We start from the raw sequence: 144,179 nt of genomic DNA on the forward strand, positions 1-144,179 counted from the left end.
GGCAAATTAGCCCTGTAATTAGACACCGGCAGAGGAGCAAGGCAGCAGTAGTTATGGCGGTAGAGGCAAATTAGCCCTGTAATTAGACACCGGCAGAGGAGCAAGGCAGCAGTAGTTATGGCGGTAGAGGCAAATTGGCCTTGTAATTAGACACCGGCAGTAAACAGGCAGATGACCAAAGCAGCAGTAGTTATGGCGATAGAGGCAAATTGGCCCTGTAATTAGACACTGGCAGAGGACAAAGGCAGCAGTAGTTATGGCAGTATAGGCAAATTGGCCCTGTAATTAGACACCGGCAGAGGACAAAGGCAGTAGTTATGGCGGTATAGGCAAATTGGCCCTGTAATTAGACCCCGGCAGAGGAGCAATGCAGCAGTAGTTATGGCGGTAGAGGCAAATTAGCCCTGTAATTAGACACCGGCAGAGGAGCAAGGCAGCAGTAGTTATGGCGGTAGAGGCAAATTAGCCCTGTAGTTAGACACCGGCAGAGGAGCAAGGCAGCAGTAGTTATGGCGATAGAGGCAATTTGGCCTTGTAATTAGACACCGGCAGTAAACAGGCAGATGACCAAAGCAGCAGTAGTTATGGCGATAGAGGCAAATTGGCCCTGTAATTAGACACTGGCAGAGGACAAAGGCAGCAGTAGTTATGGCAGTATATGCAAATTGGCCCTGTAATTAGACACCGGCAGAGGACAAAGGCAGTAGTTATGGCGGTATAGGCAAATTGGCCCTGTAATTAGACACCGGCAGAGGAGCAATGCAGCAGTAGTTATGGCAGTATAGGCAAATTGGCCCTGTAATTAGACACCAGCAGAGGACAAAGGCAGTAGTTATGGCGGTATAGGCAAATTGGCCCTGTAATTAGACCCCGGCAGAGGAGCAATGCAGCAGTAGTTATGGCGGTAGAGGCAAATTAGCCCTGTAATTAGACACCGGCAGAGGAGCAAGGCAGCAGTAGTTATGGCGGTAGAGGCAAATTAGCCCTATAGTTAGACACCGGCAGAGGAGCAAGGCAGCAGTAGTTATGGCGATAGAGACAATTTGGCCTTGTAATTAGACACTGGCAGTAAACAGGCAGATGACCAAAGCAGCAGTAGTTATGGCGATAGAGGCAAATTGGCCCTGTAATTAGACACTGGCAGAGGACAAAGGCAGCAGTAGTTATGTCAGTATATGCAAATTGGCCCTGTAATTAGACACCGGCAGAGGACAAAGGCAGTAGTTATGGCGGTATAGGCAAATTGGCCCTGTAATTAGACACCGGCAGAGGAGCAATGCAGCAGTAGTTATGGCGGTAGAGGCAAATTGGTCCTGTAATTAGACACCGGCAGAGGAGCAAGGCAGCAGTAGTTATGGCGGTAGAGGCAAATTAGCCCTGTAATTAGACACCGTCAGAGTAGCAAGGTAGCAATAGTTATGGCAGTACAGGCAAATTGGTCCAGTAATTAGACACCGGCAGTAAACAGGCATAGGACCAAGGCAGCAGTAGTTATGGTGGTACAGGCAATGCCAAGCGTCCGCACAGCAAGTCGGCGTGAGGTAAATGACGCAATTTCACGAATGCAAGATGGCGTCGGCGAAATCTCGCGAGATTTCGCCGACGTCGTTAACACCTCTTGCCATGTTAACCCTCAACACACCACACCGCCTCAACACACACTCCTCTCACCTTTCACCTCCACTCATGTCCACTCACTCTTTCACTCCACATACGTTCCTTTCTCTCACTTCGTTTCTCATACTCACACCGTCATCGTCGCTGCCCCGACATCTTCCTCCGCCGCCGCGATCCAGGATCCAGACGTTCTCCAGGCCGCCGACATGTTCTTGCGGGACGCCATCTTGGATTTCGTGAAATCCCGCGATATTCAAGATGGCGTCGCCGCAACAACATGTCGCTGGCGTGGACGACATCGGGATCCAAAAAGATGGCGTCGGCGAAATCTCGCGAAAGAGTGAGTGGACATGAGTGGAGGTGAAAGGTGAGAGGAGTGTGTGTTGAGGCGGTGTGGTGTGTTGAGGGTTAACATGTGCGTGTGTGTGTGTTGTGACGTCACCGGTTACAACTGGACGGAAGTTGTTACAACCGGAAGCTGGTTAGGGCATTTATTATTATAGATTATTTTATAGAGTATAATCCTGTAGTTTTATGGTTTGTGGATATATACATATTCATACAGTATATATAGAGTGTTTGTACAAGTAGAAATAGTAGAACTGTATTTTTTAATGAAAATTAAAATCTACATCAGTAATAATATTTAGAATTATGAATATGATATTAACCTTATCTTTTATGTTTCCTTAGAATTTTCATTTCAAAGCAGGACTTAATCCGGAAAAATTCTCTTCCAAGGATTTATGACTTTATTTACACAGGAAATTGCAATAATTGCATGAATTTATATATTTAACACTGAAATAATATGCATATAACTAACTGCATGGTTTGAATGACAACCACAGCATGTGGAATTTGAACCTTGTTCTAATAATAAGACCAGTATACTATTCTTCTTTGGGAAAAGAATTTTTAAGGGGGTCTCAACTTTTGCAAACCAATGGAATTTTTTTTCCAGGCCTAAATGTCAAGTATAGCTATACAACATATATTTATGTCATGTGTATTTGGGGAATATTCAAAGAAATATTAAGACTAATTTTAAATAGTTTACAATGCATTGATAATTAGGATAATTTGGGTTAAAATACGTGTATTCATCACACCTTCGTATGTGAGGTATTTGGTTTAAACTTAATATGTGACACAGTCTGAGTGACAGTGACTGAGTGTATGAGCAGCTGCTGAGCGAGTGATGTGATACGTTTGTATGAGGCCTCAGGAATCTGAATGCATGAGAGAAAAAAAACCCCAAAAGCTTTTATCTTTAGGAGAAATATGCAGATCAGTTAAATTATTAGAATATTAAGATACATAATGAAATATTATCTACACAACATATATTTCTATAGTTCTTTAGTAATTATTTCTTGATTTAGTTAATTGTGGATAAGTGCAATCGCACATCAAAATGGTTTATGAAGAAAATCTACATTTAAATTAATTTTTCCAAAGGATAATTTTATGATATTCAAATTAATTTTAATGGTTACACATCTTCAGACAAATAATGGTATAAGCAAGTATAAATTCACAATTTATAAATGAATTATTTTTAATTTTGGTTTTGATAAATGAATTATTTCATAGAACAATATTTTTTGGTATTAAGGGGGAAAAAGTGTTTTTGATCCTGACTACATCATCACATTTGATTAATACCTCTTCATCACACATTTTAATAGAAAAGAAATAATAAGGTACGATGGTATAAGTATTGGGTATAATAATAAGTATTATAAAGAGTCATTTCTTTACACTAAGAGTAATATTATATGCAAAGTTGCATAATTTGAATATTTTGGTAACACAAGTTTATGACAATTATGAAAATCCAGATCATGGAAATATTAAGGGTATATGTTACTGAAGACATAACTACTCTGCATCAACATAAAGGCCTTATTCTTATTTTTATTCTTATTCTTATTTTTAATTTTCAATTTTTTAATCTATTTTTATTATAATTCTTAAATTTTTATTTTTTCTTTCATCAATATTTAGTAAAGCAATATCTACTGAGAATATTGCTTCATTAAATATAGCAATGATATGGTTTTATTACAAAGGAAAATGTTTCACTTCTGAGTTATATGCAACAATTCTTTTATTCATTCATTCGCTCACTCATATATTCTTATTTTGGTTCATGGCTATACATTACTACATATTATTAGTATAATAAATATATTCCTTATTAATAAAGATGACAACACTGGTTACATAAAACACAGTGACACCTATGGGTTGAAAAAGGTAATACACCTAAGACATAAAAAATGTTCTATCACATGAAAAAAATATGGATAATAATGTATTATCACTTATTATTGGTTTATTATTTCAAACATTGAAATCCATATACAGTACAAATTCTGATAATAATTATATGGATATTACTCATTGCTATGGTACGCTGTGATATTATAGGATAGGAAAATTACCAGATTTGGTATAGAATAGGGAATGAAGACTTCAAGCAAGATATTGAAATTACGTTAATAAAGACTTTTCATATTTCTAAACTTTATTGATTCTTACCAGTTGCAAGAAGAAGAATGCCGCTATCCAGAAGTCCCAGAAGGTAACAAAGCTATGATTACTGAGTAATAGACTGAGTAAAATCACAAGTGCAGTATCCACCACTGACAGTCACAAGTGCAGTATCCACCACCGACAGTCACAATTAAAGTGTCTAACCTGACAACCAGAGGACGACGATCCTATGATGCTGAGATGAACGGTGTTATCACGTTCTTACCAAGTTCCAGAGGTTTCAATCACCTGAAAAGCTTCGATAAAGGCTGGTGAACAATGAAGGTAATTGTCAGGAAGCTACAACCCTGACATGTGTCCTGTGCATTAGGACAAGGACTGGTTATGGTGCTATGTTTAGCAAGGAAGAGTCATTTTAACCCTTGCTTTGCTGACCAAAGACGTCACACCTGTTCAAAGACCAGTACCGATGGAGGATTCCAGAATATCCAAGGCGAGCCAATGTAAGCCCAGGTTTTTAAAGATGACACTGCACAGATATTAAAGCTGCATAGACTTTGTTTTCGAATTAACATTTGAATTTATGGACTTTGATTTGATACACAACACGATTTCTACAACATCTATATGCTATAGAAAAACTGTGTTTTTAAAAGAACCAAGAAGAAGACAGAAGACATCAAAATGAAGACCAGATGACATCAGATGATGATGACTGGATCTGAAATACTTCAATTTAGACTTAGGGAAGTATAATTATACATATTTTATATGAATATTGTTCACGGCTTACCATAACATGAATTCACATCAATTATGTCATTGAGTACTTATAACGGTAATCTGATATTATTATTATTATTATTATTATTATTATTGATATTAAATTATTTTGTCAAAGAAGAAGAAAAGAAGAAAAAAGATCTCATTATATTTTGAGGGTTCCAATTAATGTCTGTCTCCCTCAAAAGGGGGAATTGTTAAATATTATTAGTTATGGATTTATATTAGTTATGGATATATATATTAGTTATGGAGTTGTATTCTTATTACACTCAGTACTGTACATTGCTGACAACGACATAGGCTATTTTTGTAAGCATGGCTCATGGTACAGGACAACTCCATATATACCAGGTCACGTGCTTCAAGAGACGTATATAATTCATGGCTAACTGTAGAGGTCGCTGGATCCTTCCCTCACCATCATGATACACAGATGCAAGATGACATAACTGAACAGCTGGTATGTTACTTTACTACGAAGAAGCCTAAGAGAGACAGAGGCCATTTGCCATGTGGGATCTCAGAGAATGAAGATGAAAAGCTTTTGCAATGAACTAATGGACAATCTCTCTTTCACCTATTTTTATATTTTTCTGTAATAATCTTTTCTTTGATGGAGAAATCCAAATAAATCACTATATTTTTATCTGGTAACTAGTCCTGAGTATTTTACAGGATAAGCATTATTTTACAGCGCACGACACCGTGCGAGTGCCGTTGCCCTGGACAGGTGGGTAGGCCGACTCTTGGGCGCGGGCACTGGCACAGGGTCCCTCATAGTGCAATCAAGTGTCTCTGACGGTGGTGGTGCACACCCGCCGTCAGACACACCGCCGTACTATGAGGGGCCCAGTGCCAGTACCGACGCCCACGAGTGGGCCCCCCTTGTTTGGGCAGGGCCCCAGCATTTGCAATCTTTACCTCTCCCTGCTCCTCCGCTGTGTAGTCTGGGCCGTCAAATCCACACTGTGCCTGACACCGTCTGAGCCTGCCTCCTGATGTATAGACATATATTTTGAATGTGTACGCTATCCATACATGTTATCCGGGGATACGGTACCCTTTCTCACCTTTGTGCAATCACGTGCAAGCCATACTGGACCTAACACCGTCTGAGCCTGCCTCCTGATGTATAGACATATGTTTTGAATGTGTACGCTATCCATACATGTTATCCGGGGATACGGTACCCTTTCTCACCTTTGTGCAATCACGTGCAAGCCATACTGGGCCTAACACCGTCTGAGCCTGCCTCTTGATGTATTGACATATATTTTGAATGTGTACACTATCCATACATGTTATCCGGGGATACGGTACCCTTTCTCACCTTTGTGCAATCACGTGTAATCCATACTGGGCGTGAGAATGGCTGGCGAGCTGTTAAGCAAGCTACAGCACCTGTGGTTTGCACACGTAAGTTTTTCATTTTTTCAGGAATGACGGTTAGGCCTAATTCTGGAACTGTGGTTGACCTGCACTTACTGGGAAATCATCGTTCGCGGGTAACAATTGTAATCAGTGATCCCTATCACTAACGTTGTTCAGCGGGTTATCTGCACCTGTAAGCGACAAACGCTGGCCTTTTCAGTGTAGCGCACATGCAGCCACGGACATGTAAGGGCATGACACACCAGTTATTGGCCAATCTCATGTGCCAGAGCCTCACGTGTCCCTCTAGTAAGACGGACTCGGACCGCGGGGCATGACGGAGTCTCGTTCGTTAACGGAATTAAGCTTGCAATGTGTGCATCTGTTCTGTAGCTGGCATGGTTGAAGTTTCCCAGGTAGAGTCGAATTTAACCGTAGGCTCCACTCCTGGTGGTGCCCTTCTGGACATTCCTTTAAGGTTCAGCTTTGCAACCATACTGCCCACGTAAAACAAACACTTTGCCTTCATGAACGCTGTTTGGAGGGTCATGACTCGTGGGAATAACGCCGCCCAATCAGTTAACCTGCTAGAGAGATCCTTTGTTGCTCCCAAGCATGACATCACACTCCCTAGGAGGAAGGTAATGCCACTGTGGCGACCGTACTCCTGGGGGCGACACAAGTGCACTGATGCCCAGCCACTGCTCGATGAATCTGCTGGTACATTGACCCAGACCACTACATTCCCCTCGCACGCTACATGACCTGAATCTGACCCTGATGAAACTCAGGTTACCCTTCCCATATACAGTTCCATCTTACACGGTGACAAAGAGGAAGCTGCAGATGAAAGTGCAGGTTCGGCCCACCCGCCATCAGACACACCACCGTACTATCAGGGGCCCTGTGCCAGTGCCGTCGCCAACAAGTGGGCCCCCCCTGCTTGCTCAGGATCACAGCACTTGCAAGGTTGAAATACTGTGCAGTGAGATGGAAGATGGGGACGACGAGGAGTCCAGACTAGTACAGGGATTCCCTAGCGAGGAGACTTATTTGATTGTTTTCAATGTTGGGACAGCAATTTTTGGGGAGCACTATACTCTGGAGAATGATAGATGGGGCCCACCATACACTGGAACATTCCAAAGGTCGACATCAGACACTGGAGCAGCATTTACAGGGACCATTATACACTAGAGCATTAGAAATGGGGCCCATTATGTTTGGAGCATTATTTGGGCCCATTAGACAGTGGAGCTTCATCCATGGGGACCAACATATACTGTAGCATTATGTGGAGCTCATCATATACTGTTTCAAACATTATATGGGACCAATGATTCTGTATGGAGAAATAGATGGGCCTCGTCATGAGATGTAAAAAGTGAAGTATTTTTCATTGTACTATACCGCTATTTCTCTGCCGTATCGGAGCATGATGAGTTGTGGTATGTGTTAAAGGGGCGCTCCTTCGCCCAGGGCACATGAAAACCTGGAGCCAGCCCTACCCCCCCACAACTTTAGCCAAATAACCCCCATTTTTCAGTGCGTAACTTGTATTATGAAGTTAATTAAGGTTGACAAGCTTAAGTAAGAAGAATTGATGCTTTTGGCATTCAAATGGGCACTGTAGGTGTGTTTCCTGTCCTCCTCTCACTGCCGACTTTTATTCCCCATTGACTTACATTGGGTTTCGTGTTTCGGGACGACCCCGACTTTTCCCTATAATCGGCCGATCTTGCTCGACCCGACTTTTGGAAAAGTCGGGTTTCACGAAACGAAACTCGACCCTAGAAAACCAAAAGTCGCTCAACTCTAACCGCTACTATGCCATGAAACTGTCTATTAACATTGAAAACCATTATTAATGTGAAAATAAAGTTACGCTTTGGGTGAACGAACCATTCTCGAACGGAACCTCGAACAGCCGAATTTTAAGCAAAGTGTTCGAGTTCGACGAACGGCTCGAACACCACCCAAAACAGCTCGAATTTGAACTTGGCGAACAGGTCGACTCGAACACCGCTCATCTCTAATCAGAAGGCAGACTCAGACGGTCTTAGGCCCAGAATGGATTCGACAAGATTGTAGAAAGTTGAGAAAGGGTACAGTATCACCGGATACCAGGTATATATAGCATAGTATAAACATTAAAAATCTATGTCTATATATCAGAAAGCAGACTCAGACGGTCTCAGGCCCAGTATGAATTTAACAAGATTGTAGAAAGTTGAGAAAGGGTACAGTATCACCGGATAACAGGTATATACAGTTGTGGCCAAAAGTATTGACACCCCTGCAATTCTGTCAGATAATACTCAGTTTCTTCCTGAAAATGATTGCAAACACAAATTCTTTGGTATTATTATCTTCATTTAATTTGTCTTAAATGAAAAAAACACAAAAGAGAATGAAGCAAAAAGCAAAACATTGATCATTTCACACAAAACTCCAAAAATGGGCCAGACAAAAGTATTGGCACCCTCAGCCTAATACTTGGTTGCACAACCTTTAGCTAATATAACTGCGACCAACCGCTTCCGGTAACCATCAATGAGTTTCTTACAATGCTCTGCTGGAATTTTAGACCATTCTTCTTTGGCAAACTGCTCCAGGTCCCTGATATTTGAAGGGTGCCTTCTCCAAACTGCCATTTTTAGATCTCTCCACAGGTGTTCTATGGGATTCAGGTCTGGACTCATTGCTGGCCACCTTAGAAGTCTCCAGTGCTTTCTCTCAAACCATTTTCTAGTGCTTTTTGAAGTGTGTTTTGGGTCATTGTCCTGCTGGAAGACCCATGACCTCTGAGGGAGACACAGCTTTCTCACACTGGGCACTACATTATGCTGCAAAATTTGCTGGTAGTCTTCTGACTTCATAACGCCATGCACACGGTCAAGCAGTCCAGTGCCAGAGGCAGCAAAGCAACCCCAAAACATCAGGGAACCTCCGCCATGTTTGACTGTAGGGACCGTGTTCTTTTCTTTGAATGTCTCTTTTTTTCTCCTGTAAACTCTATGTTGATGCCTTTGCCCAAAAATCTCTACTTTTGTCTCCTCTGACCAGAGAACATTCTTCCAAAACGTTTTAGGCTTTTTCAGGTAAGTTTTGGCAAACTCCAGCCTGGCTTTTTTATATCTTGGGGTAAGACGTGAGGTCTTCCTGGGTCTCCTACCATACAGTCCCTTTTCATTCTGACGCCGATGGATAGTACGGGTTGACACTGTTGTACCCTCGGACTGCAGGGCAGCTTGAACTTGTTTGGATGTTAGTCGAGGTTCTTTATCCAACATCCGCACAATCTTGCGTTGAAATCTCTTGTCAATTTTTCTTTTCTGTCCACATCTAGGGAGGTTAGTCACAGTACCCTGGGCTTTAAACGTCTTGATGACACTGCGCACGGTAGACACAGGAACATTCTGGTCTTTGGAGATGGACTTGTAGCCTTGAGATTGCTCATGCTTCCTCACAATTTGGTTTCTCAAGTCCTCAGACAGTTCTTTGGTCTTCTTTCTTTTCTCCATGCTCAATGTGGTACACACAAGGACACAGGACAGAGGTTAAGTCAACTTTACTCCATGTCAACTGGCTGCAAGTGTGATTTAGTTATTGCCAACACCTGTTAGGTGCCACAGGTAAGTTACAGGTGCTGTTAATTACACAAATTAGAGAAGCATCACATGATTTTTCGAACAGTGCCAATACTTTTGTCCACCCTCTTTTTTATGTTTGGTGTGGAATTATATCCAATTTGGCTTTAGGACAATTCTTTTTGTGTTTTTTCATTTAAGACAAATTAAATGAAGATAATAATACCAAAGAATTTGTGTTTGCAATCATTTTCAGGAAGAAACTGAGTATTATCTGACAGAATTGCAGAAGTGCCAATACTTTTGGCCACAACTGTATGTAGCATAGTTTACACATTAAAAATCTATGTCTATATATCGGGAGGCAGACTCAGACGGTCTTAGACCCAGTATGGATTCGACAAGATTGTAGAAAGTTGAGAAAGGGTACAGTATCACCGGATAACAGGTATATATGTAGCATAGTTTACACATTAAAAATCTATGTCTATATATCAGGAAGCAGACTCAGATGGTCTCAGGCCCAGTATGTATTCGACAAGATTGTAGAAAGTTGTGAAAGGGTACAGTATCACCGGATAACAGGTATATATGTAGCATAGTTTACACATTAAAAATCTATGTCTATATATTAGGAGGCAGACTCAGACGGTCTCAGGCCCAGTATGGATTCGTCAAGATTGTAGAAAGTTGAGAAAGGGTACAGCATCACTGGATACCAGGTATACAAGTATATAACATAGTTTAAACATTAAAAATCTCCGTGTATATTTCCGGAGTCCGACAAAGACACTCACAGCTTCAGTATGGATTAGACAAGAATCTAAAAAGTAGAAAAAGAGTAATGTATTCGAAGCGTACACCAGTATACACTGTTGGAGTATTTTTCAATCTTCATATATATTTCAGTCTCAGTAAGGCAGTCCAGACTCTCCGCAAGAGGAAACGAGATGGATACAAGTACAGACGGAAAGTCGATTGATAGCAAAAATTTTGGAATTACTAATCACTGGAAAAACTCCTGGGAGAATTCTCAGAGGCGATGCTGACCCTCAGTTACTTTGTCTGTGGAGACAGCGAAAACAGTTCTTTGTGAAGAAAGGTTTGCTGTATCGCAGTACCGTGGATCCCATCACAGTTACTCATCTCCATCAAATTGTGATCACAGGGAGAGAAGTAGACATTGTCCTCACTGCTCATCATGATCTGTCAGGTAACTTTGGAGTGCAAAAGACCAAAGCCACAGGCCGTAGGCGATTCTATTGGATTGGCATGAGAGGACACATTTAAAAATGTGGGCAGAAATGTCACACATCTGTGAGTAGGAAAACCGTGAAAGCTGATGATAAACCACCACTGCATCTCATTGTGAGTCGACGTCCATAACAAATGGAAGCCATTGATTATCTGAAGATAGAGCCTAGCAGGACAGGGCATAGCTACGTCTTAACCATCATCTATCAGTTCACCAAATTTGTATTGGCAGTCCCACTGAAGGATTTAACAGCCCAGTCTACACAGCGGTGGAGCAGGGAGAGGAAAGTATTGCAAATGCTGGGGCCCTGAGCAAGCAGGGGGGGCCCACTCGTGGGCGGCGGTACTGGCACAGGGCCCCTCATAGTACGCCGGTGTGTGAAGGCGGGTGTGCACCCCCACCATCAGAGACACTTGATTGTACTATGAGGGACCCTGTGCCAGTGCCGTCACCCAAGAGTGGGCCCACCCACCTGTCCAGGGCAACAGCACTCGCACGGGTGCGTGCGCCAGGTGGTGACCCCGGCCCTGGGGGGAGGCAGCCCAGTTAGGGAGGTTCAAAAAATTGCATATGTTGATGTTGGACATTCAGCAGCTGCAAATGGAGGAATTGGAGAAGTCCGAGGAAGAGGATGACAAAAGCGAACCACTTTTCTGGCAACCTACGTGTCAGCGGGGGAAGGTGGGACAAAATCCTTTGAAACCCATGCATGGTTCATTTTAAGGAAGGTTAGATCATCAACATTTTGGGTCAACAGACAGGTCCTTTTTTCTGTCAGGATTGATCCAGCAGCACTGAAAACTCTTTCGGATAGCACACTAGCAGCAGGACAAGTGAGCTCCTGTAAGGCATATTGTGCCAATTCAGGCCAGGTGTCCAGTTTACTGGCCCAATAGTCAAAGGGGAATGACCTGTGAGGAAGAACATCGATATGGGAGAAGTAGTTTGTAACCATAGTTGACAACTGCTGTCTCCTGTCACTTTCAATCGATGCAGTATTACCAGTCGTGTGAGCGATACTTGAAAATCATTCCACAACATGGTCATGAAACCCCTGTGTCCAACGCCATTTCGGCTGTGTGCACCACGAACACCTCTTCCATGCTGCCCCCTATGGCTCGTGGGAGAACCATCACCACCGCTGTGTGCTGTTAATGCCTCAAATGGTTTACCAGAGTTGCTTGTTTGTTAGCCAGTATTAGCTCTAGGTTCTCCTGTGGCATGATGTTTTGGAAATTGCCTTTATAGCGTGGATCCAGGATGCTGGCCAACCAGTAGTCGTCATCGTTCATCATTTTGGCAATGCGGGGGTCCCTTTTTAGGATCTGCAAGGCATAATCACACATGTGGGCCAATGTTCCCGGTGTCAATGATGCACTGCGAGTGCTGGGTGGAGGAGCACATTCTGGCAAATCAACATCCCTCCAGTCACGCACAAACCCTGTACCTGACCTTGCCAAGCCAACATTTTCTCTTGCCCCCTGAGAAGCATCTTCCTCCCCTAAATAATCATCCCCATCATCCTCCTCCTCCTGCTCTTCCTCTTCTTTTTCCTCCACCTCATCCAGGAGAGTTCCCTGAGCAGACAATGGCTGACTGTCTTCAAGGCTTCCCTCCTCCTCTTCCTCCTCGGCTGTAGATGCCTGCTCCTTAATGTGCGTCAAAGTTTGCATGAGCAGATGCTTAAGTGGGATGCTCATGCTTATGATGGCGTCGTCTGCGCTTAACAGCCATGTGCATTCCTCAAAACACTAAAGGACTTTACAGAGGTCTTTCAGCTTTGACCACTGCACACCAGACAACTCCATGTCTGCCCTCAAACTGCCTGCCCGTATATCCTCCCACAAATGCATTACAGCCTGCCTCTGTTCGCACAGCCTCTCAACCATGTGCAGGGTGGAGTTCCACCTTGTTGCAACGTCGATAATTAGGCGGTGCTTGGGAAGGTGGAGCAATCTCTGCAGCTTCTGCATACGACTGGAGTTTACGGGCGACTGGCGGATGTGCGGCACAGTCTTCGCACCTTATGGAGCAGGGCTGTTAACTCCGGATAATTATTGAGGAAGCACTGCACCACCAGGTTCAAGGCGTGAGCCAGGCAAGGTAAGTGTCTCAGTTTTGAAAGGGCTATGGCTGCCACAAAATTCCAGCCATTATCACTAACTACCTTGCCTGCCTCAAGATGTAGACTGTCCAGCCATGACTCAGTTTGTCGCTGCAAGTAGTCGGCCGGTACCTCCGCGGTGTGTATGTTGTCGCCCAAACACATCATCTTCAACACAGCCTGCTGACGCTTACCACTAGCTGTTCGATAGTGGGACATCTCGTATGCAACACTGGCAGCTGCGGATGGAATGCTCGTGCAACTGCGCTCAGTGGACGATCTTTCGCTTCCGGAGGAGGAGGAGGGTCGAACGCCTACAGCCAACTGTTTCCTATGCCATGAGCTAGGCAGCACTGTCCCACCGCCGCTGTCCCCTGTGGACCCTGCATCCACCACATTAACCCAGTGCGCAGTGATGGACACATAACGGCCCTGGCCATGCCTACTGGACCATGCATCTGTTGTGAGGTGCACCTTTCCACTCACTGATTGCTTGAGTGCATGGACAATACGGTCTTTCACATGCAGGTGGAGGGCTGGGATGGCTTTTCGAGAAAAGAAGTGCCGACTGGGTAGGTCATAGCGTGGTACTGCATAGGCCATGAGCTCGCTGAAAGCTTTGCTTTCAACCAACCAGTAGGGCATCATCTCTAACGAGATTAGTTTGGCAATGTGGGCATTCAAACCCAGTGTACACGGATGAGAGGATGAGTACTTTCTTGTCCTACTCATAGTCTCTGGTAGGGTGAGCTGGACTTGAGAGCTGCATATGGTGGAACTAGCGGTGGACATGGCGGACTGAGAGAGGGTTGGTGATGGTGATGGTGTTGGTGGTCTTGCTGATGGCCTAGATTCAGTCTTTCGTAGCAATAACATTGTGATTCCCTGTCTGCTTTGGCCTTGCGAAGACACCTCAACATTTGCTGCTGGTGGTTTGCTAACCGGTTGGCTTACAGTGGGGGAAGCGATGTAGCGTTGCTGACTACCTTCATTCGGAGCAGGTGCACATGTGGTACGTGAAGTTTGGTAGTCCAAGTGCATGGTGGTTAAATGTCTAAGCATGCAACTGGTATTCAAATTTCTCAGATTTTTCCCTCAGCTAAAGGTCTTTGTGCACTTCTTACAGATAACCTTTGCCTGATCATTAGGATTTTGTTCAAAAAAGTGCAACACTGCACTCTTCCTACTATGGAAGACATTTTGAGGCCTTGCACGCCGTGCTAATTTGACCGTCTGGCCAAGCTGTCCTGCAACTCTTTTGTTTTTTGCAAACCATTTTTGGACTGCTACGGGCCTGCCAGATAACAGCTGTCGCGATGTCGATGCCTGCTGCGGATCCTCCTCCTCTTCTGAGCTATTGGCAGCGGCACCCTCTTACCCCAATGGATGCCAATCTGGGTCAACAACTGGGTCATCCATTTACCTCCTTTTCAATTTCATGTGCACCTTCCTCTGTGTCACCGTGTAAGGTGGTATAGTATGCAGGAAGGGGCACCTGAGTTTCATCAGGGTCAGATTCTGGCTCAGTACACTGCGAGGACAATGTAGTGCTGAGTGAATGTACCAGCAGAAAAATCTAGCAGTGGCTGTGTATCAGTGCACTCCATGTCAGATTCATCTTGGACTGGGGAATTCATGATTTGACTTGATAACCCAGGCATGGTATGTGAAAAGAGCTCCATGGAGTAATCTGTAGTGTGGCCTTTTGGTAGCGGTGAAGGACACAAGGAAAGGTGTTGTTCCTGACCAGGAGCCTCCACTGACGACTCAGTGCTTTTATTTTTTGAAACTTCATAAGAGGAGGCAATAGAGCTGGAGGCTGTGTCAGCAATGTAAGCCAAAACTTGTTCCTGAAGCTCCGGCTTTAAAAGCTGTTTACCTACTCCCAGAAAAGGGAGCCTTCGAGGCCTTGTGGAGCCAGACGATGACGCAGGCTCAACACCTCCTGCCTTAGGTGCTATTGTGCTTTTGCAACTACCAGCAGATGCACCACCACCACCACAATCACTACCAGCTGGCAACCCCCGCCCACTTCCACCGCCTCTTCCACCATACTTCCTAAATTGTTGGAAAAATGTACCCAAAATACCACCCACTATATGGTACTGTAAAACAAGGTACAAGGTGTATATAGTATTGGGGAGAATTCGAAGCTCCCTAGAGATTTTAGGAGGCTGAACTATTATCTCAGGCCCACTATAGATTACACCTCAATTTAACAGGCTAAAATAGGCAGGTGGATGACCAGGCACAAGGTGTGTGTATATAGTATTGGGGAGAATTGGAAGCTCCCTAGAGATTTTAGGAGGAGGTGTGTCATGTGCTCTCTCTCACTGTTGGTGATATTGCTCATTTCCAACCATGACTGGTGAAGGAAGGAACTACAGAGGGGAGTTCCTTGCAGCTCAGGAGAGCTCTGGTGTAAAGTATGGTGAAGGAAAGAATTACAAAGAGGTGTTCCTTGCAGCTCTGACAAGCTTGGAGAAGTAGCAGCTATTCTGAAGGAAGGCTGCATTCTGGAGGTGGACTCTGTTGCTGGGAGCAATAGCAACAGAGCAAACTAAGTGGTGTTACACCTGTTTTGTAACTTTCCTTTTGTGTGTTTCAGTGCAGTGGTGGGATTAGTTTCTGCACCGTCCATTTAATTAGAAATGGCTAAGTGCAGGGCGAGTTAGGGTTCTCAGGTATTCTGATCGGCGCCCGGTGCGGAACAGGCCTAGGGATCGTTAGGAGTGTAGAGACACTGACTCAGGGAAGTGCAGGAGGTCTTCACGTCCCTGCTCCCTATCGCAGGGCCACCATTGTAATTGTTTTCCTGGTTTTCCCCTTTATACTGAAAATTCGCCCTGCTGGAGGCGGTGTATCCAGACATACGTGTACTACTGAAATTCGCCTGCTGGAGGTGGTGTATCCGGCTGCACGTTCTATTATTTAAATTCGCCCTGCTGGAGGCGGTGTATCCAGGGTCACGAGTGTCATATAAATTTGCCCTGCTGGAGGCGGTGTGTCTAGTCACACATGACCATCACAGTGTGTATATAGTATTAGGGAGAATTGGAAGCTCCCTAGAGATTTTAGGAGGCTGAACTATTATCTCAGGCCCACTATAGATTACACCTCAATTTAACAGGCTGAAATAGGCAGGTGTATGACCAGGCACAAGGTGTGTATATGGTATTGGGGAGAATTGGAAGCTCCCATAGTTTACACCTCAATTTAACAGGCTGAAATAGTCAGGTGTATTGTGGGAGGAACGGCCGCTGTCGAGTGTCCTGGCCGGAACCAAGGGAGCCATCATCTGGGCATCTGGGTTCCGGGGGAAACTGTCCCCGGGGGACAGAGTTCGAGGAGGGTCCATTGTGACAGACAGATGGGCTGGGTGAGGGACCAGTATAAAGACGGCGGGGAATCCCCGGGACGATGAGTCAGCAGACCAACACAGAGACAGCAGGAGACCGTGGGAGCAGCTGAAAGCAAGAGCGACTACCAGTGCCAGGGAGGACGCTCATCGAGGAAGCCAGAAGGAATGTACCGAGGCAATCAACCGGGACTTGCTACCTTGCTCCAGCCCGTAGCCACTGCGGCCCCAGTTCAACCCGCGGCCGCTGCCGCCTCCCCTCAGTGTTATGAGTTCATTTTCTCCTTCACCTCTGATGTCTGATGAACTCCCTCTGCTGCTGAAAGGAGGTCGTGAAATTGATGGGAAGAACCTGTCATCTGAACAGGTGGAGTGTGATTGGACATCCGGAATTTCTGAGTGGATATAAGGCAGCTGACGCCCTGGAGGGTTGCTGGTGATCCTTTCTGCTCTGAGCTCTGACATCCAGTTTAGTTCCTGTCTACTAAAAGCTAAGTTTTTGCTTTGCTATTTTTCCATGAGATTTTGTCTGTTTACTTAGTGTTTGTGTTCAGCCTGCCCTGGTTGGGATGGGCTGAACTCCATTTTTGTCTCTGATCAGTTGATCTCTTTGTTCTGTCTTCAGAATATACCTGAGTGCTGATACAGTGATTTTGAAGTCTAGTGACTTCAGGGCCTTTTCTATCAGCCGTTTTGGACATTATTTTTGGCAGTGTTTTTTGCGTGATTGCAGCCAGCATCTTTTCTGTCCTTTCCTATCTAGTTAGTTGGGCCCCATCATTTGCTCAGCCTGTCTTTCTGTCTGTGTTTGTGTTTTCATCTGTTTTTCACCGACAATACATGTTGGGAGCTGTCTATTGCTTTGGGGTCTGCTCTGGGGCAGTTTAGGTTTCCCCTTTCTTTCTTTAGGCTTATTTAGCTCTCCGGCTGTGACGAAGGGTCTAGGGCACTGTAGGAACCCCCCACGGCTACTGTTAGTTGTGGGGAATAGGATCAGGGGTCTGCAATCCGCTAGCTACCAACCTCTCCGGTTTTCTGGACTTAGCTTGTGCTTTTGTTTTTTCCTCCTCCGGTGACTCATTCATAACAGAATCACCAGCCATACTGCAGATTCTAGGGTACTCAATAGCAGGAAAGAATTGTAAAAAAAAAAAAAGTGTCAGAATTTTTTTTTTTGTGTATATTTTTTCCTCTATTTCTCTGAGGCCGTAGGGGGAGTTTTTTCTCAATGGAGATTAAGCAATTGTCTGATCGTGTGGAGCAGCTCACTGCTGAAGTGCGGGGAATTTCCGCCTATCTTGCTCATTCACATGTTGCTGAACCAAAGATCCCTACTCCTGATGTGTTTTTTGGGGATCGGTCTAAATTTTTGAATTTTAAGAATAACTGTAAATTATTTTTTGCCTTGAAGCCTAACTCATCGGGGAGCGCTGCGCAGCAGGTTAAAATTGTCATCTCTTTGCTGCGCAGCGATCCCCAGGATTGGGGGTTTTCTTTAAAACCTGATGATCCTATTCTAACTAATGTGAATGCATTCTTTCAAGCCTTGGGGTTGTTGTATGATGAACCTAATGCTATTGATCAGGCTGAAAAGGCCCTGTTGGCATTGAGCCAGGGTCAGGATTCTGCAGTGTTGTACTGTCAAAAATTCCAAAAGTGGGCGGTCCTTACTATCTGGAATGATGGTGCCTTGGCAACTCTCTTTCGGAAGGGTTTGTCAGAAACCGTAAAAGATACTATGGTGGGATTTCCTGTTCCCTCTGGTCTTGACGATTCTATGTCATTAGCCATTCAGGTTGATCGGCGTTTGCGTGAACGCAAAACTGCAAGAGAGGTGTTGCCACTAGAGTTGAGCGACTTTTGGTTTTTTAGGGTCGCGTTTTGTTTCGTGAAACCCGACTTTTCCAAAAGTCGGGTCGAGCAAGATCGTCCGATTATAGGGAAAAGTCGGGGTCGTCCCGAAACACGAAACCCAATGTAAGTCAATGGGGAATAAAAGTCGGCAGTGAGAGGAGGACAGGAAACAAACCTACAGTGCCCATTTGAATGCCAAAAGCATCAATTCTTCTTACTTAAGCTTGTCAACCTTAATTAACTTCATAATACAAGTTACGCACTGAAAAATGGGGGTTATTTGGCTAAAGTTGTGGGGGGGGGGGCTGGCTCCAGGTTTTCATGTGCCCTGGGCGAAAGAGCGCCCCTTTAACACATACCAAAACTCATCATGCTCCGATACGGCAGAGAAATAGCGGTATAGTACAATGAAAAATACTTCACTTTTTACATCTCATGATGAGGCCCATCTATTTCTCCATACAGAATCATTGGTCCCATATAATGTTTGAAACAGTATATGATGAGCTCCACATAATGCTACAGTATATGTTGGTCCCCATGGATGAAGCTCCACTGTCTTATGGGCCCAAATAATGCTCCAAACATAATGGGCCCCATTTCTAATGCTCTAGTGTATAATGGGCCCTGTAAATGCTGCTCCAGTGTCTGATGTCCACCTTTGGAATGTTCCAGTGTATGGTGGGCCCCATCTATCATTCTCCAGAGTAACGTGCTCCCCAAAAATTGCTGTCCCAACATTGAAAACAATCAAATAAGTCTCCTCGCTAGGGAATCCCTGTACTAGTCTGGACTCCTCGTCGTCCCCATCTTCCATCTCACTGCACAGTATTTCAACCTTGCAAGTGCTGTGATCCTGAGCAAGCAGGGGAGGCCCACTCGTTGGCGACGGCACTGGCACAGGGCCCCTGATAGTACGGTGGTGTGTCTGATGGCGGGTGGGCCGAACCTGCACTTTCATCTGCAGCTTCCTCTTTGTCACCGTGTAAGATGGAACTGTATATGGGAAGGGTAACCTGAGTTTCATCAGGGTCAGATTCAGGCCGTGTAGCGTGCGAGGGGAATGTAGTGGTCTGGGTCAATGTACCAGCAGATTCATCGAGCAGTGCCTGGGCATCAGTGCACTTGTGTCGCCCCCAGGAGTACGGTCGCCACAGTGGCATTACCTTCCTCCTAGGGAGTGTGATGTCATGCTTGGGAGCAACGAAGGATCTCTCTAGCAGGTTAACTGATTGGGCGGCGTTATTCCCACGAGTCATGACCCTCCAAACAGCGTTCATGAAGGCAAATTGTTTGTTTTACGTGGGCAGTATGGTTGCAAAGCTGAACCTTAAAAGAATGTCCAGAAGGGCACCACCAGGAGTGGAGCCTACGGTTAAATTCGACTCCACCTGGGAAACCTCAACCATGCCAGCTACAGAACAGATGCACACATTGCAAGCTTAATTCCGTTAACGAACGAGACTCCGTCATGCCCCGCGGTCCGAGTCCGGCTTACTAGAGGGACACGTGAGGCTCTGGAACATGAGATTGGCCAATAACTGGTGTGTCATGCCCTTACATGTCCGTGGCTGCATGTGCGCTACACTGAAAAGGCCAGCGTTTGTCGCTTACAGGTGCAGATAACCCGCTGAACAACGTTAGTGATGGGGATCACTGATTACAATTATTACCCGCGAACAATGATTTCCCAGTAAGTGCAGGTCAACTGCAGTTCCGGAATTAGGCCTAACCGTCATTCCTGAAAAAATGAAAAACTTACGTGTGCAAACCACAGGTGCTGTAGCTTGCTTAACAGCTCGCCAGCCGTTCTCACGCCCAGTATGGATTACACGTGATTGCACAAAGGTTAGAAAGGGTACCGTATCCCCAGATAACATGTATGGATAGCGTACACATTCAAAATATATGTCTCAGGAGGCAGGCTCAGACGGTGTTAGGCCCAGTATGGATTGCACGTGATTGCACAAAGGTTAGAAAGGGTACCGTATCACCGGATAACATGTATGGATAGCGTACACATTCAAAATATATGTCTCAGGAGGCAGGCTCAGACGGTGTTGGGCCCAGTATGGATTGCACGTGATTGCACAAAGGTTAGAAAGGGTACCGTATCCCCGGATAACATGTATGGATAGCGTACACATTCAAAATATATGTCTCAGGAGGCAGGCTCAGACGGTGTTAGGCCCAGTATGGATTGCACGTGATTGCACAAAGGTTAGAAAGGGTACCGTATTCCCGGATAACATGTATGGATAGCGTACACATTCAAAATATATGTCTCAGGAGGCAGGCTCAGACGGTGTTAGGCCCAGTATGGATTGCACGTGATTGCACAAAGGTTAGAAAGGGTACCGTATCACCGGATAACATGTATGGATAGCGTACACATTCAAAATATATGTCTCAGGATGCAGGCTCAGACGGTGTTAGGCCCAGTATGGATTGCACGTGATTGCACAAAGGTTAGAAAGGGTACCGTATCCCCGGATAACATGTATGGATAGCGTACACATTCAAAATATATGTCTCAGGAGGCAGGCTCAGACGGTGTTAGGCCCAGTATGGATTGCACGTGATTGCACAAAGGTTAGAAAGGGTACCGTATCCCCGGATAACATGTATGGATAGCATACACATTCAAAATATATGTCTCAGGAGGCAGGCTCAGACGGTGTTAGGCCCAGTATGGATTGCACGTGATTGCACAAAGGTTAGAAAGGGTACCGTATCCCCGGATAACATGTATGGATAGCGTACACATTCAAAATATATGTCTCAGGAGGCAGGCTCAGACGGTGTTAGGCCCAGTATGGATTGCACGTGATTGCACAAAGGTTAGAAAGGGTACCGTATCCCCGGATAACATGTATGGATAGCGTACACATTCAAAATATATGTCTCAGGAGGCAGGCTCAGACGGTGTTGGGCCCAGTATGGATTGCACGTGATTGCACAAAGGTTAGAAAGGGTACCGTATCCCCGGATAACATGTATGGATAGCGTACACATTCAAAATATATGTCTCAGGAGACAGGCTCAGACGGTGTTAGGCCCAGTATGGATTGCACGTGATTGCACAAAGGTTAGAAAGGGTACCGTATCCCCGGATAACATGTATGGATAGCGTACACATTCAAAATATATGTCTCAGGAGGCAGGCTCAGACGGTGTTAGGCCCAGTATGGATTGCACGTGATTGCACAAAGGTTAGAAAGGGTACCGTTTCCCCGGATAACATGTATGGATAGCGTACACATTCAAAATATATGTCTCAGGAGGCAGGCTCAGACGGTGTTAGGCCCAGTATGGATTGCACGTGATTGCACAAAGGTTAGAAAGGGTACCGTATCCCCGGATAACATGTATGGACAGCGTACACATTCAAAATATATGTCTCAGGAGGCAGGCTCAGACGGTGTTAGGCCCAGTATGGATTGCACGTGATTGCACAAAGGTTAGAAAGGGTACCGTATCCCCGGATAACATGTATGGATAGCGTACACATTCAAAATATATGTCTCAGGAGGCAGGCTCAGACGGTGTTAGGCCCAGTATGGATTGCACGTGATTGCACAAAGGTTAGAAAGGGTACCGTATCCCCGGATAACATGTATGGATAGCGTACACATTCAAAATATATGTCTCAGGAGGCAGGCTCAGACGGTGTCAGGCACAGTATGGATTTGACGGCCCAGATTACACAGCGGAGTAGCAGGGAGAGGTAAAGATTGCAAATGCTGGGGCCCTGCCCAAGCAAGGGGGGCCCACTCGTGGGCGTCGGTACTGGCACTGGGCCCCTCATAGTACAGCGGTGTGTCTGACGGCGGGTGTGCACCACCACCGTCAGAGACACTTGATTGCACTATGAGGGACCCTGTGCCAGTGCCCGCGCCCAAGAGTCGGCCTACCCACCTGTCCAGGGCAACGGCACTCGCACGGTGTCGTGCGCTAGGTGGTGACCCCGGCCATGGGGGGGGAGGCAGCACAGTTAGGGAGTTTTAGAAAGTGGCATATGTTGATGTTGGACATTCAGCTGATGCAAAAGGCGAAATAGGTCAAGTCCCAGGAAGACGTGGACCAAAGCAAGCCATTTTTCTGTCACCCTATGTGTCATAAGGGGAAGGTGGGACAAAATCCTTGGAAACCCATGCATGGTTCATTTTAATGAAGGTTAGATCATCCACATTTTGGGTTGACAGACGGGTCCTTTTTTCTGTCAGGATTGATCCAGCTGCACTGAAGACTCTTTCCGATAGCACACTTGCAGCTGGGCAAGCGAGCTCCTGTAAGGCATATTGGGCCAATTCAGGCCAGGTGTCCAGTTTAGCGGCCCAATAGTCAAAGGGGAATGACCTGTGTGGGAGAACATCGATATGGGAGGAAAAGTAGTTTGTAACCATGGTTGACAACTGCTGTCTCCTGTCACTTTCCATCGATGCAGTATTACCAGTTGTGTGAGCGGTATTTGAAAAATCAGTCCACAACATTGTCATGAAACCCCTGTCTCCAACGAAACTTCTGCTGTGTGCACCACAAACACCTCTGCCAAGCTGCCCCCGGCCCGTACGGCTCGTGTGAGAACCATCACCGCTGCTGTGTGCTGGGAATGCCTCAAGCAACCGATTTACCAGAGTTGCTTGTTTATTAGCCAATATTAGGTCAAGGTTCTCCTGTGGCATGATGTTTTGTAATTTGCCTTTATAGCGTGGATCCAGGATGCTGGCCAACCAGTAGTCGTCATCGTTCATCATTTTGGCAATGCCGGGGTCCCTTTTTAGGATCCGCAAGGCATAATCTGTCATGTGGGCCAATGTTCCCGGTGTCAATGATGCACTGCGAGTGCTGGTTGGAGGAGCACTTTCTGGCAAATCCACATCCCTCCAGTCACGCACAAACCCTGTACCAGACCTTGCCACGCCAACATTTTCACTTGCCCCACAAGATGCATCCTCCTCCCCTAAGTAATCATCCCCATCATCATCCTCCTCCTCCTCTTCTTCCTCCACCTCGTCCAGGAGAGGTCCCTGAGCAGACAATGGCTGAATGTCATCAAGGATTCCCTCCTCCTCTTCCTCCTCATCAACATTGGCTGCAGACGCCTGCTCCTTAAGGTGCGTCAAAGTTTGCATGAGCAGACGCATAAGTGGGATGCTCATGCTTAGGATGGCGTCGTCTGCGCTTACCAGCCGTGTGCATTCCTCAAAACACTGAAGGACTTTACAGAGGTCTTTCAGCTTCGACCACTGCACACCTGTCAACTCCATGTCTGCTCTCAAAGTGCCTGGCCATGTATCCTCCCACAAATGCATTATGGCCTGCCTCTGCTCGCACAGCCGCTCCACCATGTGCAGGGTGGAGTTCCACCTTGTTGCAATGTCGATAATGAGGCGGTGGTTGGGAAGGTGGAGCAATCGCTGCAGCTTCTGCATACGAACGGAGTGTACAGGCGACCGGCGGATGTGCGCGCACAGTCTTCGCACCTTCTGGAGCAGGGCTGTTAACTCCGGATAATTTTTGAGGAAGCACTGCACCACCAGGTTCAAGGTGTGAGCCAAGCAAGGTATGTGGCTGAGTTTTGAAAGGGCTATGGCTGCCACAAAATTACGGCCATTATCACTAACTACCTTGCCTGCCTCAAGATGTACACTGCCCAGCCATGACTCAGTTTGTCGCTTCAAGTACTCGGCCAGCACCTCGGCGGTATGTCTGTCGCCCAAACACATCATCTGCAACACAGCCTGCTGACGCTTTCCACTAGCTGCTCGATAGGGGGACACATCGTGTGCAACAGTGGCAGCTGCAGATGGAGTGCTCGTACGACTGCGCTCTGTGGACGAGCTTTCGCTTCTGGAGGAGGAGGAGGAGGAGGAGGGTGGAACGCCTACAGCCAACTGTTTCCTATACCGTGGGCTAGGCAGCACTGTCCCACCACCGCTGTCCCCTGTGGACCCTGCATCCACCACATTAACCCAGTGCGCAGTGATGGACACGTAACGGCCCTGGCCATGCCGACTGGACCATGCATCAGTAGTGAGGTGCACCTTTCCGCTCACTGACTGCTTGAGTGCATGGACAATGCGGTCTTTCACATGATGGTGGAGGGCTGGGATGGCTTTGCGAGAGAAGAAGTGGCGACTGGGTAGGTCATAGCGTGGTACTGCATAGGCCATGAGTTCGCGGAAATCTGTGCTTTCCACCAACCGAAAGGGCATCATCTCAAACGAGATTAGTTTGGCAATGTGGGCGTTCAAACCCAGTGTACACGGATGAGAGACTGAGTACTTTCTTGACCTACTCATAGTGTCTGGGAGGGTGAGCTGGACTTGAGAGCTGCATATGGTGGAAGTAGCGGTGGACAGGGCGGACTGAGAGAGGGTTGATGATGGTGATGGAGTTGGTGTTCTTTCTGATGGCCTAGAATCAGTCTTTCGTTGATATAACAGTGGGATTCCCTGACTGCTGTGGCCTTGCAACGACACCTCAACATTTGCTGCTGTGCTAAACGGTGGGCTTACAATGGGGGAAACAATGTAGCGTTGCTGACTACCTTCGTTGTGATCAGTTGCACATGTGGCACTTGAGGTTTGGTGTTGTGTCCACGCTTGCAAGTGCATGCTGGTTAAATGTCTAAGCATGCAACTGGTATTCAAATTTTTCAGATTTTTCCCTCGGCTAAAGGTCTTTGCGCACTTCTTACAGATAACCTTGGCCTGATCATGAGGATTTTGTTCAAAAAAGTGCCACACTGCACTCTTCCTACTTTGGCAGACATTTTGCGGCCTAGCACGCTGTGATCTTTTGACCCTCTGGACAAGCTGTCCAGCAACTCTTTTGATGTTTTGAACCTGTCTTTGGAGTGCTCCGGGCCTGCCAGATAACAGCTGTTGCGATGTCGATGTCTGCTGTGGATGCTCCTCATCTGAGCTATTGGAAGCAGCACCCTCTTCCCCCAATGGATGCCAATCTGGGTCAACAACTGGGTCATCCATCACCTCCTCTTCTATGTCATGTGCACCTTCCTCTGTGTCACCGTGTATGGTGGTATAGTGTGCGGGAAGGGGCACCTGAGTCTCATCAGGGTCAGAATCTGGCTCTGTACACTGCGAGGACAATGTAGTGCTCTGAGTGAATGTACCAGCAGAATCATCCATCAGCGGCTGTGCATCAGTGCACTCCATGTCAGATTCATCTTGGCCTGGGTAATTCACCATTTCACTTGATGATCCAGGCATGGTATGTGAAAACAGCTCCATGGAGTAATCAGTAGTATGGCCTGCGTCATCCTTCAATCTTGGTTGGGGTGAAGGACACAAGGAAAGGTGTGGTTCATGAACATGAGCCTCCAATGACGACTCAGTGCTTTTACTTTTTACAACTGAAGAAGAGGAGGCGATAGAGCTGGAGGCTGAGTCAGCAATGTAAGACAAAACTTTTTCCTGATGCTCTGGCTTTAAAAGCAGTTTGCCAACTCCTAGAAAACTAAGCGTTCGAGGCCTTATGTAGCCAGATGATGACGCAGGCTCAACACCTCCTGCATTCGGTCCTATTTTGCTCTTGCCACTACCATCAGATCCACCACCAACACCATCATTACCAGCTGCCAACCCCCGCCCAATTCCACGGCCTCTTCCACCAGCCTTCCTCATTTTTGGTAGAAATGTAGACAAAATCCAACACACTATATAGTATGTAAAACAAGGTACAAGGTGTCTATAGGACAGGGGAGATTTTGAATTTCTGCACACACTTTTGGACACTGGACACTTTTGGATTGTGTGAGGCCCACTGATATCTGAGCGCTATGTGACAGGCTCGATGGCACAGCTGTGACCTAAGTGACTAGAGGATAAGTGAGATTTTGAATCTCTGCACACACTTTTGGACACTGGACACTTTTGGATTGTGTGAGGCCCAATGAATATCTGAGCGCTATGTGACAGGCTCGATGGCACAGCTGTGACCTAAGTGACTAGAGGATAAGGGAGATTTTGAATCTCTGCACACACTTTTGGACACTGGACACTTTTGGATTGTGTGAGGGCCAATGAATATCTGAGCGCTATGTGACAGGCTCGATGGCACAGCTGTGACCAAAGTGACTAGAGGTTAAGTGAGATTTTGAATCTCTGCACACACTTTTGGACACTGGACACTTTTGGATTGTGTGAGGCCCACTGATATCTGAGTGCTATGTGACAGGCTCGATGGCACAGCTGTGACCTAAGTGACTAGAGGATAAGTGAGATTTTGAATCTCTGCACACACTTTTGGACACTGGACACTTTTGGATTGTGTGAGGCCCAATGAATATCTGAGCACTATGAGACAGGCTCGATGGCACAGCTGTGACCTAAGTGACTAGAGGATAAGTGAGATTTTGAATCTCTGCACACACTTTTGGACACTGGACACTTTTGGATTGTGTGAGGCCCAATGAATATCTGAGCGCTATGTGACAGGCTCGATGGCACAGCTGTGACCTAAGTGACTAGAGGATAAGGGAGATTTTGAATCTCTGCACACACTTTTGGACACTGGACACTTTTGGATTGTGTGAGGCCCAATGAATATCTGAGCGCTATGTGACAGGCTCGATGGCACAGCTGTGACCTAAGTGACTAGAGGATAAGTGAGATTTTGAATCTCTGCACACACTTTTGGACACTGGACACTTTTGGATTGTGTGAGGCCCACTGATATCTGAGCGCTATGTGACAGGCTCGATGGCACAGCTGTGACCTAAGTGACTAGAGGATAAGTGAGATTTTTAATCTCTGCACACACTTTTGGACACTGGACACTTTTGGATTGTGTGAGGCCCAATGAATATCTGAGCGCTATGTGACAGGCTCGATGGCACAGCTGTGACCAAAGTGACTAGAGGATAAGGGAGATTGGATTGCTTTTAAAAAAGCAGTTTGCGGAGCAGTGGGTAAACAGCAATGCCAGCCTGTCAGGAAGCCTTAAAAGGCAGCCCAACAACCAACACTACTGATACACCACAATATAGCCTCCCCTTGCACTGCACACACAGTGACTGGTGTGTTGTGCAGGCCAAATTGCTATCAGCAGCAGAAGCAGTTTTTTTTTCTTCTCAGCAGGACAAAAAAAATAAAATGGGATTGCTTTTAAAAAAGCAGTTTGAGGCCCAATGAATATCTGAGCGCTATGGGACAGGCTCGATGGCGCAGCTGTGACCAAAGTGACTAGAGGATAAGGGAGATTGGATTGCTTTTAAAAAAGCAGTTTGCGGAGCAGTGGGTAAACAGCAATGCCAGCCTGTCAGGAAGCCTTAGAAGGCAGCCCAACAACCAACACCACTGATACACCACTATATAGCCTCCCCTTGCACTGCACACACAGTGACTGGTGTGTTGTGCAGGCCAAATCGCTAGCAGCAGAAGCAGTTTTTTTGTCTTCTTCCCTGCCTAACGCTCTCCCTACAGAATCAGCAGCAACCTCTCCCTATGCTAAGATCGGCAGAAGTAAGATGGCAGTCGGCATGCACGCCCTTTTATACCCCCTGTGACGCCCACCAAAGCAAGCCAATCACTTGCATGCCCTTCTGAAAGATGGTGGTGACCCGTGCCTATGTCATCACGTTGCCCACAGTGTCCGTGTATCCTGATTGGCTGAAAAAGAGCGCAAAACAAACTTTTGAAACGCGACTTTGGCGCGTAAGTCGCCGACCTCGTGGCCGACCTCATCCTAGGGTCGGGTTTCGTTTCATGAAACCCGACTTTGCCAAAAGTCGGCGACTTTTGAATTTTTTCGACCCGTTTTGCTCAACTCTAGTTGCCACCTGTTGAACAAATGTCTGAACCTATGCAATGGATAGAGTTTTGTCTAGGGCGCAACGTCAGGAGTTCAGAAGGCGTAATAAGCTGTGTTTTTTTTTGTGGAGATGCCTCTCATATTATTTCTGTCTGCCCTAAACGAGAGAAACATTTTGCACACACACTTGCTGTGGGTGGTGTTCAACCTAAGTTTCTTCTGGCAATTACTCTGATCTGCTCCCTGTCCACATTTTCCGCTAAGGCTTTTGTGGATTCGGGAGCAGCTCTGAACCTGATGGACTTGGATTTTGCTAAATGTTGTGGGTTTCCTATGACACCTCTGCGGATGCCTATCCCTTTGAGGGGTATTGATGCTACTCCTTTGGCGAAGAATAAACCTCAGTTTTGGACCCAGGTGGTAATGCGGGTCGCCCCAGACCATCAAGAAAATTGCAGATTTTTGGTGTTGCATAATTTGCATGATACCATTGTTCTGGGGTTTCCTTGGTTGCAAATCCATAATCCAGTTTTGGATTGGAAATCTTTGTCTGTGGTGAGTTGGGGTTGTCGGTGTGCCCTTAGTGACGCTCCTGTTTTCTCCACCTCTCCCCAGTCGCATGATGTTCCTGACTATTTGGCTGATTTTTATGATGTATTTAGTGAGAATGAGTCTGCGTCTTTGCCTCCTCATAGGAGTTATGACTGCAATTGAGCTGAGCCCTGGGTGTAAATTTCCCAAGGGTCGACTTTTCAATTTATCTGTACCCGAGCACGAGGCTATGCGATCCTATATTAAGGAGTCGTTGGAGAAGGGTCATATTAGACCATCCTCTTCACCCTTAGGTGCTGGGGTTTTTTTCGAGGCCAAGAAAGATGGTTCATTAAGGCCATGTATTAATTATCGTTCCCTCAACAAAATTACTGTTAAATATCAGTATCCGTTACCCCAGATTTCTGATCTATTCTCCAGAGTTAAAAGTGCTTGCTGGTTTACCAAGCTTGACCTCAGGGGGGCGTATAATCTTATTCACATTAAGCATGGGGATGAATGGAAGACGGCGTTTAATACTCCGGAGGGACATTTTGAGTACCTGGTGATGCCTTTTGGGCTCACTAATGCCCCTTCTGTCTTCCAGTGCTTCGGGAATTATATTTTCCGAGACTTTGTGGATAAATTTTTGATCATCTATCTGGATGATATTTTGATCTTTTCCAGGGATTGGGACTCTCATGTGGAACATGTTCGGACTGTGTTCCGGATTTTGAGGGAGAATTATGTCAAGGGATCGAAATGCCTTTTTGGGGTACAGAGGATTTCATTTTTGGGATTTATTTTGTCTCCGTCAACTATTCAAATGGACCCGGCCAAGGTACAGGCCATTTATAATTGGGTTCAGCCCACTTCTTTGAAGGCCCTCCAGAAGTTTTTGGGTTTTGCTAATTTTTATCGTAAATTTATAGCTAATTTTTCTGGTATTGCCAAACCGTTGCCTGATTTGACAAAGAAGGGTGCTGATGTGCTGAATTGGTCTCCGGAGGCTGTTTCTTCCTTTCAGGAGCTGAAGCGAAGGTTCACTTCTGCTCCGGTCTTGCGGCAACCTGATGTCTCAGTCCCGTTTCAGGGAGAGGTGGACGCTTCTGAGATTGGTGCAGGAGCTGTTTTGTCCCAAAAAGATCCTGTAACATCTAAAATGAATCCCTGTGCTTTCTTTTCCCGAAGGTTCTCCCCATCCGAACGTAACTATGATGTAGGGAATCGGGAACTGTTAGCCATGAAATGGGCATTTGAGGAGTGGAGACATTGGTTGGAGGGAGCTAAACATCAAGTCGTGGTCCTTACTGACCACAAGAATTTGATTTACCTGGAGTCGGCCAAACGCTTGAATCCTAGACAGGCTAGGTGGGCCATGTTTTTCACACGTTTTGATTTTGTGGTCTCTTTTCTTCCGGGCACTAAGAATGTCAAGGCAGACGCCCTCTCTAGGAGTTTCTTTGCTGATTCTCCTGTTGTGACCAAGCCTGCTACCATCTTAGGTGAGGGGGTAGTTCTTTCTGCCATCTCGCCTGATTTGAGACGTGCTCTGGAAGAGTTTCAGGAGGACAAACCTGAGCGTTGCCCATTGGAAAATTGTATGTTCCTGACCAGTGGAGGAAGAGAGTAATGTCTGAAGTTCATTCCTCCGCATTGGCTGGTCATCCAGGTATTTTTGGTACTAGAGATTTGGTGAGTCGGTCTTTTTGGTGGCCCGCCTTGTCTCGTGATGTCAGGAATTTTGTGCAGTCCTGTGGGACTTGCTCCCGGTCTAAACCTTGTTCTCGCTCTAGTGGGTTGTTGATGCCTTTGCCGGTGCCCAGGAGGCCATGGACCCATATTTCAATGGATTTTATCTCTGATATGCCTGTCTCTCAGAGAATGACTGTTATTTGGGTGATTTGTGATAGATTCTCTAAGATGGTCCATCTTGTACAACTCCCTAAGTTGCCATCTTCCTCAGAGTTGGTACCCTTGTTTTTGCAACAGGTGGTTCGCTTGCACGGGATTCCTGAGAACATTATATCCGACAGAGGAGTTCAGTTTGTTTCCAGATTTTGGAGGACTTTCTGTTCCAAGCTGGGAATTCAGTTGTCCTTCTCCTCTGCGTTTCACCCTCAGACCAATGGGCAGACGGAGAGAACAAACCAGACTTTGGAGTCGTATTTGAGATGTTTTATTTCTGCTGATCAGGATGATTGGGTTTCATTTTTGCCCTTGGCCGAATTTGCTTTAAATAATAGAGCTAGTTCTGCCACTTTGATGTCACCTTTTTTTTGTAACTTTGGGTTTCATCCTCAATTCTCTTCAGGGCAGGTGGAGTCTTCTGCCTGCCCAGGTGTTGACACTGTGGTGGAGAGAATGCACCAGATCTTGGACCAAGTGGTGGATAAGTTGTCTCTCTCCCAGGAAATGGCCCAGCGGTTTTCCAACCGGCATAGGACCATTGGTCCCCGGTTTAAGGTGGGTGATATGGATTGTTTGTCATCAAAGAATATCTCTATGAAGGTGGCTTCTCCAAAGTTTAAACCTAGATTTATTGGACCTTACAAGATTTTGGAGATTCTTAATCCAGTCTCGTTTCGATTGGCTCTTCCTGTTACATTCAAGATCCATAACGTGTTTCATAAGTCTCTGTTAAAGAGGTTTGTTGAGCCAGTAGTTCCTGTGGTGGCACCTCCTGACCCTGTATTGGTTGAAGGTAATGTGGAATATGAGGTTGAGAAGATACTGGACTCTCGTCTGGCTAGACGGAGACTCCAGTATTTGGTTAAATGGAAGTGTTATGGCCAGGAGGATAATTCTTAGGTCTCTGCATCCGATATTCATGCCGAAAGATTGGTTCGTGCTTTTCATCGGGCCCATCCTGATCGCCCTGGTGGCGTGGATGAGGGTTCGGTGACCCCTCCTCAAGGGGGAGGTACTGTTATGAGTTAATTTTCTCCTTCAGCTCTGATGTCTGATGAACTCCCTCTGCTGTTGAAAGGAGGTAGTGAAATTGATCTGGATGGGAAGAACCTGTCATCTGAACAGGTGGAGTGTGATTGGACATCCGGAATTTCTGAGTGGATATAAGGCAGCCGACGCCCTGCAGGGTTGCTGGTGATCCTTTCTGCTCTGAGCTCTGGCATCCAGTTTAGTTCCTGTCTACTAAAAGCTAAGTTTTTGCTCTGCTATTTTTCCATGAGATTTTGTCTGTTTACTTAGTGTTTGTGTTCAGCCTGCCCTGGTTGGGATGGGCTGAACTCCATTTTTGTCTCTGATCAGTTGATCTCTTTGCTCTGTCTTCAGAATATACCTGAGTGCTGATATAGTGATTTTGAAGTCTAGTGACTTCAGGGCCTTTTCTATCAGCCGTGTTGGACATTATTTTTGGCAGGGTTTTTTGCGTGATTGCAGCCAGCATCTTTTCTGTCCTTTCCTAGCTAGTTAGTTGGGCCCCATCATTTGCTCAGCCTGTCTTTCTGTCTGTGTTTGTGTTTTCATCTGTTTTTCACCGACAATACATGTTGGGGGCTGTCTATTGCTTTGGGGTCTGCTCTGGGGCAGTTTAGTTTTCCCCTTTCTTTCTTTAGGCTTATTTAGCTCTCCGGCTGTGACGAGGGGTCTAGGGCACCGTAGGAACCCCCCACGGCTACTGTTAGTTGTGGTGAATAGGATCAGGGGTCTGTAATCCGCTAGCTACCAACCTCTCCGGTTTTCTGGACTTAGCTTGTGCTTTTGTTTTTTCCTCCTCCGGTGACTCATTCATAACACCTCAGCTCACGGCTGCGGCCTACCACCCGCGGCCGCTGCCATCACGCTCCAGCCCGCGGCTGCAGCCTGTTCCCCGCCACCCGCAGCCGCCCTGCTCTCACCAGTGGCCGTGGCAAGTACAGTGCCGCCGCCGGCCACCACTGTCCCGCTCCAGTCCGCAGCAGGGGCCGAGCCTCTGCTGGCCGCGGACTCCCCGTCGCAGCCGTTAGCTGTGCAGGTAGTCTGTGATTTGCCACCCTACATCGCTGCCGCTTGCCCCAGTCCGGGAACTGCGGCCCACCCGTCCAAGGACTCCGCCGGGGCCTGTGGGGCTTCAGTGTCATCAGCGCCGGAGCACGCGAAGACTTCGCCAGCGCCTCAGCAACTGGGCCCAGCGACTACTACGCCGAAAGACCACATCCCGAATGGCGAGGGACGTCTGGACGGCTAAGTTGACTATATATCTACGGACCCGTAGCCGGCCATACCGTGGCCCTATAGTGACCGGCCATTGCCGGAAGTAGTCGTGTTCTACCCGTTTGTGTTTTGCTTGTTTTAGAGCCCCTGCGAGGACAACCCGTGTTACCCCTTTTGGTGATCCAGCCGTGACTGAGGAAAGTTCCCTCTAGTCTTATAAACATTATTATAGAAAGCAACAAATAGTCTCGCGACTCGTCACTGCATCCGGCGTACCTGCAATTACCACAGTATGACCAGGCACAAGGTGTGTATATAGTATTGGGGAGAATTGGAAGCTCCCTAGAGATTTTAGGAGGCTGAACTATTATCTCAGGCCCACTATAGATTACACCTCAATTTAACAGGCTGAAATGGGCAGGTGTATGACCAGGCAAAAGGTGTGTATATAGTATTGGGGAGAACAGGAAGCTCCCTAGAGATTTTAGGAGGCTGATAATGATGCTCTCAGTCCAAGTATGGCAGCAGGCAGCCTAATAAGCAGGACTGCTGCACACAAAAGTGTGGAAAAATGAACGCTTGGTAACTGTGCAGAAAAGAGGAAGAAGAGTTTTTTTTGCTTTTAAAGAAGCAGTTTGCACAGTAGTGTGCAAACAGCAATGCAGCTATCAGGCAGTCTTATAAAGCAGCCTAATAACCAACAGAGCTGATGCACAAAAATATAGCCTCCCCTGTCACTGCACCCAAACTGTTGTGTTGCACAGTGGAAATCGCTACCAGCAGAAGCAGTTTATTTGTTCTTCTTCCCTGTCTAACGCTCTCCCTTATTCAGAATCATCAGCTGCAACCTCTCCCTAATGCTAAGATCGGCAGAAGTAACATGGCGGACGGCGTCCCTGCCCTTTTATAGCCCCTGTGATGCCACACAAAGCAAGCCAATCACTTGCATGCCCTTCTCAAAGATGGTGGTGACCGATGCCCATGTCATCGCGTTGCCCACAGTGTGGGTGTTAGGGCTGACGGAACGCACCAAATTTTAAAATAATAGTAGGTGCGTTCGCAGCCAAGGGTCCACCATGCAGAGGTGGTACACTGCTGCTAAGTAATGGCATTAGAATAGAGCAGCGTAAAAACAGTCACACGTGGGTTACGTCACCCAATGTGAACAGGTGCGAACTCTGTTAATGCACAGAGTCGCACAACCGCTGAACGTAAATGCCGGAGCCTGTTTAGCTCCCACAGCCCGGCCAATAGAGCGCACATTGTATGGCCACAGAACTCTACCCAAAGGACACGGGGCTAGAGTCCTTCTAGGCCCACTGAGCGCACGGCGTCGCTGCAGCGAGCGCCGCTATAGACGCTGGCTATGAAGTGGAGCACATGCACTGAGGCGTGCCAAGTCCCTGGTGAGGACTGATGCCTGACTCAACCTCTGTCCTACCTACACCTAAGCCTGGGCGCTAGCAGGCTAGGCTGCACAACACATGCATACCAAGTGTAGGGGTTTCTTAATGAGTCATTCACCAGAGACATTCATACATGCATACATCACTCACTCCACTTAGTCTGTAAATACAGTTTTATCCTAGCGCATGGCTGAGCAGCCATGCAAACCTTTTATAGCCGTGAACGTCCGGGACCTTCCTGGCTTCTCGGATGGGCCAATCTGAAGAGGAGCAGGACCTGAACACGTGATCTTCGATCTCCAATGGGAGATCACTCCACGGGCATGCTCAGTGGCCCGACATGGGGCCTTAGTCCCTGGAGAATCTCGCTGCTGAGCAGCATGTATTGTCATAGCTGCGCCAGAGGTGGCAGCAGCAAACAAACCCATGGAACTGGTCTGGGCAGAGCGCCTGGACCGACGAGTTTGCTGAGCAACCTCCTCTGCGGCTGGAGAAGAGTGGGAGACCGCTGGAAGTAAGGTTCAGGATTCTTGCTGTGCAGCGACAGAAATCCGACGCCTAACAGTGCGTCCTCCATCATTGGCTGAAAAAGGGCGCTGGAAGCATCATTTGAAACGCGACTTTGGCACTCTGGCTGTTGACCTCATGGTATGATTGGGTTTTGTTTCATGAAACCCGACTTCAGCGAAAGTCGGCGACTTATGAATTTGACCGACCTGTTTCGCTCAACTCTAATGCTCACATTTGAAAAAAACGGCGCCAACAGATCAGATGACGTTCAGGGTCATCAGAAAGTTCATTTGTCAAAATCGGTATTATCAAAAGAAGTACAGGCAAATAACTAACATAAAGATTCACTTATTATTTTTTCACAGAATATCAAATAGAAAAGAAGAAAATCAAAAAATTAAGAAAAAAGAAAAAAGGACCGACTTCTCCAAAGAGAGACATGCTGGGACCGAACTCACTGAAAAAAGAGTTTGAAGTTCAAGGGCGATATCGTATAATTAGAGCTATCATATCAACTGATAAATTCTCTTCAGAAACAAGAACATCTGACGTTGAAATTAAAATAAAGAACTTTTTTTATTAACAATAAATATACATAATAAGTAACTATTTTCATTATTTATTTTTTTATTATTACAGGAATCAGAGAAGTACAGGGTTTAAATACATGCTCACATTTGAAAAAACGGCGCCAGCAGATCAGATGACACTCAGTGTCAGAGTTCAGGGTCATCAGAAAGTTCATTTGTCAAAATCGGTATTATCAAAAGAATTACATGCAAATAGCTAAAATAAAGATTCACTTTTTTTTCCACCTGCGCAGGAGCATGGCACGAAGCAAGGAAGATGATGACATCGCATTAGATAAGCCCCCAATCTAACCTGAAAGATAAGAAAAACAAGTTTTATTATACTCAGCCAGGGGCGGTCCAGTCTGATGGGCGTCACAGGTCCCGGGCCGGCGCCTCCCATCTTCATGCAATGTCATCATCTTCCTTGCTTCATGCTATGCTCCTGCACAGGTGTACTGATCTGCCCTGTTGAGGGCAGAGCCAAGTACTACAGTGGGCAGGCACTGGGAAAGGTTAGAGAGGCCCAGTGCCTGCACACTGCATTACTTGGCTCTGCCCTCAACAGTACAGATCAGTACGCCTGCTCAGGAGCCACGGCACAAAGCAAGCAGGATGATGACATCGCGAGAAGATGGGAGGCACTGGACCCAGACCTGCGACGCCGATCGGACCGGACCGCCCCCGGGTGAGTATAATAAAACTTGTTCTTCTTCTCTTTCAGGTTAGAATGCTGTAGATAAGCCCTGAAAGGCAGTGGTCGCAGCTTATAGCTGAAAAATGAGGTGACAGGTTCTCTTTAAATTCTTACAAAGTTCACATTATTATCATAACCAATAGGTTTGATATTTGTGCCAATGATAACAATATATGAATTCCATTTGCACTCCTTGAAATTTCTGCTTTTGCTGCAAAAGAGTCCTGTGTAGTCATGTGCGAATCCCTGGATGTTCAAGTCTGGCAGGTTCGGTCGAACAGTTAAAAGAAATTGGGAATGTTTAGCTTGCAAAAAATAAGACTGAGAGGAGACTTAATAGCTGTCTACAAATGTCTCAAGGGCTGTCACATTGTAGAAGGATCATCTTTAGGCAGAGATCACACATGCGAGAAACTCGGACGTGTCTCACATTTTATACCCGGCACTGCCGCCGGCACTCCGGAGTGGAGCATGCGGCTGCATAGAAATACATGCAGCCACACGCTCCACTCCCGAGTGTCGGCAGCAGTGCCGGGTATTAAGATGCGAGACTCGTCTGAGTTTCTCGCATGTGTGATACCGGCCTTATTATCATTTGCACAAGGAAAGACTAGAAGCAATGGGATGAAACTGAATGGGAGGAGACACAGATTAGATATGACAAAAATCTTTTTGGCAGTTAGGGTGATCAATTAATGGGACAGACTGCCACGAGAGGTGGTGAGTTCTCCTTCCACAGAATTCTTCAAACAGAGGCTGGACAGACATCTATCTGGGATGATTTAGTGAATCCTGCCTTGAGCAGAGGGTTGGACCAGATGACCCAGGAGGTCCCTTTCAACTCTACCATTCTATGATTCTATGAAAAAAAGTTTTCTTCGGGTACCCGAACCCGGACCCCATTCACTTGAATGGCAAGGCTGGAACATTTAGTGTTTGCCATGCTGTCATTTTACATTACAGCTGATTATAGAGCCGCTGTTCCCATGCTGTCAAATGACAGCATGAGCCAGCAGCTGTGATCGGAGGTAAAAAGTTTACTTCTGGTCACTGGTGTTGACTGATGGGACTACTACTACCTTAATCCTATGCCTGATGTCACTAATAACGTCGAGAATAGGCAGTGGCAGATGGGAGCATTCATCAACCAGTATTCTCAGGCTGGTAAGGGGGCCATGGGTATTGGCCCTTTTCAGCCTAAAAATAGCAGCCTGCAGCCACCCAGAAAAGGCTTTGCCTGGTTCTTCCCACTTGCCCTGTGGTGGTGGCAGGTGAGGTTCATATTTGTGGAGTTGATTTCACCTTTGTATTATCCGGTGGCATCAAGCCCATGGCTTAGTAATGGAGAGGCATCTATAAGACACCCATCAATTACTAATCCTATAGTTGTATTGTAAATAAACACGCAGCCAGAATAAAGTCTTTCATTTGTAATAAAAAAACACACTTTGACTTTTTTATTTAAAACTAATAAACACAGTTATACTCACCTAAAGCTCATTCCATTGAATCCCTCATCTCCTGTAAAAAAATAAATAAATAAAAACCAACCATATCCCTCTTCTGTCCATCGTTCTGTCCCACACCGTAATCCATGTCTTAGGATAAACAGTTTTCAATCTGGATGGTTGATGCGACTGTCCAGACTAAGAACCACTGAGGAATGAGCTGCTGTACGTCTACGCCTGCTATTATTAGTGGTAGCAGGCATAGGCTGATGGGAATGGTAGTCCCATCAGCCGACGCCAATCACCAGAGGTAAACTTTTCTCCTCCAATCCCAGTTACAGGCTGACACTGTTATCTGACAGCGCGTTGAGCGGCGTTATTTATCTTATGGCCGAACAGAGCCTTCAGTGTTCAGGTTGCCAAATCTGAATGGTAACACAGACTTTATGGTGAAGTCTGTGTTCGGAGTCCGTGCCCAAACAGTAGGTGCTTGGTATGGATCCCGAATTTTACTGTTCGGTTTCACCCATCTCTATTCCTATACAAACTATAATACTTCAGTGACCACATAATTACAGTTTTCGTTCAGGTACTATGAATATGTATTGTTATTCTAAATACATCTCATGCAAGAAATGTTACACTTAGAATAAAAGATGTCTAGCAGTGTAATTAGAGTTCTCTAATACTTGAAATGTTTTATAAAATTTAAAACATTACAGATTAATATTTTTTCCCTTGGAATGAAAATATAATTAAAGATTGGGAAATTGATTCGACGGCATTTAAATTTGTCTCTAAATTTTCTAAATATTTGAAATTGTTCTAAAAGAATGTTTTGTAATTTAAATTCGACCTATCCACCAAAATGGTAGTTACTGTATGGCCACCATTGTACTAAATTGTATACATCTGGGAAGAGTCATGATGTGTATGTTATCACATCACGATCAAGTCAGAGCATGAGAAGATAAACATGCCAGGCAGGTGAATCATAGAATCTTAGAATGTTAGAGTTGGAAGGGACCTCCAGGGGTATTGTGACCAACCCCCTTCTCAATGCAGGATTCACTAAACAATCTCAGACAGATGTCTGTCCAGCCTCTATTTGAAGACTTCCATTGAAGGAGAACTCTTCACCTCTTGTGGCAGCCTGTTCCACTCATTGATCACTCTCACTGTCAAAAAGTTTTTTCTAATATCTAATCTGTATCGTCTCCCTCTCAGTTTCATTTGATTGCTTCTCGTGTTTCGATGTGCAAATAAGAATAAGGATGATCCCTCCCAAGTTGAGGGCTTGGTGAGTATATTTTCCATATCTTTTATATCTTTTGAGAAGTCATAGGATAACAATATAATTGATTTACATGAGATAAATTCAGTTCAAGTCTAATTTCCTGGCCAAAGGAATTTTCAAATTCAAATCTTGAAAGATTCAGTCATCACTGATTGTTCTACACTATTCTGGGATAAGTAACTTAGAAATTATTAAGCAATAACTTTATTAAAAATCATAGCTTAAACTTGTTTTGGTTATAAACAAGATGGGTAAGAAAATATTGTAAATACTTATGCAAATTGCGAAAACCATGCAAGCATCCAACAGTTAATATACAGTGGCATGTTAAAATTTGGCCACCCTTGGTCAAATTGTTTTTGTAAACGTTTAAGAAACTTGATGATAAAACGATCTCTAAAAGGCATAAAGTTAGAGATGACACATTTCCTTTGTATTTTTGGAAAAGAAAACTTTCAGAAAGATTTAGCAGATTCTGGAGTTGTGGTACATTATTCTACTATTCAGAAACACCTGCAAAAATATGGCCTTCATGAAAAAGTCATCAGAACAAAACCTCTCCTGCATCTTCACCGTAGAATTCAGAGTCAGAAGTATGCAAAAGAACATCTAAACAAGCCTGATGCATTTTGGAAACAAGTCCTGTGGACAGATGAGGTTAAAATAGAACTCTTTGGCCACAATGATAAAAAGTATGTTTGGAGAAAAAAGAGCACAGAATTTCAGGAAAAGAACATCTCTCCCAACCATTAAGCAAGGGGGTGGATGAATCAATGGAGTTGTGTTAAAGCCAATGGCATGGGGAACATTTCACGGGTAAAGGGAAGAATGGATTAAATGAAATTTCAACAAATTTGTGATGCAAATGTAACACCATCTGTAAAAAGATGAAGTTGAAAAGAGGATGGCTTCTACAAATCGATAATGATCCTAAACACACATCAATTCAAAATCCATAATAGACTACCTCAAAAGGCGCAAGCTGAAGGTTTTACAATGGCCCTAGCAGTCCCTTGATTTGATTTGAACATCACTGAAAATCTGTAACTAGACCTCAAAAGAGCAGAAAATGCAAGACAACCCATTTTCCAAGGTAGAATGGATGAAAACCCTCAAAGAATTGAAAGACTCTTGACTGGCTACAAAAAGAGATCATTTAATCTTGAACTTGCTTAATTGTTCACAATAAGTCATTTTTACCAGGGTTGCCCAAACGTTTACATGCCACTGTATCTATATTACTAACACCTACCTCTTCTGACAAGCCTACAACCTGCAGAAACCACCCATCCACCAAACCGCTACATGACCAGTTCTGCCCTCACCTACTGTACTCTCACCCAGCCCTTGTAGATGGTGAGCTCTTGCGGGCAGGGTCCTCTCTCCTCCTTTACCAATCATGACTTGTATTGATTAAGATTATTGAACATGTTTTTTATTTTGTATACCCCGTTTCAGATGTATAGCGCCATGGAATAAATGCCGCTATAATGATAAATAATAATAATAACAACAGTTTTAACACTCATCACAAATCACATTATACATCATTAACACGTCACAGTATACATAACAGTTCTTATTACATCACATAACATACAGTATTACAATAAACTTGTTTCTTCAAGGGGGAATGTGGGCAACATGGAATGTCCATCTCCTTACAGTTGTATATCCAGAACACCTCACATGTATGGAGGCGTCTCTTGATGTCTCTTCCTCTGATCAACCTATGAACTATTATGAACCTATGACCTATTATATTGCCAAACACTTGTAAAGAGGAGTGTTGTGAATTTCCTTGCTCGGACTTCTGAGCCGGAGCTCACTCTGCACACTCTGGTGGTTACTGGGAGTAGTGGAGCTGGCCAGGTTGATGGAAGTTTGCCACCTGACGACGATAATTGGGAATCTGGAATTACTGGCTGGGAGCATATAATTGAGCAGGCTTCCCTTGGTGGTTGCTGGTGATTTCCTTCTTGTGCATTTGGAGTTCTTTTGTATCCTGCCTGATCTGCATGGTTCAGTTAAGTGATTCTTTTGCTAATCCTTTGCATCTAATCTGGTGGTGCCTTTTTTTTGCTTTCTGCTTTGCTGCTAGGGTTCAGCATACTCCCTGCTGGGGCAGCGCTGGGCCTTGCTCATATGTTCCAGCTTGTGTCAGTTTGTTCAGTCCCCTGTTATGTTAGTATCTTTTGCTTTGCTTCCAGTTCATACCAGAGTGCTGATCTAGCGGGGGTGAGTGTTATGAATGGGTCACCGAGGAGGAAGGTGCAAAAGGCTATGTCACCAGAACACCAGAGAGGTTGGTCACTCAGCAGATTGCAGACCCCTGATCTTAACAACACAACTAGCAGTAGCCGTGGAGCATTCCTACGATGCCCTAGACGCTTCATCACAGCCGGAGGACTAACTAAGCCTAAAGACAAGGGGAAAAGGTGAAATCTAAACTGCCCCGGAGCAATATCCCCAAAGGAATAGACAGCCCCCAAACATATATTGTCGGTGAGACAAGATGAAACACGGACACAGACAGAAAATAGACTGAGCAAATGATGGGGCCCACACTGACTAGATAGGCACTGTCTGCAATCACGCAAAAACCCTAAAAATTCCCACACGACTGAAGGTTAACACAACCTCGCCCCCACTATATCAGCACTCAGGTGTGAACTGGCGGCCAGCAACAGGCTAATACAGCAGGGGACTGAGCAAGCAAACACAAGATACAAAAATACAGGGCAGGAGCCAGCAGCCCCAGGGGGAGCCAGCTGACAACTGACAGCAAGGCAAAATCAGATGCAAAGGATTTAGCAAAAGACACTTAGCTGGAAAATGCAGGATCAGGCAGGAGACAGATATCCTCACTATGCACAGACAGGAGTATCACCGGCAGCCACTGAGAGAAGCTTGCTCGCTTATGCACTCCCAGTCACTACCTCCACTTCTCCAATCATCCTCTGCAGCTGTTGGACTAACATCCTGTTGACCAGCTCCACTACCAGCAGTGTCCACCAGAGGGGGCTCTGGCACAAAAGTCGGATTAAGAGAGTTCACAACAGGTGAGGTCGTGTGGCCTCAGGTTTTTTGTATATCAGATTTGTTGGATTTCTTAGGGTTTTGTGCGTGATTGCAGACAGTATCTTTTCTGTCCTGTCTAGACAGCTTGGGCCCCACCTTTTGCTCAGTCTGTTCTCTGCCTATGTTTGTGTGTCATCTTGTCTCACCGACAATATATGTTTGGGGGCTGTCTATTCCTTTGGGGATCTGCTCCAGGGCAGTTTAGATTTCACCTTTCTGGCTTTAGGCTTAGTTAGTTCTCCGGCTGTGCTGAGGCATCTAGGGCATTGTAGGCACGCTCCACGGCTACTGCTAGTTGTGTGGATAGGATAAGGGGTCTGCAATCCGCTTAGTTACCAGCCTCTCTGGTTTTCTGTGGCTTAGCCTGGTCCTGCCATCCTCCTCGGTGACCCATTCATAACAGAGGAGTCAAATGACAACATTATATGTCAAGTTGACACTTAAGAGGCATTGCTGCTATAGTTTTAAGTAGCAGGATGGGAAATGTATCTGCGCTCTAGGGAATACGACACAAATATTGGTAGACAAAATTGTAGGTTTATTGTCAACATGTTTCAAAGTCCATTGGCTCCTTCTTCAGGACACCAATACATGATGTATAGTAGTCCTGAAGAAGGAGTCAGTGAACTCTAAAAGCATTGACAATAAACCTACAATTTTATTTACCAATTTTTGCGTCTTGTTCCAGAGAGCACAGAAACACTTGCTTTCCTGCTACTTAAATCTACTGTTTCATGGAAGCTGCTGTATCTGGTACTCAGGCTCTATAATGTGTTGTGTCTCACACAACCGCATAAAGTGAGCAGTTCTACTTTTATTTCTCAACCTTCTTAACATGGATAAGGCCCTATTGTGTTCTTGCCTTTCTTTACAATTGTTGCTACAGTGGGGAAAAAAGTATTTATTCAGCCAAAAATTGTGCAAGTTCTCCCAATTAAAAAGATGAGAGAGGCCTGTAATTGACATCATAGGTAGACCACAACTATGAGTGTAAAAATGAGAAAACGAATCCAAAAAATCACCTTGTCTGATTTAGCAAATTTTTTTGGCAAATTATGGTGTAAATAAGTATTTGGTCATTAACAAACGGTCATCTCAATAAATCCTTTGTTGGCAATGACAGAGGTCAATCGTTTTTAGTAAGTCTTCACAAGGTTGGCACACACTGTTGATGGTATGTTGGCCCATTCCTCCATGCAGATCTCCTTTAGAGCAGTGATGTTTTGGGCCTGTTACTGGGCAACACAGACTTTCAAATCCCTCCAAAGGTTTTCCATGGGATTGAGATCTGGAGAATGGCTAGGACACTCTAGGACCTTCATATGCTTCTTGCGAAGCCACTCCTTCATTGCCCTGGTGGTGTGCTTGGGATCATTATCATGCTGAAAGACCCATCCACGTTTCATCTTCAATGCCCTTGCTGATGGAAGGAGGTTTGCACTCAAAATCTCACGATACATGGCCCCATTCATTCTCTTTCATGTACATGGATCAGTCGTCCTGGTCTCTTTGCAGAGAAAATACCCAAAAGCATGATATTGCCACTCCCATGCTTCACAGTAGGTATTGTGTTCTTTGGATGCAACTCAGCATTCTGTCTCCTCCAAACACGACAAGTTTTGTTTCTACCAAACAGTTCTACTTTGGTTTCATCAGATGATATGACATTCTCTCAATACTCTTCTGGATAATCCAAATGCTCTCTAGCAAAGTTCAGACGGGCCCGGACATGTACTGGCTTAAGCAGGGCAACACGTCTGTCACCGCAGGATCTGAGTCCCCGGTGGCATAGTGTGCTACTGATGGTAGCCTTTTTTACGGTGGTCCCAGCTCTATGCAGGTCATTCACTAGGTCCCCCTGTGTTGTTCTGGGATTTTTGCTCATGTTATCGTGATCATTTTGACCCCATAGCGGAGTTTGGAGTGTGACTGTTTGAGGTTGTGGACAGGTGTCTTATATACTGATAAAAAGTTCAAACAGGTGCCATTACTATAGGTAATGAGTGGAGGACAGAGGAGCCTCTTAAAGAAGAAGTTACAGGTCTGTGAGAGCCAGAAATCTTGCATGTTTTTAGGTGACCAAGTACTTATTTTCCGCCATAATTTGCAAAATATAACTTGCCAGATCAGACAAGGTGATTTTCTGGATTTGTTTTCTCATTTTGACTCTCATAGTTGTGGTCTACCTGTGATGTCAGTTACAGGCCTCACTCTCGTCTTTTTAAGTGGGAGAACTTGCACAATTGGTGGCTGACTTAAAGGGAATCTGTCACCCCTTTTTTGAGATATCATATGATGATATAATTCAATTGTGTGTCACATAAGGATTCTCTTAGTACTTTTGCTTCCCCCTGACCCCGCACCTTTCATGCATAAATACCTTTTTTATATCGGTTCAGATGTATGTAAACTGTCACGGTCCGGTTCGATGGGCGGGGCTTATTCAACTGCTCCCCCCTCCATGTCTTGCTCTTCTCAAGAAGAAATGTGTAGAGCAAGACAGGGAGGGGGGAGCAGGTGAATAAGCCCCGCCCAGCAGACCGGACAGCGGCAGTTTACATACATCTGAACTGATATGAAAAAGGTATTTATGCATGAAAGGTGTGGGGTCAGGGGGAAGCAAAAGTACTAAGAGAATCCTTATGTGACACACAATTGAATGATATCATTATATGATATCTCAAAAAAGGGGTGACAGATTCCCTTTAATACTTTATTTCACCACTGTATTTTGGCACTCAGGGTATTGTAAGCATCAAAGGGGCACACATGTGGTATTATTATTTTCTAAGGGGCAAAAATGTGACTATAATTACTTCTCAGACTTTCACAGAGAGCATTAATATTTTCTGTGAGGAGTTTTTACCATCTAAAAGTCACAAAGCGGGCATTTTATTAAGTTAGAGGCATGATGGTGGTCATTATTATGTGGGTCACTAAAAGGAGTATTTGTACCCTGCCACAGAGAAGGTCCAGTAATAGGGACAAATACTGCAGCAGGCTCAGCATTGACTAATCAGCAGGATGAGGCGTTTGTACAGATCGTGAATAGATTTGGACGGTGTTTGAAATGAGAAAAGTCGAATGTGTATTTGTTGCAATTTCTTTAGATAAGATGAGGCTGAAAAAAGTTGTCATGTCGGTCTGGGCCAGATGAAAAAAAATGGGAAAGTTGACTTCTCCATCCAAAGAATATCAGCTGAAAGTCAGTGTATATATAACTGTACTATTTTTTTTAATATGTGCTGCAGAAGTGGTATGTACCACAATAACGTTATTGTATGTTGGTAATACTGGTCTTAGTCTTGGTATAGTGATTTTTTTTCCAGAAACCGCTTGGGAATCTGATGAGATTTCCCTATACCCACTGGTAAAAGGATACACCATTGCAGTTGTAAACATCGTTACCTAAGTAATTGGCCTGCTAAGATATATATTTCCCTCCGCCATGCTGGACCCCTAGCTATGAGTTTGTTAATGGTCCAGTGCATCAATACAATTCAAGGATATATTTTCTCATGTTCTAGCATCGCTTCATTTTTGGACTGCTTCCATTTATACAGTCCTTGAAGGATTTACTCTCTCTTGTGTTGGGACACACTGATGTTAAGGAGAGCGCCATTTCCCCCACTGCTTCCAGCATGTGCAGATGTGACTCACCTTATGAGAACTTTGCTGGGATGGTTTCCGAGGTGGAATTTCCTAACACAGGTAAGAGAAAGCTGCAAGTATGCAGACATAGGAAACAGTGAATAAATACCTAACTTCAGCTGTTCAATGGCTTGTGTTAATGTTAAGTGACCAGATACTGCTTTCTGCATCAAGCTATCTTCCTGTGACATAGTATAGTTGTTATGCTAAATAAATGATACATTTGTAACTTTCCACACTCCAATGTGACATTTGCAATCTGCAATCTCCTCCCTTTCTCTCATGTTGTTGTCAGAGCAGTAGAACAGCAGAACAATCAGCTGTGTACAAGAGTTACAAAAACTCTACAATAACAAAATTGTAAGTAATTTTAATAAACACTATGAGAAAATATTTAATACTGAGGGAAACATCTGCATCCATTTTTTGACCAATCTAAAAAATAAACTAAATGAACTAGTATTGTTTCAGTGTCTTTCACTCTATTTTATTGTAAGTTGAGGGCCAAAAAAAAGCTTCCATTCAGGTTCAATAAAAATGGCCGAAAAAGTAATGCTACATGGGGGCTGTGAAGCACATTTGACATCTGTCATGTGTTAGATCGGAAAAAACATTTTTGGTTTGCCGTTCATATGATGAAAAAGAAAAACAGACATAAATGCAGATGGAATCATAGGCTAAACTCAGTTGTCTTATATTCTCTCTCTGGACTAGTTTTCATTCACTAAGAGACTGAGTATATAAATAGGTCACAGAACATCTGTTTTAGCTGTAAGAGCAACTTGGCTTCATTGAAAGAAAAGTTTCATGGAATAATGTGTTTGGCATTTTGCCTGTAAAACAGATGAACCACTATTTGAAACATCTGATTCATCCTTCAAATCTGTTTAAGCATCACTGGTCTCATTTATGCTCCCATGCCTAGAAGGGATGCCTGGTCAGTAGCAAAGTTCTACATACTGTAGAATAAATAGAGCATCTAGAACTTTTTTTCTACCCACAGATTACATGAAGATGCAAAAAAAAAATCGGTAAAATATATACTTGTAATTGAAGTGAGCTAATCAATCACAGACATGGTAAGTAGAAAGCTGTTGGTAAACGGTAGTAAAAGAGCAGTAATTCTAACTATAAACAGAATGACACAGTTTAGATGAGACACATGTATAACCTACTAGCGTCACAAAGTATAGTATTTTTTTTCGACATGCTGTACAGTTTTCTCCTGAAAGCTCTAAAGTAGGCATGGCTTAGGAGTTCCTAAGCTTGAGACTTAATTATGACTAGTTTTTAAGAAAATGTAGTGCAAAAAAGGTGGTGCAAGTTATACCACTTCCAAACTGGTGAAGTTTAATATGGTTACCATGATTATACCATTTACTCTGGACACACATCCAAGTAAAAGTTATTTAAGTTATACTGAACAAAAAAAAATTGATTAAACATCCCAAATATGCTTGAATAATGAACAGAGAAATTTTATCCTTGCTGCAAAATGGTATGGCAGGTCAGTGCCCGACCACCATCTTCATTCACTATCTGTGGGACTGCTAAATAGGGACCTGGAATCCAGTCTACATCTGCTCTTGGTGACCTTCTGGTATCATCCTAAAATTCACAAAGGACTGTCAACTCTCAAAGGGAGACCTATAGTCTCTGGAGTGGGCGATCGTTGCCAAAATGTGGGAATCTATGCTGATTGGATACTTTAAACATTTTTGTACCTGAGACACTAAAGATCTATCTAGGAAAATAGACGGCATCACCCACGAACCAGACGTGTTGTTGGGAAGTATTGATGTTGAGGCACTGTACTCATAAATAACACATACAAAAGGTCTCAAAACAGTCAAATATTTTTGCAAAGCAGTGGTTGTCACTGAGCCTGCATCTTGCCTTGCGCATGACAGCTGATTTGATTAGCTGTCAGGTGTCCCAACAGCCAAGGGTGGAATCGCGATCCACCCTTTGTTGTTAACATGTTAAATGCCACTGTCAATTTCTGACAGCGACATTTAACTCACACTTACAGGAAGCGCATCGAGAACCCCTTTCATATGATCTCGGGGCACTGATTGGTTGGCATGACAACCATGGATCTGCAGAAGAACCCCGTGCTTGTAATTGCAGATCTCTCATGAACGTAGGCACATGATGATGATGATTTTTGCTATGCATAGTAAGGCTGAAGACCTGCTTTGTGTAGAACAAGCGATTGGAAGATTCAAGTCTCCTAACGAAGTAAGTAAAAAGTATTAAAAAATGTTTTTAAAATAATTAAATAATGTAAAAATTGTAAAAGTTCAAATCACCCCTTTTGCCCCTTTCAAAATAAAACAATAAATATATACAACAATAAAAAGTGCACATATTTGGTATTGCTCCATTCTGATCTATCAAAATATAAAAACAATTAATCCGATAGGTAAACAGTGTAATGGGAACAAAAATCAAAATGCCAAAATTACGTTTTTTGTTTTGGCCGCAACAACAATGCAATAAAATGCAATAACAGGCGATGAAAACATCATACACTACCGTTCAAAAGTTTAGGGTCACCCAGACAATTTTGTGTTTTCCATGAAAACTCATACTTTTATTAATTAAATGAGTTGCCAAATGAATTTAAAATCTAGTCCAGACATTGACAAGGTTCAAAAAAAAGATTTTTATTTGAAATAATAATTTTCTCCTTCAAACTTTGCTTTCGTCAAAGAATGCTCCCTTTGCAGCAATTACAGCATTGCAGACCTTTGGCATTCTAGCAGATAAATTGCTCAGGTAGTCTGGAGAATTTTCACCCCATGCTTCCAGAAACCCCTCCCACAAGTTGGCTTGGCTTGATGGGCACTTTTTGCGTGCCATACGGTCAAGTTGCTCCCACAACAGCTCAATGGGGTTGAGATCTGGTGACTGCGCTGGCCACTCCATTACAGATAGAATACCAGCTGTCTGCTTCTTCCCTAATTAGTTCTTGCATAATTTGGAGGTGTGTTTGGGTCATTGTCCTGTTGTACGATGAAATTGGCTCCACTCAAGCGCTGTCCACAGGGTATGGCATGGCATTGCAAAATGGAGTGATAGCCTTCCTTATTCAAAATCCCTTTTACCTTGTACAAATCTCCCACTTTACCAGCACCAAAGCAACCCCAGACCATCACATTACCACCACCATGCTTGACAGATGGCGTCAGGCACTCTTCCAGCATCTTTTCAGTTGTTCTGCGTCTCACAAATGTTATTCAGTGTGATCCAAACACCTCAAACTTGGATTAGTCTGTCCATAGCACTTTTTTCTAATCTTCCTCTATCCAATGTCTGTGTCCTTTTGCCCATTTTAATCTTTTCTTTTTATTAGCCAGTCTCAGATATGGCTTTTTTGCCACTCTGCCCTGAAGGCCAGCATCGCGGAGTCGCCTCTTCACTGTAGACGTTGACACTGGCTTTTTGCGTGTACTATTTAATGAAGCTACCAGTTGAGGGTCTGTGAGGCGTCGATTTATCAAACTACAGACTCTAATCATAGAATCATAGAATCGTAGAGTTGGAAGGGACCTCCTGGGCCATCTGGTCCAACCCCCTGCTCAAAGCAGGATTCGCTAAATCATCCCAGTCAGATGTCTGTCCAGCCTCTGTTTGAAGACTTCCATTGAAGGAGAACTCACCACTTCTCGTGGCAGCCTGTTCCACTCATTGATCACTCTAACTGTCAAAAAGTTTTTTCTAATATGTAATCTGTGTCTCTTCCCATTCAGTTTCATCCCATTGCTTCTAGTCTTTCCTTGTGCAAATGAGAATAAAGTTGATCCTTCTACAATGTGACAGCCCTTTAGATATTTGTAGACAGCTATTAAGTCTCCTCTCAGTCTTCTCTTTTGCAAACTAAACATTCCCAAATCCTGCAACCTTTCCTCATAAGACAGGGTTTGCAGACCGGTCACCATTCTGGTCGCTCTTTTCTGAACTTGCTCCAGTTTGTTGATGTCTTTTTTAAAATGTGGTGCCCAAAACTGGACACAATATTCCAGATGAGGTCTGACCAAAGAGGAGTAGAGGGAAATAATGACTTCACGTGATCTAGACTGTATGCTTCTGTTAATACATCCTAGAATTGCATTTGCCTTTTTTGCTGCTGCATCACACTGTTGACTCATTTTCAGTCTGTGATCTATTAGTATACCCAAGTCTTTTTCACATGTGCTGTCACTTAGCCCTATTCCTCCCATTCTATATATGCTTTTTTCATTTTTATTGCCCAGATGTAGTACTTTGCATTTCTCCCTGTTAAAAACCATTCTGTTAGTTGCTGCCCACTTCTCCAGTTTATTTAAATCTTTTTGAATCCTCTCTCTCTCTTCTCTAGTATTAGCTATCCCTCCTAGCTTTGTGTCATCAGCAAATTTAATCAGTTTACCCTCAATTCCTTCATCTAAATCGTTGATAAAGATGTTGAACAATACAGGGCCCAGGACAGAGCCCTGTGGTACCCCACTTGAGACATTCTTCCAACTGGATGTGCAGCCATTTACGACCACTCTTTGGGTCCGATCACTAAGCCAGTTATGAATCCACCTAACAGTTGCCTTGTCCATTCCATACTTAGTCATTTTTTCAATAAGGATTGTATGAGATACTTTGTCAAATGCTTTGCTGAAGTCAAGATATACTATATCTACAGCATTTCCTTGATCCACCCAATCAGTGATACCGTCATAGAAGGAAATTAAGTTAGTCTGACATGACTTATTAGTTAGAAACCCATGCTGACTCTGTTTAATCACTTCATTCTTATCCAGGTATTGACATACATGTTGTTTAATAATTTGTTCAAAGATCTTTCCTGGTATAGAAGTCAGACTCACCGGCCTATAGTTGCCTGGGTCCACCTTCTTCCCCTTTTTGAAGATAGGAACAACATTTGCTCTTCTCCAGTCTTCTGGCACTTCTCCTGTTCTCCAAGAATTTTCAAAGATTATGGAGAGGGGTTCAAAAATTTCTTCTGCTATCTCCTTCAGTACTCTGGGGTGTAATTCATCTGGACCTGGAGACTTGAATTCATTTAGGTTAGCTAAGTGTTTCCTCACTATCTTTCTGTTTATAGATATCCTGGATTCTTCTATTCCCTTAATAGGACAGTGAATAACAGTTGATGTTGCATTTCCTTTCTGAGAGAAAACAGATGCAAAATAGGAATTTAAAAGTTCAGCCTTCTCAACATCCTGTTTTACCATTTCATCATTTTCATCCTGTAAAAATCCTATAGCATCTTTGACTTTTCTTTTACTTTTGACATATCCCCAAAATCCTTTATTATTGCTTTTGACATCTCTTGCAAGCCTCAGTTCATTTTCAGCTTTAGTAATCTGATTTGTGCCCTGCAGGTTCTGCAGACAGCATTATATTCTTCTTTAGATATGCCTCCCTCTTTCCATTTTATAAACATTTTTTTCTTCCTTTTTAGCATGTGCTTAAGTTCTGTGTTCATCCATCCTGGTTTCCTTAAATGCTTCCTATTCTTCCCTCTTTTCGGAATTGTTAACAACTGTGCTTTGAGAATTTCATTTTTCAAGATTTCCCATCCTTCCTGGACATTTTTGTCTTTAAGGATATCCAGCCATTGGATCCCTCCAATTCTCTTTCTGAATCCCTTAAAATCTGCCTTTCTGAAATCTAACCTTGACGTCTGAGTCTTCACAGGTCTTCCACCTCTAGTAATCCAAAATTCTAAAATAGCATGGTCGCTACCTCCTAGGGTCCCAGCCACTTTTACCTCCTCAACCATTTCCTCCCTGTTTATAAGGATTAGATCCAAGGTAGCAGTTCCCCTTGTTTTCTCCCTTACCTTTTGGAAGATAAAGTTGTCAGCAAGAGAGGATAAGAATTTCCTTGACCTGTTAGTTTTGCCTGAGAGAGATTCCCAACAAATGTCTGGATAGTTGAAATCTCCCATGACAACTATGTCATATTTTTTGGAGAACTTGGCCATCTGATGCATAAAGAGTTCATCTATATCTTCGGCTTGCACAGGCGGCCTGTAGTAAATGCCTACAATGGTGTCCTTTCCATTGTTCTGTCCTTGTATTCTTACCCAAACAGTTTCCACAGAACTCCCAGTCTCTGAAGCTTCAATCTCTGTGCAGATATACGCGTTTCGAACATACAATACGACACCCCTCCTCGTTTATCAAGTCTGTTTCTTGCAAATAAGTTGTATCCTTCTAGTCTTGTATTCCAATCATGTGTATTGTCCCACCAAGTTTCAGTGATTCCAATTACATCATATTTCTGTTCCTGTGTTAGTAGTTCCAATTCTCCTTGTTTGTTGCCCATGCTTTGTGCATTAGTATAGAAATATTTTAGTTTGTGATTGGTTTCTCTTTCTCCAATATTTTTATTAATTAGATTCTTTCGTCTTTGTTCTTCCTTTCCACTTCTAATAGCAGAGTTCTCAATAGCATTTGTCAGGTGTATGGCTTTTTCTGGTCTTTTGCTTCCCTTCCCATGTTGTTCTAGTTTAAAGCTCTCCTTACAAGTGTAGCAAGGCGACTTCCAAATACATGCTTTCCAGTCTTCGTAAGGTGCACCCCATCTCTAGCAAGTAGTCCATCGTATAAGTAGTTCACTCGTGATCCAGAAATCCAAATCGTTGCTGACGGCACCATCGACGTAGCCAGTTGTTCACCTGCAGAATCTTATTCCACCTCCTTGTTCCATGGCCATCCACTGGGAGGATGGAAGAGAAGACCACCTGCGCTCCCAGTTCTTTCACTTTCTTGCCTAAGTCTTCAAAGTCTCTGCAGATGATTTCCAGGTCGTTTCTTGCTGTGTCATTTGTCCCCACATGTAGAAGCAGGAATGGGTAGTCATCTGTAGGTCTTAAGAGTCCTGATATCCTGTCAGACACATCTTTAATTTTTGCACCTGGAAGACAGCACATTTCTCTTGTAGTTATATCCGGTCTGCAGATAGCGGCCTCTGTTCCTCTCAGCAGGGAATCCCCCATGACCACCACTCTCCGTTTCTTCTTCACAACATTTTTCTTTCTCCATCCAGGAGGACTCTGAGGGCGTACAAGGTTGCTGTTTGTTGGCAAAGTCTTATCCTGATGTATTTCTTCATCGTTTTCCTGCGTGAGAGCCTGGTACTGGTTTCTGAGCAGTATGGGTGCTGACTGCCTCCTGATCCTCCTGCTTCTCTGGGTCACATGTCTCCATTCCTCTGTTTCTTCAGGTGCACTTCGAATTTCTTCTCTTTCTGTAACATGAAGAGATAATTCTGCTCTGTCCAAGAACTCTTCACCTTCCTTAATGATCTTCAACGTAGCTAACCTCTCTTCGAGATTTTGCAACTTTTCCTCCAACAGGGACACAAGCTTGCATTTGTGGCATGTGAAGTTTGGCTTTTCCACTGGTAAATCTGTGAACATGTAGCAAGAAATGCAGCTCACCAAATGGCTCCTGGCCTCTTCCATCTTGAGATTTCTTAAAAACGATGAAAGATGAGCCAAATTTCTTCACTTCGGTTTTTCCGATTTCCTCTTTTCAGCTGCAACCGCCAAAACCCAGTGATCGTTGAGCTCGCGGAGACTCTTCACTTATCCCAGAAGGCACTGGGAATATGCAAATGATCTCCTCAAGACTCTTCCCTTGGTTTTTTTTAATGTACTTGTCTTGTTGCTCGAGTTTCACATGAAAGTTTTTTTCTGGCCATTTTGAGAATTTAATGGAATGAACAAATGTAATGCCCCAGATTCTCAATTAGCTCAAGGGAAGGTCAGTTTTATAGCATCTCCAATCGGCCAAACTGTTTTCAGCTGTGCTAACATACTTGCACAAGGGTTTTAAAGGTTATTCTAACCATCCATTAGCCTTCTTACACAGCAAACACAAAGTACCATAAGCACACTTAAGTGATGGTTGTTGAAATGGGTCTTTATACACCCTTGAAGATATTGCATAACCAGACGTTTGCAGCTAGAATAGTCATTTACCACATTAACAATATATAGAGAGTATTTCTGAATCATTTAATGTTAGCTTCATTGGAAAAAAACTGTGCTTTTCTTTCAAAAATAAGGAAATTTCTAAGTGACCCTAAACTTTTGAACGGTAGTGTATCTACTTCAAAAGTAATATTAATAAAAACGTTAGCATGGCACCAAAAAATAAGCCATTACCCAGCCCCAGATCCCTAAAAATGGAGAAGCTACGGGTCTCAGAATATAGCACCTTATATGTTTTTTACAACTTTCGATTTTTTTTTCATCACTTATATAGAAAGCATAATGAAAAAGGTAAGGAGGGATCCAGCAGTAGGCGGGGGTAGTTAAAAAATAGCTTTATTTCAAAATATTTAAAAATGTTGGAAACACATATTGTTTGGCACTATACACACAGAGGCACAGGTCAACAGATTTCAATGCTAGTCTTCCTCATGATCTCAAAATACAGCACTAGTAGATCCACTCTTATATACATGTATTGTAGCAACTGGATAATGTGTACATCGTGGTAGCGCGTCATTCATTTTTATATTGGCGCCTTGCTTACTGGAGGGACAAATACTTCCGGTTTCCTATTCCTTTCAATTCCTGTAGCTGAATATAAAAATGAAATGACGTGCTACCACAATGTACACATTATAGCGGTTTGGGCACAAAACGGCCACCTATGACGCCTGGCTACTGTGGCCCCATTTGACTCCCCTGATGAGCAAAATGAAAAGTGTCGGGAGAAGGAGTAGCATGTAGGCTTTCTTGACCAGAACCTGAAAATCGGTGAGACTGTACCTTTTTTATATGCCACAGAGTCCTTTTGCATGTCATGTTAACTAACCCCTATCAGCAGAATATGGTTAAAATAGGTGTATGCATGACAATGATACGTCTCAATTAGGACGTTGTAACCATGACTTGTATATTTATGTGTTATCATTAAGTCCCCTAGGAAATGTGAGCTGATGACGGTGGCTCATTTAGGGGTGAAACTGGTTGTGCTTATGTTAAACAGTGCACTTTATTTATGATTCACATGTATGTTTAGATCTAGATTATAGTTACTGTATACCTCAAAAGTGAGCATTTATGTATGACATACAGTACGGTTTTGAAAACTGGGCTAAACATTGTGTCACTGTTTATTTGGTAGTCCGGAGTGGATGAATATGATGCAACATCCTGTGTTTGATTCCGCTGCAGCACTGGACTAATAGGCCAATGTCGAGAGTTGCAATAAATTTGTATTATAGAGTCGGGTATAACCCATGGTATTGGGGCATATAATACTTTGCGCCTATTTCCTAGTACCTCATTATCTTTTGGTGCAATATGATGCCTGAAACTCTAGCTGAGAAGATGCAATATGGGGGTTGGGGCCTATAATACATTGTGCCTACCTTCTAATACCTCATCAACAGGCGTCTTTCTCATAAGCAGAAAATTATGAAATATTTATGCATACTCTGGTGGTATCAGGATTTGCATACAGTATTAGCACACCAGTCTTTTAGATTTGTTTTTTGAGCACCTTGCACTTTATTCTTACATGTAAATTAAAAGTTATGTTTTAATTCTCTTCCTCATGATCTGTCACATATCATCTCTTAGACTAAAGTCTACATCTCTATGGGAAGGTAGGATCCTGCTGTAATTAAAAGTACCTGAAACTGAGGGACTGTATGCAATTTCACCGCACTCAGAATTTTTTTTCCTGTTTTCTAGTACACTGTATGGTAAAAATCAATGGTGACGTTCAAAAGTAGAACTCATTGCGCCAAAAAAAGCCCTAACACGGCTATACATTAAAATAAAAAAAATGATGGCTCTGGAAAGAAGTAGCAAAAAACAAAAAAAGCAAAAATGGAAAATTCCAATGTTGTGAAGATGTTAAATGTCAAACCAAAAGTGTAATTTATAAAGCGACTTACCACTGTGGCCTTGAGTACATAGGTAAAAAAACACATGAACTCAGAAGGAGAATTGGTGAACATTTTAGAGAAACATAAAAGACACACCCCTAGGCATATCAACACTCTACCTGATGGTACTACCTCTAATCTGAGGTTTATGGGGATCAACAAAGTTAATTTTACAATGATGAGAGGCAATTTGGATCAAAGTATTTCACAATGCAAGACCAAGTTGATTTTTCATCTTAAAACCAAAACACCCCTTGGTCTAAATCTAAATGAGGTTCTTTCATATGGTTGTTTCCTTTAGAATAGGGACAGCTAAGGACTTTTTAGGACAAGTTGACGTGGAGTAGGGGCACAATTGTGCAGTTAGAGTTCCAACCACCATGGGCAGATGGGTTTTGTATGTTAGTCTGGACTAGAGTTTAATATCTCTTACCCATCACTATAACCTATACACATTTGACCGTCTGTCTCCTCATGTCCCTCTTGATTTTACATCTTTTTTTTTACCTTTCTTGACCTTTTTTGATATTTTAGAAAAACATTTTTAAAATTCTTGTACATCTTTTTGCCATATTTCTTTATCCTTTACATCTTTTTGTATCAATGCCTTTTTTTGGTTTTCTTGCCAATAATACCACTACTATTAGATCTCTAATGTATTCCACCCCATTTGTTCAATTAATGATGGAAAATTAACGCTAATGTATGGGGGGGAGCTCAGGAATACTATTCTTCTTTTTTGCCTCCCTTCTTAATTTTAAGTGTGGTGATCAGGCCTTAGCGTTAGGACACACCACCCTCTCTTAATATATTGACTGTCCAGATTTTCCTATTCGGAGACCTGGAATGATTCTTTTCCGTCCTCAGTCTGGATGCCGGAAGCAACATCCATTCATGTGTCCCAAGATTGTACATACCGGATATGGCTTCACAATTTCCTGCCCCCTGAGGTGATGCTTGCACCATTATTATACATTTAAAGATGCAAGCACAATGATAGAGCACCAGGTGATACTGTTAATAGCTCATGCATTATTAAATACGCCCTGCCATTTTGGCTGGTTTCCCTCACAGTTATACCCCCTGATCATTTGCTTGATGAAATGCATCAGGAGTGTCTTGGAAGTATTTAATACTGATTCTTGAATATTGTGCTGGGAAAATGTGTGACTGAATAAAATTGTGCCCTCCCCCTTTCTTCTTCACTGAGTATCAGCAACCTCGAGGACCTTTCATGAGAACACCTCCTACGTTTATGGTGAGAGTGCTCCTTTGTATGATTAGGCTCACATCTTTTAGGACCCATGTTGTTCCATGCAACCTTCAGGATTTGACGTATGTTTGTGTGGAAGAATAAACCAAAATCTCACTTGAGCAATGCATGCGACTTGTTTCTTCATACCAACAAAGACTTTTGTATGAGGTATTAAATACATTTCTGTAAGCATGTTCAATACTTTTTCCTTGCATTATTTCTCATTATTACACATAATTTATGGAAATCTATGGTTCTATTCTTTTGCCATTGTGATCTGAATGGTTTGTTATCGAAATCTGGTGAGAATTTTCATGCCAACATGTCAATACATATTTCACCCGCTATGTATGTAAACAGTTGTGTGAAGAAGTGTTTGCCCCCTTCCTGATCGCCTATGCTTTTGCATGTTTGCCACGATTAAATGTTTCAGATCATCAAACAAATTTAAATAAATTAACTGGTTTATCACATCTTTGGAAAGCTGGGTTCAAATTCCATAGCCACACCTAGGCCTGAGTATTGACACACCTGTTCTCAATAAAGAAATTACTTAAATAGTACTTGCCTGAAAAAGTGAAGTAGATGAGATAAACTTCAAAAGATAGATATCATGCCGCAATCCAAAGAAATTCTAGAACAAATGAGAAACAAAGTAATTGAGATCTATCAGTCTGGAAAAGCTTACAAAACAATTTCTCAAGCTTTGCAACTCCTGCGAAACACAATGAGAGCCATTATCTACAAATGGCAAAAACATGGAACAGTGGAGAACCTTCACATGAGTGGTCAGCTGACCAAAATTAACCCATGATCACAGCAACAACTCGCAAAAGACCCACAACAACATTCAAAGAACTGCAGGCCTTACTTGTCTCAGTTAAGGTTAGTATTTGTGACTTCACCATAAGAAAGAGTCTGGGCAAAAATTGTCTGTGTGACAGTTTCAAAATGAAAACCATTGCTGAGCAATAAAAACATAAAGGCTCATCTCAGTTTTTCCAGAAAACATCTTGATGATCCTCCAAGACTCTTGGGAGAATAATGAAGAGCCAAAATTTTAATGTTTTTGTAAGATGTATTCCCATTACATCTGAAGAAAAAGTAACACAGCATTTCAGAGAAAAAACATCATACCAACAGTAAAATATGGTGGCAACACTGTGACAATCTGGGGCTGTTTTTCATGCTCCAAACATGAAATATGAAATCCGAACCTACAGTGCCCTGTGTGAAAATGTGATTGCCCTAAACCTAATAACTGGTTGGTCCCCCCTTAGCAGCAACAATGGCAGTCAAACATTAACAATAACTGGCAATGAGTCTTTTAGAATGCACTGGAGGAATTTTGGTCCACTCATTTTTGCAGAATTCTTGTAATTCAGCCACACTGGAGGGTTTCTGAACATGATCCGCCATTTTAAAATCATGCCACAGCATCTTAATCGGATTAAGGTCAGGACTTTGACTAGGCAATTCCAAAGTCTAAATTTTGTTGTTCTTAAGACATTCAGAGGTGGACTTGCTGGTGTGTTTTGGATCATTGCCTTGCTGCATAACGCAAGTGTGCTTCATCATGAAGTCTCAAACAGATTGCCAAACATTCTCCTTCAGGATTTTTTGGCAAACAGCAAAATTCATAGTTCCATTTACCACAGCAAGTCTTCCAGGTCCTGAAGCAGAAAAACAACTCCAGACTATTACACTACTGCCACCATATTTCACTGTTGGTATGATGTTCCTTTTCTGATATGCTGTGTTACTTATATGCCAGATGTAATGGGACATACACCTTCCAGTAAGTTTAACTTTTGTCTCATCAGTCCACAGAGTATTCTCTCAAAAATCTTGGGGATCATCAAGATGTTTTATGGCAAAACTGAAAAAAGCCTTTATGTTCTTATTGCTCAGCAGTGGTTTTCATCTTGGAACTCTGTCATGCAGGCCATTTTTGCCCAGTCCATTGTTATGGTGGAGTCATGAACACTGACCTTGACTAACCTTGACTGAGGCAGGTGAAGCCTGCATTTCTTTGGATGTTATGGGGTCAGAATCATAAATAACATGAAAAACGATGCGGCACGCACCTAAATGCAGAAAAAAATGGAGTCCTTTATTATCTATATATATATAAAAATGAGTGTATGTCTGTGTATGTATGTGTGTATGTGTGTGTATCAAGCCATGCTGCCATGGTGACTATGATGTCATAATAGGTTGCCATAGCGACGATGATGTCATAATGGTTGCCATGGCGAGGATGATGTCATAATGGTTGCCATGGTGATGATGATGTCATAATAGGTTGCAATGGCTGCAATGATGTCCAAATAGGTTGGCATGTTGATGATGATAGCATAATGGTTGCCATGGTGACTATGATGTCATAATAGGTTGCCATAGCGACGATGATGTCATAAAGGTTGCAATGGTGATGGTTATGTCATAATGGCTACCATGATGTCATAATAGGTTGCCATGGCGATGATGCCTGGTTCGCTTTAAACTTATTTATACAGCTACAACTAATGTCACTCTAAATTAGTCCTTCCTTACAATTTCTAACTAAATGGTATTACACTCAGGGGACGGAGTCACCGCACTGAAATGCTCTGTGCTGCGGGGACACTGCACCTCCACCGTGTACAGACGGGAGGGAACCTGGAGATGACATACAGGTATATACTATAAGCAGGAGGAGATGACATACAGGTATATACTATAAACAGGAGGAGATGACATACAGGTATATACTATATGCAGGGGAAGATGACATGACATACAGGCACAGTATATACTATATAAAGCGGAGATGACATACAGGTATATACTATATACAGCATAAGTTACAGTAGGTCAGAAATGTATCTGAGCCTCTAACTGGAGTAACATTTCTGGTGGATGCTTACTTCCTTTGTAACTAGTGTCAAATACATTAAAAGTCATGTGCACATTTTATTAACATTGCTGTGGAAAATGCAATTTTTATTAAATCAGACACTAGAAATGTTAGTGAAAGCTTTCAATTTATTATTGAATTGTGCTTTTTTGGCTAATTTGTCTTGATTTTTGCCTATTTAAGTTTGCATATTTTCTAAAGTCCATTTTATATTTGTTTACCTGTATTTTTCTATTTGCCATTGTGGGGAGTCTCAGTAGATAGTTGGGTTTCATAGATGGTTTTGGCGGATTCATAAATTGCAACTTTTTGAAAAGTCACTATGTTTTTCTGTCAATATAGTCCAGTCCCCTCAGAGTGATTTTATGTATGTCTAAAATTCCTGTGTAAATTTTGGTGCATTTTAGCTGAACATATTTTTTTGCATTATAGAATATTTGACTTTGTGAAAAAATCATGAATAGTGTTGAGCGATACCATCCGATATCCTAAAATATCGGATCGGATGGTATCGGCCCGATACGAAAAAAGGATTGGGTATCGCCGATTCCGATACCGGAAGTCCCATTCAAGTCTATGGGACTTCCGGTATTGGAATAAGAAAAACCCTTTTCTGTCCTTGTACAGCCTCTCGGGGGGGTGTACGGACCTTCCGGGGGTTTGTGCCGACTGCCCGGGGGTCTGTGCGGACTGCCGGGGGTCTGTACCGGCCTGCCGGGGGGCTGTGCCGGCCTGCCGGTGGTCTGTACCGACTGTCCGGGGGTCTGTGCAGGCTGCGGTGGGCTGTGCCAGCCTGCCGGCGGTCTGTACCGACTGTCCGGGAGTCTGTGCAGGCTGCGGTGGGCTGTGCCGGCCTGCCGGTGGTCAGTACCGACTGTCCGGGGGTCTGTGCAGGCTGCGGGTGGGTCTGTACCGGCCTGCCGGTGGGCTGTGCCGGCCTGCCGGTGGTCTGTACCGACTGCCCGGGGGTCTGTGCGGACTGCTGGGGGTCTGTACCGGCCTGCCGGGGGGGCTGTGCCGGCCTGCCGGTGGTCTGTACCGACTGTCCGGGGGTCTGAGCGGACTGCCGGGGGTCTGTACTGGCCTGCCGGGGGGCTGTGCCGGCCTGCCGGTGGTCTGTACCGACTGTCCGGGGGTCTGTGCTGGCTGCGGGGGTCTGTACCGGCCTGCCGGGGGGCTGTGCCAGCCTGCCAGTGGTCTGTACCGACTGTCCGGGGGTCTGAGCGGACTGCCGGGGGTCTGTACCGGCCTGCTGGGGGGCTGTGCCGGCCTGCCGGTGGTCTGTGCAGGCTGCGGGGGTCTGTGGAGGTATCGTCTGATGGGACTACAAGTCCATTCGGGCGATGCCTGCTACCATGACGGTGATTGACACATTAGCCAATGATGGGACAGTAGTAGTCCCATCATCCGGCCTATGTATTGAATGTAAAAAAAAAAAAATACATACTACATACATACTACATGCTACATACATACTACATACATACTACATGCATGCAACATACATACATACTACATATATACCACATGCATGCAACATACATACTACATATATACCACATATATACTACATGCATGCAACATACATACAACATATATACTACATGCATGCAACATACAACATATATACTACATGCATGCAACATGCATACTACATATATACTACATGCATGCAACATACTACATATATACCACATGCATGCAAGCATGCATACTACATATATACCACATATATACTACATGCATGCAACATACATACAACATATATACTACATGCATGCAACATGCATACTACATATATTCTACATGCATGCAGCATACATACTACATATATACCACATGCATGCAACATGCAAACTACATATATGCCACATATATACTACATATATACCACATGCAGCCAACATACATATATACAACATATATACTACATGCAACATACATACTACATATATACTACATGCATGCAACATACATATATACTACATATATACTACATGCAACATACATACTACATATATACCACATGCATGCAACATGCAAACTACATACAGTGGGGCAAAAAAGTATTTAGTCAGTCAGCAATAGTGCAAGTTCCACCACTTAAAAAGATGAGAGGAGTCTGTAATTTACATCATAGGTAGACCTCAACTATGGGAGACAAACTGAGAAAAAAAAATCCAGAAAATCACATTGTCTGTTTTTTTTTCATTTTATTTGCATATTATGGTGGAAAATAAGTATTTGGTCAGAAACAAAATTTCATCTCAATACTTTGTGATATATCCTTTGTTGGCAATGACAGAGGTCAAACGTTTTCTGTAAGTCTTCACAAGGTTGCCACACACTGTTGTTGGTATGTTGGCCCATTCCTCCATGCAGATCTCCTCTAGAGCAGTGATGTTTTTGGCTTTTCGCTTGGCAACACGGACTTTCAACTCCCTCCAAAGGTTTTCTATAGGGTTGAGATCTGGAGACTGGCTAGGCCACTCCAGGACCTTGAAATGCTTCTTACGAAGCCACTCCTTCGTTGCCCTGGCGGTGTGCTTTGGATCATTGTCATGTTGAAAGACCCAGCCACGTTTCATCTTCAATGCCCTTGCTGATGGAAGGAGGTTTGCACTCAAAATCTCACGATACATGGCCCCATTCATTCTTTCATGTACCCGGATCAGTCGTCCTGGCCCCTTTGCAGAGAAACAGCCCCAAAGCATGATGTTTCCACCACCATGCTTTACAGTAGGTATGGTGTTTGATGGATGCAACTCAGTATTCTTTTTCCTCCAAACACGACAAGTTGTGTTTCTACCAAACAGTTCCAGTTTGGTTTCATCAAACCATAGGACATTCTCCCAAAACTCCTCTGGATCATCCAAATGCTCTCTAGCAAATTTCAGATGGGCCCGGACATGTACAGGCTTAAGCAGTGGGACACGTCTGGCACTGCAGGATCTGAGTCCATGGTGGCGTAGTGTGTTACTTATGGTAGGCCTTGTTACATTGGTCCCAGCTCTCTGCAGTTCATTCACTAGGTCCCCCCGCGTGGTTCTGGGATTTTTGCTCACCGTTCTTGTGATCATTCTGACCCCACGGGGTGGGATTTTGTGTGGAGCACCAGATCGAGGGAGATTATCAGTGGTCTTGTATGTCTTCCATTTTCTAATTATTGCTCCCACAGTTGATTACTTCACTCCAAGCTGGTTGGCTATTGCAGATTCAGTCTTCCCAGCCTGGTGCAGGGCTACAATTTTGTTTCTGGTGTCCTTTGACAGCTCTTTGGTCTTCACCATAGTGGAGTTTGGAGTCAGACTGTTTGAGGGTGTGCACAGGTGTCTTTTTATACTGATAACAAGTTTAAACAGGTGCCATTACTACAGGTAATGAGTGGAGGAAAGAGGAGACTCTTAAAGAAGAAGTTACAGGTCTGTGAGAGCCAGAAATCTTGATTGCTTGTTTCTGACCAAATACTTACTTTCCACCATAATATGCAAATAAAATGAAAAAAAAACAGACAATGTGATTTTCTGGATTTTTTTTTCTCAGTTTGTCTCCCATAGTTGAGGTCTACCTATGATGTAAATTACAGACGCCTCTCATTTTTTTAAGTGGTGGAACTTGCACTATTGCTGACTGACTAAATACTTTTTTGCCCCACTGTATATACCACATATATACTATATACAGTGGGGAAAAAAAGTATTTATTTAGTCAGTCAGCAATAGTGCAAGTTCCACCACTTAAAAAGATGAGAGGCGTCTGTAATTTACATCATAGGTAGACCTCAACTATGGGAGACAAACTGAGAAAAAAAAATCCAGAAAATCACATTGTCTGTTTTTTTTTCATTTTATTTGCATATTATGGTGGAAAATAAGTATTTGGTCAGAAACAAGCAATCAAGATTTCTGGCTCTCACAGACCTGTAACTTCTTCTTGAAGAGTCTCCTCTTTCCTCCACTCATTACCTGTAGTAATGGCACCTGTTTAAACTTGTTATCAGTATAAAAAGACACCTGTGCACACCCTCAAACAGTCTGACTCCAAACTCCACTATGGTGAAGACCAAAGAGCTGTCAAAGGACACCAGAAACAAAATTGTAGCCCTGCACCAGGCTGGGAAGACTGAATCTGCAATAGCCAACCAGCTTGGAGTGAAGAAATAAACTGTGGGAGCAATAATTAGAAAATGGAAGACATACAAGACCACTGATAATCTCCCTCGATCTGGTGCTCCACGCAAAATCCCACCCCGTGGGGTCAGAATGATCACAAGAACGGTGAGCAAAAATCCCAGAACCACGCGGGGGGACCTAGTGAATGAACTGCAGAGAGCTGGGACCAATGTAACAAGGCCTACCATAAGTAACACACTACGCCACCATGGACTCAGATCCTGCAGTGCCAGACGTGTCCCACTGCTTAAGCCTGTACATGTCCGGGCCCGTCTGAAGTTTGCTAGAGAGCATTTGGATGATCCAGAGGAGTTTTGGGAGAATGTCCTATGGTCTGATGAAACCAAACTGGAACTGTTTGGTAGAAACACAACTTGTCGTGTTTGGAGGAAAAAGAATACTGAGTTGCATCCATCAAACACCATACCTACTGTAAAGCATGGTGGTGGAAACATCATGCTTTGGGGCTGTTTCTCTGCAAAGGGGCCAGGACGACTGATCCGGGTACATGAAAGAATGAATGGGGCCATGTATCGTGAGATTTTGAGTGCAAACCTCCTTCCATCAGCAAGGGCATTGAAGATGAAACGTGGCTGGGTCTTTCAACATGACAATGATCCAAAGCACACCGCCAGGGCAACGAAGGAGTGGCTTCGTAAGAAGCATTTCAAGGTCCTGGAGTGGCCTAGCCAGTCTCCAGATCTCAACCCTATAGAAAACCTTTGGAGGGAGTTGAAAGTCCATGTTGCCAAGCGAAAAGCCAAAAACATCACTGCTCTAGAGGAGATCTGCATGGAGGAATGGGCCAACATACCAACAACAGTGTGTGGCAACCTTGTGAAGACTTACAGAAAACGTTTGACCTCTGTCATTGCCAACAAAGGATATATCACAAAGTATTGAGATGAAATTTTGTTTCTGACCAAATACTTATTTTCCACCATAATATGCAAATAAAATGAAAAAAAAAACAGACAATGTGATTTTCTGGATTTTTTTTTCTCAGTTTGTCTCCCATAGTTGAGGTCTACCTATGATGTAAATTACAGACGTCTCTCATCTTTTTAAGTGGTGGAAATTGCACTATTGCTGACTGACTAAATACTTTTTTTCCCCACTGTATATACCACATGCATGCAACATACATATATACAACATATATACTACATGCAACATACATACTAAATATATACTACATGCATGCAAAATGCATATATACTACATATATACTACATGCAACATACATACTACATATATACTACATGCATGCAACATACATATATGTAACATAGTAACATAGTTATTAAGGTTGAAGGGAGACTTTAAGTCCATCTAGTTCAACCGATATCCTATCCTAACTTGCCCTAACATGTTGATCCAGAGGAAGGCAAAAAAACCCATGTGGCATCAAGTAAGCTTCACATTGGGGAAAAAAATTCCTTCCTGACTCCACATACCGCAATCAGACTTGCTCCCTGGATCAACGCAATATTAAGGAAACTAGTGTATATACCCTGTAATATTATACTTTTCAAGAAAGGCATCCAGTCCATTCTTAAACTTTAGTAGGGAATCACTCATTACAACATCATATGGCAGAGAGTTCCATAGTCTCACTGCTCTTACAGTAAAGAATCCGCGTCTGTGAGTATGCTTAAACCTTCTTTCCTCCAGACGTAGAGGATGCCCCCTTGTCCCTGTCACAGGTCTAAGAGTAAAAAGATCATTAGAAAGCTCTTGGTATTGTCCCCGCATATATTTATACATTGTAATAAGATCACCCCTAAGCCTTCGATTCTCCAAACTAAGTAACCCCAAATGTAATAACCTGTCTTGGTATTGCAGACCCCCTAGTTCCCTAATAACCTTGGTCGCTCTTCTCTGCACCCGCTCCAGTTCAGCTATGTCTTTCTTATACACCGGAGACCAGAACTGTACACAGTATTCTAAGTGTGGTCGCACTAGTGACTTATATAGAGGTAAAATTATGTTCTCCTCATGAGCATCTATGCCTCTTTTAATGCATCCCATTATTTTATTTGCCTTTGCAGCAGCTGCCTGACACTGGCCGCTAAATGTGAGTTTGTCGTCCACCCATACACCCAGGTCTTTTTCAGTGACTGTTTTGCCCAGTGTTTTACAATTAAGCACATAATTATACATCTTGTTCATTCTACCCAAGTGCATGACCTTACATTTATCCCCATTAAAGCTCATTTGCCATTTATCAGCCCAAGCTTCTAGTTTACATAAATCCTCCTGTAATATAAAATTGTCCTCCTCTGTATTGATTACCCTGCAGAGTTTAGTGTCATCTGCAAATATTGAAATTCTACTCTCTATGCCCCCTACAAGGTCATTAACAAATATGTTAAAAAGAAGCAGGCCCAAAACTGACCCCTGTGGTACCCCACTGCTAACCGTGACCCAGTCTGAGTGTGCTCCATTAATAACCACCCTTTGTTTCCTATCCCTGAGCCAGCTCTTAACCCACCTGCACATATTTTCCCCTATCCCCATTGTTCTCATTTTATGTATCAACCTTTTGTGTGGCACCGTATCAAAAGCTTTTGAAAAGTCCATGTACACCACATCCACTGCATTCCCTTGGTCCAGTCCAGAACTTACCTCTTCATAAAAGCTTATCAGATTAGTCTGACAGGAACGGTCCCTTGTAAACCCATGTTGATATTGGGTCATGAGGTTATTCTTCTCCAGATACTCCAGTATAGTATCTTTTAGAAAACCCTCCAGGATTTTACCCACAGTTGAGGTTAAACTTACTGGCCTATAATTTCCAAGTTCAGTTTTTGTCCCCTTTTTGAATATTGGCACCACATTTGCTATACGCCAGTCCTGTGGTACAGACCCTGTTATTATGGAATCTTTAAAGATTAAAAATAATGGTCTATCTATGACTGTGCTTAATTCCTGCAGTACTCGGGGGTGTATCCCATCCGGGCCCGGGGATTTGTCAATTTTAGTGATTTTTAGACGCCGCCGTACTTCCTGCTGGGTTAAGCAGGTGACATTTAACAGAGAATTTTTATCCCTGATCATGTTATCCGTCATGGGATTTTCTTGTGTAAACACTGTTGAAAAAAAGTCATTTAGCATATTGGCTTTTTCCTCATCCTCATCCACCATTTCACCCAGACTATTTTAAAGGGGGCCAACACTATCATTTTTTAGTTTCTTACTATTTATGTAGTTAAAGAATATTTTGGGATTATTTTTACTTTCTCTGGCAATGAGTCTCTCTGTCTCAATCTTTGCTGTCTTGATTTGCTTTTTACAGAATTTATTTAATCTTCTGTATTTAGTTAATGCCTCATCACTACCTATTTGCTTTAATTCTCTAAATGCTTTATTTTATCTCTTATTGCACCCCTTACAGTACTATTTAGCCATAGTGGTTTCCTCCTATTTCTCACATGTTTATTCCCATATGGTATATATTGTGCACAGGTCCTATTCAGAATGTTGATAAACGTCTCCCATTTTCTTTGTGTATTTTTATGTCTCAGGATATCGTCCCAGTTAATTGCACCAAGATCATCTCTCATCTGATGGAAATTTGCCTTCCTGAAGTTTAGTGTCCTTGTAACCCCTCTACTACACTTCTTATTAAAGGATACATGAAAACTTATTAATTTGTGATCACTGTTACCCAAGTGACCCCCAACCCTTACATTTGATATGCGGTCTGGCCTGTTGGTTAATATTAGGTCTAGCAGTGCCCCCCCTCTTGTTGGGTCCTGAACCAGTTGTGAAAGGTAATTGTCTCTCATAGTAGTCAAAAACCTATTACCTTTGCTGGAACTGCAGGTTTCTGTTCCCCAATGTATTTCAGGGTAGTTGAAGTCCCCCATAATAATGACTTCTCCTTGAGTCGCAGCTTCATCTATTTGCTTTATGAGGATATTCTCTGTTGCTTCCATTATTTTTGGAGACTTATAACAAACCCCTATCAGTAATTTATTATTTTTCCCCCCTCCCCTTATCTCTACCCACAGGGACTCTACATTTTCATTAGATTCATATATATTATCACGAAGGATGGGTTTTAAGGATGATTTTACATATAAACACACGCCTCCCCCTCGCTTATTTGTTCGGTCATTTCTGAACAGACTATAGCCCTGTAAATTAACCGCCCAGTTGTGGCTCTCGTCCAGCCATGTCTCAGATATCCCCACCATGTCATAATTATGTTCCAACAACATTAACTCCAATTCCTCCATTTTGTTGGCAAGGCTTCTGGCATTAGTATACATGCACTTTATGTATCTCTCTGTACCTCTATTCTTTCTTAAATTATTAACTGTTCTAACCCCACCCCCCATGCCACCCCCACCCCCAATGTCATTATTTGTGCCCAGGTCTCTAGCTGCACTGTCTTCCCCTCCTATAAAAGGAATACCCTCCCCCCGTCCCTAGTTATATATACTACATGCAACATGCATACTACATATATACTACATGCATGCAACATACATACTACATATATACCACATGCATGCAACATGCATACTACATATATACCACATATATACTACATGCATGCAACATACATATATACTACAGTCATGGCCAAAAGTTTTGAGAATGACACAAATATTATATTTTCACATGATCTGCTGGCCTCTGGTTTTTATGTGTGTTTGTCAGATGTTTTTATCACATACAGAAATATAATTGCAATCATATTATGAGTAGCAAAAGGTTATATTGACAGTTAGAATGAGTTAATACAGCAAGTCAATATTTGCAGTGTTGACCCTTCTTCTTCAGGACCTCAGCAATTCTCCCTGGCATGCTCTCAATCAACTTCTGGATCAAATCCTGACTGATAGCAGTCCATTCTTGCAAAATCAATGAATTTATTTTGTCTGAATTTGAAAGTTTTTGTTTGTCCACCCGTCTCTTGATGATTGACCAGAAGTTCTCAATGGGATTAAGATCTGGGGAGTTTCCAGGCCATGGTCCCAAAATCTCTATGTTTTGTTCCCTGAGCCATTTAGTTATCACCTTTGCTTTATGGCAAGGTGCTCCATCATGTTGAAAAAGGCATTGTTGATCACCAAACTGCTCTTGGACGGTTGGGAGAAGTTGCCCTTGGAGGACATTCTGGTACCATTCTTTATTCATGGCTGTGTTTTTAGGCAAGACTGAGAGAGAGCCCATTCCCTTGGCTGAGAAGCAACCCCACACATGAATGGTTTCAGGATGCTTGACAGTTGGCACGAGACAAGACTGGTGGTAGTGCTCACCTGGTCTTCTCCGAATAAGCCGTTTTCCAGATGTCCCAAACAATCAAAAAGGGGATTCATCAGAGAAAATGACTTTACCCCAGTCCTCAGCAGTCCACTCCCTGTACCTCTTGCAGAATATCAGTCTGTCCATGATGTTTTTCCTGGAGAGAAGTGGCTTCTTTGCTGCCCTCCTTGAGACCAGGCATTGCTCCGACTCTCCGCCTCACAGTGCATGCAGATGCACTCACACCTGCCTGCTGCCATTCCTGAGCAAGCTCTGCACTGCTGGTAGCTCGATCCCGCAGCTGAAACACTTTTAAGAGACGGTCCTGGCACTTGCTGGTCTTTCTTGGGCGCCCTGGAGCCTTTTTGGCAACAAGGGAACCTCTCTCCTTGAAGTTCTTGATGATGCGATAGATTGTTGACTGAGGTGCAATCTTTCTAGCTGCGATACTCTTCCCTGTTAGGCCATTTTTGTGCAGTGCAATGATGACTGCACGTGTTTCTTTAGAGATAACCATGGTTAACAGAAGAGAAACAATGATGCCAAGCACCAGCCTCCTTTTAAAGTGTCCAGTGGTGTCATTCTTACTTAATCATGACAGATTGATCTCCAGCCCTGTCCTCATCAACACCCACACCTGTGTTAATGGAGCAATCACTGAAACGATGAAAGCTGGTCCTTTTAAGGCAGGGCTGCAATGATGTTGAAATGTGTTTTGGGGGGATAAAGTTCATTTTGTAGGCAAATATTGACTTTGCAAGTAATTGCTGTTAAGCTGATCACTCTTTATAACATTCTGGAGTATATGCAAATTGCCATTAGAAAAAATGAAGCAGTAGACTTTGTAAAAATTAATATTTGTGTCATTCTCAAAACTTTTGGCCATGACTGTACATACAATACACTCATACAATACATACATATAGACATACAGTACATATAACATAGAATACATACTCACCATCACTTGTCATTTTGATCCCCGAAGCCATTGTCATATGTGGAATAAATATTAAAATAACAAAGCACCAATATACTCACCCCTGATCCGCAGAAGTCCACGAGTGTCCCACGACGATCTTGCGTGGAGAACAGCAGCATCAGCTGATGCTACCGTTCTCTACAGGCTCCAGGAAACCAGTGTCGGGAGGTAGGTATCCTTCCGCCCTGTATTCCTCCGCCACTGTAAAAAAAAAGTCCCTAGTCTCACTTTATGGCAAAAGCTGCGTGGGAAATTTCTCACACAGCAATGCCATAAAATGAGACTAGGGACTTTTTTTGGTGAGTATGTACTCTATGTTATATGTGCTGTATGTCTATATGTATGTATTGTATGAATGTATTGTATGAAGGAATTATATATGTATGTTGCATGCATGTAGTATATATGTAGTATATATGTAGTATGAATGTTGCATGCATGTGGTATATATGTAGTATGTATGTAGTATGTATGTTGCATGTAGTATATATGTATTATATATGTATGTTGCATGCATGTAGTATATATGTTGTATGTATGTATGTTGCATGCATGTAGTATATATGTGGTATATATGTAGTATGCATGCTGCATGCATGTAGTATATATGTATGTTGCATGCATGTAGTATATATGTAGTATGTATGTTGCATGTAGTATAAATGTTATATAAATGTATGTTGCATGCATGTAGTATATGTTGTATATATGTAGTATGCATGTTGCATGCAGTATATATGTTGTATGTATGTTGCATGCATGTAGTATATATGTGGTATATATGTAGTATGCATGTTGCATGCATGTGGTATATATGTAGTATGTATGTTGCATGCATGTAGTATATATGTAGTATGCATGTTGCATGTAGTATATATGTATGTTGCATGCATGTAGTATATATGTGGTATATATGTAGTATGCATGTTGCATGCATGTAGTATATATGTTGTATATATGTATGTTGCATGCATGTGGTATATATGTAGTATGCATGTAGATTATATGTAGTATGTATGTTGCATGCATGTGGTATATATGTAGTATGTATGTATGTTGCATGCATGTAGTATGCATGTTGCATGTAGTATATATGTATGTTGCATGCATGTAGTATATATGTAGTATGCATGTTGCATGCATGTAGTATATATGTTGTATGTATGTTGCATGCATGTAGTATATATGTGGTATATGTAGTAAGTATGTTGCATGCATGTATTATATATGTAGTATACATGTTGCATGTAGTATATATGTCTGTTGCATGCATGTAGTATATATGTAGTATGCATGTTGCATGCATGTAGTATATATGTTGTATGTATGTTGCATGCATGTAGTATGTATGTTGCATGCATGTAGTATATATGTAGTATGCATGTTGCATGCATGTAGTATATATGTTGTATGTATGTTGCATGCATGTAGTATATATGTGGTATATGTAGTAAGTATGTTGCATGCATGTATTATATATGTAGTATACATGTTGCATGTAGTATATATGTCTGTTGCATGCATGTAGTATATATGTAGTATGCATGTTGCATGCATGTAGTATATATGTTGTATGTATGTTGCATGCATGTAGTATGTATGTTGCATGCATGTAGTATATATGTGGTATATATGTAGTATGCATGTGGTATATATGTAGTATGTATGTTGCATGCATGTAGTATATATGTAGTATGCATGTTGCATGCATGTAGTATGTTGCGTGCATGTAGTATATACAGTGGGGAAAAAAAGTATTTAGTCAGTCAGCAATAGTGCAAGTTCCACCACTTAAAAAGATGAGAGGCGTCTGTAATTTACATCATAGGTAGACCTCAACTATGGGAGACAAACTGAGAAAAAAAAATCCAGAAAATCACATTGTCTGTTTTTTTTTTCATTTTATTTGCATATTATGGTGGAAAATAAGTATTTGGTCAGAAACAAAATTTCATCTCAATACTTTGTGATATATCCTTTGTTGGCAATGACAGAGGTCAAACGTTTTCTGTAAGTCTTCACAAGGTTGCCACACACTGTTGTTGGTATGTTGGCCCATTCCTCCATGCAGATCTTCTCTAGAGCAGTGATGTTTTTGGCTTTTCGCTTGGCAACACGGACTTTCAACTCCCTCCAAAGGTTTTCTATAGGGTTGAGATCTGGAGACTGGCTAGGCCACTCCAGGACCTTGAAATGCTTCTTACGAAGCCACTCCTTCGTTGCCCTGGCGGTGTGCTTTGGATCATTGTCATGTTGAAAGACCCAGCCACGTTTCATCTTCAATGCCCTTGCTGATGGAAGGAGGTTTGCACTCAAAATCTCACGATACAAGGCCCCATTCATTCTTTCATGTACCCGGATCAGTCGTCCTGGCCCCTTTGCAGAGAAACAGCCCCAAAGCATGATGTTTCCACCACCATGCTTTACAGTAGGTATGGTGTTTGATGGATGCAACTCAGTATTCTTTTTCCTCCAAACACGACAAGTTGTGTTTCTACCAAACAGTTCCAGTTTGGTTTCATCAGACCATAGGACATTCTCCCAAAACTCCTCTGGATCATCCAAATGCTCTCTAGCAAACTTCAGACGGGCCCGGACATGTACAGGCTTAAGCAGTGGGACACGTCTGGCACTGCAGGATCTGAGTCCATGGTGGCGTAGTGTGTTACTTATGGTAGGCCTTGTTACATTGGTCCCAGCTCTCTGCAGTTCATTCACTAGGTCCCCCCGCGTGGTTCTGGGATTTTTGCTCACCATTCTTGTGATCATTCTGACCCCACGGGGTGGGATTTTGCGTGGAGCACCAGATCGAGGGAGATTATCAGTGGTCTTGTATGTCTTCCATTTTCTAATTATTGCTCCCACAGTTGATTTCTTCACTCCAAGCTGGTTGGCTATTGCAGATTCAGTCTTCCCAGCCTGGTGCAGGGCTACAATTTTGTTTCTGGTGTCCTTTGACAGCTCTTTGGTCTTCACCATAGTGGAGTTTGGAGTCAGACTGTTTGAGGGTGTGCACAGGTGTCTTTTTATACTGATAACAAGTTTAAACAGGTGCCATTACTACAGGTAATGAGTGGAGGAAAGAGGAGACTCTTAAAGAAGAAGTTACAGGTCTGTGAGAGCCAGAAATCTTGATTGCTTGTTTCTGACCAAATACTTATTTTCCACCATAATATGCAAATAAAATGAAAAAAAAACCAGACAATGTGATTTTCTGGATTTTTTTTTTCTCAGTTTGTCTCCCATAGTTGAGGTCTACCTATGATGTAAATTACAGACGCCTCTCATCTTTTTAAGTGGTGGAACTTGCACTATTGCTGACTGACTAAATACTTTTTTTCCCCACTGTATGTGGTATATATGTAGTATGCATGTTGCATGCATGTAGTATATATGTAGTATGTTGCATGCATGTAGTATATATGTAGTATGCATGTTGCATGCATGTAGTATATATGTTGTAAGTATGTTGCATGCATGTAGTATATATGTGGTATATATGTAGTATGCATGTATGTTGCATGCATGTATATATGTAATATATATGTATGTTGCATGCATGTAGTATATATGTGGTATATATGTAGTAGGCATGTTGCATGCATGGGGTATATGATGTATGTTGCATGCATGTAGTATGCATGTAGTATATATGTATGTTGCATGCATGTAGTATATATGTAGTATGCATGTTGCATGCATGTAGTATATATGTTGTATGTATGTAGTGTATATGTGGTATATATGTAGTATGCATGTATGTTGCATGCATGTAGTATATATGTAGTATGTATGTTTTATGTAGTATATATGTAGTATATATGTATGTTGCATGCATGTAGTATATATGTGGTATACATGTAGTATGCATGTTGCATGCATGGGGTATATGATGTATGTTGCATGCATGTAGTATGCATGTTGCATGTAGTATATATGTATGTTGCATGAATGTAGTATATATGTTGCATGTATGTTGCATGCATGTAGTATGTGGTATATATGTTGTATGTATGTTGCACGCATGTAGTATATATGTAGTATGTATGTTGCATGTAGTATATATGTAGTATATATGTATGTTGCATGCATGTAGTATATATATGTTGTATGTATGTTGCATGCATGTAGTATATATGTGGTATATATGTAGTATGTATGTTGCATGCATGTAGTATGCATGTTGCATGTAGTATATATCTATGTTGCATGCATGTAGTATATATGTTGCATGTATGTTGCATGCATGTAGTATGTGGTATATATGTTGTATGTATGTTGCACGCATGTAGTATATATGTAGTATGTATGTTGCATGTAGTATATATGTAGTATATATGTATGTTGCATGCATGTAGTATATATGTAGTATGTATGTTGAATGTAGTATATATGTTGTATATATGTATGTTGCATGCATGTGGTATATATGTATATATATGTGGTATATATGTAGTTTGCATGTTGCATGCATGTGGTATATATGTAGTATGTATGTTGCATGCATGTAGTATATATGTAGTATGCATGTTGCATGCATGTAGTATATATGTTGTATGTATGTTGCATGCATGTAGTATATATGTGGTATATATGTAGTATGCATGTTGCATGCATGTGGTATATATGTAGTATGTATGTTGCATGCATGTAGTATATATGTAGTATGCATTTTGCATGTAGTATATATGTATGTTGCATGCATGTAGTATATATGTTGCATGTAGTATATATGTAGTTTGCATGTTGCATGCATGTAGTATATGTTGTATGTATGTTGCATGCATGTAGTATATATGTGGTATATATGTAGTATGCATGTTGCATGCATGTGGTATATATGTAGTATGTATGTATGTTGCATGCATGTAGCATATATGTAGTATGCATGTTGCATGCATGTAGTATATATTTAGTATGTATGTATGTTGCATGCATGTAGTATATATGTAGTATGTATGTTGCATGTAGTATATATGTTGTATATATGTATGTTGAATGCTTGTGGTATATATGTAGTATGCATGTTGCATGCATGCAGTATATATGTTGTATGTTGCATGCATGTAGTATATATTGTATGTATGTTGCATGCATGTAGTATATATGTAGTATGCATGTTGCATGCATGTAGTATATATGTTGTATGTATGTTGCATGCATGTAGTATGTATGTTGCATGCATGTAGTATATATGTGGTATATATGTAGTATGCATGTGGTATATATGTAGTATGTATGTTGCATGCATGTAGTATATATGTAGTATGCATGTTGCATGCATGTAGTATGTTGCGTGCATGTAGTATATATGTAGTATATATGTAGTATGCATGCATGTAATATATATGTAGTATGTTGCATGCATGTAGTATATATGTAGTATGCATGTTGCATGCATGTAGTATATATGTTGTATGTATGTTGCATGCATGTAGTATATATGTGGTATATATGTAGTATGCATGTTGCATATATGTAGTATGTATGTTGCATGCATGTAGTATATATGTAGTATGCATGTTGCATGTAGTATACATGTATGTTGCATGCATGTAATATATATGTAGTATGTATGTTGCATGTAGTATATATGTAGTATGTATGTTGCATGCATGTAGTATATATGTGGTATATATGTAGTATGCATGTTGCATGCATGTGGTATATATGTAGTATGTATGTTGCATGCATGTAGTATATATTTAGTATGCATGTTGCATGTAGTATGTATGTATGTTGCATGCATGTAGTATATATGTAGTATGTATGTTGCATGTAGTATATATGTTGTATATATGTATGTTGAATGCTTGTGGTATATATGTAGTATGTATGTACAGTGGGGCAAAAAAGTATTTAGTCAGTCAGCAATAGTACAAGTTCCACTACTTAAAAAGATGAGAGGCGTCTGTCATTTACATCATAGGTAGACCTCAACTATGGGAGACAAACTGAGAAAAAAAAATCCAGAAAATCACATTGTCTGGTTTTTTTTCATTTTATTTGCATATTATGGTGGAAAATAAGTATTTGGTCAGAAACAAGCAATCAAGATTTCTGGCTCTCACAGACCTGTAACTTCTTCTTTAAGAGTCTCCTCTTTCCTCCACTCATTACCTGTAGTAATGGCACCTGTTTAAACTTGTTATCAGTATAAAAAGACACCTGTGCACACCCTCAAACAGTCTGACTCCAAACTCCACTATGGTGAAGACCAAAGAGCTGTCAAAGGACACCAGAAACAAAATTGTAGCCCTGCACCAGGCTGGGAAGACTGAATCTGCAATAGCCAACCAGCTTGGAGTGAAGAAATCAACTGTGGGAGCAATAATTAGAAAATGGAAGACATACAAGACCACTGATAATCTCCCTCGATCTGGTGCTCCACGCAAAATCCCACCCCGTGGGGTCAGAATGATCACAAGAACGGTGAGCAAAAATCCCAGAACCACGCGGGGGGACCTAGTGAATGAACTGCAGAGAGCTGGGACCAATGTAACAAGGCCTACCATAAGTAACACACTACGCCACCATGGACTCAGATCCTGCAGTGCCGGACGTGTCCCACAGCTTAAGCCTGTACATGTCCGGGCCCGTCTGAAGTTTGCTAGAGAGCATTTGGATGATCCAGAGGAGTTTTGGGAGAATGTCCTATGGTCTGATGAAACCAAACTGGAACTGTTTGGTAGAAACACAACTTGTCGTGTTTGGAGGAAAAAGAATACTGAGCTGCATCCATCAAACACCATACCTACTGTAAAGCATGGTGGTGGAAACATCATGCTTTGGGGCTGTTTCTCTGCAAAGGGGCCAGGACGACTGATCCGGGTACATGAAAGAATGAATGGGGCCATGTATCGTGAGATTTTGAGTGCAAATCTCCTTCCATCAGCAAGGGCATTGATGATGAAACGTGGCTGGGTCTTTCAACATGACAATGATCCAAAGCACACCGCCAGGGCAACGAAGGAGTGGCTTCGTAAGAAGCATTTCAAGGTCCTGGAGTGGCCTAGCCAGTCTCCAGATCTCAACCCTATAGAAAACCTTTGGAGGGAGTTGAAAGTCCGTGTTGCCAAGCAAAAAGCCAAAAACATCACTGCTCTAGAGGAGATCTGCATGGAGGAATGGGCCAACATACCAACAACAGTGTGTGGCAACCTTGTGAAGACTTACAGAAAACGTTTGACCTCTGTCATTGCCAACAAAGGATATATCACAAAGTATTGAGATGAAATTTTGTTTCTGACCAAATACTTATTTTCCACCATAATATGCAAATAAAATGAAAAAAAAACAGACAATGTGATTTTCTGGATTTTTTTTTCTCAGTTTGTCTCCCATAGTTGAGGTCTACCTATGATGTAAATTACAGACGCCTCTCATCTTTTTAAGTGGTGGAACTTGCACTATTGCTGACTGACTAAATACTTTTTTGCCCCACTGTATGTTGCATGCATGTAGCATATATGTAGTATGCATGTTGCATGCATGTAGTATATATGTTGTATGTTGCATGCATGTAGTATATATGTTGTATGTATGTTGCATGTAGTATATATGTGGTATATATGTAGTATGCATGTTGCATACATGTGGTATATATGTAGTATGTATGTATGTATGTTGCATGCATGCAGTATGTATGTAGCATGTATGTAGTATGTATGTAGCATGTAGTATGTATGTAGTATGTATTTTTTTGTTTTTTTTTACATTCAACACATAGACCGGATGATGGGACTACTACTGTCCCATCATTGGCTAATGTGTCAATCACCGTCATGGTAGCAGGCATCACCCGATGGGACTTGTAGTCCCATCGGACAATGCCTGCACAGACCCCCGCAGCCTGCACAGAGCCCCGGACAGTCAGCACAGACCACCGGCAGGCTGGCACAGCCCCCCGGCAGGCCGGTACAGTCCCCCGGCAGTCCGCTCAGACCCCCGGACAGTTGGCACAGACCACCGGCAGGCCGGCACAGCCCCCCGGCAGTCCGGTACAGCCCCCCGGCAGGCCGGTACAGACCCCCGGCAGCCCACTCAGACCCCCGGACAGTCGGCACAGATCACCGGCAGGCCGGTACAGACCCCCAGACAGTTGGCACAGACCACCGGCAGGCCGGCACAGCCCCCCGGCAGGCCGGTACAGACCCCCGGCAGTCCGCTCAGACCCCCAGGCAGTCGGTACAGACCACCGGCAGGCCGACACAGCCCCCCGGCAGACCGGTACAGACCCCCGCAGCCTCCACAGACCTCCGGACAGTCGGTACAGACCACCGGCAGGCCGGTACAGACCCCCGGCAGTCCGCTCAGACCCCCAGGCAGTCGGTACAGACCACCGGCAGGCCGACACAGCCCCCCGGCAGACCGGTACAGACCCCCGCAGCCTCCACAGACCTCCGGACAGTCGGTACAGACCACCGGCAGGCCGGTACAGACCCCCGGCAGTCAGCACAGACCCCCGGGCAGTCGGTACAGATCACCAGCAGGCCGGCACAGCCCCCCGGCAGGCCGGTACAGACCCCCGGGCAGTCGGCATAGACCCCCCGGAAGGCCCGAACTGACGGCGCATCATGATGCGCACAGACCGCACATCATGATGACGTCATTTCGGCAGCCAATCAGAGCCACAGCAGTGGCTCTTTGCATTATGTGAACTTCCGATTCCGGTATTCGATATTGAAAAAATATCGGTACTCGGTATCGGAATTCCGATACAGCGAATATCGGCCGATACCCGATATTTGCAGTATCGGAATGCTCAACACTAGTGAAGAGCGAAACGGGTCGAAAAAATTCAAAAGTCGCCGACTTTTGGCAAAGTCGGGTTTCATGAAACGAAACCCGACCCTAGGATGAGGTCGGCCACGAGGTCGGCGACTTACGCGCCAAAGTCGCGTTTCAAAAGTTTGTTTTGCGCTCTTTTTCAGCCAATCAGGATCCACGGACACTGTGGGCAACGTGATGACATAGGCACGGGTCACCACCATCTTTCAGAAGGGCATGCAAGTGATTGGCTTGCCTTGGTGGGCGTCACAAGGGGTATAAAAGGGCGTGCACGCCGACCGCCATCTTACTTCTGCCGATCTTAGTATAGGGAGAGGTTGCTGCTGATTCTGTAGGGAGAGCGTTAGGCAGGGAAGAAGACAAAAGAACTGCTTCTGCTGCTAGCGATTTGGCCTGCACAACACACAAGTCACTGTGTGTGCAGTGCAAGGGGAGGCTATATTGTGGTGTATCAGTGGTGTTGGTTGTTGGGCTGCCTTCTAAGGCTTCCTGACACGCTGGCATTGCTGTTTACCCACTGCTCCGCAAACTGCTTTTTTAAAAGCAATCCAATCTCCCTTATCCTCTAGTCACTTTTGTCACAGCCGTGCCATCGAGCGTGTCACATAGCGCTCAGATATCAGTGGGCCTCACACAATCTACAAGTGTCCAGTGTCCAAAAGTGTACGCAGAGATTCAAAATCTCCAATATCCTCTCGTCACTTTGGTCACAGGCAGCTGTGCCATCGAGCGTGTCACATAGCGCTCAGATATCAGTGGGCCTCACACAATCTACAAGTGTCCAGTGTCCAAAAGTGTACGCAGAGATTCAAAATCTCCATTATCCTCTCGTCACTTTGGTCACAGGCAGCTGTGCCATCGAGCGTGTCACATAGCGCTCAGATATCAGTGGGCCTCACACAATCTACAAGTGTCCAGTGTCCAAAAGTGTACGCAGAGAATCAAAATATCCATTATCCTCTCGTCACTTTGGTCACAGGCAGCTGTGCCATCGAGCGTGTCACATAGCGCTCAGATATCAGTGGGCCTCACACAATCCACAAGTGTCCAGTGTCCAAAAGTGTACGCAGAGATTCAAAATCTCCATTATCCTCTCGTCACTTTGGTCACAGGCAGCTGTGCCATCGAGCGTGTCACATAGCGCTCAGATATCAGTGGGCCTCACACAATCTACAAGTGTCCAGTGTCCAAAAGTGTACGCAGAGAATCAAAATCTCCATTATCCTCTCGTCACTTTGGTCACAGGCAGCTGTGCCATCGAGCGTGTCACATAGCGCTCAGATATCAGTGGGCCTCACACAATCCACAAGTGTCCAGTGTCCAAAAGTGTACGCAGAGATTCAAAATCTCCATTATCTTCTCGTCACTTTGGTCACAGGCAGCTGTGCCATCGAGCGTGTCACATAGCGCTCAGATATCAGTGGGCCTCACACAATCTACAAGTGTCCAGTGTCCAAAAGTGTACGCAGAGATTCAAAATCTCCATTATCCTCTCGTCACTTTGGTCACAGGCAGCTGTGCCATCGAGCGTGTCACATAGCGCTCAGATATCAGTGGGCCTCACACAATCTACAAGTGTCCAGTGTCCAAAAGTGTACGCAGAGAATCAAAATCTCCATTATCCTCTCGTCACTTTGGTCACAGGCAGCTGTGCCATCGAGCGTGTCACATAGCGCTCAGATATCAGTGGGCCTCACACAATCTACAAGTGTCCAGTGTCCAAAAGTGTACGCAGAGAATCAAAATCTCCATTATCCTCTCGTCACTTTGGTCACAGGCAGCTGTGCCATCGAGCGTGTCACATAGCGCTCAGATATCAGTGGGCCTCACACAATCCACAAGTGTCCAGTGTCCAAAAGTGTACGCAGAGATTCAAAATCTCCATTATCCTCTCGTCATTTTGGTCACAGGCAGCTGTGCCATCGAGCGTGTCACATAGCGCTCAGATATCAGTGGGCCTCACACAATCTACAAGTGTCCAGTGTCCAAAAGTGTACGCAGAGATTCAAAATCTCCATTATCCTCTCGTCACTTTGGTCACAGGCAGCTGTGCCATCGAGCGTGTCACATAGCGCTCAGATATCAGTGGGCCTCACACAATCTACAAGTGTCCAGTGTCCAAAAGTGTACGCAGAGAATCAAAATCTCCTTTATCCTCTCGTCACTTTGGTCACAGGCAGCTGTGCCATCGAGCGTGTCACATAGCGCTCAGATATCAGTGGGCCTCACACAATCTACAAGTGTCCAGTGTCCAAAAGTGTACGCAGAGATTCAAAATCTCCATTATCCTCTCGTCACTTTGGTCACAGGCAGCTGTGCCATCGACCGTGTCACATAGCGCTCAGATATCAGTGGGCCTCACACAATCTACAAGTGTCCAGTGTCCAAAAGTGTACGCAGAGAATCAAAATCTCCATTATCCTCTCGTCACTTTGGTCACAGGCAGCTGTGCCATCGAGCGTGTCACATAGCGCTCAGATATCAGTGGGCCTCACACAATCTACAAGTGTCCAGTGTCCAAAAGTGTACGCAGAGAATCAAAATCTCCATTATCCTCTCGTCACTTTGGTCACATGCAGCTGTGCCATCGAGTGTGTCACATAGCGCTCAGATATCAGTGGGCCTCACACAATCCACAAGTGTCCAGTGTCCAAAAGTGTACGCAGAGATTCAAAATCTCCATTATCCTCTCGTCACTTTGGTCACAGGCAGCTGTGCCATCGAGCGTGTCACATAGCGCTCAGATATCAGTGGGCCTCACACAATCTACAAGTGTCCAGTGTCCAAAAGTGTACGCAGAGATTCAAAATCTCCATTATCCTCTCGTCACTTTGGTCACGGGCAGCTGTGCCATCGAGCGTGTCACATAGCGCTCAGATATCAGTGGGCCTCACACAATCTACAAGTGTCCAGTGTCCAAAAGTGTACGCAGAGAATCAAAATCTCCATTATCCTCTCGTCACTTTGGTCACAGGCAGCTGTGCCATCGAGCGTGTCACATAGCGCTCAGATATCAGTGGGCCTCACACAATCTACAAGTGTCCAGTGTCCAAAAGTGTACGCAGAGATTCAAAATCTCCATTATCCTCTCGTCACTTTGGTCACAGGCAGCTGTGCCATCGAGCGTGTCACATAGCGCTCAGATATCAGTGGGCCTCACACAATCTACAAGTGTCCAGTGTCCAAAAGTGTACGCAGAGAATCAAAATCTCCATTATCCTCTCGTCACTTTGGTCACAGGCAGCTGTGCCATCGAGCGTGTCACATAGCGCTCAGATATCAGTGGGCCTCACACAATCTACAAGTGTCCAGTGTCCAAAAGTGTACGCAGAGAATCAAAATCTCCATTATCCTCTCGTCACTTTGGTCACAGGCAGCTGTGCCATCGAGCGTGTCACATAGCGCTCAGATATCAGTAGGCCTCACACAATCTACAAGTGTCCAGTGTCCAAAAGTGTACGCAGAGATTCAAAATCTCCATTATCCTCTCGTCACTTTGGTCACAGGCAGCTGTGCCATCGAGCGTGTCACATAGCGCTCAGATATCAGTAGGCCTCACACAATCTACAAGTGTCCAGTGTCCAAAAGTGTACGCAGAGATTCAAAATCTCCATTATCCTCTCGTCACTTTGGTCACAGGCAGCTGTGCCATCGAGCGTGTCACATAGCGCTCAGATATCAGTGGGCCTCACACAATCCAAAAGTGTCCACTGTCCACAAGTGTGTGCAGAAATTCTAAATCTCCCCTGTCCTATAGACACCTTTTACCTTGTTTTACATTACTATATAGTTTGTTGGATTTTGTCTACATTTCTACCAAAAATGAGGAAGGCTGGTGGAAGAGGCCGTGGAATTGGGCGGGGGTTGGCAGCTGGTAATGATGGTGTTGGTGGTGGATCTGATGGTAGTGGCAAGAGCAAAATAGGACCGAATGCAGGAGGTGCTGACCCTGCGTCATCGTCTGGCTACATAAGGCCTCGAACGCTTAGTTTTCTAGGAGTTGGCAAACCGCTTTTAAAGGCAGAGCATCAGGAAAAAGTTTTGTCTTACATTGCTGACTCAGCCTCCAGCTCTATCGCCTCCTCTTCTTTAGTTGTAAAAAGTAAAAGCACTGAGTCGTCATTGGAGGCTCATGTTCATGAACCACACCTTTCCTTGTGTCCTTCACCCCAACCAAGATTGAAGGATGACGCAGGCCATCCTACTGATTACTCCATGGAGCTGTTTTCACATACCATGCCTGGATTATCAAGTCAAATGGTGAATTACCCAGGCCAAGATGAATCTGACATGGAGTGCACTGATGCACAGCCGCTGATGGATGATTCTGCTGGTACATTCACTCAGAGCACTACATTGTCCTCGCAGTGTACAGAGCCAGATTTTGACCCTGATGAGACTCAGGTGCCCCTTCCCGCACACTATACCACCATACACGGTGACACAGAGAAAGGTGCACATGACATAGAAGAGGAGGTGATGGATGACCCAGTTGTTGACCCAGATTGGCATCCATTGGGGGAAGTGGGTGCTGCTTCCAATAGCTCAGATGAGGAGCATCCACAGCAGACATCGACATCGCAACAACTGTTATCTGGCAGGCCCGGAGCACTCCAAAGACAGGTTCCAAACATCAATAGAGTTGCTGGACAGCTTGTCCAGAGGGTCAAAAGATCACAGCGTGCTAGGCCGCAAAATGTCTGCCAAAGTAGGAAGAGTGCAGTGTGGCACTTTTTTGAACAAAATCCTCATGATCAGGCCAAGGTTATCTGTAAGAAGTGCGCAAAGACCTTTAGCCGAGGGAAAAATCTGAAAAATTTGAATACCAGTTGCATGCTTAGACATTTAACCAGCATGCACTTGCAAGCATGGACACAACACCAAACCTCAAGTGCCACATGTGCAACTGATCACAACGAAGGTAGTCAGCAACGCTACATTGTTTCCCCCACTGTAAGCCCACCGGTTAGCACAGCAGCAAATGTTGAGGTGTCGTTGCAAGGCCACAGCAGTCAGGGAATCCCACTGTTATATCAACGAAAGACTGATTCTAGGCCATCAGAAAGAACACCAACTCCATCACCATTATCAACCCTCTCTCAGTCCGCCCTGTCCACCGCTACTTCCACCATATGCAGCTCTCAAGTCCAGCTCACCCTCCCAGACACTATGAGTAGGTCAAGAAAGTACTCAGTCTCTCATCCGCGTACACTGGTTTTGAACGCCCACATTGCCAAACTAATCTCGTTTGAGATGATGCCCTTTCGGTTGGTGGAAAGCACAGCTTTCCGCGAACTCATGGCCTATGCAGTACCATGCTATGACCTACCCAGTCGCCACTTCTTCTCTCGCAAAGCCATCCCAGCCCTCCACCATCATGTGAAAGACCGCATTGTCCATGCACTCAAGCAGTCAGTGAGCGGAAAGGTGCACCTCACAACTGATGCATGGTCCAGTCGGCATGGCCAGGGCCGTTACGTGTCCATCACTGCGCACTGGGTTAATGTGGTGGATGCAGGGTCCACAGGGGACAGCGGTGGTGGGACAGTGCTGCCTAGCCCACGGTATAGGAAACAGTTGGCTGTAGGCGTTCGACCCTCCTCCTCCTCCTCCAGAAGCGAAAGCTCATCCACAGAGCGCAGTCGTACGAGCACTCCATCTGTAGCTGCCACTGTTGCACACGAGGTGTCCCCCTATCGAGCAGCTAGTGGAAAGCGTCAGCAGGCTGTGTTGCAGATGATGTGTTTGGGCGACAGACACACCGCCGAGGTGCTGGCCGAGTACTTGAAGCGACAAACTGAGTCATGGCTGGGCAGTGTACATCTTGAGGCAGGCAAGGTAGTTAGTGATAACGGCCGTAATTTTGTGGCAGCCATAGCCCTTTCAAAACTCAGCCACATACCTTGCTTGGCTCACACATTGAACCTGGTGGTGCAGTGCTTCCTCAAAAATTATCCGGAGTTAACAGCCCTGCTCCTGAAGGTGCGAATACTGTGCGCGCACATCCGCCGGTCGCCTGTACACTCCGTTCGTATGCAGAAGCTGCAGCGATTGCTCCACCTTCCCAACCACCGCCTCATTATCGACATTGCAACAAGGTGGAACTCCACCCTGCACATGGTGGAGCGGCTGTGCGAGCAGAGGCAGGCCATAATGCATTTGTGGGAGGATACACGGCCAGGCACTTTGAGAGCAGACATGGAGTTGACAGGCGTGCAGTGGTCGAAGCTGAAAGACCTTTGTAAAGTCCTTCAGTATTTTGAGGAATGCACACGGCTGGTAAGCGCAGACGACGCCATCCTAAGCATGAGCATCCCACTTATGCGTCTGCTCATGCAAACTTTGACGCACCTTAAGGAGCAGGCGTCTGCAGCCAATGTTGATGAGGAGGAAGAGGAGGAGGGAATCCTTGATGACATTCAGCCATTGTCTGCTCAGGGACCTCTCCTGGACGAAGTGGAGGAAGAAGAGGAGGAGGAGGAGGAGGATGATGGGGATGATTACTTAGGGGAGGAGGATGCATCTCGTGGGGCAAGTGAAAATGTTGGCGTGGCAAGGTCTGGTACAGGGTTTGTGCGTGACTGGAGGGATGTGGATTTGCCAGAAAGTGCTCCTCCACCCAGCAATCGCAGTGCATCATTGACACCGGGAACTTTGGCCCACATGTCAGATTATGCCTTGCGGATCCTAAAAAGGGACCCCCGCATTGCCAAAATGATGAACGATGACGACTACTGGTTGGCCAGCATCCTGGATCCACGCTATAAAGGCAAATTACAAAACATCATGCCACAGGAGAACCTTGACCTAATATTGGCTAATAAACAAGCAACTCTGGTAAATCGGTTGCTTGAGGCATTCCCAGCACACAGCAGTGGTGATGGTTCTCACACGAGCCGTACGGGCCGGGGGCAGCTTGGCAGAGGTGTTCGTGGTGCACACAGCAGAAGTGGCGTTGGAGACAGGGGTTTCATGACAATGTTGTGGACTGATTTTTCAAATACCGCTCACACAACTGGTAATACTGCATCGATGGAAAGTGACAGGAGACAGCAGTTGTCAACTATGGTTACAAACTACTTTTCCTCCCATATCGATGTTCTCCCACACAGGTCATTCCCCTTTGACTATTGGGCCGCTAAACTGGACACCTGGCCTGAATTGGCCCAATATGCCTTACAGGAGCTCGCTTGCCCAGCTGCAAGTGTGCTATCGGAAAGAGTCTTCAGTGCAGCTGGATCAATCCTGACAGAAAAAAGGACCCGTCTGTCAACCCAAAATGTGGATGATCTAACCTTCATTAAAATGAACCACGCATGGGTTTCCAAGGATTTTGTCCCACCTTCCCCTGATGACACATAGGGTGACAGAAAAATGGCTTGCTTTGGTCCACCTCTTCCTGGTACTTCACCTATTTCGCCTTTTGCATCAGCTGAATGTCCAACATCAACATATGCCACTTTCTAAAACTCCCTAACTGTGCTGCCTCCCCCCCGCATGGCCGGGGTCACCACCTACCGCACGACACCGTGCGAGTGCCGTTGCCCTGGACAGGTGGGTAGGCCGACTCTTGAGCGCGGGCACTGGCACAGGGTCCCTCATAGTGCAATCAAGTGTCTCTGACGGCGGTGGTGCACACCCGCCGTCAGACACACCGCTGTACTATGAGGGGCCCAGTGCCAGTACCGACGCCCACAAGTGGGCCCCCCTTGCTTGGGCAGGGCCCCAGCATTTGCAATCTTTACCTCTCCCTGCTCCTCCTCTGTGTAATCTGGGCCGTCAAATCCATACTGTGCCTGACACCGTCTGAGCCTGCCTCCTGAGACATATATTTTGAATGTGTACGCTATCCATACATGTTATCCGGGGATACGGTACCCTTTCTAACCTTTGTGCAATGACGTGCAATCCATACTGGGCCTAACACCGTCTGAGCCTGCCTCATGCTGTATAGACATATATTTTGAATGTGTACGCTATCCATACATGTTATCCGGGGATACGGTACCCTTTCTAACCTTTGTGCAATGACGTGCAATCCATACTGGGCCTAACACCGTCTGAGCCTGCCTCATGCTGTATAGTCATATATTTTGAATGTGTACGCTATCCATACATGTTATCCGGGGATACGGTACCCTTTCTAACCTTTGTGCAATGACGTGCAATCCATACTGGGCCTAACACCTTCTGAGCCTGCCTCATGCTGTATAGACATATATTTTGAATGTGTACGCTATCCATACATGTTATCCGGGGATACGGTACCCTTTCTAACCTTTGTGCAATGACGTGCAATCCATACTGGGCCTAACACCGTCTGAGCCTGCCTCATGCTGTATAGACATATATTTTGAATGTGTACGCTATCCATACATGTTATCCGGGGATACGGTACCCTTTCTAACCTTTGTGCAATGACGTGCAATCCATACTGGGCCTAACACCGTCTGAGCCTGCCTCATGCTGTATAGACATATATTTTGAATGTGTACGCTATCCATACATGTTATCCGGGGATACGGTAACCTTTCTAACCTTTGTGCAATGACGTGCAATCCATACTGGGCCTAACACCGTCTGAGCCTGCCTCATGCTGTATAGACACATATTTTGAATGTGTACGCTATCCATACATGTTATCCGGGGATACGGTACCCTTTCTAACCTTTGTGCAATGACGTGCAATCCATACTGGGCCTAACACCATCTGAGCCTGCCTCATGCTGTATAGACATATATTTTGAATGTGTACGCTATCCATACATGTTATCCGAGGATACGGTACCCTTTCTAACCTTTGTGCAATCACGTGCAATCCATACTGTGCCTGACACCGTCTGAGCCTGCCTCCTGAGACATATATTTTGAATGTGTACGCTATCCATACATGTTATCCAGGGATACGGTACCCTTTCTAACCTTTGTGCAATCATGTGCAATCCATACTGTGCCTGACACCGTCTGAGCCTGCCTCCTGAGACATATATTTTGAATGTGTACGCTATCCATACATGTTATCCAGGGATACGGTACCCTTTCTAACCTTTGTGCAATCACGTGCAATCCATACTGGGCGTGAGAACGGCTGGCGAGCTGTTAAGCAAGCTACAGCACCTGTCCAGACAAGTACAGGGATTCCCTAGCGAGGAGACTTATTTGATTGTTTTCAATGTTGGGACAGCAATTTTTGGGGAGCACTATACTCTGGAGAATGATAGATGGGGCCCACCATACACTGGAACATTCCAAAGGTGGACATCAGACACTGGAGCAGCATTTACAGGGCCCATTATACACTAGAGCATTAGAAATGGGGCCCATTATGTTTGGAGCATTATTTGGGCCCATAAGACAGTGGAGCTTCATCCATGGGGACCAACATATACTGTAGCATTATGTGGAGCTCATCATATACTGTTTCAAACATTATATGGGACCAATGATTCTGTATGGAGAAATAGATGGGCCTCGTCATGAGATGTAAAAAGTGAGGTATTTTTCATTGCACTATACCGCTATTTCTCTGCCGTATCGGAGCATGATGAGTTGTGGTATGTGTTAAAGGGGCGCTCTTTCGCCCAGGGCACATGAAAACCTGGAGCCAGCCCTCCCCCCCCACAGTTTGTAGCCAAATAACCCCCATTTTTCAGTGCGTAACTTGTAATATGAAGTTAATTAAGGTTGACAAGCTTAAGAAAGAAGAATTGATGCTTTTGGCATTCAAATGGGCACTGTAGGTGTGTTTCCTGTCCTCCTCTCACTGCCGACTTTTATTCCCCATTGACTTACATTGGGTTTCGTGTTTCGGGACGACCCCGACTTTTCCCTATAATCGGACGATCTTGCTCGACCCGACTTTTGGAAAAGTCGGGTTTCACGAAACGAAACGCGACCCTAAAAAACCAAAAGTCGCTCAACTCTACTCAACACTAATCATGAACCATTTGCTCTATTTTATAGAATTTGGCACAAATAAATCAATTAGTTCCACAAGACAAAAGAAAACTCACAAGTGATAAGTCAGACCCTAAGTTATACTGTAGATGGTGGAAACTTAGACATTTTCCATAAATATGCCCCAAAATAGCTGTTGACCAAAATCTCGTTTCTAAGGATGTTTACAGTCAACATCTTTTCAGGTGGAAAAAGCCTTAAAAATGTTAAAAGAATGAACTGAAATCTGACATTTTCCTCTCCGTGGGTGGCACTATAATAACACCCCTTGGCAGCAGGCACACTGCCTGAGTGTTATGTTTGACACGAATCTCTCCTTCACATCCCATATACAATCTCTTGCCCGCTCTTGCCGCTTACACCTAAAGAACATCTTTAGAATCTGCCCTCTTCTCGCCATGGAAACAACAAAAACCCTCACTGTAGCATTGATCCACTCCTGCCTGGATTACTGCAACGCTCTCTTAATTGGCCTCCCCGTTACTCAACTATCCCCTCTCCAGTCCATACTTAATGCAGCAGCTAGGTTAATCTATCTGGCTAATCGGTACTCGGACGCGTCTGCTCTTCGCCAGTCCTTACATTGGCTGCCCATTCATTATAGGATCCAATTCAAAGTACTCACCCACAAAGCGCTCTACAGTGCAGCACCCCCCTACATCTCCTCCCTCATTTCTGTCTATCGGCCTAACCGACTACTGCGCTCTGCAAACGACTTACGACTAATCTCTGCACTAATCCGTACCTCCCACTCCTGACTCCAAGACTTCTCCCGCGCTGCGCCAATCCTCTGGAATGTTCTACCCCAAGAAATTAGGACTATCCACAATTTGCACAGTTTTAGGTTCTCTCTCAAAACACATTTGTTCAGAGTGGCCTATCACGTTCACTAATCAAAATCATTCTATGTGTGTGTGTGTGTAGCCCATTCACTATCTCCATCCATCCTTCTCTCCCTCAAGATGGCTAGACAATCATTGTAAATACAACATTGTAAATACACACCTGTACTTTGTATCTCCCCAACTCATTGTAGATTGTATGCTCTCACGAGCAGGGTTGTCTTATTTTGCTTTAATTATTGTATTGTTAACGTTGTTACTTATGACTTGTGTTTTGAAACTGTTAAACTGTAAAGCGCTGTGGAATATGTTGGCGCTATATAAATAAAGATTATTATTATTAAATGTAGTCAAAACAGCTTGCTGTGCATATGTTAATTCGATTTGAGTTTCTTTTAACTCACACTTTGGTTTCTGTTTTGCATCCACTCTTGCTTCATCTGTAACTGATCCATTTATATTAGAGATGTCTGAACACTTCTCATATTTGGAGAATTTTAAGCGCTACAAAATAAGAAAGCTGGAGATAAATGGGTTCAACTGAAAAATGGTGTGGTGAGCTTCAAAAATCCCCCCCTCTCATTAAGCTGCAAAAATAATAATTAAGGCTAGTTTCACATTAGTGTTTTTAACGCTGCGCTTCGTGCGCAATAGAAACGCATGCAAAAATGCATCATGCATTTTGCATGCATTTGCGTTTTTTAGGCGCATGTATTTTAACCAGTTTCTAGCCATGTTAACTCTTAAAACGCATGCGATTTCAAAAGCAGGCGTGTGCATGTCCATGCGCATGCCGGCGCTCCCATAGTCTGTAAAGTGTTGTTTTTGCGCATTCCGTGCGCAAGCGTGCGCATGCATTTATTTTATGCCATTGGACGGACCCAAAAATATAACAGGTTGCATCTGGCGCGCCTAGGCGCACACTACAAAAAAATGCATGTGCGCGAAAAACCCATACTAATGCCTGCAAACGCTAAACCATGCGCCTGCCATATTAAACATAGGGGCGCATGACGCATGCGCTTGGACGCGCACGATGCGCTGCACTAAAAAACGCTAATGTGAAACCAGCCTAAGTATGATGCCTACAAAAGTGCTCCCAAACACAGTATGATATCTCCACAGTGAATTCCTCCACAGTACCCTCCACATGTACGGTATAATCCCATTCTCAATCCCCCTGACAAAGAATGGCGACCCCATTACAGTATGATTCTCCAACTGTACTCCCCACACAGCAATCCACACAGTATACTTTAATGGCTACAAAGTCCTCCATACAGTATAATGGACCACAAAAAAATGCTCCATACAGTATAATAGGGCTCTGCATAACCTTCCATACAATATAGTGCCCCTCATAGTGCTCCATACAGAATATTGCCCCCACAGAAGTGTTCCATACAGTTTAATGGCCCCACATAGTGGTCTAACAGTATAGTAGGTCCTACCTCGTGCTCCATGCAGTATAATGGGTCCTACATTGTGCTATATACAGTATAATGGCCCCATATAGTGAAATGGTCCCACATACTGCTCTATACAGTATAATGGCCCCACATAGTGACTATACAGTATAATGGCTCCACATAGTTCTTTATACAGTATAATGGGGCCCTATCTTGCTTTCCATACAGTATAATGCCCCACATAGTGCTCCATAAAGAATATTGGCCCCTATATAGTGCTTTGTACAGTATAATGGCCTCATATAATGTTGCATACAGTGTAATGGCCTTACATAGTGCTCCATATAGTATAAAGGGCCCCAAATAGTGCTCTACACAGTATAAAGACCCCACAAAAAAATTACTCACCTCTGCCCTTTCCCCTCTGATCCAGACTCTTCATGGTGTCTTCAGATACTCTGCACATATCGGTACAGGGGGCATGACGTAATGACATCATTGAGCCCGCTGCACAGACGCTCCCTCCTCCATCATTGCTTTCAACTGTATCGGCCAATATAGTTGTAAGTGTGTTGCTTGGTGACAGAGCGACGCCCCATGTCGCAGGGCAAATATACTTGCAGGACCTGACCGACATTGCAGGCAAAATATGCTCACACTGGGCTAAAGTTTAACAAATAGTAACTTGGCACTCAACTTGAATGATCCTTTTTGAAAGAAAATTTTATTATGTGCAGTCTCAGAAACGTTTCGGCCCACAACAGGCCTTCATCGGTCTGCTGTATCAGATATGAGACAGAGATATAAAACAATCATAACAAGTCCTCATATACAATGCATAGATGACAAGTACGTAATATCCAGTCACAAAAAAAGAAAAAAAACACAAAATCATCGAGATTACACATAAAAAATACGTCATCTATAATAATAAATGCCCTAACCAGCTTCCGGTTGAAACAACTTCCTTCCAGTTGTAACCGGTGACGTCACCACACACACGCACATGTTAACCCTCAACACACCACACCGCCTCAACACACACTCCTCTCACCTTTCACCTCCACTCATGTCCACTCACTCTTTCACTCCACATACGTTCCTTTCTCTCACTCCGTTTCTCATACTCACACCGTTATCGTCGCTGCCCCGACATCTTCCTCCGCCGCCGCGATCCAGTGTGTGTTGAGGCGGTGTGGTGTGTTGAGGGTTAACATGGCAAGAGGTGTTAACGACGTCGGCGAAATCTCGCGAGATTTCGCCGACGCCATCTTGCATTCGTGAAATTGCGTCATTTACCTCACGCCGACTTGCTGTGCGGACGCTTGGCATTGCCTGTACCACCATAACTACTGCTGCCTTGGTCCTATGCCTGTTTACTGCCGGTGTCTAATTACTGGACCAATTTGCCTGTACCGCCATAACTACTGCTGCCTTGCTCCTCTGCCTGTGTCTAATTACAGGACCAATTTGCCTATACCGCCATAACTACTGCCTTTGTCCTCTGCCGGTGTCTAATTACAGGGCCAATTTGCCTATACTGCCATAACTACTGCTGCCTTTGTCCTCTGCCAGTGTCTAATTACAGGGCCAATTTGCCTCTATCGCCATAACTACTGCTGCTTTGGTCATCTGCCTGTTTACTGCCGGTGTCTAATTACAAGGCCAATTTGCCTCTACCGCCATAACTACTGCTGCCTTGCTCCTCTGCCGGTGTCTAATTACAGGGCTAATTTGCCTCTACCGCCATAACTACTGCTGCCTTGCTCCTCTGCCGGTGTCTAATTACAGGGCTAATTTGCCTCTACCGCCATAACTGCTGCTACCTTGCTCCTCTGCTGGTGTCTAATTACAGGGCCAATTTGCCTCTACCGCCATAACTACTGCTGCCTTGCTCCTCTGCCGGTGTCTAATTACAGGGCCAATTTGCCTCTACCGCCATAACTACTGCTGCATTGCTCCTCTGCTGGTGTCTAATTACAGGGCCAATTTGCCAATACCGCCATAACTACTGCTGCCTTGCTCCTCTGCCGGTGTCTAATTACAGGGCCAATTTGCCTCTACCGCCATAAGTACTGCTGCCTTGCTCCTCTGACTGTTCACTGCCTGTGTCTAATTACAGGGCCAATTTGCCTCTACCGCCATAACTACTGCTGCCTTGCTCCTCTGCCGGTGTCTAATTACAGGGCCAATTTGCCTCTACCGCCATAACTACTGCTGCCTTGCTCCTCTGCCGGTGTCTAATTACAGGGCCAATTTGCCTCTACCGCCATAACTACTGCTGCCTTGCTCCTCTGCCGGTGTCTAATTACAGGGCCAATTTGCCTCTACCGCCATAACTACTGCTGCCTTGCTCCTCTGCCGGTGTCTAACTACAGGGCCAATTTGCCACTACCACTTCATAACTACTGCTGGGCAATTACAGGGTCAATTAGTATCTGTTTACTCTACAATACTCCAGGACGCCTTCTTCACTGCCAGATAACTGCCAAATAGACTCCTTTACCTGTGCCAACATGAGTCATAACTAGAGTTGAGCGATACCGTCCGATACTTCAAAGTATCGTATCGGATGGTATCGGCTGATCTTTAAAAAAAGTATCGGTATCGCCGATTCCGATACCGGAAGTCCCATTCAAGTCTATGGGACTTCCGGTATCGGAATAAGAAAAACCCTTTCCTGCCCTTGTACAGCCTCTCTGGGGTCTGTACGGGCCTTTCGGGGGGCTGTGCCGGCCTGCCAGGGGGTCTGTGCAGGCTCCGGTGGTCTGTGCCGGCCTGCCGGTGGTCTGTGCAGGCTCCGGGGGGCTGTGCCGGCCTGCCGGGGGGCTGTGCCGGCCTGCCGGGGGGCTGTGCCGGCCTGCCGGGGGTCTGTGCAGGCATCGTCCGATGGGACTACAAGTCCCATCGGGCGATGCCTGCTACCATGACAGTGATTGACACATTAGCCAATGATGGGACAGTAGTAGTCCCATCATCCGGCTAATGTGTTAAATGTAAAAAAAAAAAAAAAATTACATGCTACATACATACAACATGCATACTACATACATGCTACATTCATACTACATACTACATACATGCTACATACATACTACATATATACTACATGCATGCTACATACATACTGCATGCTACATACATACCACATACATACTACATATATACTACATGCATGCTACATACATACTACATGCTACATACATACCACATACATACTACATATATACTACATGCATGCTACATACATACTACATGCTACATACATACCACATATATACTACATACATACTACATATATACTGCATGCTACATACATACTACATATATACTACATGCATGCTACATACATACTACATGCTACATACATACCACATACATACTACATACATACTACATACATGCTACATACATACTACATATATACTACATGCATGCTACATACATACTACATGCTACATGCATGCTACATACATACTACATACATACTACATGCTACATACATACCACATATATACTACATACATACAATACATTCATACAATACATACATAGACATACAGTACATATAACATAGAGTAACATACTTACCAATACTTGTCACATTGTTCCCCGAAGCCATTGTCGTCTACGGAATAAATATTAACATAACAAACCACAAAAATACTCACCCACGATCCGAAGCAGTCCACGAGTGTGTCCCACGACGATCTTGGGTAGAGAACTGCAGCATCAGATGATGCTGCCGTTCTCTACGGGCTGCAGGAATCCAATGACGGAAGGTAGGTATCCTTCCGCACTGTATTCCTCCGCCACTTAAAAAAAAAAAGTCCCTAGTCTCACTTTATGCCATTGCTGTGTGGGAATTTCCCACACAGCAATGGCATAAAGTGAGACTAGGGACTTTTTTTTTTTTAAGTGGCGGAGGAATACAGTGCGGAAGGATACCTACCTTCCGTCATTGGATTCCTGCAGCCCGTAGAGAACGGCAGCATCATCTGATGCTGCAGTTCTCTACCCAAGATCGTCGTGGGACACACTCGTGGACTGCTTCGGATCGTGGGTGAGTATTTTTGTGGTTTGTTATGTTAATATTTATTCCGTAGACGACAATGGCTTCGGGGAACAATGTGACAAGTATTGGTAAGTATGTTACTCTATGTTATATGTACTGTATGTCTATGTATGTATTGTATGAATGTATTGTATGTATGTAGTATATATGTGGTATGTATGTAGCATGTAGTATGTATGTAGTATGTATGTAGCATGCATGTAGCATGTAGTATGTATGTAGCATGCATGTAGTATATATGTAGTATGTATGTAGCATGCATGTAGTATATATGTAGTATGTATGTAGCATGTAGTATGTATGTAGCATGCATGTAGTATATATGTAGTATGTATGTAGCATGCAGTATATATGTAGTATGTATGTAGTATATATGTGGTATGTATGTAGCATGTAGTATGTATGTAGCATGCATGTAGTATATATGTAGTATGTATGTGGTATGTATGTAGCATGCAGTATGTATGTAGCATGCATGTAGTATGTATGTAGTATGTATGTAGTATGTATGTAGCATGCAGTATGTATGTAGTATGTATGTAGTATATATGTAGTATGTATGTAGCATGCATGTAGTATGTATGTAGCATGTATGTAGTATATATGTAGTATGTATGTAGCATGTAGTATGTATGTAGCATGCATGTAGTATGTATGTAGTATTTTTTTTTTTTTTTTTTTTTTTTAACATTTAACACATTAGCCGGATGATGGGACTACTACTGTCCCATCATTGGCTAATGTGTCAATCACTGTCATGGTAGCAGGCATTGCCCGATGGGACTTGTAGTCCCATCGGACGATGCTTGCACAGACCCCCGGACATCTGCACAGCCCCCCGGCAGGCCGGCACAGCCCCCCGGCAGGCCGGTACAGACCCCCACAGGGTGCACAGACCACCGGCAGGCCGGCACAGCCCCCCGGCAGGCCGGTACAGACCCCGGGCAGTCCACACAGCCCCCCGTCAGGCCGGCACAGCCCCCCGGCAGGCCGGCAGAGACCCCCGGAAGGCCCGAAATGACGGCGCATCATGATGCGCACACACCGCGCATCATGATGACGTCAGGCCGTCAATCAACTGAACTTCCGATTCCGATGCCGAATTCCGATATTGAAAAAATATCGGAAGTCGGTATCGGAATTCCGATACAGCAAGTATCGGCCGATACCCGATACTTGCGGTATCGGAATGCTCAACACTAGTCATAACAAAAAGTATGCCAATGCCAGTGAAAGGAAAGCAGCTTTAGCAATACGACAAAAACAACGCCGTGCTAATGAGACTCCTGAGGAAAAACACCATCGCCTTGAGAAGATTAAGGCTTATAAACGCCGTCGCCTCACACACGAATCCCCTAACTCTAAATCCATAAGATTGGCTGAAGAAGCCTCTGCACGCCGTCACCGCCGACAACAGACGGCCTCTTCATCATCATTATTATTAGACTCACAACAGGATGCTTCCACATCAGCATGTGGAACAATTTACTGCTACACTTCATCCCATATGCCGTTCACTGACATAACTAATCAGCAATCTGTTTCTGCCCTATCAATACCACCATTCAATACCGATGCACAGTATGCCAATGCCAGTGAAAGGAAAGCAGCTTTAGCACTACGACAAAAACAACGCCGTGCTAATGAGACTCCTGAGGAAAAACAGCATCGACTTGACAAGATTAAGGCTTATAAACGCCGTCGTCTCACACACGAATCCCCTAACTCTAAATCTATTACACTGGCTGAAGAAGCCTCTACACGCCATCACCGCCAACAACAGACGGCTTCTTCCTCATCATCTATAATAATAAATGCCCTAAGCAGCTTCCGGTTGTAACAACTTCCGTCCAGTTGTAACCGGTGACGTCACCACACATACGCACATGTTAACCCTCAACACACCACACCGCCTCAACACACACTCCTCTCACCTTTCACCTCCACTCACGTCCACTCACTCTTTCACTCCACATACGTTCCTTTCTCTCACTCCGTTTCTCATACTCACACCGTCATCGTCGCTGCCCCGACATCTTCCTCCGCCGCCGCGATCCTGGATCCAGACGTTCTCCAGGCCGCCGACATGTTCTTGCGGCGACGCCATCTTGGATTTCGTGAAATCCCGCGAGATTCAAGATGGCGTCGCCGCAAGAACATGTCGCTGGCGTGGACGACTCGGGATCCAAAAAGATGGCGTCGGCGAAATCTCGTGAGATTACGCCGACGCCATTTTGGATCCCGATGTCGTCCACGCTGGCGTCATGTTCTTGCGGCGACGCCATTTTGGATCGGCGAAATCCCGCGATAGTCAAGATGGCGTCGCCGCAAGAACATGTCGCCGGGCGAGGACGACGTCGGGATCCAAAATGGCGTCGGCGAAAACTCGCGAGATTTCGCCGACGCCATTTTGGATCCCGACGTCGTCCACGCCGGCGACATGTTCTTCCGGCGACGCTATCTTGACTATCGCGGGATTTCACGATACTCAAGATGGCGTCGCCGCAAGAACATGTCGCCGGCGTGGACAACGTCTGGATCCAGGATGGCGCCGGCGGAAGAAGATGTCGGGGATCGTGGAGCAGCGGCGATGACGGCGTGAGTATGAGAGACGGAGTGAGAGAAGGGGTCGTATGTGGAGTGAAAGAGTGAGTGGAGATGGTGAAAGGTGAGAGGAGTGTGTGTTGAGGAGTGTGTGTGTTGAGGGTTAACATGGCAAGAGGTGTGATGCTATCGCATCCTCCCGATGCGATAGCATCGGGCCATAATCTAGTATAACATAATGACCAAATAGCACAAAGAACCAGGTGGAGAGAAAAAAAGGTGATTATTAAAAAGGTGGCCTACCCGACTGATGTCACAGTGTGGTGACTAAATGCAAGTCCAAAATTTCATATATATTGATTCCTAAATAGGTAAGTGCAGCGAGGTAAGATAATTGTGGTTCATAGTAATCAAGGTCTTAAAGAGATTGATATTCTAAATATACCTGCTATCAAGGTTGGTGCAGGTGTGATATGAAAATCTAAGTGCTCTTGAACCATAGGTCCATCCAGGACTGTAGCTGAGAGGGAGCACAAGATAAGCGGTGTAATCAATGTAGTGGTATCCCCTAAAGCTGTAATACAGCAGGAGCACAGGTAAATACTAGTAACAGCAGTGGTGGTGAAAAAGAAAGGGCGCACTATTAATCAGGAACGCTTACCTTGTGGAGGTCAGTTGGGGTATGTAGATCAAAACGCGGTATCCACCGCTTGTATGACAGTTCAAATAGCCATAACCGGCATGTTTATATGCTGGTGAGGCGGGACTAAGATCGCTCCGACCGGAAGTAGTAAACCAGAAGTGCCCGGCTGAACATGTCAATCAACATTGCCCTGTGTGTTCAGTCATAGAAAGAATAGGAGCAAACCTGCTCCAATAGAATGAGTGAAACAGGGTCACATGTCAGGAATGGGAGGGGCATTGGGACTCACATTGTCAATAGCATTGCCCTATGTGTTCAGTAATGGAGAGAATAGGAGTAGATGTGCTCCAATAGAATGAGTGAAACAGGGTCACATGTGAGAAATGGGAGGGGTAATCGGACTCCATGTCAGGGCTGGCAAGTGGCCCATAGTTATAAAGGGAATAATGCGACGTTCATGTTAAAGAAGAACAGCCCTGTCAAATAAAGCGGGTTTAGTGAGGAGAAATATCAAATTCTGGATATATTTGCAAATCATTAGTTAGGATATGTAATATATTAGAGAAAGGCTAGGTATACCAGGTCAGGTAAGAGAGTAATAAGTGGTGGGATATAAGCTGAATCTATCACAATATATAATATGAACCTACCCATCACATTTATAGTATAGAAAAGTATAGTAAGGTGAATTGCTGATAATCATAGTCGGGTGAGATTGGTGGTGCAGTGAAGTCCAGATGGACGTGACCCGTGAAGGTAATCGATTTGTTATCAGTAGAGACGACTCTAAAATAGAGGAAAAAAAAACAGTATTAATATTCATGATGGCAATTATATAATCCTAGGAAATAAAGGTATAGACGCTTCTATAACCCTCTGAAAATCAAGAAAAACCATGATTACTGTAAAGATAACATACACATTATTATACAATAAAGTCATATTACAGATAACAAATCATATTCCCTATTTAACCCCTTAGGGGCCAATGGGCTAAAGTTTGACATATGTGCTCTGTGATTTCATGGTCACAGATCATCTGCTTCTAAAGGTTTGAGCATTGCTCTCCATAAGAGTTTGCCTTTCACAATGAAAGATGTCATCTTAGACTCCATAGATATATATAGTTTTTGTGAAAGTCCTCATTACTAACACTACTGTAACGTTTTGTAATATTTCTGCTGCAAATGAATTTCAAATATTTGGATTAGCAAAACGCTGAAAATCCTGAAGATGTTCAAGGAAGCTTTACATATAGTTGGGCGTGACATAAATGCTTCTTTAAACCCACTTCTGGATGTGTCCACAGGTTACTCAACTCTATTCTTAGTGCTATTAAGAAAATTCACTTCCCTTAATTCAATGCACTTAACTGATCCTTGGAAAATTCACAATCCCTCAGTAAAAGACTCTACCTCCTTCTCCTATCTGCATTCCTCATATCACAGGCTAGAATACATCTTGTTACAAAAGACTAGAATGCCCCTAGTCAAATTCACATCCATAGGCTTGATCACTCTTTCTGATCATGCCCCAATTTATTTAAAACTTTTCATATCCTCGCTACCCCGTAGCAACATGACTTGGAAGTTAAATGAGTCTTTACTGGGTAACAAGGAAAATATTTCTTAAACTTGAAAAAGTCTAGACCTATACTTCAAAGAAAATTCAGATAAAGGTCCACCCTTTCCCTTGTTTAGTAAGTTCATAAATCAGTCCTCAGTGGAAAATTCATTGTCTGCTTTCATTTGAAAAGAAAGAGAAAGGGAAATTTCCTCCATTTTACACCAAATAAATATACTCGACAAAATACATAAAAATCCCTTGCCAAAGCATCCCAAAATGACCTCCTACATTTATGAAAGAAGCTTAACCCCTTAGCGACAGAGCCAGTTTGCAGCTTAATGACCAGGCCAATTTTTACAATTCTGACCACTGTCCCTTTATGAGGTTATAACTCTGGAACGCTTTAATGGATCCCACTGATTCTAAGACTGTTTTTTCGTGACATATTGTACTTCATATTAGTGGTAAAATTTCTTCGATAAGTCTTGTGTTTATTTATGAAAAAAATGGAAATATGGCGAAAATTTTGAAAATTTTGCAATTTTAAAACTTTAAATTTTTATGTCCTCAAATCAGAGAGATGTGTCACACAAATTTCTTAATAAATAACATTTCCCACATGTCTATTTTACATCAGCACAATTTTGGAAGCAACATTTTTTTTTGTTAGGAAGTTATAAGGGTTAAAAGTTGACCAGTGATTTCTCATTTTTACAACAAAATTTACAAAACCATTTTTTTTAGGGACCACATCATATTTAAAGTCATTTTGAGGGGTGTACATGACAGAAAATACCCAAAAGTGGCACCATTCTAAACACTAGACCCCTCAAGGTGCTCAAAACCACATTCAAGAAGTTTATTAACCCTTTAAGTGCTTCACAGGAACTAAAGCAATGTGGAAGGAAAAAATTAATATTTAACTTTTTTTTGCAAAAAATTTACTTCAGAACCAATTTTTTTTATTTTCACAAGTGTTAAAAGAGAAAATCAACCACAAAATTTGTTGTACAATTTCTCCTTAATACGCCGATACCCTATATGTGGGGGTAAACCACTATTTCAGCACACGGCAGAGCTCGCAAGGGATGGAGCGCCGTTTGACTTTTTCAACGCAGAATTGGCTGGAATTGAGATCGGATGCCATGTTGCGTTCGGAGAGCCCTTAATGTGCCTAAACAGTGGAAACCTCCAACAAGTGACCCCATTTTGGAAACTAGACCCATTAAGGAACTTATCTAGATGTGTGGTGAGCACTTTGAACCCCCAAGGGCTTCACAGAAGTTCATAACGTAGAGCCGTGAAAATAAAAAATCCATTTTTTTTCCACAAAAATGATCTTTTCGCCCCCAAATTTTTATTTTTACAAGGGTAACAGGAGAAATCATACCCGCACAGTTGTTATGCGATTTGTCCTGAGTACGCCGATACCCCATATGTGGGGGGGAACCACTGTTTGGGTGCATGGGAGAGCTCGGAAGGGAAGGAGTGCCATTTTGGAATGCAGACTTTGATGGAATGGTCTGCGGGCATCATGTTGCGCTTGCAGAGCCCCTGATGGGCCTAAACAGTGGAAACCCCCCACAAGTGACCCCATTTTGGAAATTAGACCCCCTAATGAACTTATCTAGATGTGTGGTGAGCACTTTGAACCCCCAAGCGCTTCACAAAAGTTTATAAACGCAGAGCCGTGAAAATAAAAAGTCTTTTTTTATTTCCACAAAAGTGATTTTTTAGACCCCAATTTTTAGACCCCCAAAGTTGGCAAATAGTGGAAACCCCTCAATTCTTGCTCCAACCCTAACCCCAACACACCCCTAACCCTAATCCCAACCCTAACCCTAATCCCAACCCTAATCCCTAATCCTAATTCTAACCCTAATTCTAGTTCGCCCTAACCCTAATTCTAACCCTAGTCGTGACCCGAGCCCTAACCCTAGCCCTAGCACAACCCTAACCCTAACCCTAGCCTAACCCTAGCCCTAACCCTAGCCCAACCCTAACCCTAGCCCAACCCTAACCCTAGCCCAACCCTAACCCTAACCCTACCCTAACCCTAACCCTAGCCCTAACCCTACCCTAACCCTAACCCTAGCCCTACCCTAACCCTAGCCCTAACCCTACCCTAACCCTAACCCTAATGGAAAACTGAAAAAAAAAATATTTTCTTTATTTCATTATATTGGCCTACATAAGGGAGTGATAAACGGGGGGGTTATGTACTATTTTTTTTATTTTGATCACTATGATCATTTATCATAGTGATCAAAATAATGAATGGAATCTGCCAGCCGGAGCCGGCAGATTCCCGGCGGGCGCAATGCGCATGCGCCCGCCATTTTCAAGATGGCGGCGCCCATCGGAGGATGCCGGCGGGACGTGGGACCACCGGGAGGGGACGGAGGGCCACGGAGAGGTACCGGGGGGGGGGGATCGGGGACCCTATTTCTCTCTCCTCTGATGTGCGATCACATCAGAGGAGAGAGAAATTAAATGTAAAATCGCGGCTTTTTTTTTTTTGCGGTCGCCGTTATAGGGTTAATAACGGCGATCGCAAAAGCGGGGGTCGGTAAAAACCGACCGATTCATGTTCTCTGGGGTCTCGGCTACCCCTGGCAGCCGAGACCCCGGAGAAAATCCGACACTGGGGGGCGCTATTCACTTAAATCACAGCGCCGTGAATTAACGGCGCTGTGGTTTTAGTACCCTTAATTACCGCCGTTAAAAGGCGTATCGGCGGTCGTTAAGGGGTTAAAGATATTTTAAATGTAAAATTGGCCAAAACCTACCAAAGGCCTACACATAAATTCTATTTACATAGCAATAAAGGAGTAACGTCATCTCCTCCATGTAGAACAAAGTTCAGAAAACAAACACAAAAGATAAAGTAGTTGTAGCTAGAACAGAAGACGGCAAATGCCTTTAAATAATTTTATAACAGTGTTTACAATTTAGACACTCCATACATAACCGACTTAAAGCTACCAATAAAATTAAATAATTTCTCCTTATCTCTTTCTACTCTGATCCGCGATAAATATGCTAAACTTCCCTGGTCACCCAGCAGGAAATAGTTGACACTTTAAGGCTGTGTTCACACATTGCATTTTTTTCGCGTTTTCGAAACCGCAAAAAAAACAGCATCCCATGCATTGCGATGACCTATGCTGACATCGCGTCTCGAGATACTGTAGCGGTCTCACGAGACCGCGACGTCATCAAAGGTAATTGCCGCAATGCATCACTGGGGATGCTACCAGAGCATCGCGGAGGTCTGGGGATGCTGCGCGGGACATCGGAAGGTGAATATAACCCGATTCTTTATTTTTTAAATTATTTTTAACATTAGATCTGTTTACTAATGATGCTGCATAGGCAGCCTCAATAGTAAACAGTTGGTCACACTTGTCAAACGCTATGTTTGACGAGTGTGACCAACCTGTCAATCAGTTCTCCAAGCGATGCTACAGATCGCTTGGAAAATGCTAAAATTCTGCAAACTAATTATGCTTGCAAATCGCAAGTTTTTCCGCAGGAAAATCGCAGGAATTTAAAATGTGATTTTCCAGCTGAATGGAATTCCGGAATTCCCGCGGTAACTTCCACGGGAGTTCCGCTACGTGTGAACTTAGCCTGAAAGCTATTCCCAATGGGAAAACACCAGGGCCTGATGTCCTCCCAAATATCTACTTTAAAAATAAAAATTAAATCACTACAACCTCCCTTTTCAAATCTCTTTAATTATTTTCTTAAAGGGAATGTACCCTACAAGTTATCGCTAGAATCTTTTATCTCAGTCATACCCTAAAAAGGTAAAGACCCTCTACTCTGCAGCAGTTACTGACCCATCTCTTTCCTGAACACAAACATGACATTTTGGGCCTGAGGAAGGTGTCACTCAGACTCTGAAACGCATTGACATTAAACCACTTTTTCATTATATCACTTGGATCATGTTTAAATCAGCAGCACATATCATAAATTCACTTTTCCCTGGTATATCTCTGAGGTACTACTCCAGGGCAGTCTCCAGTTCTGCAACAGCTGACCCCAAAGGTCAGAATCGCAGACACGAACTCGGAGTCCTAGACTGAACCGGATACTGATGTTGGTTCAAGCAGTGCAGATTCTGGCTCATCAGGCAGGACAGACACTGGTGCTTAGTCAAACAGTGCGGATTATGGATTATAAGAAAAAAGGAGAGGGATTCCAGCTTCAAAACAAAATTTTAAACAACTTTAATTCAAAAATTTAAAAACAAAGAATAGCGTTAGTATGAAGAAAAAAATCCTAATCAACATCATGATGGTGTTAGGGGCTGGCAGAACGCACCAAATAATAAAGATGGTATTTAGGTGCGTTCGCAGCCCGGGGTCCCCCGTGCAGAGATGCTAACTGCTGCTCGGTAATGGCGGACGTTATATGGCAGTATAATAGAGAAACACACAGGGTTAACTTCACCCAGTGTGCATCTCATAGAGCCGCACAACCGCCAAATATAAATGCGGTAGCCTGTTTATGCTCACAGAGCTTGGCAATGTGAACGTTAGTGTATAGTCACAGGACTCTGCCCCGAGACACTGGATTATAGTCCCTCTAGACACACTAGTGCTCTGCACTGCAACTGCGGTGCCAGGAAGAGACAAATGAATAGATAAAGCGCACTACGTGCACACAGCACCGCTCTCGCAGATGCCACTAACCACCCGGACTAGGGAGGAAAGCGCAAGACTTGCGCTCTGGCGGATGCAGCCGCTTAATGCGGTACTGAAGTGCCTAGAGCAGAGCGGCACAGTATGGCGCTGAGTAAGGTGCTGTGAGTTGGTAGCACAGTAACGCAAGCAAAGCCACTAGTAGGCGCTGACTCTAAACCCTAACTCTACAAACAAGCACAACCAGAGGGAGGGAGTTATAATGAGTCAGTCACCAGTCTCAAACATCCATCATCACACACACAACTAGCAAATAGAGTCTACACTAGTGCATGGCCAAGTGGCCATGCGAACCTTTTATAGCAGCGTCCTTCCGGGACCTTCCTGATGGTCCAATCTGAGCTGCTTGAGGACCTGAGCATGTGACCTCCGACCTCCAATAAGAGGTCGTCCCATGGGCATGCTCAGTAGGCTGCCAAAAATGACTTAGTCTCTGGAGCTGCCCGCTGCAGATTGCTAAAGCTGAACCAGAGGTGGCAGCAGCATCCAACCTGACAGCACTCACCTGAGCAAGATGCCTGGACCAACGCCTTTGCTGAGTAGCCTCCTCTGCGGTCGGAACAGAATGGGAGACCGCAGAATGCAAGGCTCGGGCTTCCTCCCATGCAGAGGCAGGAACCCGACGCCTAACATTACCCCCCAGGGCCCCCTCCCCCCTGAGCCTCGCTACCTTCAAAGGCCACAATGAGTAGCAGAGCGTGGATGTTCTTCCCAGGTCTGATCCTCTGGACCATGCCCTTCCAGTCCAACAGATAATATTTTTTCCCACGTACCACCCTGCACCCCACAATGGCATTCACCTCAAACTCGCCCGAGGACAAACCTGATGTCACGGCAAGTGACTCGGAGAACCGGGACATATGGACAGGCTTAAGGAGGGATACTTGGAAGGTATCGGTGATACCCAGGTGTGGAGGAAAGGCCAGCCGGTAGACTACAGGGTTAACCTGTTCGAGGACCTTGAAATGATCTATGTAGCAAGGCGTGAACTTAGTGGACTCGACCCACAGCCTGATGTTACGGGCAGAGAGCCACACTAAGTTGCCAGGGGCAAAGGTCAGAGCAGGGCGCTGCTGTGCGTCCGTGGAGACGGTGACCCTCATTCTCTCCTTGGAGGCCTGAATGGCATTCCGGGTACTGTCCCAAATATCACGTGCCTCCACCACCCAGTCTGCCACCCTGGAGTCAGTGGATGACATGGGCATGGGCACAAAGATGCGCGGATGCTGGCCGTAATTAAGGAGGAATGGGTCTGACCGGTGGAGTCGGCCACAGCATTGTTCAAGGTGAACTACGCCCACGGCAGCAAGGATGCCCAGTCATCCAGCCCGGCCAAGACAAAATGTCGTAGGTATGTGACCAGGGTCTGGTTGGCCCTCTCTACCAACCCGTTCGTCTCGGGGTGATAAGGCGAGGAGAGATTTAGCTCAATGCTGAGCAAGCGACAGAGCTTTCTCCAAAACCAAGATATGAACAGGGGGCCCTGGTCACTGACAATCTTGTCTGGCATGCCCTGTAGGCTGAATACATGCTTGATGAACAACGCTGCCAGGCCCAGTACCGAAGGTAGCCGAGGGAGAGGCACCAGGTGCACCATTTTAGAGAAACAGTTGGTGACGACCCAAATTACCGTGCTGCCACTGGACTTGGGTAGGCCCACCACAAAGTCCATGCCAACCATCTCCCAGGGCCTGTCCGCCACAAGCAGGGGGTAAAGCAGCCCAGCAGGCCATTGCCGAGGAGACCTATTCTTGGTGCAGCAGACGCACGCCTGAATATAGTCTCCAACATCACGGGCCATATGCGGCTACGAGTACGTCCTCACCAGGAGCTCAGAGGTCCGCTTTGTCCCAAAGTGTTCACCCACCATGGACGCGTGAGCCCAAGAGAGAACCTACAGTCGTAGATAGGCAGGGACAAATGTCTTGCCCGTAAAGGGCAACCGGAGCCACGGTCCTCAGGCACTCGGATGGGACGATCAGCCGAGGCTCTGTGTCCTCCTCCTCCGATGACACCATGGAGCGAGAGAGAGCATCGGAACGGACGTTCTTATCCCCAGAGAGAAAGTGGAGGGTGAAGTGGAAATGGGAGAAGAACAGGGACCATCTGGCCTGGCGAGAGTTTCGCCACTGGGCTATCTGCAAGTACACCAAGTTCTTGTTGTCGATAAATACCTGGAAGGGGAACCGGGCCCCCTCCAGGAGGTGTCTCCACTCCGAGAAGGCCAACTTCATAGCTAGCAACTCCCTGTCCCCAATGGAATAATTCCTCTCCACTGGTGAAAAGGTCTTGGTGAAGATGAAGCAAGGCTGCTTCTGACCTTGAGTGTCCTTCTGGAAGAGGACCACTACAGCACCAATGGGAGAGGCATCCACCTCTAAGATGAACGGCTTATCTACATCGGGGTGATGTAGAATGTGAGCGCTAGCAAAGTGGGTCTTGATGGAGGCGAAGGCCTTGGAGACCTGTTCCGACCACAACTTGGGGTTTGCTCCCTCCTTGTTGAGGACCATCAAGAGAGCTACCAAGGTGGAGAAGTGGGGATGATCTGGTGATAGTAATTAACCCCTTAAGCCCCAAGGGTGGTTTGCACGTTCATGACCAGGCCAACTTTTACAATTCTGATCACTGTCCCTTTATGAGGTAATAACTCTGAAATGCTTACATGGATCCTGGTGATTCTGACATTGTTTTCTCGTGACATATTGTACTTCATGTTAGTTGTAAAATTTCATTCAAATAGCTTGCGTTTATTTGTGAAAAAAGGAAATTTGGCGAAAATTTCTCAATTTTCCAACTTTTAATTTTTATGCCCTTAAATCACAGAGATACGGCACACAAAAAACTTGATAAGTAACATTTCCCACATGTTTACTTTCCATCAGCAAAATTTTGGAACCAAAATTTTTTTTTGTTAGGAAGTTATAAGGGTTAAAAATTGACCAGCGATTTCTCATTTTTGAAACACCATTTTATTTTTACGGACCACATCTCATTTGAAGCCACTTTGAGGGGTCTATATGATAGAAAATACCCAAAAGTGACACCATTCTAAAAACTGCACCCCTTAAGGTGCTCAAAACCACATTCAAGAAGTTTATTAACCCTTTAGGTGCGTCACAGGAATTTTTTGAATATTTAAAAAAAAATGAACATTTAACTTTTTTTCACAAAAAAAAATATTCAGGTTCAATTTTTTTTTTTTACCAAGGTTAACAGGAGAAATTGGACTGCAAAATTTATTGTGCAATTTGTCCTGAGTACGCTGATACCTGATATATGGGAGGAACCACTGTTACGGCGCATGGCTGAGCTCAGAAGGGAAGAAGCGCCGTTTGACTTTTTCAATGCAAAATTGGCTGGAATTCAGATCGGACGCCATGTCACGTTTAGAGAGCCCCTGATGTACCTAAACAGTGGAAACCCCCCACAATTGACCCCATTTTGGAAACTAGACCCCCCAAGGAACTTATCTAGGTATGTGGTGAGAACTTAGAACCCACAAGGGCTTCACAGAAGTTTATAACGTACAGTGGTACAATAAAAAAATCATATTTTTTCCACAAAAATGATCTTTTCACCCTCAATTTTTATTTTTCCAAGGGTAAGGCTAAGTGCACACGTAGCGGAACTCTCGAGGAAATTACCGCGAGAATTCCGGAATTCCAGTCCGCGGGAAAATCGCACTTTAAATTCCCGCGATTTTCCCGTGGAAAAACTAGCATTTTGCAAGCGTAATTAGCTTGCAAAATGCTAGCGTTTTCCAAGCGATCTGTAGCATCGTTTGGAGAACTGATTGACAGGTTGGTTACACTCGTCAAACATAGTGTTTGACAAGTGTGACCAACTTTTTACTACTGAGGCCGCCTATGCAGCATCAGTAGTAAAAGATAGAATTTAAAAAAAAAAAAAAAAAATGGTGTTATTCTTACCTTCCGACGTTCCGCGCATCCGTTCCCAGTAATCCTTTGCGAAAATGCCCGCGATGACGTCCGTTCTCGCGGGATAGCGATGTCTCGCGGTCATTCGCGATGACGTCGCGCGAATGACCGCGAGACTTCGCGATCCCGCAAGAACGGACGCCATTGCGGGCATTTTCGCAAAGGACTACTGGGAACGAGAGCGTGAAGAGAAGCGGGAAGACTGCGCGGGACGTCGGAGGGTGAGAATAACAATATTTTTTATTTTTAAATTCTATTTTTTACAGGGATATGGTACCCACAGCCCGGAGGACAGTCTCCTCTCCTCCGGACCGCGGGTACCATCCGCAATTGTTCTGCTTACTTTCCGCATGGTGTGCACAGCCACATGCGGGAAGTAAACGGAACAATGCATTCCTATGGGTGCGGGATCGCCGCGATTCCGCAAATTAATGAGCATGCTGCGGTTTTTACCACAAAGCGATTTCGCCGCGGTAAAAACCGCAGCATTAGCACAGAATTGCGGAATCCCATAGGAATGCATGGGATACTTATTTTTTGTGTTTTCGCGGCAAAATCGCGCGGTTAAAACCGCCGCGGAAACTCGAAAAAAAACGCCACGTGTGAACTCAGCCTAAAAGATCCCTACAAGTTATTTTGCAATTTGTCCTGAGTACGCTGATAACCCACATGTGGGGGTAAACCACTATTTGGGCGCATGGCAGAGCTCGGAAGGGAAGCAGCGCCATTTGACGTTTTTGGCTGGAATTGAGATCGGACACCATGTCGCGATTGGAAAACCCCTGATGTACCAAAACAGTGGAAACCCCCCACAAATGACACCATTTTGGAAACTAGACCCCCCAAGGAACTTATCTAGATGTGTGGTGAGAACTTTGAACCCCCAAGGGCTTCACAGAAATGTATAACATACAGCCGTACAATTAAAAAATCATATTTTTTCCACAAAAATGATCTTTTCACCCTCAATTCTTATCTTTCCAAGGGTAACAGGACCATAAAAGTTATTGTGCAATTTGTCCTGAGTACGTTGATACCCCATATGTGGGGTTAGATGACTATTTGGGCGCATGGCAGAGCTCGGAAGGGAAGCAGCACCATTTGACGTTTTTGGCTGGAATTGAGATCGGACACCATGTCACGTTTGGAGAGCCCCTGATGTACCAAAACAGTGGAAACCCCCCACAAATGACACCATTTTGGAAACTAGACCCCCCAAGTAACTTATATAGATGTGTGGTGAGCACTTTGACCCCTCCAGTGCTTCACAGAAGTTTATAACGCCCGGGCGTGAAAATAAAAAAAATCGTATTTTTTCCACAAACATGATCTTTTAGTCTCTGATTTTTTTATTTTCCCAAGGGTACTCGGAGAAATTGGACCCCAAAAGTTGTTTTCCAATTTGTCCTGAGTACGCTGAGACCCCATATGTGGGAGAAAACTACTGTATGGACACACGTCGGGGCTCGGAAGGGAAGTAGTGACGTTTTGGAATGCAGACTTTGATGGAATGGTCTGCGGGTGTCATGTTGCCTTTGGAGAGCCCCTAATGTACCTAAACAGTGGAAACCCCCCACAAATGACCCCATTTTGGAAACTAGACCCCCTAAGGAACTCATCTAGATGTGTGGTGAGCACTTTGAACCCCCAAGTGCTTCACAGAAGTTTATAACGCCTGGGCGTGAAAAGAAAAAAATAATTTTTTTCCACAAAAATGATATTTTTGCCCCCAATTTTTTATTTTCCTAAGGGTAACAGGAGAAATTGGACCCCAAAAGTTGTTTTGCAATTTGTCCTGAGTAGGCTGATACCCCATATGTGGGGGTAAAACACTGTTTGGGTGCATGGCAGAGCTTGGAAGGGAAGGACCACCATTTGACTTTTTCAACTCAGAATTGGCTGGAATTGAGATCAGACGCCATGTTGCATTTGGAGAGCACCTGATGTGCCCAAGCAGTGGAAACACCCAATTCTAACTCCAACCCTAACCCCAACACACCCCTAACCCTAATCTCAGCCCTAACCCTAGCCCTAACCCTAACCCTAGCCCTATCCCTAGCCCTTGCCCTAACCCTAGCCCTAGCCCTAGCCCTAACCCTAATGGGAAAATGGAAATAAATACATTTTATTTTAATGTTTTTATTTTTCCCTAACTAAGGGGGTGATAACTGGGGCGTTTGATTTACTATTTATGGCGGGTTTTTATGTTTGGCAGCTGTCACACGCTAAAAGACGCTTTTTAATGTAAAAATAGTTTTTGCATCACCACATATTGAGAGCTATAATTTTTCCGTATTTTGACCCACCGAGTCATGTGAGGTCTTATTTTTTGCGGGACGAGTTGACGTTTTTATTGGTACCATTTTCAGGCATGTGACATTTTTTGATTGCTTTTTATTCCGATTTTTGGGACACAGAATGAACAAAAACCAGCGTTTCATGAATTTCTTTTGGGGGGGTGCGTTTACACCGTTCCGCATGTGATAAAATTGATAAAACGGTTTTATTCTTCGGGTCGGTACAGTTACAGCGATACCTCATTTAGGTCTTTTTTTTATGTTTTGTCGGTTTTATGCAATGAAAACTATTTTATATAAAAAATAATTATTTTTGCATCGCTTTATTCTGCGAGCTATAACTTTTTAATTTTTTTGCTGATGATGCTGTATGGCAGCTCGTTTTTTGCGGGACAAGATTGCGTTTTCAGTGGTACCATGGATATTTATATGCGTCTTTTTGATCTCGCGTTATTGCACTTTTTGTTCAGCGGTATGATGATAAATCATTATTTTTTGCTTCGATTTTTATTTTTATTTTTTAAGGGTTCACTAAAGGGGTTAACTAATGGCACAATTTTATAGGGCAGGTTGTTACGGACGCGTCAATACCAAATATGTGTACTTTTATTGTTTTTTTTTTTATTTCCAAAAAATGAATTTATTGGGGGAATATTTTTTTTTTTTTCTAATTTATTTGGCGATTTTTTTTAAATTATTTTAACACTTTTTATTTTTTTTAACTTTATTACATTGTCCCAGGTGGGACATCACTGTCCTGTGACAGATCGCTGATCTGTCACAGGCAGTGCAGCAGGCTTCCTCGTGCCTGCACTTTGCAGGCACTGAGGAAGCCGGCTCCCTGCAGGCCCCCGAAGGTCCCCTTCGCCATCTTGGATTCGGGGGCCTGCAGGAAAGGAGTCCCCCGCAGCAGCGCTGCACATTGCGCTGCCGTGGGGGGCTCAGGGAAGCACGGAGGGAGCCCCCTCCCTGCCGATGCTTCCCTTTAACCCCCGGTACACCGTGATCGTGTTTGATCGCGGTGTGAAAGGGGTTAACTTGTCGTGGGTGGTCCGTGACCGCCCCTGACACATTGTGCCGGGTGTCAGCTGTGATAATCAGCTGACACCCGGCCGCAATCAGCGGCGCTCACCACGTGGGCGCTGCTGATCGCTATGACGTACTATCCCGTCCTTGGGAATTAAGACCCAGGGCACATGTACGGATAGTATGTCATATGGGATTAAGGGGTTAACGACCCCCAAAAAGCGCTGCACCGCTTTGAGAGAGTGGGGTTCCTGCTAGTTCATTACCACCTGCAGCTTGGCAGGATCCATAGCCAAACCCTCAGCAGAGATGATATAGCCCAGGAAAGGCAAGGACTCCTGCTCAAACAGGCACTTCTCCAACTTGGCATAGAGGGAGTTAGCTCGTAAGCGGTCGAAGACTATGGAAACCTCTCTGTGGTGGGAGTCCATATCTGGAGAGAAGATGAGAATATCATCCAGATAGACAACCACCGAGGTGGAGAGCATATCCGGAAAATATCGTTTACAAAGTCCTGGAAGACTGCCGGAGCATTACAGAGACCAAAGGGCATGACCAGGTACTCATATTGACCATCCCTGGTGTTAAATACCGTCTTCCATTCGTCCTCTTCACGGATGCAAATCAGGTTAGAAGCCCCCCCCGCAAATCTAATATGGTGAAAACTCTTGCTCCCCTAATCTATCAAACAGTTCCGATATCAGGGGTACTTATTCTTAATGGTGATGGCGTTAAGACCCCTGTAATCGATGCAGGGACGTAGTACTCCATTCTTCTTCTGGACAAAGAAAAATCCCGCCCCCGCTGGTGACACCGACTTCCTAATGAATCCTCTTGCCAGATTCTCCCTCATATATTGAGACATGGCCTCAGTCTCCGGGAGAGATAGGAGATAGACTCGACCCCAGGGAGGCTCAGCACCAGACAAGAGGTCAATAGGACAGTCATAGGGGCGATGAGGCGGAAGCATCTCCGCTGCCTTCTTGGAGAAGATGTCTGCAAACTGTCGATAGTATTTGGGGAGAGAGGAAAGATCTGCAGGAACCTCAGTGAAGGCAACTTAAATGCACTCCCTCAGACATCTACCCTCATAGGATTTACTCCAACCGAAAATTATCCCTGAGGACCACTCTATATGGGGAGAATGGGAGAATGATACAGCAACCAGGGGACCCCTAGAAGGACCTGCTCGATACCCTTGGGCATGACGAGAAGCGATATCGTCTCCTGATGAGATGGAGACACCGAAAGTATCAACGGGGTAGTCTGGTGGGTAATCTGTGATTGTAGAGTCGCGCCGTTCACCACTCTGACGGTGACTGGCTTAGATATCATAACTAGGGGTATTACGTGCCATTGAGTGAAGGCAGACAACATAAAATTTCCCTCCGCTCCGGAGTCCATGCAAGCCTCCACCGCAAGAGTGGATGAACCTTAAAGGACAGCTTGGAGGAAAACGCCGCTGATTCTATTGAGTCTCCTCCAATGACCACTAGACGGGTGCGTTATCCCGACCAATGTGGGCACCAGTTGGCAAGGTGACCAGATGCCGGCAAACATGACAGACTACAGGTGCTCGAGTGGACCGGGACCTGGATCCCGCGCGAGACACCCCCTGAGGCTCGGACGCCCGATCAGGAGATTCCAGGAGTTTAGCAAAACTAGGTGCCAACCAAAACCTCTGCCTACACTGGGACCGCTCCAACCTTCGCTCGGTGAAGCGAAGGTTTATATGAGTGGAGACGGTGATATGCTCCTCCAGTGTATAATCCTTTGCAAATTAGATTTATTTTATAATTTATTGCAGTCCTGGAAACGTTTCGGCCTATTATCGGCCTTCCTCAGTCTGCCGACTGCTATCGCGAAATACTAATCCGGTACCCAAGTAAGGATTCCTATGGAGATCTACTTCAGAATGTCATGTTGATCTAAATGGTATCTCCTATTATTATAAGAGTGGATATACTGATTTAAATGCCTTGTTTAGATATGGAGGTGGCATACACAGGTGGGATGCGGTATTCCCCCGCTGACGATAGTGCCACGCTATATTTGACACATGCTCCTCCAGTGTGGCTGGAACCTCCCTGGTGGCCAGGGCGTTCTTCACATGGTCATCAAGACCTCTCCCGAAAGCCAGAATGAAGACCTTATCTGGCCACTCCAACTCTGAAGCCAGAGTCTGGAACTAGATGGCGAAATGGCTGATAAAGGATGAGCCCTGTGACAATGCTGGAATGCGGTGTCATGGGTGGCTCGCGGTCCCAAGAAGATCTGCTTCAGAGTGGCCAAGAACTGAGAGGCACTCTGCACCACTCGATCACCAAGCTCCCACAGCGGTGTGGCCCACTCCAAAGCCCTGTCCGACAAGAGGGAAACAACAAATCCCACCTTAGCCTGCTCGGAGGGGAATCGTGCAGCCAGCAGCTCTAGCTGTATCGCGCACTGGCTCACGAAACCCCTACATGAAGCACTATCACCCGAGAACTTCTCAGGCAGCGGAAGGCGGGACAAAGTCGAGGCAGGGATGGCAGTGGTCACATGGGAGACAGCCTCTGTGGCTGCTTGAATAGCGACCATGGTAACATCCGCAACTGAGGCTGAACGCTTGAGAGCTGCCAACCTGCCCTCCAGCTGCCGGATGTACCACAGCAGTCGCTGTTACTCCACCATTACTAGCCAGAGCCTGGCGCTAGTATACTGTTAGGGGCTGGTGGAACGCACCAAATAATAAAGATGGCATTTAGGTGCGTTTGCAGCCCGGGGTCCACCGTGCAGAAATGTTAACTGCTGCTCGGTAATGGCGGATGTTATATGGCAGTATAATAGAGAAACATAAAGGGTAAACTTCACCCAGTGTGCACAGAGGTGGACCCTGTTACCTCACAGAGCCGCACAACCTCCAAATATAAATGCTGTAGACTGTTTATGCTCACAGAGCTCGGCAATGTGAGCGCTAGTGTATAGTTACAGGACTCTGCCCCTGAGACACTGGATTATAGTCCCCCTAGACACAATAGTGCTCGGCACCGCAACTGCGGTGCCAGGAAGAGACAAATGAATAGATAAAGTGCACTACGTGGGCACAGAACCACTCCGGTGGATGCCACTAACCACCCAGACTAGGGAGGAAAGCGCTAGACTTGCGCACGGCGCCGTACTGGCGGATGCAGCCGCTTAATGTTTTACTGAAGTGCCTAGAGCAGAGCGGCAGAGTATGGCGCTGAGTAAGATGCTGTGAGTTGGTAGCACAGTGACGCAAGGCAAAGCCACTAGTAGGCGCTGACTCTAAACCCTAACCCTACAAACAAGCACAACCAGAGGGAGGGAGTCATATTGAGTCAGTCACCAGTCTCAAGCTTCCATCATCACACACACAACTAGCAAACAGTCTATACTAGCGCATGGCCGAGCGGCCATGCAAACCTTTTATAGCAGCGTCATTCCAGGACCTTCCTGATGGTCCAATCCGAGCTGCTGGAGGACCTGAGCATGTGACCTCTGACCTCCAATGAGAGGTCGACCCACAGGCATGCTCAGTAGGCTACAAAAAGGACAGTGTCTGGAGCTGCTCGCTACTGGCTAGTGCAGATTGCTAAAGCTGAACCAGAGGTGGCAGCAGCAAACAACCTGACAGCTCTCACCTGAGCAAGACGCCGGGACCAACGCCTTTGCTGAGCAGCCTCCTCTGTGGCCGGAACAGAATGGGAGACTGCAGAAGGCAAGGCTCGGGCTTCCTCCCGTGCAGAGGCAGGAACCCGACGCCTAACAGATGGTGTATGCATAATTGTACAACAAATACCAATCTAATATATAATTACCTTGTAATGTCTCCACATCCTGTTCTGTCCATATCCCTGAATTCCAAGTGGTGGAAGTTCAACGACCGCCATATTGGAACACCCAAGTGATGGGTGTCTCAATATGGAAACTTCTGGTGGTACCAACCTCTTGCACGGTACCACCAGCCGAAGACCGTTGCACTACACACTGTATACGCTGTACGCACCACATACACACACACTGTATATGCTGTACACACACACACACACACACTGTATACGCTATACGCACCACACACTGTATACGCCGTACACACCACAAGAACATCAGATAGGACAGTCTGTAGGAGCACCAGCTAAGTGTGGGTATTGATATGCAGATGGGGATCCGATGCAGCTCCAGCCGGGTGCCTCAAAAGAGGAGCAATTATAGGAAAGTTGCTGAAAGACCCGGTATGCAGGGCGTAAAGGACAGGATTCTATTGATGCAAAAATTTCTTCATTTATTAAAGAAAACAATAGGAATTTAAAAGAGTCCGCAACGTGTTTCGACGGAATAGATCCGTCTTCCTCAGGTGGCATTATACACTCAATGAAAAGGGGGATGAATTTAAAGGAACAGCAACCAATAAAAATGCAGAAGCAGTTAAAACAATTAAGACACGTGATAATTAAAAGACTGATAATGGCTATATAAAATGTGTACAAAACATATATACAAGAACATGTTAAAAAGAAATGAGAAAGGAAAAAGCACCACTAAAAAATTCAAAAATGTGAGAGGTATATTTAGATAAAAGAGTCTCAGATATCAATTGGCTTTTTCAATGGTAAGGTTTAACCCTTCTGGTGCCAGCGTGCAAAGTTTAAAAATCCAGAAGCTTTCCCTTCTTATTAGGTTGCCAAAATCGTCGGTCACATTGTCTGGAATATGATCTATAATGGTGAGTTTCAGTGAGCTCTGATTTTTATTGTGTATTAGGAGAAAATGTTTAGAGAGACTATGCAGTAGAAATCCATTACGGAAATTTTGACAGTGTTTATGTAATAAGCTGCAGGTGTTGGGTATGTCACCACGGAACAAACGGACCAACAGTTAAAAGAGGGTTTATTTACAGGGATTTAACACTGTCAATATAACAGTGCGAATATTGGTAATACAGAAACAAGTTCTCAAAACAGGCAAAAAAACATAAACAGAATTAAGCAATATTATACGGTGTTTTCTGTGAAAGAACTTATCAGTCTGAAGGGGACTTGCTTGAAGGGTCGAACTTCTCCCACGTTGGCACCGATCACCAGTGGCACTTGTCGTCTAAAGTCTCTCTCTACTTTGTGGCCTTTCACCATACCCAACCGGGGTCTCAAGGGCTAATGCGGGAGTCAGAGGGGATATGAGGCAAATGGGGTCCCCTCTGCTCTGAGTCCTTCACTCAAACACTACAGTCTCTCCAGGGGAAGCGAAGATCCGGCTGCAATCGAGTCTCTCCACAGAAATCATAGGCTCTGCACTAACACCGTGAGCATCGTGGTTGCGCGTGGGGGTCACTGTCTCGTTATGGGTCACTGTCTTTGCACGGGGCACTGTCTCTGCATGGGGCACAGTCTCTGCATGGGGCGCAGTCTCTGCACGGGCCGCCGTCTCTGCACGGGCCACAGTCTCTGCACGGGGGGTCAGGACTCACCTCCTGTCACTGCAGACTCCGGCTCCATGTAGTCACGGGCTGCAGTCTATCTATGCGGTTCCCCGGTCTTTGCCTTCTCAACAGGAGCTCTCTCCCCTGGTCTGTGTCTGCGTCTTGTCCTGACCGCTGGCCAGGCTGCTCTGAGGACTGCACGTGCACTTTTCCCACTCTTTGCCCAGCTTCCTTACTGTCCCGGACCTTTTGTCTGTCCCCCGGGGAACCTGCTGTGCTGCTCAATGGTTCCAGGCATGGAGCAGAGGAGGCAACCCCCGGATGTTCCTGTGTTTCACCCCCTTACATTTATTGAGTCTAGCGTGCATAGTCTGTGTCGTCTGGTCCACATACTGCAATCCACATCCACATTCAATTAAGTAGATCACATAAGTTGACTGACAAGTGACATGAAAATTTATTTTGAAGCTAATGCCAGTAGCATGAGATTTAAGATATTGCGCTCCATTTAGAATGGAAGTGCAACATAGACATTTTGGGATCTTACAAGCAAAGAACCCTGGTTTAGAGTGTCCTTGGTTGGTAGATAGAGCTGAAAGCCTAACAACTGTGCTGCTCGGGGCTACAAGATTGTGAAGAGTCTGTTTTTTCTGAAAATTGTAATAGGTTGTACGGGTATATGTGGTGACAAGATGGGATCCCCTTTGAAGATGTACACCTCGTACACACACGGCTCTGCTCCGTACACCTCGTGCACAAATGGCTCCGTGCACCCCATACACACAGGGCTCCACTCCGCACACCCCATACACACGCGGCTCCACTCCTCCGTACACCTCATACACGCATATCTCTGCTCTGTACACACACGGCTCCACTCTGTACACGTCATACACATATGGCTCCGCTCTGTACACCTCATACACACGTGGCTCCGCTCCTCCGTACACCTTATACAGGCATATCTCTGCTTCGTACACCTCATACACACACGGCTCCATTCTGTACACCTCATACACACACGGCTCCGCTCTGTACACCTCATACACACACGGCTCCACTCCATACAACTGATACACTCACAGCTCTGCTATATCCACCCTGTAAACACCTCCTGACCCCACACATAAATTTCACCTCATCCAGCACGATGACAACCAGCACAGCCCTGCATACAGAGGCCCCTGATCATGTGATCCCTGACTCCGCCCCTCCTGTATCCTCATCACAGGTCCTGTGCGCACAGAATAGCCCAGCAACATCATTGCTGGATGTGAGGTGGGGGTCCACTGCTGGCATCGGGGCCCCCCTGCCTGCTCAGGGGTGGCAGAGTAGGGAGATCGATTCTCCCTGCTCTGCCACAGAATGTAACTGTATCGGAGCGCTGCACACGCCAATACAGTTAAATAGCGTAGCTCCAGGTGGGCCCCCTCAGAGCCCAGGGCACGGGGCCACCGCCCCCTCAGTAGCTACGCTACTGGCCTCCAGTTTTAATGATATATCTATTACTAAACATTAAAATTTGCAAAAAAAACCCTAATGGTTTTGCACTTATATCCTAGTTGATTACTATTCATCTCAGATTCAGAGGTTACATGTTCGACAGAAAAAAAACAAGTAACACATAGAGAAACAATGCCGGCATATCATATTTGCATTGGACTGGCAGATCGCATTGTGACATTTTTTGCATTCATTTCAACGTTCCAGGTGGTGCATCTATGTCATGTGGGAGAGGTGATGATCTTTCTTGATCATCTTTTGGATGAAATCTTTTCAGACGGACTTGCAGGCTAGAGGGGATTCCACTCATCTTCAGACTTCTTTGGCGTAGCTCTTCACTCACCAGTTCATTAGCCAATGTTTTCAGGTAAATTGTTCTACTCAGTGGTTACAGATGATTGCGAAGGTAAATCAGTTAAACCACAAAAGAGAGAGAACGTACATGCATAGAATAAGGATCACCACAAAATATGAAAAATACCAAAGTTTTTATTTTCAGACCAGAAAAACACACATGTTTAAAAACATTTAAAAATGTCCACAAGAACATACATTATTGATCCAAAATCAAGAATATAATATTGAAGAAAGTCTCCACTGGCTACAAAATCTCTTAATATACAGAGTTAATGCATCATATAGAAAAACACTGCTAGACATATTGCATGATAACATTCACACCTGAACAGCAGGAGATAAAAACTGAATCTGGCAAGGACATAGTTAATAGGGCATAGTCCGACATGCCTCTGACCCCTGCACAATAGCATTAAGGAAACTTAGTCTACGCTTTGATCTGTGGTTGTGACAAGGTTTATGTGGGACAAACAAAGCAAGAACTGTGACGTAGAACACAGCAACACCTGTCAAACATCTCTACAGCTAGATTGGACTGATCAAAAGGTAAATTGATTACCTCAGTAGCTGCTCACTTTCTAGATGTTCACAGAGGTTCAGCTGATTCCCTTAGAGTTATGGGTTTGGAGGGGGTACATGACAACATCACTGATGAGCTTCCCGATGAGAGGCCAGATGGATCTATGAATTGGGCTGCCTCTCACCAGGTGGCCTTAATGAGGATCTACTGTACACTGGCTTATACAGGAAAACCTAGTGTCACGACTCTGACCACGCTCGCGGCCGAGCCGACGCCTCCACGTCAACCGACCACGCCGACGTGGGGCGAGCGTCCCAGGTGGGGCCCACTGGACCACAGGGGGGACCCAGGCCTACCCGGACTAGGGAAGGGTAGCGACCGGGGTCTGTGGCAGCTGAGCATGTGGACAAGGTAGCAGAACGACATGACACCGCACAACTTCAGGTATAGACAAAGTTTACTTGAACAAGACATGGTACATAAACTAAACAGTTATGCAAGGCTCCTGGTTCCGCACGCCAGGGAAGGGTACACGTCTCAGGATAACAAACGAAGACAGTAAGACATCACGGGTTGATGCAGTCCAGGGTTGTCTGGCACAGACATACTAGGGCGGCCTCTTCCTCAGGCCTCAGGCGTAGCACAGGCTCAGCAAGAAAACATCAGACACCGACCTCAGACAGACTTCAGACGATGGCAGGGGTCATCACGGGTTGATGCAGTCCAGGGTCATCTGGCAATGGCATATCAGGACGGCCTCTCAGGCCACAGGCACAGCACTGGCTCAGCAGTAGAACATCAGACACATACCCAGGACAGATGTCAGACAATGGCAGGAGTCATCACGGGTTGATGCAGTCCAGGATCCTCTGGCACAGGCATACTAGGACGGCCTCTCTCTCAGGCCTCAGGCGTAGCACTGGCTCAAGAGGAGAACATCAGACACCGATCCCGGAAGGACGTCATCACTGGGTGGACCTCAGAGAATTCGTGGAACATCGGGACACAGGCTGGACATCAGGAACACGGACTGAACATCAGGAACACGGACTGGACATCAGGAACACGGACTGGACATCAGGAACACGGACTGGACATCAGGACATCAAGTCTCAGGCAGGACATCAGGACTTGGATCTCAGACAGAGCATCAGCACACTGGCATCAGACTCCGGACATCTGGCAGCAATCGACAGGCTCCGGACATCAGGCTGCGGACATCAGCTCCGGACATCAGGCCGCAGTCATCAGGCTCCGGACCACTGGCAGCGATCAGCAGGCTCCGGACATCGGGCAGGGAAACATAGGATCTGGACATCTAGCAGAGGACATCAGGCACAGCACATCTGGAAGAGGTCGTCAGTAGTGTTGAGCTTTCCGATACCGCAAGTATCGGGTATCGGCCGATATTTGCCGTATCGGAATTCCGATACCGAGTACCGATACTTTTTTCGTATCGGATACCGGAATCGGAAGTCCAAAATGCAATGAGCCACTTTTGTGGCTCTGATTGGCTGCCGAAATGACGTCATCATGATGCGCTGTCTGTGCGCATCATGATGCGCCGTCACTTCGGGCCTTCGGGGGGGCTGTGCCGACTGTCCGGGGGTCTGTACCGGCCTGCCGGTGGTCTGTGCAGGCTCCGGTGGTCTGTGCCGGCCTGCCGGGGGGCTGTGCCGGCCTGCCGGTGGTCTGTGCAGGCTCCGGTGGTCTGTGCCGGCCTGCCGGTGGTCTGTGCAGGCTCCGGTGGGCTGTGCCGGCCTGCCGGGGGGCTGTGCCGGCCTGCCGGTGGTCTGTGCAGGCTCCGGTGGTCTGTGCCGGCCTGCCGGTGGTCTGTGCAGGCTCCGGGGGTCTGTGCAGGCATCGTCCGATGGGACTACCAGTCCCATCGGGCGATGCCTGCTACCATGACAGTGATTGACACATTAGCCAATGATGGGACAGTAGTAGTCCCATCATCCGGCTAATGTGTTGAATGTAAAAGAAAAAAAAATTACATGCTACATACATGCTACATACATGCTACATACATGCTACATATATACTACATGTAACATACATACTACATACTACATACATGCTACATACTACATACATGCTACATATATACTACATACATAATACATATATACTACATGCATGCAACATACATACAACATATATACTACATGCATGCAACATGCATACTACATATATACTATATATACTACATGTAACATACATACTACATATATACTACATGCTACATACATGCTACATACATACTACATACATGCTACATACTACATGCATACTACATACATACTACATACATACTACATACATACACTACATGCATGCAACATACATACTACATATATACCACATGCATGCAACATGCATACTACATATATACTGCATATATACTACATGCATGCAACATACATATATACTACATACAATACATACATATAGACATACAGTACATATAACATAGAGTACATACTCACCGTCACTTGTCACTTTGATCCCCGAAGCCATTGTCGCCTGAGGAATAAATATCAAAATAAAAAAACACCAATATACTTACCCCGATCCGCAGAAGTCCACGAGGGTCCCACGTCCATCTTGCGTGGAGAACAGCAGCATCAGCTGATGCTACCGTTCTCTACCAGCTCCAGGAATACAATGACGGAAGGTAGGTATCCTTCCGCACTGTATTCCTCCACCACTGTAAAAAAAAGTCCCTAGTCTCACTTTATGCCATTGCTGCGTGGGAATTTCCCACACAGCAATGGCATAAAGTGAGACTAGGGACTTTTTTTTTTTAAAGTGGTGGAGGAATACAGTGCGGAAGGATACCTACCTTCCGTCATTGTATTCCTGGAGCTGGTAGAGAACGGTAGCATCAGCTGATGCTGCTGTTCTCCACGCAAGATGGACGTGGGACCCTCGTGGACTTCTGCGGATCGGGGTAAGTATATTGGTGTTTTTTTATTTTGATATTTATTCCTCAGGTGACAATGGCTTCGGGGATCAAAGTGACAAGTGACGGTGAGTATGTACTCTATGTTATATGTACTGTATGTCTATATGTATGTATTGTATGTAGTATATATGTATGTTGCATGCATGTTGTATATATGCAGTATATATGTAGTATGCATGTGGTATATATGTAGTATGTATGTTGCATGTATGTAGTGTATGTACAGTGGGGCAAAAAAGTATTTAGTCAGTCAGCAATAGTGCAAGTTCCACCACTTAAAAAGATGAGGGGCGTCTGTAATTTACATCATAGGTAGACCTCAACTATGGGAGACAAACTGAGAAAAAAAAATCCAGAAAATCACATTGTCTGTTTTTTTTTCATTTTATTTGCATATTATGGTGGAAAATAAGTATTTGGTCAGAAACAAAATTTCATCTCAATTCTTTGTGATATATCCTTTGTTGGCAATGACAGAGGTCAAACGTTTTCTGTAAGTCTTCACAAGGTTGCCACACACTGTTGTTGGTATGTTGGCCCATTCCTCCATGCAGATCTCCTCTAGAGCAGTGATGTTTTTGGCTTTTCGCTTGGCAACATGGACTTTCAACTCCCTCCAAAGGTTTTCTATAGGGTTGAGATCTGGAGACTGGCTAGGCCACTCCAGGACCTTGAAATGCTTCTTACGAAGCCACTCCTTCATTGCCCTGGCAGTGTGCTTTGGATCATTGTCATGTTGAAAGACCCAGCCACGTTTTATCTTCAATGCCCTTGCTGATGGAAGGAGGTTTGCACTCAAAATCACACGATACATGGCCCCATTCATTCTTTCATGTACCCGGATCAGTCGTCCTGGCCCCTTTGCAGAGAAACAGCCCCAAAGCATGATGTTTCCACCACCATGCTTTACAGTAGGTATGGTGTTAGATGGATGCAACTCAGTATTCTTTTTCCTCCAAACACGACAAGTTGTGTTTCTACCAAACAGTTCCAGTTTGGTTTCATCAGACCATAGGACATTCTTCCAAAACTCCTCTGGATCATCCAAATGCTCTCTAGCAAACTTCAGATGGGCCCGGACATGTACAGGCTTAAGCAGTGGGACACGTCTGGCACTGCAGGATCTGAGTCCATGGTGGCGTAGTGTGTTACTTATGGTAGGCCTTGTTACATTGGTCCCAGCTCTCTGCAGTTCATTCACTAGGTCCCCCCGCGTGGTTCTGGGATTTTTGCTCACCGTTCTTGTGATCATTCTGACCCCACGGGGTGGGATTTTGCGTGGAGCACCAGATCGAGGGAGATTATCAGTGGTCTTGTATGTCTTCCATTTTCTAATTATTGCTCCCACAGTTGATTTCTTCACTCCAAGCTGGTTGGCTATTGCAGATTCAGTCTTCCCAGCCTGGTGCAGAGCTACATTTTTGTTTCTGGTGTCCTTTGACAGCTCTTTGGTCTTCACCATAGTGGAGTTTGGAGTCAGACTGTTTGAGGGTGTGCACAGGTGTCTTTTTATACTGATAACAAGTTTAAACAGGTGCCATTACTACAGGTAATGAGTGGAGGAAAGAGGAGACTCTTAAAGAAGAAGTTACAGGTCTGTGAGAGCCAGAAATCTTGATTGCTTGTTTCTGACCAAATACTTATTTTCCACCATAATATGCAAATAAAATGAAAAAACACAGACAATGTGATTTTCTGGATTTTTTTTTCTCAGTTTGTCTCCCATAGTTGAGGTCTACCTATGATGTAAATTACAGACGCCTCTCATCTTTTTAAGTGGTGGAACTTGCACTATTGCTGACTGACTAAATACTTTTTTGCCCCACTGTATGTAGTATGTATGTAGCATGTATGTAGTATGTATGTAGTATGCATGTAGTATGTAGCATGTATGTAGTATGTATGTTGCATGTATGTAGCATGTAGTGTGTATGTTGCATGTATGTAGCATGTAGTATATACAGTATGTAGTATGTATGTTACATGTAGTATATATAGTATATATGTAGTATGCATGTTGCATGCATGTAGTATATACACTCACTGGCCACTTTATTAGGTACACCTGTCCAACTGTGTGTTAAGACTTAATTTCTAATCAGCCAATCACATGGCGGCAACTCAGTGCATTTAGGCATGTAGACATGGTCAAGACAATCTCCTGCAGTTCAAACCGAGCATCAGTATGGGGAAGAAAGGTGATTTGAGTGCCTTTGAACGTGGCATGATTGTTGGTGCCAGAAGGGCTGGTCTGAGTATTTCAGAAACTGCTGATCTACTGGGATTTTCACGCACAACCATCTCTAGGGTTTACAGAGAATGGTCCGAAAAAGAAAAAAAATCCAGTGAGCGGCAGTTCTGTGGCCGGAAATGCCTTGTTGATGCCAGAGGTCAGAGGAGAATGGGCATACTGGTTCGAGCTGATAGAAAGGCAACAGTGACTCAAATTGCCACCCGTTACAACCAAGGTAGGCAGAAGAGCATCTCTGAACGCACAGTGCGTCGAACTTTGAGGCAGATGGGCTACAGCAGCAGAAGACCACACTGGGTACCACTCCTCTCAGCTAAGAACAGGCATCTGATGGCTACTTTCAGCAGGATAATGCGCCATGTCATAAAGCTCGATTCATCTCAGATTGGTTTCTTGAACATGACAATGAGTTCACTGTACTCAAATGGCCTCCTCAGTCACCAGATCTCAATCCAATAGAGCATCTTTGGGATGTGGTGGAACGGGAGATTCGCATCAGGGATGTGCAGCCGACAAATCTGCGCCAACTGTGAGATGCCATCATGTCAATATGGTCCAAAATCTCTGAGGAATGCTTCCAGCACCTTGTTGAATCTCTGCCACGAAGAATTGAGGCAGTTCTGAAGGCAAAAGGGGGTCCAACCCGTTACGAGCATGGTGTACCTAATAAAGTGGCCAGTGAGTGTATGTTGTATGTATGTTGCATGCATGTAGTATATATGTATTATGTATGTAGTATGTAGCATGTATGTAGTATGTAGCATTTATGTAGCATGTAAATTTTTTTTTTTTTTTTTTTTTTTACATTCAACACATTAGCCGGATGATGGGACTACTACTGTCCCATCATTGGCTAATGTGTCAATCACTGTCATGGTAGCAGGCATCGCCCGATGGGACTTGTAGTCCCATCGGACGATGCCTGCACAGACCCCCGGAGCCTGCACAGACCACCGGCAGGCCGGCACAGCCCCCCGGCAGGCCGGCACAGACCACCGGAGCCTGCACAGACCACCGGCAGGCCGGCACAGCCCCCCCGGCAGGCCGGCACAGACCACCGGAGCCTGCACAGACCCCCCGGCAGGCCGGCACAGCCCCCCGAAAGGCCCGTACAGACCCCAGAGAGGCTGTACATGGCAAAAATAGGGTTTTTCTTATTCCGATACCGGAAGTGCCATAGACTTGAATGGGACTTCCGGTATCGGAATCGGCGATACCTGATATTTTTTTTAGATCGGCCGATCCATTCCGATCCGATACTTTTAAGTATCGGACGGTATCGCTCAACACTAGTCGTCAGACACCAGACCGTGGTCATCAGGCTCCAGACGAGAGGCCACGGTCATCAGACTCCGGTCATCTGACAATGACCTAGAAAGGAACCCCAGTGGTCTGGTGCAAACCCTGCCGGGTTGGACAGGAACTGGCAGGGAATTGCACCGAATCCCCAGCTGAGCACAGAGTGGCAGAAACTCAGTGGACACACCGGACTCTTACTTCCAAGATGAACCCTGGTTAAATCACAGCAACTCAGGTAGCAAAGAGTCACAGTCACTGGGCACAGGGTTCAAGACACAGAGGGACCCCAGGAACATCACACAGAGGACACAATTCAGACAGAGTCAGGTGCAGGGATAGATCCAGGATCAAGGATTCAGGAAAGAAGACTCAACATAGACGGGCCTGGATATGCTGCCTTCAGGAAGGGCGATCTGGGTGTTTCTGCCCCCAGAGCAGGCGGAGAAACAAGACACAATTCAGACAGGTTCAGGTGCAGGAACAGATCCAGGATCAGGGATTCAGGAAGCAAGACACAACTTGGACGGGCCTGGATATGCAGCCTCCAGGAAGGGCGGTCTGAGTATTTCTGCCCCCAGAGCAGGTGTACAAACAAGACACAGGGACAAGGAGCACCAGCTCCCCCAGAACTGATCACAATCAGAGCAGGAGTTGAACACAGAAACTCACATGTCTAGGTTCAGGAACTCAATGCGAAGCTCTGGCAATGCCCCACAGGGCAGGGAACTTTTAGATAGCAGCTGCCTCACAGCGTTAGGCTGGAGCAGCAATTGTAGCACACACCCATTCCTCATAAAAGCAGGGGAGGTGTGGCCGCATGCACCCTAAGCAAAACCAGACAGAAATCAGGAATGCAAAGGACACCTGGTGAGAGCTGCAAGCCTGAACACACGTGGTAAACCATACACAATGCAGAGGACCTATTAACCCACAGATAGCTTTCCATAGCGGCAGCCAGGGACCACACAAGCGGATGGTCATGCAAAACAGCGGAGCCACGCATGCATGTATGGCTACGCAGCGGGGCAGGGAACTGAGCAGCATCCATAACAGTAACAGACAACAGTATCCCTGCAGATTAGGAGGAGAGAAGCAAAGGGTTAATGCAGACATGCAGAGTAACGCCGGGGAAGCAAAGTACAAACACACCGACGTTACACCTAGTTTCTCTTTGATTCTCCTGTTGGGTCAATTTGTACAGTCGCTTTCTCTTTTTCCTCGGTTTTTCTTAATTTGGTGCTTCTTTATTTTAATTTTTTATATCCTCCTTTTCTTTTTTCTCTTTTTTTCAGATTTTTACAGCTATACTCCTATCAACAGATTGCAGCTGGATATCCTCAAATCTAGAGAACAACATGAAGAAGGAATCCTTTTTTTCTCACTATTTACATTGATGCATAATATTGACTTTATATAGCACCCCTATTTGTGGGCTGTTGTTATCATCATATAGAATATTTGTCGCTTATCTGGTGTATTTTGGAAAAATTGTTCTGTGTTTTTATATGCTCTCCATGTATATACATACTGTATGTTATCAATACATTATCATATAATTAGACATATTGTCTGTATGGGAGATCTGCTATGTTTCCATATCACTTAATGGGGGTTATATTCCCATGCTACCGAGGGTTCTCTTTAGGGCTGCATATTCACACTACTCTGTCTGATGTATATTAATATTTATTTGTTGCTTTGTGACCAAAAAACGTTTTAATATTTTTTTCAAAAAATTTTTCAAATATTTCTTTCTATATGATTTGTCAGACATAGTTATAAGTTTTTCTTTATGCATGTATTTTTCCTGGAATTTCTTTATTTGATCCTTGACCATCGGTCACACCACCCCATCTGGATGATGTTTGTAGCCATCTGTTGAAATAAGTTCCATAGCTATCCTTTTACCACTACACTGTTGTGAGCCTGACAGCATCTGCACATGTGCTAGACAGCGTTTCATGTACTGCTTGTGATTTTGCTATCTTAATATACCAGCGCTCGTTGATTGCTATTTATTTGTATTATCATATGCGTCTTTATTGCACTAGTTAGTTGTACCTATTCACTTACTTTGTTGTGTTTGGCATGAAGTGCGCTAGCGCTGAACAGTTAGCTTTTTTCACTACTTAAACAAATCCGCACCTGCGCTCTGCATTTCCTTTATTCTGGACTTTGACAGTACGTACGCTAGTGAAATTTCTTTAATATTCGCTTTGTTGCATGGTGCACGGAGGCGCATGAGTAAATTGACTTCTGCCGCGCTCAACTTCCGTACTTCATCTACCCTGATTGTGACAGCGCAAGCGCTAAGAAATCTCTTTCACTTTCGTTTTGGTATATAGAGCGCGCAGACGCATTATCAATCTGACTCCCGCTGTGTTTAATCTCCGGGTCTGCTTCATGCTGCAGCACAATACTGGGACATGTGGTCTCTACCTCTGTTTCTGCTGCAGGCTGCCACCTGGTAAGAATTTTGTCTAATTATGTTGCTATACGAGTCATACTCTTTGGACCAGTTACACTCACCTTGGGAAAGACACCTTTGAGTGTCGTAACGCGTGGGTCTGCTTTGGTCCGTGTTCTCCACTTGGAGTTATCACTGCTCTCTGAATTATGGGGCGACCTTCTTGACTGTTTAGGGTGAAGTATCAGCTTGCCTCTATTCACATCTTAAGGGGGTTTTACACATAGCGATATCGCTAGCAATATCGCTAAAACGTCACTGGTTTTGTGACATTATAGCGATATTGCTAGCGATATCGCTATGTGTGATACTTACCTCCAACCGGCTCCCCCGCTGTCCATCGCTGATCGCGCGAGATTGGGCGGCTCCATTTCTCGTCGTCTGCTTCCTGCTGGGCTTCCTGCTGTGACGACGAGCGACGCTGGACACGGGCGGGAGGACGTCAGGATCGCTGTGTGTGAAAGGTAAGTATCGTCCGCTGCATCGCTGCTGCATCGCTGTGAGGTCTTTCTGTGTGAAAGCTCACTAGCGAACATTTAGCGATGCACCAGCGATCCTGACCGGGTCTGATCGCCGGTCGGATCGCTGGTGCATCGCTAAATGTAAAAGGGCCTTTAGTCTGCTCTCACTCAGTTCACTCATTGTTTGGGTGAGTTCTTTAGGCTTAATGCTATTGTGCAGGGATCAAAGGCTTTATGGGCTATGCCCTAATAACTAACTATGTCCTTGCCAGATTCAGTTTTTATCTCCTGCTGTTCAGGTGTGAATGTTATCATGCAATATGTCTAGCAGTGTTTTTCTATATGCTATTATGCATTAACTCTGTATATTAAAAGATTTTGTAGCCAGTGGAGACTTTCTTGAATATTATATTCTTGATTTTGGATTAATAATGTATGTTCTTGTGGACGTTTTTAAATGTTTTTAAACGTGTGTGTTTTTTCAGGTCTGAAAATAAAATCTTTGGTATTTTTTCATATTTTGTGGTGATCCCTATTCTATGCATGTACTTTCTCTCTCTTTTGCAGTTTCAATGATTTTTCATGCAAATGAGTGATCCCACTCCTATCATGTGTTGATGGTGCCCACTTGATTTTGGTTATTTATTGAGGTAAATCACTTGTGAATTAATTCTATCCACATTCAACATTGTGAAGAAGATGATCAATGGTCAGCGCTTGGTGTTTCAATAACGCTGTAAGAGGCTTTTTGCCCTACGTGGTCTTTTTATCTTTGGCCAAATACGATTTGTATCTTTTTCACCCATATCAATCTCCTCACCATCCTGCTCTGTTCCTGAATCTCTTTTATATTCTTCCACCTCATCTCTTCCCCTAAATCTTCACTCAGTGTGGGGTCTCCCTCATCGTCATTTAACAGGAGATTCTTCATTTCTTTAACATGAAGGGGGATAGATAAATCATACATTTTACTGGCCATTTCAGCAGAGAATCTGAAGCGAGTGAGAGAATGTATGTTAGTAATGTGCCTTAGAGGCCACACTCTTTTTTCTAAGAAATCACTACTTATTTCCACAATCTTTACATTACTCATTCATAAAACAAGCTTAATATGTTTTCTTTAGGCTTAATAAGTCTATTAAGCTCATTTGAGCCATAAGTGAAGTTCAACTATGTGTGTATTCTCTTAAGGCCCCGTCACACTAAGCGACTTACCAGCGATCCCGACACCGATATGAAGGTGTCAGGATCGCTAGTAAGTCACTATGTGATCGCTGGTGAGCTGTCACACAGACAGCTTCACCAGCGATCAGCATAGCGATGCCAAGGCCCCGACATCGCTGGCCTTCCCAGTAAAAAATAGAATCAAAATAAAAAATATAGTTATTCTCACCTTCCGACGTCCCGTTCAGCCATCCTGCCTCTCTCCACGCTCCGGTCCCAGTGATCCTTTGCACGAATGACCGCGAGATGTCATGGTCTCGAGGGATAACAAAGTCTCGCGGTCATTCGTGCAAAGGATCACTGGGACCGGAGCATGCTGGCCAGCGGGAGACCAGCGACCAAAGAAATGTCCAGAGGTTTCTTCCAGCGATCAGTGATACCGGCAGGGGGGCCGCTCGCTGATCGCTGTCACACACAGCAATCTCGCTGGTGAGATCGCTGTTACGTCACAAAAGTTGTGACTCAGCAGCAGCGATCTCACTACCGAGATCGCTTAGTGAGACGGGGCCTTTAGTCCTAATCTGTTTTGTTTTCAGGTTGATTCCTAAAATGTATAAAGTAGCATGATGTGATGTTTATTTGTATTGCATCTCCCTCTAGTGCTTAACTTAATTTGTGATATATATATATATATATATATATATATGTATGAAATCTGGAGAACTGTCTTAGTAAAAGATGTATGTGTAGTCAAAAGAAGTTTTTTTGTAACATGTCTAGTCATATAAAAAGTACAAAAATTATAGTGTATATTAAACAGATACTCATGTACTGAATGGCTAAAATCCCGACCTATAAATTGATAATTAATAAAAATTCATCAGTGAGCAATCTCCGTTCTAAGCTAACCTTAAGCCAAAATTTTTGACTGAGAGGGAGACACAAATGCCTACCTTGAATTAAGGTTAATGAAAAGTGAGCACCAAGTCTCAAGATCGACAATCAACAATCAATGAACAGAGATATGTAAAAAATCCGGGTCTGTAAAGGTGGCAAACAGTGTTATAATGAAAAAATGACATATTGTTATGGCGTTATCTTAACAACGTCATTGTCTTTTATATGAGAAGCATAACAGTAACCTAACTAGGCATTTCACTCACATTAAGCTTTTAATTTGATAATTTGATCTCCAGACTAATCACCCTTATAAAATTATCTTAAATAGATTAAACAAGATAATAAATTACCAATTCTCAAAAAATGTTCTGCCTAATGTGAGCTCAAATTAATTACAGACCTTAACAATCCTTCAATTAGATTTAAAGTAGATACTGTCAGTACATTAGGAAAGAATTACCCAAATAGTATGTGCAAAATAAATACTGACATGCAAAAACTTTGAAACCATAGAATTCATATTTGTAGGAATTGCTGGAATAATGTAGTATTTTAGTGTGTTAAATCAAATTAAAAAAGTAAGCACAATTAAAACGAGGAGAGAGACTCCAGTCCAGTTAGCAACCTTTCATCCATAAGACATTACTTAATTTGTATTTCTGCATTTACTACGGTCCATGTTTCATCCACATGCTGAAAAAAAGAATGGTTCCAGATAACTCAATAATTAGAAATACAGCCAAGTAAAATGATTTATAGTACTTGTAAAGTTCACTAGTAATCTGTAAAAACACTTCATACAGTTGGTAATACTACTTTGTGGAAGGCTTTATGGAAGGAGTAGAGTGCAGAAATCACAATTAAACAATAAGGTTCCACAAATCTAACATCAATAACCCCTTAACGCATTAAAATTGTGGCCATTAAGTGTACTTATTCCCTTGTTGCCATTTTGTAAAGGTGATGGAAAATAAGGGAGGCAATCCCCGCCGATGTCAGTTGTACATGACAGCTGACACCCTGCAGTATCTGCCCCAGACAGTTTTGTGACCGATTGAGGCCGATTAACCCCCTTAAATACAAATGTAAATTACAACACGAGTATTTAAGCTGTTGCAAGGGGGTCACAAGATCACCTTAGAAACTATCGGACACCTGCAATGAGAATCATGGGTCCCAATGGTTATCATGGTAGCCTGAGGTCATGTGATGACCCCAGGGTACGGTGGCCTGTGAGATCCAGCAATAAACCGAGTCTCACAGGCACAGTCAGTGAGACACTGACAATCTCATACACAGCTGTACAAGTGATAAAAATAAAAATTGTACATGTCCCACAGTGGTACTAAGTAAAAAAGTGAGACAAGGTAAAATAAAACATGTGAAAAAAACAAAAAAATGCATACAAATCACTAAAATCCAAAATGCAGTGTTTGTGATAAAACAAAAATAAACCAAAAAGTACACATCATTGGTATCATTGAGTACAGTACGGTGTCACTTTTTCATCATCCTGACTCACAAAAAAGTGAATAAAAAGCAATCAAAAAGTTTTATGTATAAAATTGGTATGATTGAAAATGCCAAACCGTTCTGCAAAAAGCAAGCCCTAATATGGCTCATTCACTAAAAAAGTGAAAAAAATTTCAACTCTCAGAATGTGACGATGCAAAAGCAAATTCATTTTTGTAAAATACTGTTTTTAGTGTGCAAAAATTAAACAGCATTAAAAAAACAATATAAATCTGATATCCCTTTAATAATACTGACCCAACAAAGAAATCATTTTAGGCGTCTTTTTAGCGCACAAGTGTGGGCGACCACAGACCTGTGCTAGCCTAAAAAGATGGATGCCACTGGAGCAGACACCAAACGGAGTACAAAGTGTCTCCATCTGCCTCATGGTGGGTGCTTTAGTAGTTGGGGGTTTCATCTGAATCTCATTTTTGTGGGATTTACACGGAAACCCCAAGGTAAGTGCTCAGCATAGAACACAAGAATGCGATCCCAGCCTAATACTTGGAAGCGATCAAAAAATGTCATGTACCCAAAATGTTACCAATAAAAACCCTAATTTCGCTCACACAAAACCAGCCCCCACTCAGCTCTGTCATCTGACACTGGGACTATAGGGGGTTTCCATGTTACTGGTAAAACAAAGATTCTGGAAAAGTGACAAGACTCCCACCCCATCAAATAAAATCCAGTGAATTTTGTGCTCTCAAATCCAAATGCTCCCATCCTTCTGAGCCCCACTGTGCCTAAACTACAGTAAACGGCCACATGTATGGTATTATTGTAATGGAGAGACGTTACTTCATTTATGGTTTCATATCGCCAGAAGTGCAAGCCGTCAAAATGTATGAGGGCGCTACAATATATGGGGGCTCTACACTGTATGCAGATACAAGGTATGGGTACTAGAGTGGTGGATTTTCAATTCTCCAGAAAAAAAGCCTGGCTTGGATGATACAAAATAGTCATTGCAGCCATAGAATTAATTGATAGATGCAATTTTTACTATGGGGGGGCACTTTGGGGGGGTTTCTGCTGTTCTGGCACCTTCAGGGCTCCACAAATATCACTCGCAAACTATTCTAGCAAAATCTGTGCTCCAAAAGCCAAATAGCACCTCTTCCTCCTCCTGACGTGTAGCCTAACAGTTATTTCTGTCAACGTATGGGGAAGTACTGCATTCTGGAGAAATTGTGCAATAAATTGTTGGGTCTGGTTTCACCTATTAACCCTTGTGTACCTGGCCAATTTGTAGCAACTACAGAAATTATATACCGCATTTACCACTTAAACGTCATATTTTCATGTCTCAACGTTAGAAAATTCTGTGAGGCATCTATTGGTTCAAAATACTCACTACACTCCTAGATGAATTCCTTGAGGAGTCTAGTTTCCAAAATGGGGTCAATTGTTAAGGGTTTCTGCTGTTTTCCCATGTCAGGAGCTCTTCAAATGCGACATTTCATTCACAATCTATCCCATGTTAACAGCGCTCTTTCCTTTCCTAGCTTTGCCATGTGCCCAAGCAGAAGTTTTTGACCACATATATGGTATAGTCGCATTAAGAACAAAATGTGCAACAAATTATGGGTTCCATTTACTCATAGTATCTATTGTGAAAGTTACAATATGGGGGGGAAAAATTTGTGAAAAAAAATGGAAATTTTCAATATGGTAACCTAATGTTATCAAATTCTGTGTAGTACCTGTGGGTTCACAATGCTCACTATACGTTTGAATGAAATACTCGAGGAGTGTAGTTTCCAAAATGGGTTAACCTGTGGAGGGGTTTCACTGTTTAGGCACATCATAGCCTCTTCAAACGTGACATGATGCTCGCAGATCATTTAAAGTCTGCATTCCAAACGTTGCCAAGCTCTGCTGTGCGCCCAAACAGTAGTTTTTCTCCACATATGGGGTATCGATTACAGCCATTTTTGCGTGCAAAAAGTCAAAAGGTGCTCCTTTCCTTCCCAGACCTGCAGTGTGCCACAATGGTAGAATTTCCCCTTATGTGGGGTATCAGCATTTTCTCCTGTTACCCTTAACAAAATAAAAATATTGGGGCTAAAAGTACATTTTTATGGGTAAAATGTGATTTTTTTATTTTCACAGTTCTATGTTATAGACTTCTGTGAAGCACCTGGGGATTCAATCTGCTCACCACACATCTAGATGTGTTCCTTGAGAGGTCTGGTTTCCAAAATGGGGTCACTTGTGAGGTATCGGCATACTCAAGAGAAATTGTACAAAATTTTGGGTCCTTTTTCTCCTATTACTCTTGGGAAAATAACACATTTGGACCTAAAGTAAAATTTTTGTGAAAAAAAGTTCAATGTTAATTTTTTTCTTTCCACATTGCTTTAGCTTCTGTGAAGCACCAGAAAGGTTAATAAACTTTTTGAATGTGGTTTTGAGTACCATGATGGGTGTAGTTTTTATAATGGTGTTACTTTGGGATATTTTCTGTCATATAGGCCTCCCAGTCACTTCAAATGTGATGAGGTACCAAAAAATGGTTTTGTAAAATTTATTGGAAAAATGAGAAATTGCTGATAAAATTTTTACCCTTCTTACCTCTTAACAAAAAACATTACATTTAAAAAATGATGCAGATGTAAAGTAGACATGTGGAAAATATTATTTATTAATCATTTTGTGTGACATAACTTTCTGATTTAACCCCTTTACCCCCGAGGGTGGTTTGCACGTTAATGAGCGGGTCAATTTTTACAATTCTGACCACTGTCCCTATATGAGGTAATAAGTCTGGAATACTTCAACAGAGCTTGGCAACTCTGAGAAAAAAAAAATAGTATTATTATATATATATCATGATATATTTTTCTTCATGATAGTGGTAAAATTTCTTCGATATAACTTGCGCTTATTTGTGTAAAAATGAAAATTTGGCAAAAATTTGGAAAATTTAGCAATTCTCAAACTTTAAATTTTTATGCCCTTAAAACAGAGAAATATGTCACACAAAATAGTTAATAAATGACAGTTCCCATATGTCTACTTTACATCAACACGATTTTGGAAAGAAATTTTTTTTTTTAGAACATTATAAGGGTTAAAAGTTGACCAGCAATTTCTCATTTTTACAAAAAAATTTACAAAACCATTTTTTTAGGGACCCCCTCACATTTGAAGTCACTTTGAGGGGTCTATATGTCAGAAAATACCCAACAGTTACACCATTCAAAAACTGCACCCCTCAAGCTAATCAAAACCACATTCAAGATGTATATTAACCTATTAACCCTTCAGGTGTTTCACAGGGGCAGAAGCAACGTGGAAGGAAAAAATGAACATTTAACTTTTTAGTCACAAAAATGATTTTTAGCAACAATTTTTTTATTTTTACAAGGGTAACAGGAGAAAATGGACAGATAAAGTTGTACAATTTCTCCCATATGTGGGGGAAAACCACTGTTTGGGTGCCCGGCAGGGCTTGGAAAGGAAGGAGCGCCGTTTGACTTTTTCAAACCAAAATTGACTGGAATTGAGATCGGACACCATGTCGCGTTTTGAGAGCCCCTAATGTATCTAAAGAGTAGAAACCCCCCACAGGTGACCCCATTTTGGAAACTAGACCCCCAAAGGAACTAATCTAGATTTGTGATGAGCACTTTGAAGCCCCACGTGTTTCACTAAACTTTATAATGCCCGGGTGTGAAAATAAAAAAAATCATATTTTTTCTACAAACATGATTTTTAGTACCCAATTTTTTATTTTCCCCAAGGGTAACAGGAGAAATTGGACCCCAAAAGGTGTTGTCCAATTTGTCCTGAGTATGCTGATACTCCATATGTGGAGGGGGACCACTGTTTGGGCGCACGGCAGAGCTAAGAAGGGAAGAAGCATCGTTTGATATTTTCAAACCAAAATTGGCTGTGATTGAGATCTGATGCTATGTCGCGTTTGGAGAGCCCTTGATGTGCCCGAACAGTGGAAACCCCCACAAGAGACCCTATTTTGGAAACTGGACCCCAAAGGAACTTATCTAAATGTGTGAGGAGCACTTTGAACCCCCAAGTGTTTCACTAAAGCTTATATCTCCCGGGTGTGAAAATAAAAAATCATATTTTTTCACAAACATGATCATTTAGTGCCCGATTTTTTTATTTTCCCAAGGGTAACAGGAGAAATTTGACCCCAATAGTTGTTGTCCAATTTGTTTTGAGTACACTGGTTCCCCATTTGTGGGAGAAAACTACTGTTTGGGCACACGTGGGGGCTTAGAAGGGAAGTAGTGATGTTTTGGAATGCAGACTTTGATGGAATGGCCTGCGGGCATCATGTTCTGTTTTCAGAGCTCCTGATGTGCCTAAACAGTAGAAACCCCCCACAAGTAACCCCATTTTGGAAACTAGACCCCGTAAGAAACTTATCTAGATGTGTGGTGAGAACGTTGAATTCCAAAGTGTTTCACTAAAGTTTATAATGCCCAGCCATGAAAAAAAAACAAAAAACATTTTTTTTCCACAAAAATGATTTTTTAGACCCCAAATTTTTATTTTCCCAAGGGTAACAGGAGAAATTGGACCCCAAAAGTTGCTGTCCAGTTTGTACTGAGTACGCTGGTACCCCATATGTGGGAGAAACTGCTGTTTGGGCACATGTCGGGGCTTGGAACAGAAGTAGTGACATTTTGGAATGCAGACTTTGATGGAATGGTCTGTGTGTGTCATGTTCCATTTGCAGAGCCCCTGATGTGCCATAACAGTAGAAAAAAACACAAGTGACCTCATTTTGGAAATTAGACCCCCAAGGACCTTATCTAGACGTGCCTAAACAGTGGCAATACCCAACAAGTGACCCCTTTTTGGAACTAATCTACTGTTTCCTGTTATGTTAATTTAAGTAAATTAGTAGTGCATGGAGGTGTGGTGCAGTTTGAAGCATTCTTTCATAAACAGGCCAGGTTTTTCCGGCAGGTGTCGCATTGATAAATGGTGTCCTTTTGATTGATTAAAATTTAAGATCCATACAATTAAATTTTAAACTAATGTTTTATTTAAACATATGTCTCTTCCACATTGGATACGGTTGCAGGAATTAGTTTTTATAGCCGAGTGGTCTATTTGTCAGGTGGCAGAGCTGGAGGAAGCTGAGGCATATCTTTTGGAGTTCGTGTCCGAGATTTGCTTTTCTTGCTCAGTATATATGTGTTTTTTTAATTTTCCTTATCTTTTTCCTTTTGCTTAACAAGCTATGAAATTAAAATAGACATATCAATATAAGAACAGCTTCTAACTCTTACTATTAATTTTTATGCAGATAATAGCTGTCTGATAACTATGAACTTTGACATGTCATCTGACTGTTTGGAGCTCATTTTTTTAACCCCTTCACCCCCAAGGGTGGTTTGCACGTTCATGACCGGGCCAATTTTTACAATTCTGACCACTGTACCTTTATGAGGTCATAACTCTGGAACGCTTCCATGGATCCCAGTGATTCTGACACTGTTTTCTCGCGACATATTGTACTTCATGATAGTGGTAAAATTTCATTCAAATAAGTTGCATTTATTTGTGAGAAAAACGGAAATTTGGCGAAAATTTTGAAAATTTCGCAATTTTCCAACTTTGAATTTTTATGCCCTTAAATCACAGAGATACGGCACACAAAAAACTTGATAACTAACATTTCCCACATGTTTACTTTACATCAGCACAATTTTGGAACCAAATTTTTTTTTCTTAGGAAGTTATAAGGGTTAAAAGTTGACCAGCGATTTCTCATTTTTACAACACCATTTTATTTTTACGGACCACATCACATTTGAAGCCACTTTGAGGGGTCTATATGATAGAAAATACCCAAAAGTGACAGCATTCTAAAAACTGCACCCCTCATGGTGCTCAAAACCAGATTCAAGAAGTTTATTAACCCTTTAGGTGCGTCACAGGAATTTTTTTGAATATTTAAAAAAAAAATGAACATCTAACTTTTTTTCACAAAAAAAATACTTCAGGTTCAATTTTTTTTATTTTACCAAGGGTAACAGGAGAAATTGGACTGCAAAAGTTATTGTGCAATTTGTCCTGAGTACGCTGATACCTGATATGTGGGGGGGAACGACTGTTTCGGTGCATGGCAGAGCTCAGAATGGAAGGAGCGCCGTTTGACTTTTTCAATGCAAAATTGGCTGGAATTCAGATCGGACGCCATGTCACGTTTGGAGAGTCCCTGATGTACCTAAACAGTGGAAACCCCCTACAAGTGACCCCATTTTGGAAACTAGACCCCCCAAGGAACCTATATAGATATGTGGTGAGAACTTTGAACCCACAAGGGCTTTACAGAAGTTTATAACGTACAGCGGTACAATTAAAAAATAATATTTTTTCCAGAAAAATGATCTTTTCACCCCAATTTTTATTTTCCCAAGGGTAACAGGACCCTAAAAGTTATTGTGCAATTTGTCCTGAGTATGCTGATACCCCACATGTAGGGGTAAACCACTATTTGGGCGTATGGCAGAGCTCGGAAGGGAAGCAGCGCCATTTGACGTTTTTGGGTGGAATTGAGATCGAACATCATGTCGCGATTGGAAAACCCCTGATGTACCAAAACAGTGGAAACCCCCCACAAATGACACCATTTTGTAAACTAGACCCCCCAAGGAACTTATCTAGATGTGTAGTGAGCACTTTGAACCCCCCAGTGCTTCACAGAAGTTTATAACATACAGCCGTACAATTAAAAAATCATATTTTTTCCACATAAATGATCTTTTCACCCTCAATTCTTATTTTTCCAAGGGTAACAGGACCCTAAAAGTTATTGTGCAATTTGTCTTGAGTACGCTGATACCCCACATGTGGGGGTAAACCACTATTTGGGCGCATGGCAAAGCTCGGAAGGGAAGCAGCGCCATTTGACGTTTTTGGCTGGAATTGAGATCGGACACCATGTCGCGATTGGAAAACCCCTGATGTACCAAAACAGTGGAAACCCCCCACAAATGACACCATTTTGTAAACTAGACCCCCCCAAGGAACTTATCTAGATGTGTGGTGAGCACTTTGAACCCCCCAGTGCCTCACAGAAGTTTATAACGCCCGGGCGTGAAAATAAAAAATTCGTATTTTTTCCACAAACATGATCTTTTAGTCACCATTTTTTTTATTTTCCCAAGGGTACCAGGAGAAATTGGACCCCAAAAGTTGTTGTCCAATTTGTCCTGAGTATGCTGATACCCCATATGTGGGAGAAAACTACTGTATGGGCACACGTCGGGGCTCGGAAGGGAAGTAGTGACGTTTTGGAATGCAGACTTTGATGGAATGGTCTGCGGGTGTCATGTTGCCTTTGGAGAGCCCCTAATGTACCTAAACAGTGGAAACCCCCCACAAATGACTCCATTTTGAAAACTAGACCCCCTAAGGAACTTATCTAGATGTGAGGTGAGCACTTTGAACCCCCAAGGGCTTCACAGAAGTTTATAATGCCAGGGCATGAAAATAAAAAAATCGTATTTTTTCCACAAACATGATCAATTAGTCCCCAATTTTTTCATTTTCCCAAGGGTAACAGGAGAAATTGGACCCCAAAAGTTGTTGTCCAATTTGTCATGAGTACGCTGACACACCATATGTGGGAGAAAACTACTGTATGGACACACGTTGGGGCTCGGAAGGGAAGTAGTGACGTTTTGGAATGCAGACTTTGATGGAATGGTCTGCGGGTGTCATGTGCGTTTGGAGAGCCCCTGATGTACCTAAACTATTGAAACTCCCCACAAGTGACCCCATTTTGGACACTAGACCCCCCACGGAACTTATCTAGATGTGTGGTGAGCACTTTGAACCCCCAAGTGCTTCACAGAAGTTTATAACGCTCGGATGTGAAAATAAAAAAATCATTTTTTTCCACAAAAATGATATTTTTGCCCCCAATTTTTTATCTCCCTAAGGGTAACAGGAGAAATTGGACCCCAAAAATTGTTTTGCAATTTGTCCTGAGTAGGCTGATACCCTACATGTGGGGGTAAAACACTGTTTGGGCGCATGGCAGAGCTTGGAAGGGAAGGAGCACCATTTGACTTTTTCAACTCAGAATTGGCTGGAATTGAGATCACACGCCATGCTGCATTTGGAGAGCCCCTGATGTGCCCAAACAGTGGAAACCCCCAATTCTAACTCCAACCCGAACCCCAACACACCCCTAACCCTAATCTCAGCCCTAACCCTAGCCCTAACCCTAGCCCTAGCCCTAACCCTAACCCTAGCCCTGGACCTAACCCTAGCCCTAACCCTAACCCTAATGGGAAAATGGAAATAAATACATTTTTTTTATTTTATTATTTTTCCCTTACTAAGGGGGTGATAACGGGGGGTTTGATTTACTATTTATGGCGGTTTTTATGTTTGGCAGCTGTCGCACGCTAAAAGACGCTTTTTATTGTAAAAATAGTTTTTGCATCACCACATATTGAGAGCTATAATTTTTCCATATTTTGACCCACCGAGTCATGTGAGGTCTTATTTTTTGCGGGACGAGTTGACATTTTTATTAGTACCATTTTCGGGCACGTGACATTTTTTGATTGCTTTTTATTCTGATTTTTGGGACGCAGCATGAACAAAAACCAGCGTTTCATGAATTTCTTTTGGGGGGGTGCGTTTACACCGTTCCGCATGCGGTAAAATTGATAAAGCGGTTTTATTCTTCGGGTCAGTACGGTTACAGCGATACCTCATTTAGGTCATTTTTTATGTTTTGTCGGTTTTATGCAATGAAAACTATTTTATATAAAAAATAATTATTTTTGCATTGCTTTATTCTGCGAGCTATAACTTTTTTATTTTTTCGCTGATGATGCTGTATTGTGGCTCGTTTTTTGCGGGACAAGATGACGTTTTCAGCGGTACCATGGATATTTATATGCGTCGTTTGGCGGTATGATAATAAATCATTATTTTTTGCTTCGTTTTTTATTTTTATTTTTTAAGGGGTTCGCTAAAAGGGTTAACTAATGGGACAGTTTTATAGGGCGGGTCGTTACGGACGCGGCGATACCTAATATGTGTACTTTTATTGTTTTTTTTTTTATTTCCAAAAAATGGATTTATTGGGGGAATTTTTTTTTTTTTTTTCTAATTTATTTGGCGATTTTTTTTAAAATTATTTTAACACTTTTTTTTTACTTTTTTTTAACTTTATTAGATAGTCCCAGGTGGGACATCACTGTCCTGTGACAGATCGCTGATCTGTCACATCACATATCACTGTGACAGATCAGCGATCTGTCACAGGCAGTGCAGAAGGCTTCCTCATGCCTGAGCTTTGCAGGCACTGAGGAAGCCAGCTTCCTGCAGGCCCCCGAAGGCCCCCATCGCCATCTTGGATTCGGGGGCCTGCAGGAAAGGAGCCCCCGGCAGCAGCGCTGCACATTGCGCTGCCGTGGAGGGCTCAGGGAAGCACGGAGGGAGCCCCCTCCCTGCCGATGCTTCCCTTTAACCTCCGGTACACCGTGATCATGTTTGATCGCGGTGTGCAAGGGGTTAACGTGTCGGGGGCGGTCCGTGACCGCCCCTGACACATTGTGCCGGGTGTCAGCTGTGATAATCAGCTGACACTCGGCCGCGATCAGCGGCGCTCACCGCGTGGGCGCCGCTGATCGCGGTAGACATACTATCCCGTCCATGGGCATAGGGGCCCAGGTCCCATGGATGGGATAGTACATCGGATGTCAGGAAGGGGTTAAAAATCTGTATGTACTTAATGCACCACCTATGTATGCTTCATGTGGCATTTCCTGAAGAAGAGGTTGCAAAAAACTTTGAAACCCGTAGAATAAACCACTGTCAAACTTTAATAACCGACTGGAATTTCATCATTTGGGCAGTGTGGATGAAATCCACGTATTCCTTTGCAGAGTTCTGTTCAAGTGGCGTTTTAGGCTGGCTGCGGTACCTCGCGCAGAGAGGGATTGGAAGAGTGGGATGCTGGTATAAAAGTTATCAGTGTAGAGTTGATAACCTTTATCCAGCAGTGGGTGCACCAAATCCCACACAACTTTCCCACTCACTCCGAGGACAGGGGGGCATTCAGGAGGTTGAATCCTGATGTCCTTCCCTTCATAAACACTAAACCTGTTGGTGTACCCTGAGATACTCTCACACAGTTTGTAGAGTTTAATTCCATACCTGAACCCTCTTGCTGGGCAGGTACTGATGGAATCTGAACCTTCCCTTAAAATGAATTAAGGACTCATCCACGCAGATGTCCCTTTGGGCCACGTACACTTCAGCAAACTTTTTGTTGAAGTGTTTGATGACCGGCCGAAATTTGAACAGACGGTAAAAGTTGGGGTAGTCTCATGGGGGACACTGTGCATTATCAGTATAAAGCAGGAATTTGTGGATGGCCCCACAGCGTGTCTGGGCCATGACCATTCGGAACACTGGAGTGTTGTATAAAACATCAACACTCCAATATTGCTGAAGTTCTGGCTTCTTCAGGATCCCCATGTGAAGGACCAGGCCCCAAAACTGATGATGAACCAAGGTTTTGTACCAAAAATTGACGAGCATATAAATTAGGTTGGCCCACCATGAGGTTGACAAAATCCTTAGAGAAAAAGACTTTGAAAAAGTCTAGTTCTGTTAGGCCGGTGGTGTCAAACTTGATTCCTGATTCTGCCACAAAATCAGGAATCAGTGGTTCGTAATTTTTTTTTGGGGGGGTTGGGTGAGGTCCGAACGAGGTCCTTAATGGGGTGCGCTGGTTCATCTTCTGGGATGCTGGGCACTGCTTCCTCCTCTGTCCTGGAACATCTGCGTGGTGGTTCAGCAGAACTTGAGAAGGAAGATGAGGAGAAGGAAGAGGAAGAGGACAATGAATCTGAGAAATAAAGAAATGTGGGATCCTCTCCCTCGCTATCAGTGTCGGAGGCAGGGAAGGCATATGCCTCCTGGATTGAATAGCATTGTTGAGAGGAACGGGATGGGTCGGACAACATTTTATGAATATGGTGATTGTGTCAGCACTTTATTTTTAACTGTGTGGTGGGGGGATAGTACTTGGTGCAAGCTTTGTCTGAAAAGAAAAAGCTAAAACAAAAAAGCAAATAGGGAGAAAAAATGTCTGTGAAATGAAAAGTATAAAATAGCAGGCAGAAGCTCTGATGAGTGAACTGTGTCACTTATCAAAGTTCGGTGGTTGCTGGATGTGCGCACAGAGGTGGCAAAAAAGAAAAGTGTGTAAAACAGCAGTCATGAGCTCTGATGAGTGAACTGCGTCACTTATCAAAGTTCGGTGGATGCTGAATGTGCGCAAGGAGATGGCGAGGAAGAAATGTGTCTAAAACAGCAGACACAAGCTCGGATGAGTGAAATGCATCACTTATCAAAGGTCAGCAGCTGCTGGATGTGCACATGGGGGTGGCGCAAGGGGGGTGAGAGAGAAAAATGGAAAACAGCAGGCACGAGCTCTGATGAGTGAACTGCGTCACTTTTTAAAAATCGGCGGCTGCTGGGTCTGTGCACT

The sequence above is a fragment of the Dendrobates tinctorius genome, unplaced genomic scaffold (assembly GCF_039654945.1).
Source record: "Dendrobates tinctorius isolate UK_male_01 unplaced genomic scaffold, ASM3965494v1 ptg000209l, whole genome shotgun sequence".
NCBI classification, from domain to species: Eukaryota; Metazoa; Chordata; class Amphibia; order Anura; family Dendrobatidae; genus Dendrobates; species Dendrobates tinctorius.